General features: G+C 37.5%; 4 protein-coding genes across 4 annotated transcripts; all 4 read left to right on the top strand.

The window, feature by feature from the left end:
* Window positions 1-24,995: 24,995 nt before the first annotated feature.
* Window positions 24,996-62,525, top strand: LOC142217107 (uncharacterized). The gene is made up of 56 exons (XM_075285299.1): window positions 24,996-25,005; window positions 25,799-25,917; window positions 26,715-26,839; window positions 27,219-27,351; window positions 27,483-27,698; window positions 27,794-27,961; window positions 29,173-29,310; window positions 29,396-29,445; window positions 29,681-29,801; window positions 29,884-29,969; window positions 30,467-30,590; window positions 30,715-30,899; window positions 31,187-31,277; window positions 31,373-31,493; window positions 34,017-34,201; window positions 34,475-34,630; window positions 34,970-35,103; window positions 35,387-35,523; window positions 35,693-35,787; window positions 36,930-37,100; window positions 38,974-39,120; window positions 39,537-39,745; window positions 39,893-39,999; window positions 40,138-40,250; window positions 40,582-40,656; window positions 42,156-42,302; window positions 42,467-42,675; window positions 46,352-46,412; window positions 46,577-46,785; window positions 47,722-47,782; window positions 47,947-48,124; window positions 48,535-48,647; window positions 49,006-49,152; window positions 49,317-49,525; window positions 50,126-50,246; window positions 50,376-50,522; window positions 50,687-50,864; window positions 51,517-51,533; window positions 53,311-53,457; window positions 53,547-53,755; window positions 53,901-54,007; window positions 55,701-55,819; window positions 56,617-56,741; window positions 57,113-57,245; window positions 57,377-57,592; window positions 57,688-57,855; window positions 59,069-59,206; window positions 59,292-59,341; window positions 59,577-59,697; window positions 59,780-59,865; window positions 60,369-60,492; window positions 60,617-60,801; window positions 61,089-61,179; window positions 61,275-61,395; window positions 62,264-62,448; window positions 62,517-62,525. Exons 1-56 carry the CDS (start codon window positions 24,996-24,998, stop codon window positions 62,523-62,525), a joined length of 7,347 nt encoding a protein of 2,448 aa, XP_075141400.1.
* Window positions 62,526-64,017: 1,492 nt separating this feature from the next.
* LOC142217106 (mesothelin-like protein) lies at window positions 64,018-66,024 on the top strand. The gene is made up of 4 exons (XM_075285298.1): window positions 64,018-64,189; window positions 64,359-64,453; window positions 65,666-65,836; window positions 65,995-66,024. The coding sequence occupies exons 1-4, from the start codon at window positions 64,018-64,020 to the stop codon at window positions 66,022-66,024; spliced, it is 468 nt and encodes a 155-aa protein (XP_075141399.1).
* Window positions 66,025-103,937: 37,913 nt separating this feature from the next.
* LOC142216730 (mesothelin-like) lies at window positions 103,938-129,526 on the top strand. The gene is made up of 21 exons (XM_075284763.1): window positions 103,938-104,053; window positions 113,279-113,394; window positions 114,784-114,908; window positions 115,886-116,006; window positions 116,147-116,359; window positions 116,446-116,613; window positions 117,044-117,181; window positions 117,296-117,345; window positions 118,434-118,554; window positions 118,650-118,735; window positions 118,975-119,092; window positions 119,224-119,408; window positions 119,884-119,974; window positions 120,051-120,171; window positions 121,725-121,909; window positions 122,053-122,208; window positions 125,062-125,195; window positions 126,003-126,139; window positions 126,313-126,407; window positions 127,250-127,439; window positions 128,903-129,526. Exons 3-21 carry the CDS (start codon window positions 114,856-114,858, stop codon window positions 128,998-129,000), a joined length of 2,460 nt encoding a protein of 819 aa, XP_075140864.1. The 5' UTR covers window positions 103,938-104,053; window positions 113,279-113,394; window positions 114,784-114,855; the 3' UTR covers window positions 129,001-129,526.
* A 6,013-nt stretch (window positions 129,527-135,539) lies between these two features.
* CIAO3 (cytosolic iron-sulfur assembly component 3) lies at window positions 135,540-143,781 on the top strand. Its single transcript, XM_075285621.1, has 11 exons — window positions 135,540-135,629; window positions 136,251-136,346; window positions 136,650-136,793; window positions 137,556-137,688; window positions 138,435-138,569; window positions 139,300-139,418; window positions 139,506-139,635; window positions 139,718-139,790; window positions 140,296-140,433; window positions 140,559-140,716; window positions 141,013-143,781. The coding sequence occupies exons 1-11, from the start codon at window positions 135,564-135,566 to the stop codon at window positions 141,249-141,251; spliced, it is 1,431 nt and encodes a 476-aa protein (XP_075141722.1). The 5' UTR covers window positions 135,540-135,563; the 3' UTR covers window positions 141,252-143,781.
* Window positions 143,782-144,179: the final 398 nt, after the last annotated feature.

The raw sequence follows: 144,179 nt of genomic DNA, 5'->3' as shown, positions 1-144,179 counted from the left end.
CAAACTAACATCTATGATTTTAAAGATGACTCGGATTTTCACATTCAAAAATCATGTCATACCCATACAAAATATTTGCTGCTAGGTGGCCATTTCGATTACATTTGTTTTTGTGATATCTTAGTAATACTCTATTTTTTCTGTAGGCAAATGTATCTCAGGAGAACGTAACCTTTGTTAAAGAGACTCTCTTGGCTGTTGAGGTTAAGCAACTTCAGTCCACCTTTACTACTTATACCAGTAAAGAATGGAAGGCTTTGTTAGAGACCGACTTGGTTGTCTTGATCCAATATTTTAATCAAACCATTCTTGGGTTCCTGCCAAGTAACATTACCTGCGATTCCTATCAAGCTATGTAAGTAAAAAGTATACCCACAATATGGCACATGCGCTATCTCTTGCGTTTCTAAGACAGGTCAAAACATTTGACATAATTTCATATTGTAATGAAATCCTGACATATCGTTATTATATTTCATTTGTGACACAGAGTAAATGCATTCAACCTTGTTTCGGGCATTCTGGATGATAACACCGGGAGAGACATCTACAATTACTTTATCAAAACATATATGAGTCATCAGTCAAATGCTACAGGTATGGCTCCTGGTGAGATAGGTAAAATGTCCACACACAGATTCTCCATCTTCTGCAAATAATAGATTTTATACTTTTATATCATATCATTTTTAATTTCTGACAAAGCAGGTTTTGATCCCTTTTTTCATTTGTAGGAATTGCTTGTGATGCTTCTGATTACGCAACCTGGAAACAGATCAATTTTGGCGATTTTATCAAATATGCTACCTCAGAAGACTTGACCCGTTTCAATAAAAATCTTACAGGGGTAAGGAAATGTACATATTTTATAAATCATATCTCCAATTTAGAAAAAACTTTTCATAAACGAATAGTACATTTGATTAGAACAAAAGTTGTATTATATATTATTAAGGAAATCCGTTTTCCGTTTTGTCACACTTTTAATTTTTACATGGAAACTTTTGGCATCTGTCGATAGTAGTTCTCAGCAGGTCTCAAAGTCAAGATGGGACAAACTTTTAAACTTGTTTGCTGTAGGCAACAAATACCGTTTTTGCAAATAGGAAATTATTGATTCCGTTATCTATATTATCAATTAGGTTGAGTCTTTTTCTTTTCAAAATTAAAAAGCTGATTTTTTTGTATGACTTCTTCTTCTCCAGAATATTCTCACACTAAATGCTACGGCTGACATAGTGATCAGGACAGATGTTCTTCAGAATGAAACCTTGCTTATTTTATATCTAAGTAAGGTGGACCTAAAAAATGTCACAGCTTTTGTGACTGCTCTGTCATCATCAGCGATACAGGTAAGCAATTCTGATCCTCAAACTAACATCTATGATTTTAAAGATGACTCGGATTTTCACATTCAAAAATCATGTCATGCCCATACAAAATATTTGCTGCTAGGTGGCCATTTCGATTACATTTGGTTCAGTGATATCTTAGTAATACTCTATTTTTTCTGTAGGCAAATGTATCTCAGGAGAACATAACCTTTGTTAAAGAGACTCTCTTGGCTGTTGAGGTTAAGCAACTTCAGTCCAACTTCACTACTTATACCAGTAAAGAATGGAAGGCTTTGTTAGAGACCGACTTGGTTGTCTTGATCCAATATTTTAATCAAACCATTCTTGGGTTCCTGCCAAGTAACATTACCTGCGATTCCTATCAAGCTATGTAAGTAAAAAGTATACCCACAATATGGCACATGCGCTATCTCTTGCGTTTCTAAGACAGGTTAAAACATTTGACATAATTTCATATTGTAATGAAATCCTGACATATCGTTATTATATTTCATTTGTGACACAGAGTAAATGCATTCAACCTTGTTTCGGGCATTCTGGATGATAACACCGGGAGAGACATCTACAATTACTTTATCAAAACATATATGAGTCATCAGTCAAATGCTACAGGTATGGCTCCTGGTGAGATAGGTAAAATGTCCACACACAGATACTCCATCTTCTGCAAATAATAGATCTTATACTTTTATATCATATCATTTTTAATTTCTGACAAAGCAGGTTTTGATCCCTTTTTTCATTTGTAGGAATTGCTTGTGATGCTTCTGATTACGCAACCTGGAAACAGATCAATTTTGGCGATTTTATCAAATATGCTACCTCAGAAGACTTGACCCGTTTCAATAAAAATCTTACAGGGGTAAGGAAATGTACATATTTTATAAATCATATCTCCAATTTAGAAAAAACTTTTCATAAACGAATAGTACATTTGATTAGAACAAAAGTTGTATTATATATTATTAAGGAAATCCGTTTTCCGTTTTGTCACACTTTTAATTTTTACATGGAAACTTTTGGCATCTGTCGATAGTAGTTCTCAGCAGGTCTCAAAGTCAAGATGGGACAAACTTTTAAACTTGTTTGCTGTAGGCAACAAATACCGTTTTTGCAAATAGGAAATTATTGATTCCGTTATCTATATTATCAATTAGGCTGAGTCTTTTTCTTTTCAAAATTAAAAAGCTGATTTTTTTGTATGACTTCTTCTTCTCCAGAATATTCTCACACTAAATGCTACGGCTGACATAGTGATCAGGACAGATGTTCTTCAGAATGAAACCTTGCTTATTTTATATCTAAGTAAGGTGGACCTAAAAAATGTCACAGCTTTTGTGACTGCTCTGTCATCATCAGCGATACAGGTAAGCAATTCTGATCCTCAAACTAACATCTATGATTTTAAAGATGACTCGGATTTTCACATTCAAAAATCATGTCATGCCCATACAAAATATTTGCTGCTAGGTGGCCATTTCGATTACATTTGGTTCAGTGATATCTTAGTAATACTCTATTTTTTCTGTAGGCAAATGTATCTCAGGAGAACATAACCTTTGTTAAAGAGACTCTCTTGGCTGTTGAGGTTAAGCAACTTCAGTCCAACTTCACTACTTATACCAGTAAAGAATGGAAGGCTTTGTTAGAGACCGACTTGGTTGTCTTGATCCAATATTTTAATCAAACCATTCTTGGGTTCCTGCCAAGTAACATTACCTGCGATTCCTATCAAGCTATGTAAGTAAAAAGTATACCCACAATATGGCACATGCGCTATCTCTTGCATTTCTAAGACAGGTCAAAACATTTGACATAATTTCATATTGTAATGAAATCCTGACATATCGTTATTATATTTCATTTGTGACACAGAGTAAATGCATTCAACCTTGTTTCGGGCATTCTGGATGATAACACCGGGAGAGACATCTACAATTACTTTATCAAAACATATATGGGTCATCAGTCAAATGCTACAGGTATGGCTCCTGGTGAGATAGGTAAAATATCCACACACAGATACTCCATCTTCTGCAAATAATAGATTTTATACTTTTATATTATATCATTTTTAATTTCTAACAAAGCAGGTTTTGATCCCTTTTTTCATTTGTAGGAATTGTTTGTGATGCTTCTGATTACGCAACCTGGAAACAGATCAATTTAGGCTATTTTATCAAATATGCTACCTCAGAAGACTTGACCCGTTTCAATAAAAATCTTACAGGGGTAAGGAAATGTACACATTTTATAAATCATATCTCCAATTTAGAAAAAACTTTTCATAAACGAATAGTACATTTGATTAGAACAAAAGTTGTATTATATATTATTAAGAAAATCTGTTTTCCGTTTTCTCACACTTTTAATTTTTACATGAAAACTTTTGGCATCTGTCGATAGTAGTTCTCAGCAGGTCTCAAAGTCAAGATGGGACAAACTTTTAAACATGTTTGCTGTAGGCAACAAATACCGTTTTTGCAAATAGGAAATTATTGATTCCGTTATCTATATTAGCAATTAGGCTGAGTCTTTTTCTTTTCAAAATTAAAAAGCTGATTTTTTTGTATGACTTCTTCTTCTCCAGAATATTCTCACACTAAATGCTACGGCTGACATAGTGATCAGGACAGATGTTCTTCAGAATGAAACCTTGCTTATTTTATATCTAAGTAAGGTGGACCTAAAAAATGTCACAGCTTTTGTGACTGCTCTGTCATCATCAGCGATACAGGTAAGCAATTCTGATCCTCAAACTAACATCTATGATTTTAAAGATGACTCGGATTTTCACATTCAAAAATCATGTCATGCCCATACAAAATATTTGCTGCTAGGTGGCCATTTCGATTACATTTGGTTCAGTGATATCTTAGTAATACTCTATTTTTTCTGTAGGCAAATGTATCTCAGGAGAACATAACCTTTGTTAAAGAGACTCTCTTGGCTGTTGAGGTTAAGCAACTTCAGTCCAACTTCACTACTTATACCAGTAAAGAATGGAAGGCTTTGTTAGAGACCGACTTGGTTGTCTTGATCCAATATTTTAATCAAACCATTCTTGGGTTCCTGCCAAGTAACATTACCTGCGATTCCTATCAAGCTATGTAAGTAAAAAGTATACCCACAATATGGCACATGCGCTATCTCTTGCGTTTCTAAGACAGGTCAAAACATTTGACATAATTTCATATTGTAATGAAATCCTGACATATCGTTATTATATTTCATTTGTGACACAGAGTAAATGCATTCAACCTTGTATCGGGCATTCTGGATGATAACACCGGGAGAGACATCTACAATTACTTTATCAAAACATATATGAGTCATCAGTCAAATGCTACAGGTATGACTCCTGGTGAGATAGGTAAAATGTTCACACTCAGATTCTCCATCTTCTGCAAATAATAGATTTTATACTTTTATATTATATCATTTTTAATTTCTGACAAAGCAGGTTTTGATCCCTTTTTTCATTTATAGGAATTGCTTGTGATGCTTCTGATTACGCAACCTGGAAACAGATCAATTTAGGCTATTTTATCAAATATGCTACCTCAGAAGACTTGACCAGTTTCAATAAAAATCTTACAGGGGTAAGGAAATGTACACATTTTATAAATCATATCTCCAATTTAGAAAAAACTTTTCATAAACGAATAGTACATTTGATTAGAACAAAAGTTGTATTATATTTTATTAAGGAAATCTGTTTTCCGTTTTCTCACACTTTTAATTTTTACATGGAAACTTTTGGCATCTGTCGATAGTAGTTCTCAGCAGGTCTCAAAGTCAAGATGGGACAAACTTTTAAACATGTTTGCTGTAGGCAACAAATACCGTTTTTGCAAATAGGAAATTATTGATTCCGTTATCTATATTATCAATTAGGCTGAGTCTTTTTCTTTTCAAAATTAAAAAGCTGATTTTTTTGTATGACTTCTTCTTCTTCAGAATATTCTCACACTAAATGCTACGGCTGACATAGTGATCAGGACAGATGTTCTTCAGAATGAAACCTTGCTCATTTTATATCTAAGTAAGGTGGACCTAAAAAATGTCACAGCTTTTGTGACTGCTCTGTCATCATCAGCGATACAGGTAAGCAATTCTGATCCTCAAACTAACATCTATGATTTTAAAGATGACTCGAATTCTCAAATTCAAAATTCATGTCATGCCCATACAAAATATTTGCTGCTAGGTGGCCATTTCGATTACATTTGTTTTTGTGATATCTTAGTAATACTCTATTTTTTCTGTAGGCAAATGTATCTCAGGAGAACGTAACCTTTGTTAAAGAGACTCTCTTGGCTGTTGAGGTTAAGCAACTTCAGTCCACCTTTACTACTTATACCAGTAAAGAATGGAAGGCTTTGTTAGAGACCGACTTGGTTGTCTTGATCCAATATTTTAATCAAACCATTCTTGGGTTCCTGCCAAGTAACATTACCTGCGATTCCTATCAAGCTATGTAAGTAAAAAGTATACCCACAATATGGCACATGCGCTATCTCTTGCATTTCTAAGACAGGTCAAAACATTTGACATAATTTCATATTGTAATGAAATCCTGACATATCGTTATTATAATTCATTTGTGACACAGAGTAAATGCATTCAACCTTGTATCGGGCATTCTGGATGATAACACCGGGAGAGACATCTACAATTACTTTATCAAAACATATATGAGTCATCAGTCAAATGCTACAGGTATGGCTCCTGGTGAGATAGGTAAAATGTCCACACACAGATACTCCATCTTCTGCAAATAATAGATTTTATACTTTTATATCATATCATTTTTAATTTCTGACAAAGCAGGTTTTGATCCCTTTTTTCATTTGTAGGAATTGCTTGTGATGCTTCTGATTACGCAACCTGGAAACAGATCAATTTTGGAGATTTTATCAAATATTCTACCTCAGAAGACTTGACCCATTTCAATAAAAACCTTACAGGGGTAAGGAAATGTACACATTTTATAAATCATATCTCCAATTTAGAAAAAACTTTTCAGAAACGAATAGCACATTTGATTAGAACAAAAGTTGTATTATATTTTATTAAGGAAATCTGTTTTCCGTTTTCTCACACTTTTAATTTTTACATGGAAACTTTTGGCATCTGTCGATAGTAGTTCTCAGCAGGTCTCAAAGTCAAGATGGGACAAACTTTTAAACATGTTTGCTGTAGGCAACAAATACCGTTTTTGCAAATAGGAAATTATTGATTCCGTTATCTATATTATCAATTAGGCTGAGTCTTTTTCTTTTCAAAATTAAAAAGCTGATTTTTTTGTATGACTTCTTCTTCTCCAGAATATTCTCACACTAAATGCTACGGCTGACATAGTGATCAGGACAGATGTTCTTCAGAATGAAACCTTGCTCATTTTATATCTAAGTAAGGTGGACCTAAAAAATGTCACAGCTTTTGTGACTGCTCTGTCATCATCAGCGATACAGGTAAGCAATTCTGATCCTCAAACTAACATCTATGATTTTAAAGATGACTCGGATTTTCACATTCAAAAATCATGTCATGCCCATACAAAATATTTGCTGCTAGGTGGCCATTTCGATTACATTTGTTTTTGTGATATCTTAGTAATACTCTATTTTTTCTGTAGGCAAATGTATCTCAGGAGAACGTAACCTTTGTTAAAGAGACTCTCTTGGCTGTTGAGGTTAAGCAACTTCAGTCCACCTTTACTACTTATACCAGTAAAGAATGGAAGGCTTTGTTAGAGACCGACTTGGTTGTCTTGATCCAATATTTTAATCAAACCATTCTTGGGTTCCTGCCAAGTAACATTACCTGCGATTCCTATCAAGCTATGTAAGTACAAAGTAAACCCACAATATGGCACATGCGCTATCTCTTGCGTTTCTAAGACAGGTCAAAACATTTGACATAATTTCATATTGTAATGAAATCCTGACATATCGTTATTATATTTCATTTGTGACACAGAGTAAATGCATTCAACCTTGTTTCGGGCATTCTGGATGATAACACCAGGAGAGACATCTACAATTACTTTATCAAAACATATATGAGTCATCAGTCAAATGCTACAGGTATGGCTCCTGGTGAGATAGGTAAAATGTCCACACACAGATACTCCATCTTCTGCAAATAATAGATTTTATACTTTTATATTATATCATTTTTAATTTCTGACAAAGCAGGTTTTGATCCCTTTTTTCATTTGTAGGAATTGCTTGTGATGCTTCTAATTACGCAACCTGGAAACAGATCAATTTTGGAGATTTTATCAAATATGCTACCTCAGAAGACTTGACCCGTTTCAATAAAAACCTTACAGGGGTAAGGAAATGTACACATTTTATAAATCATATCTCAAATTTAGAAAAAACTTTTCAGAAACGAATAGTACATTTGATTAGAACAAGAGTTGTATTATATTTTATTAAGAAAATCTGTTTTCCGTTTTCTCACACTTTTAATTTTTACATGGAAACTTTTGGCATCTGTCGATAGTAGTTCTCAGCAGGTCTCAAAGTCAAGATGGGACAAACTTTTAAACATCTTTGCTGTAGGCAACAAATACCGTTTTTGCAAATAGGAAATTATTGATTCCGTTATCTATATTATCAATTCGGCTGAGTATTTTTCTTTTCAAAATTAAAAAGCTGATTTTTTTATATGACTTCTTCTTCTCCAGAATATTCTCACACTAAATGCTACGGCTGACATAGTGATCAGGACAGATGTTCTTCAGAATGAAACCTTGCTCATTTTATATCTAAGTAAGGTGGACCTAAAAAATGTCACAGCTTTTGTGACTGCTCTGTCATCATCAGCGATACAGGTAAGCAATTCTGATCCTCAAACTAACATCTATGATTTTAAAGATGACTCGGATTTTCACATTCAAAAATCATGTCATGCCCATACAAAATATTTGCTGCTAGGTGGCCATTTCGATTACATTTGTTTTTGTGAAATCTTAGTAATACTCTATTTTTTCTGTAGGCAAATGTATCTCAGGAGAACGTAACCTTTGTTAAAGAGACTCTCTTGGCTGTTGAGGTTAAGCAACTTCAGTCCAACTTTACTACTTATACCAGTAAAGAATGGAAGGCTTTGTTAGAGACCGACTTGGTTGTCTTGATCCAATATTTTAATCAAACCATTCTTGGGTTCCTGCCAAGTAACATTACCTGCGATTCCTATCAAGCTATGTAAGTACAAAGTAAACCCACAATATGGCACATGCGCTATCTCTTGCGTTTCTAAGACAGGTCAAAACATTTGACATAATTTCATATTGTAATGAAATCCTGACATATCGTTATTATATTTCATTTGTGACACAGAGTAAATGCATTCAACCTTGTTTTGGGCATTCTGGATGATAACACCGGGAGAGACATCTACAATTACTTTATCAAAACATATATGAGTCATCAGTCAAATGCTACAGGTATGGCTCCTGGTTAGATAGGTAAAATGTCCACACACAGATACTCCATCTTCTGCAAATAATAGATCTTATACTTTTATATCATATCATTTTTAATTTTTGACAAAGCAGGGTTTGATCCCTTTTTTCATTTGTAGGAATTGCTTGTGATGCTTCTGATTACGCAACCTGGAAACAGATCAATTTTGGAGATTTTATCAAATATGCTACCTCAGAAGACTTGACCCGTTTCAATAAAAACCTTACAGGGGTAAGGAAATGTACACATTTTATAAATCATATCTCCAATTTAGAAAAAACTTTTCAGAAACGAATAGTACATTTGATTAGAACAAAAGTTGTATTATATTTTATTAAGGAAATCTGTTTTCCGTTTTCTCACACTTTTAATTTTTACATGGAAACTTTTGGCATCTGTCGATAGTAGTTCTCAGCAGGTCTCAAAGTCAAGATGGGACAAACTTTTAAACATGTTTGCTGTAGGCAGCAAATACCGTTTTTGCAAATAGGAAATTATTGATTCCGTTATCTATATTATCAATTAGGCTGAGTCTTTTTCTTTTCAAAATTAAAAAGCTGATTTTTTTGTATGACTTCTTCTTCTCCAGAATATTCTCACACTAAATGCTACGGCTGACATAGTGATCAGGACAGATGTTCTTCAGAATGAAACCTTGCTCATTTTATATCTAAGTAAGGTGGACCTAAAAAATGTCACAGCTTTTGTGACTGCTCTGTCATCATCAGCGATACAGGTAAGCAATTCTGATCCTCAAACTAACATCTATGATTTTAAAGATGACTCGGATTCTCAAATTCAAAATTCATGTCATGCCCATACAAAATATTTGCTGCTAGGTGGCCATTTCGATTACATTTGTTTTTGTGATATCTTAGTAATACTCTATTTTTTCTGTAGGCAAATGTATCTCAGGAGAACATAACCTTTGTTAAAGAGACTCTCTTGGCTGTTGAGGTTAAGCAACTTCAGTCCACCTTTACTACTTATACCAGTAAAGAATGGAAGGCTTTGTTAGAGACCGACTTGATTGTCTTGATCCAATATTTTAATCAAACCATTCTTGGGTTCCTGCCAAGTAACATTACCTGCGATTCCTATCAAGCTATGTAAGTACAAAGTATACCCACAATATGGCACATGCGCTATCTCTTGCGTTTCTAAGACAGGTCAAAACATTTGACATAATTTCATATTGTAATGAAATCCTGACATATCGTTATTATATTTCATTTGTGACACAGAGTAAATGCATTCAACCTTGTTTCGGGCATTCTGGATGATAACACCAGTAGAGACATCTACAATTACTTTATCAAAACATATATGAGTCATCAGTCAAATGCTACAGGTATGGCTCCTGGTGAGATAGGTAAAATGTCCACACACAGATACTCCATCTTCTGCAAATAATAGATTTTATACTTTTATATTATATTATTTTTAATTTCTGACAAAGCAGGTTTTGATCCCTTTTTTCATTTGTAGGAATTGCTTGTGATGCTTCTGATTACGCAACCTGGAAACAGATCAATTTTGGAGATTTTATCAAATATGCTACCTCAGAAGACTTGACCCGTTTCAATAAAAACCTTACAGGGGTAAGGAAATGTACACATTTTATAAATCATATCTCCAATTTAGAAAAAACTTTTCAGAAACGAATAGTACATTTGATTAGAACAAGAGTTGTATTATATTTTATTAAGAAAATTTGTTTTCCGTTTTCTCACACTTTTAATTTTTACATGGAAACTTTTGGCATCTGTCGATAGTAGTTCTCAGCAGGTCTCAAAGTCAAGATGGGACAAACTTTTAAACATGTTTGCTGTAGGCAACAAATACCGTTTTTGCAAATAGGAAATTATTGATTCCGTTATCTATATTATCAATTAGGCTGAGTCTTTTTCTTTTCAAAATTAAAAAGCTGATTTTTTTATATGACTTCTTCTTCTCCAGAATATTCTCACACTAAATGCTACGGCTGACATAGTGATCAGGACAGATGTTCTTCAGAATGAAACCTTGCTTATTTTATATCTAAGTAAGGTGGACCTAAAAAATGTCACAGCTTTTGTGACTGCTCTGTCATCATCAGCGATACAGGTAAGCAATTCTGATCCTCAAACTAACATCTATGATTTTAAAGATGACTCGGATTCTCAAATTCAAAATTCATGTCATGCCCATACAAAATATTTGCTGCTAGGTGGCCATTTCGATTACATTTGTTTTTGTGATATCTTAGTAATACTCTATTTTTTCTGTAGGCAAATGTATCTCAGGAGAAAGTAACCTTTGTTAAAGAGACTCTCTTGGCTGTTGAGGTTAAGCAACTTCAGTCCAACTTCACTACTTATACCAGTAAAGAATGGAAGGCTTTGTTAGAGACTGACTTGGTTGTTTTGATCCAATATTTTAATCAAACCATTCTTGGGTTCCTGCCAAGTAACATTACCTGCGATTCCTATCAAGCTATGTAAGTACAAAGTATACCCACAATATGGCACATGCGCTATCTCTTGCGTTTCTAAGACAGGTCAAAACATTTGACATAATTTCATATTGTAATGAAATCCTGACATATCGTTATTATATTTCATTTGTGACACAGAGTAAATGCATTCAACCTTGTTTCGGGCATTCTGGATGATAACACCGGGAGAGACATCTACAATTACTTTATCAAAACATATATGAGTCATCAGTCAAATGCTACAGGTATGGCTCCTGGTGAGATAGGTAAAATGTCCACACACAGATACTCCATCTTCTGCAAATAATAGATTTTATACTTTTATATCATATCATTTTTAATTTCTGACAAAGCAAGTTTTGATCCCTTTTTTCATTTGTAGGAATTGCTTGTGATGCTTCTGATTACGCAACCTGGAAACAGATCAATTTTGGAGATTTTATCAAATATGCTACCTCAGAAGACTTGACCCGTTTCAATAAAAACATTACAGGGGTAAGGAAATGTACATATTTTATAAATCATATCTCCAATTTAGAAAAAACTTTTCAGAAACGAATAGTACATTTGATTAGAACAATAGTTGTATTATATTTTATTAAGGAAATCTGTTTTCCGTTTTCTCACACTTCTAATTTTTACATGGAAACTTTTGGCATCTGTCGATAGTAGTTCTCAGCAGGTCTCAAAGTCAAGATGGGACAAACTTTTAAACATGTTTGCTGTAGGCAACAAATACCGTTTTTGCAAATAGGAAATTATTGATTCCGTTATCTATATTATCAATTAGGCTGAGTCTTTTTCTTTTCAAAATTAAAAAGCTGATTTTTTTGTATGACTTCTTCTTCTCCAGAATATTCTCACACTAAATGCTACGGCTGACATAGTGATCAGGACAGATGTTCTTCAGAATGAAACCTTGCTCATTTTATATCTAAGTAAGGTGGACCTAAAAAATGTCACAGCTTTTGTGACTGCTCTGTCATCAGCAGCGATACAGGTAAGCAATTCTGATCCTCAAACTAACATCTATGATTTTAAAGATGACTCGGATTTTCACATTCAAAAATCATGTCATACCCATACAAAATATTTGCTGCTAGGTGGCCATTTCGATTACATTTGTTTTTGTGATATCTTAGTAATACTCTATTTTTTCTGTAGGCAAATGTATCTCAGGAGAACGTAACCTTTGTTAAAGAGACTCTCTTGGCTGTTGAGGTTAAGCAACTTCAGTCCAACTTCACTACTTATACCAGTAAAGAATGGAAGGCTTTGTTAGAGACCGACTTGGTTGTCTTGATCCAATATTTTAATCAAACCATTCTTGGGTTCCTGCCAAGTAACATTACCTGCGATTCCTATCAAGCTATGTAAGTACAAAGTATACCCACAATATGGCACATGCGCTATCTCTTGCGTTTCTAAAACAGGTCAAAACATTTGACATAACTTCATATTGTAATGAAATCCTGACATATCGTTATTATATTTCATTTGTGACACAGAGTAAATGCATTCAACCTTGTTTCGGGCATTCTGGATGATAACACCGGGAGAGACATCTACAATTACTTTATCAAAACATATATGAGTCATCAGTCAAATGCTACAGGTATGGCTCCTGGTGAGATAGGTAAAATGTCCACACACAGATACTCCATCTTCTGCAAATAATAGATTTTATACTTTTATATTATATCTAGAGATGAGCGAACACTAAAATGTTCGAGGTTCGAAATTCGATTCGAACAGCCGCTCACTGTTCGAGTGTTCGAATGGGTTTCGAACCCCATTATAGTCTATGGGGAACATAAACTCGTTAAGGGGGAAACCCAAATTCGTGTCTGGAGGGTCACCAAGTCCACTATGACACCCCAGGAAATGATACCAACACCCTGGAATGACACTGGGACAGCAGGGGAAGCATGTCTGGGGGCATAAAAGTCACTTTATTTCATGGAAATCCCTGTCAGTTTGCGATTTTCGCAAGCTAACTTTTCCCCATAGAAATGCATTGGCCAGTGCTGATTGGCCAGAGTACGGAATTCGGCCAATCAGCGCTGGCTCTGCTGGAGGAGGCGGAGTCTAAGATCGCTCCACACCAGTCTCCATTCAGGTCCGACCTTAGACTCCGCCTCCTCCGGCAGAGCCAGCGCTGATTGGCCGAAGGCTGGCCAATGCATTCCTATGCGAATGCAGACTTAGCAGTGCTGAGTCAGTTTTGCTCAACTACACATCTGATGCACACTCGGCACTGCTACATCAGATGTAGCAATCTGATGTAGCAGAGCCGAGGGTGCACTAGAACCCCTGTGCAAACTCAGTTCACGCTAATAGAATGCATTGGCCAGCGCTGATTGGCCAATGCATTCTATTAGCCCGATGAAGTAGAGCTGAATGTGTGTGCTAAGCACACACATTCAGCACTGCTTCATCAAGCCAATACAATGCATTAGCCAGTGCTGATTGGCCAGAGTACGGAATTCGGCCAATCAGCGCTGGCTCTGCTGGAGGAGGCGGAGTCTAAGGTCGGACCTGAATGGAGACTGGTGTGGAGCGATCTTAGACTCCGCCTCCTCCAGCAGAGCCAGCGCTGATTGGCCGAATTCCGTACTCTGGCCAATCAGCACTGGCTAATGCATTGTATTGGCGTGATGAAGCAGTGCTGAATGTGTGTGCTTAGCACACACATTCAGCTCTACTTCATCGGGCTAATAGAATGCATTGGCCAGCGCTGATTGGCCGAATTCCGTACTCTGGCCAATCAGTGCTGGCCAATGCATTCTATTAGCTTGATGAAGCAGAGTGTGCACAAGGGTTCAAGCGCACCCTCGGCTCTGATGTAGCAGAGCCGAGGCTGCACAAGGGTTCAAGCGCACCCTCGGCTCTGATGTAGGAGAGCCGAGGGTGCACTTGAACCCTTGTGCACACTCTGCTTCATCAAGCTAATAGAATGCATTGGCCAGCGCTGATTGGCCAATGTATTCTATTAGCCTGATGAAGTAGAGCTGAATGTGTGTGCTAAGCACACACATTCAGCTCTACTTCATCGGGCTAATAGAATGCATTGGCCAGCGCTGATTGGCCAGAGTACGGAACTCGACCAATCAGCGCTGGCTCTGCTGGAGGAGGCGGAGTCTAAGATCGCTCCACACCAGTCTCCATTCAGGTCCGACCTTAGACTCCGCCTCCTCCAGCAGAGCCAGCGCTGATTGGCCGAATTCCGTACTCTGGCCAATCAGCACTGGCTAATGCATTGTATTGGCGTGATGAAGCAGTGCTGAATGTGTGTGCTTAGCACACACATTCAGCTCTACTTCATCGGGCTAATAGAATGCATTGGCCAATCAGCGCTGGCCAATGCATTCTATTAGCGTGAACTGAGTTTGCACAGGGGTTCTAGTGCACCCTCGGCTCTGCTACATCAGATTGCTACATCTGATGTAGCAGTGCCGAGTGTGCATCAGATGTGTAGTTGAGCAAAACTGACTCAGCACTGCTAAGTCTCTGCATTCGCATAGGAATGCATTGGCCAGCCTTCGGCCAATCAGCGCTGGCTCTGCCGGAGGAGGCGGAGTCTAAGGTCGGACCTGAATGGAGACTGGTGTGGAGCGATCTTAGACTCCGCCTCCTCCAGCAGAGCCAGCGCTGATTGGTCGAGTTCCGTACTCTGGCCAATCAGCGCTGGCCAATGCATTCTATTAGCCCGATGAAGTAGAGCTGAATGTGTGTGCTTAGCACACACATTCAGCTCTACTTCATCAGGCTAATAGAATACATTGGCCAATCAGCGCTGGCCAATGCATTCTATTAGCTTGATGAAGCAGAGTGTGCACAAGGGTTCAAGCGCACCCTCGGCTCTGATGTAGCAGAGCCGAGGCTGCACAAGGGTTCAAGTGCACCCTCGGCTCTCCTACATCAGAGCCGAGGGTGCGCTTGAACCCTTGTGCAGCCTCGGCTCTGCTACATCAGAGCCGAGGGTGCGCTTGAACCCTTGTGCACACTCTGCTTCATCAAGCTAATAGAATGCATTGGCCAGCACTGATTGGCCAGAGTACGGAATTCGGCCAATCAGCGCTGGCCAATGCATCCCTATGGGAAAAAGTTTATCTCACAAAAATCACAATTACACACCCGATAGAGCCCCAAAAAGTTATTTTTAATAACATTCCCCCCTAAATAAAGGTTATCCCTAGCTATCCCTGCCTGTACAGCTATCCCTGTCTCATAGTCACAAAGTTCACATTCTCATATGACCCGGATTTGAAATCCACTATTCGTCTAAAATGGAGGTCACCTGATTTCGGCAGCCAATGACTTTTTCCAATTTTTTTCAATGCCCCCAGTGTCGTAGTTCCTGTCCCACCTCCCCTGCGCTGTTATTGGTGCAAAAAAGGCGCCAGGGAAGGTGGGAGGGGAATCGAATTTTGGCGCACTTTACCACGTGGTGTTCGATTCGATTCGAACATGGCGAACACCCTGATATCCGATCGAACATGTGTTCGATAGAACACTGTTCGCTCATCTCTAATTATATCATTTTTAATTTCTGACAAAGCAGGTTTTGATCCCTTTTTTCATTTGTAGGAATTGCTTGTGATGCTTCTGATTACGCAACCTGGAAACAGATCAATTTTGGAGATTTTATCAAATATGCTACCTCAGAAGACTTGACCCGTTTCAATAAAAACCTTACAGGGGTAAGGAAATGTACACATTTTATAAATTATATCTCCAATTTAGAAAAAACTTTTCAGAAACGAATAGTACATTTGATTAGGACAAAAGTTGTATTATATTTTATTAAGAAAATCTGTTTTCCGTTTTCTCACACTTTTAATTTTTACATGGAAACTTTTGGCATCTGTCGATAGTAGTTCTCAGCAGGTCTCAAAGTCAAGATGGGACAAACTTTTAAACATGTTTGCTGTAGGCAACAAATACCGTTTTTGCAAATAGGAAATTATTGATTCCGTTATCTATATTATCAATTCGGCTGAGTCTTTTTCTTTTCAAAATTAAAAAGCTGATTTTTTTATATGACTTCTTCTTCTCCAGAATATTCTCACACTAAATGCTACGGCTGACATAGTGATCAGGACAGATGTTCTTCAGAATGAAACCTTGCTCATTTTATATCTAAGTAAGGTGGACCTAAAAAATGTCACAGCTTTTGTGACTGCTCTGTCATCATCAGCGATACAGGTAAGCAATTCTGATCCTCAAACTAACATCTATGATTTTAAAGATGACTCGGATTTTCACATTCAAAAATCATGTCATGCCCATACAAAATATTTGCTGCTAGGTGGCCATTTCGATTACATTTGTTTTTGTGAAATCTTAGTAATACTCTATTTTTTCTGTAGGCAAATGTATCTCAGGAGAACGTAACCTTTGTTAAAGAGACTCTCTTGGCTGTTGAGGTTAAGCAACTTCAGTCCACCTTTACTACTTATACCAGTAAAGAATGGAAGGCTTTGTTAGAGACCGACTTGGTTGTCTTGATCCAATATTTTAATCAAACCATTCTTGGGTTAGTGCCAAGTAACATTACCTGCGATTCCTATCAAGCTATGTAAGTACAAAGTAAACCCACAATATGGCACATGCGCTATCTCTTGCGTTTCTAAGACAGGTCAAAACATTTGACATAATTTCATATTGTAATGAAATCCTGACATATCGTTATTATATTTCATTTGTGACACAGAGTAAATGCATTTAACCTTGTTTCGGGCATTCTGGATGATAACACCGGGAGAGACATCTACAATTACTTTATCAAAACATATATGAGTCATCAGTCAAATGCTACAGGTATGGCTCCTGGTGAGATAGGTAAAATGTCCACACACAGATACTCCATCTTCTGCAAATAATAGATTTTATACTTTTATATTATATCATTTTTAATTTCTGACAAAGCAGGTTTTGATCCCTTTTTTCATTTGTAGGAATTGCTTGTGATGCTTCTGATTACGCAACCTGGAAACAGATCAATTTTGGAGATTTTATCAAATATGCTACCTCAGAAGACTTGACCCGTTTCAATAAAAACCTTACAGGGGTAAGGAAATGTACACATTTTATAAATTATATCTCCAATTTAGAAAAAACTTTTCAGAAACGAATAGTACATTTGATTAGGACAAAAGTTGTATTATATTTTATTAAGAAAATCTGTTTTCCGTTTTCTCACACTTTTAATTTTTACATGGAAACTTTTGGCATCTGTCGATAGTAGTTCTCAGCAGGTCTCAAAGTCAAGATGGGACAAACTTTTAAACATGTTTGCTGTAGGCAACAAATACCGTTTTTGCAAATAGGAAATTATTGATTCCGTTATCTATATTATCAATTCGGCTGAGTATTTTTCTTTTCAAAATTAAAAAGCTGATTTTTTTATATGACTTCTTCTTCTCCAGAATATTCTCACACTAAATGCTACGGCTGACATAGTGATCAGGACAGATGTTCTTCAGAATGAAACCTTGCTCATTTTATATCTAAGTAAGGTGGACCTAAAAAATGTCACAGCTTTTGTGACTGCTCTGTCATCATCAGCGATACAGGTAAGCAATTCTGATCCTCAAACTAACATCTATGATTTTAAAGATGACTCGGATTTTCACATTCAAAAATCATGTCATGCCCATACAAAATATTTGCTGCTAGGTGGCCATTTCGATTACATTTGTTTTTGTGAAATCTTAGTAATACTCTATTTTTTCTGTAGGCAAATGTATCTCAGGAGAACGTAACCTTTGTTAAAGAGACTCTCTTGGCTGTTGAGGTTAAGCAACTTCAGTCCACCTTTACTACTTATACCAGTAAAGAATGGAAGGCTTTGTTAGAGACCGACTTGGTTGTCTTGATCCAATATTTTAATCAAACCATTCTTGGGTTCCTGCCAAGTAACATTACCTGCGATTCCTATCAAGCTATGTAAGTAAAAAGTAAACCCACAATATGGCACATGCGCTATCTCTTGCGTTTCTAAGACAGGTCAAAACATTTGACATAATTTCATATTGTAATGAAATCCTGACATATCGTTATTATATTTCATTTGTGACACAGAGTAAATGCATTCAACCTTGTTTCGGGCATTCTGGATGATAACACCGGGAGAGACATCTACAATTACTTTATCAAAACATATATGAGTCATCAGTCAAATGCTACAGGTATGGCTCCTGGTAAGATAGGTAAAATGTCCACACACAGATACTCCATCTTCTGCAAATAATAGATTTTATACTTTTATATCATATCATTTTTAATTTCTGACAAAGCAGGTTTTGATCCCTTTTTTCATTTGTAGGAATTGCTTGTGATGCTTCTGATTACGCAACCTGGAAACAGATCAATTTTGGAGATTTTATCAAATATGCTACCTCAGAAGACTTGACCCGTTTCAATAAAAACCTTACAGGGGTAAGGAAATGTACACATTTTATAAATCATATCTCCAATTTAGAAAAAACTTTTCAGAAATGAATAGTACATTTGATTAGAACAAAAGTTGTATTATATTTTATTAAGGAAATCTGTTTTCCGTTTTCTCACACTTTTAATTTTTACATGGAAACTTTTGGCATCTGTCGATAGTAGTTCTCAGCAGGTCTCAAAGTCAAGATGGGACAAACTTTTAAACATGTTTGCTGTAGGCAACAAATACCGTTTTTGCAAATAGGAAATTATTGATTCCGTTATCTATATTATCAATTAGGTTGAGTCTTTTTCTTTTCAAAATTAAAAAGCTGATTTTTTTATATGACTTCTTCTCCAGAATATTCTCACACTAAATGCTACGGCTGACATAGTGATCAGGACAGATGTTCTTCAGAATGAAACTTTGCTCATTTTATATCTAAGTAAGGTGGACCTAAAAAATGTCACAGCTTTTGTGACTGCTCTGTCATCATCAGCGATACAGGTAAGCAATTCTGATCCTCAAACTAACATCTATGATTTTAAAGATGACTCGGATTCTCAAATTCAAAATTCATGTCATGCCCATACAAAATATTTGCTGCTAGGTGGCCATTTCGATTACATTTGTTTTTGTGATATCTTAGTAATACTCTATTTTTTCTGTAGGCAAATGTATCTCAGGAAAACGTAACCTTTGTTAAAGAGACTCTCTTGGCTGTTGAGGTTAAGCAACTTCAGTCCAACTTCACTACTTATACCAGTAAAGAATGGAAGGCTTTGTTAGAGACCGACTTGGTTGTCTTGATCCAATATTTTAATCAAACCATTCTTGGGTTCCTGCCAAGTAACATTACCTGCGATTCCTATCAAGCTATGTAAGTACAAAGTATACCCACAATATGGCACATGCGCTATCTCTTGCGTTTCTAAGACAGGTCAAAACATTTGACATAATTTCATATTGTAATGAAATCCTGACATATCGTTATTGTATTTCATTTGTGACACAGAGTAAATGCATTCAACCTTGTTTCGGGCATTCTGGATGATAACACCGGGAGAGACATCTACAATTACTTTATCAAAACATATATGAGTCATCAGTCAAATGCTACAGGTATGGCTCCTGGTGAGATAGGTAAAATGTCCACACACAGATACTCCATCTTCTGCAAATAATAGATCTTATACTTTTATATCATATCATTTTTAATTTCTGACAAAGCAGGTTTTGATCCCTTTTTTCATTTGTAGGAATTGCTTGTGATGCTTCTGATTACGCAACCTGGAAACAGATCAATTTTGGAGATTTTATCAAATATGCTACCTCAGAAGACTTGACCCGTTTTAATAAAAACATTACAGGGGTAAGGAAATGTACATATTTTATAAATCATATCTCCAATTTAGAAAAAACTTTTCAGAAACGAATAGTACATTTGATTAGAACAATAGTTGTATTATATTTTATTAAGGAAATCTGTTTTCCGTTTTCTCACACTTCTACTTTTTACATGGAAACTTTTGGCATCTGTCGATAGTAGTTCTCAGCAGGTCTCAAAGTCAAGATGGGACAAACTTTTAAACATGTTTGCTGTAGGCAACAAATACCGTTTTTGCAAATAGGAAATTATTGATTCCGTTATCTATATTATCAATTAGGCTGAGTCTTTTTCTTTTCAAAATTAAAAAGCTGATTTTTTTGTATGACTTCTTCTTCTCCAGAATATTCTCACACTAAATGCTACGGCTGACATAGTGATCAGGACAGATGTTCTTCAGAATGAAACCTTGCTCATTTTATATCTAAGTAAGGTGGACCTAAAAAATGTCACAGCTTTTGTGACTGCTCTGTCATCATCAGCGATACAGGTAAGCAATTCTGATCCTCAAACTAACATCTATGATTTTAAAGATGACTCGGATTTTCACATTCAAAAATCATGTCATACCCATACAAAATATTTGCTGCTAGGTGGCCATTTCGATTACATTTGTTTTTGTGATATCTTAGTAATACTCTATTTTTTCTGTAGGCAAATGTATCTCAGGAGAACGTAACCTTTGTTAAAGAGACTCTCTTGGCTGTTGAGGTTAAGCAACTTCAGTCCAACTTCACTACTTATACCAGTAAAGAATGGAAGGCTTTGTTAGAGACCGACTTGGTTGTCTTGATCCAATATTTTAATCAAACCATTCTTGGGTTCCTGCCAAGTAACATTACCTGCGATTCCTATCAAGCTATGTAAGTACAAAGTATACCCACAATATGGCACATGCGCTATCTCTTGCGTTTCTAAGACAGGTCAAAACATTTGACATAATTTCATATTGTAATGAAATCCTGACATATCGTTATTATATTTCATTTGTGACACAGAGTAAATGCATTCAACCTTGTTTCGGGCATTCTGGATGATAACACCGGGAGAGACATCTACAATTACTTTATCAAAACATATATGAGTCATCAGTCAAATGCTACAGGTATGGCTCCTGGTGAGATAGGTAAAATATCCACACACAGATACTCCATCTTCTGCAAATAATAGATTTTATACTTTTATATCATATCATTTTTAATTTCTGACAAAGCAGGTTTTGATCCCTTTTTTCATTTGTAGGAATTGCTTGTGATGCTTCTGATTACGCAACCTGGAAACAGATCAATTTTGGAGATTTTATCAAATATGCTACCTCAGAAGACTTGACCCGTTTCAATAAAAACCTTACAGGGGTAAGGAAATGTACACATTTTATAAATCATATCTCCAATTTAGAAAAAACTTTTCAGAAACGAATAGTACATTTGATTGTAGGAAAATTGTATTATATCTTGTTAAGAAAGTCTTTTTTTCCTTTTTAGTCTGCTTTTATCAGCCTGTTTGTTTTCTTAGAATTCATAGATGTATCTAACTCACATACAGATCTCTATGGAGAGAGGAAGGGGAGAAGGATGTTTTAAATTATTTATTGCTTCATCCTTTACCCTGATAGCCTGTTCTCTTTTACGTTGCATTATTAAAAAGAGCTACCTGGCTCAGAGAATAGTAGATTGTAGCCATTACTGTTACCCGTTACCTTTGTGTGTTTTCCAGCAGCCTCTTTCTACCCCTTTCTCTATAACATAATATGACATATTTTATTACATACAACATATTTCACTAATAAGATATATTACTAATTTTCTTATATCCATATGTCCTATTCAGTTTTGAAAATATTGTTTTTTTTACATTTTGAGTTATATGTTAACCACTTCAGTACCGGGCTAATTTCTAGTTCAGGACCAGACATATTTTAGGTTTTTTGTGTGTGAGCTTTTGAGGGCTGTAACATTTTTCTCAGATGTGTCATTCAATTTATTTCTGCATATTTTTTTGGTGACACATAAGGCTTTATTTTTATGTTGGGATTTTTTTTGGGATGTGTTTTAATTATTTTTTTATATCCGGAAAATATAAACAAAATAGGAGGGAAATCCTGTCTGTTTTTCCCCTTTTTTTTATTTAAAATTTTATTTAATAACACAAAGTGCTACTAAAATACTTTATAAAATAGTTTTTCCTCTCCATTACAGAAATTTTTATTTTGTATGGTGTCATCGGGGGTGGGGCTATAACCTTTAATAACAGCGTTGTTTTGTCATATTATTTTATTCATTTTTGTAAACATTTTATTTACTTTTTATTTTTTACTTTTCTATTTTTATTTTTTTTTAACATTATGTCCCCATAAAGTGATAATAGATCTTTGGGGACATCTGTTCACTTTTTTCTACTGGAGGCTGATTTCCCCTGCAACTGGGGCTGGTACATCTAGCCCCAGTTGCAGGAGAAATACAGCCTCCTCCATGCTGTTTTAAGACTTAAAGAGCTGATTGAGATCCTGTGGGACCCAGCAACTCTTGTAAGATGGACGGCCACATCATCATGGCGCCCATAGCTGTGTATACAGTACTCATTGAGTGCTATACACAGCAATCGAGAAGGCAAGGAAGGTAATAATCCTTCCCTGCCTTCTCTCTGGGAGCTCCAGCTGAAGTTACAGCTGACTCCCCGTATCAGCAGCTGCACAATTTTATTCAGCTGGTGATTTCTGCTTGAACGTACTGGTGTATCCTGGCAGAACATGGCAGCCACCTTCCGGACATAAAAACCCAATGGGTGGTCCGGAAGTGGTTAAGGTGAATTCAGAAAATAGTTCTCCATATTCTCACACCTTTAGGATCCATTCACACAGAGTAACATTGGCGTTTTTTGTGCTTATTTTGGCACATAAGGGCGTGTAAACGTCGCGTATACGCCGCGTTTGCGCCGCGCTATTTTGTGGTCGCGTTGAACGGCGCAAACGCAGCGTATACGCAGCGTATACGCGGCACTATGTGCCAAAATAAGCACAAAAAACGCCAACGTTACTCTGTGTGAATGGAGCCTTATTTTTCAAATGGAAACTTTGGGTATCTGTCAGTAGTAGATTTCAACAGTTCTCAAAGACAAGAATTTGTTTTTAGACATGCTCGCTATTGGTAACAAAGACAATTTTTGTCAAACATGAAATTATTGATTTTGTTATCTATATGATCAATTATACTGAGCCATTTCCTTTAATAATTAGAAGGCTGAGTTTTGAGCATGATTTCTTCTTTTCCAGAATGCTCTCACACTTAATGTTATGGCTGACTTTGTGACAAAGACAGATGTTCTTCAGAATGAAACCTTGCTCATTTTCTATCTAAGCAAGGTGGAAGTTAAAAATATCACAGCGTTTGTGACTGCTCTGTCATCAGCAGCAATACAGGTAAACAATTCTGATCCTTAAATTGCTAAATTTAAAGATGACCAAGACTTTTATAGTTTGAGTTTTCATCATCTAATCTTCTTTTATAGGGAAATATGTCTCAGGAGCAGGTGGACACAGTAAAAGAAACTCTTTTGGCTGTGGCGCTTCAGAAACTTCAGTCCAACTTCTCTATTTATACCACTAAAGAATGGAAGGTTTTGTTTGAAACTGACTTAACTGTCTTAATCAAATATTTTAATCAATCCCTTCTTCAGCTTTTGCCAATAAACATTGCCTGTGATTCCTATCAAACAATGTAAGTATTAAGCATTGACAGATTTTAAAAGTTATACAATTTTTTCAATGTTTTTATTTTTTTAAAAAAGCAAATGCATTCATATCTATGTTTCTATTGTGTGATAGATTTACATTATATATTTTTCTAATTTCATTTGTGACAGAGTTCAAGAATTCAGCCTTGTTTTCAAGACACTGAGTGAGGCTACAAAGAGTGATATTTACAATTATTTTCTCAAGACATACCTAACTAGCAAAGTATCATCCAAAGGTAGGAAACTCAATATTTGATTACAATATTTAACCTCTTCCCGCCACAGGCATTTTTCCTTTTTTGATTCTCTGTCTTCCAAACCCCATAACTTTGGTATTTTTCCATTCAAAGAGCCATATAAGGGCTCTTCGTAGTGATACCATTTCATAATCTATACTATGTACAGTGAAGCTGGAAAAGAATTCAAAATGAAAGAGAACTGGAGAACAACTGTGTTTGTGCGACTTTCTCACGGGCTCTGTTTTTACAGCTTTGACTGTACAATCAGTATGACATGTCTTCTGTAATCTATGGATCATTGCAGTATTGTGGATACCAAATTCATATAGATTTTTTTTACGTTCCAACACAAATCCAAAACTTTGCGAAAAATAATATAAAATAAGGTCAGAAGCCTTGCAATACATGGTATGTATCCCAGGGGGTTCACAAAGAATTGAATGCCTCAAGTTTATTTTTCAAAGTGGCAGTGAGGTATTCTAGGTGACAAACATCTTCGCTTAGCCTGATGTTGACTATACAGCCTCACCGCAGTTGGGAGGAAGGACCTTCAATATCTTTCTCTCACTTGGGGTGCAGCAGTCAGTCACTGACAGTTCTGGTTCTTCAATGTACATTATACCGGAAAACTGGTGGCTACAGACACTGCTCTGTAGCAAAGTGGTCGCTATCCTTAAAGAGGCAGCAGCTGCCGTAATAGTACAGCCAATGTCAAGAAGGCTCTAATCAATAAGAAAACTTTGTTGTCACCTCTTCACAATTGGCACTTCATAGCAGTCACATGCCAATTGTGAAAAGGTCACCACTGAGACTGCAGCTGTTACCAGGCACAGACAGCACAGGACTTGTAACAAAGGAGTGCAGCTTCTGGCGATGGAAACGGAGGCATGGCGGGAGGTGAGTACTCATGTGATATATCCAGAACAGCAATACTGTATAAGGAAATAGAGAAGCACCATAACAGCCAAAATAAGTCCAAAAAGGTGATCACCTACAACAAAACTTTTAATAGTAATATAAACTCTCGGTAGTGATAAGCCCAGAAAAAATATGTCAACCGAAATGTCGCTATTGTTGCAACACACTACCATATCACATGTGCGAACAGAATAAAAAATGATAAAGAATGCTTATCTGGAGTGGAATCCGTATTTTATTGGATCTATGGTTTGGGACCCTAATTCCACTTATTATCTGTAGAATGCGTCTCACACCAACATACATCGATTTTGCGAACATCTGTTCACTAAAAACTGGTGATTTTAGGAGAGCCTCATCTCCTACATTGATAAATCAGTATTGACAACCAATTTCAAGTAAAAGAGCGCCATTTGTTTATTTACTCTAAACCATCTTGTGAATCGCTCCAAACTTCATTTATGAGACTGCAGCATCAGTGAGATTTACATTTCACAACTTGAACAACACCATGTCTAGGATTAGTAGATACTGTTTTTGAATGGATTGGCATTTTATTACAGTTTATGTACAGAGCAAAGACTACGTGCTGAAAAGATAAATTAAGGCTGTTCTGCTGGGTATATTTTCAATAATAAAACTGGGATTATCGTTTCCAACCAACTGCAAAGAAGTACTTAACATAATTTAATCACAGAAGCAACTCTTTCAGTGCAAATTCTATCTTAAGAGCTTCAACATTTTACTAATTGCTTACGCTTGTTTTTTTTAGATCCCACACCAAAATGCTATACAAATGGTAGCAATTCATGGATTGTTGACAACTTGGACGTTTATCTGACCTTTTGCAGTGCTGATGATCTCAGGTCCTTTAGCAGCAACGAAGCACTGGTAAGTATGACCATTAATATTAGGAGTTAGTGAATGTCTTTTGTATCCTTGGGAATCACCTCAGTGGCATCCACCAAAAAGCTAAGGTGTTAATGACATAATCAATGCCTGATATTGGATAGAAATTAAAGGGAGTCTACCACCTCCCCAAAAAATATTCAACTCACATCACCGTGTTATATAGCACATTAAACTGATAAAGAACATACATACATTATGTATGTCACTTTTATAGATCTAGAGAAATACAACATTGAAGTCTTATGAAAATGAGGCAGTTGGTGCACTGGGGGCGGACCTTCATCTCTCTGAAGCACTGTTCTTGGCACTCAGACCCATACTATCTCCTCCCTGTGCAGTAAAATTTGATTCTCCCACTGATCCTCCTAAGACATCACCCATCCAACCCAGTGCACCACCTGTCTCATTTACATAAGATGTCAAAATTTTTCTACTCCAAATCTTTAAAGGTGACATACATAACAAGATATGTTGTTTGTCACTGAAATGTGTTGGTAGCAGGTGAACATTCTTGAGAAAGGTTGTAGGCTGCCTTTAAGCTATCCGGTTGTAATGTTTCTTTCATATTAACATTTGCCAAAGGTTTTTATAATAGTAATGGGTGGGGGGTATCACAATTGGTGTTTGTATACCAGCCATATGCCTACACTGATGTCAACGCTTACTCATAGTGTTTACTTCAGTTATCATTAACATCAGAAAGCTGAAATAGTAAATAATATCAAAACATATTATTGAACATGCCTTCACTCCCCTTATTATTATGTCTTTAACAGTTACAGCAGTTTTCGGTGGACAACAAGACATTGGCTTTGGTTAAAACATTAAATCTTACTGAAGACCTGCTAGTGTACTATGCACAGTTACTGACCACACAGAATTCAAGCTATTCACTAGATAAGTATGTAACGTTCCATCAAAATGTCTATAAAGACCAGGCAAAAATGCTGCAATATGTTACTGTAATAGCATAAGTATTACATGGTGATGAAAAGTAGCACCCACAGTTAGCCATTTGGTGTCTTTGGATAACTGTGTTTAATCACACAGCATGTTTACATCTATATACGTGTATATGAAGACATTTCTTTGCTTTACTTCTTTGTATACGATTCTAGGGGTTAAGTTGTCTTCTTTGAATCAAGCTAACCAGCTTTTTGTACTTGGATGTAACTCCTATTATGTATCAGGAAACAACAACAACAAAGATTTTATGTTCTCCGTTACCATACTTCTGTAAGTAAATTATATAAAATAACATTTTATTTCCTTATTTGCAGCATTCCTCCAAATGTACTATGTTATGCAATTGCTAATTTGAATATTGACGGAATTACTGATGCCCAAGCTATGGCTACACTGAACCTCCTGAAGACATGTAACTACAGCAGCAGCTATACTGTGAACCAAGAAGTAAGTGCTTCAGTCACACTGATCTTATTTATCATCACACAACTGGCACGCTGCTATGAAGGGTCATTGGTGGCCAACTCAATATTTATGTGGGTCCTTGGTGACACTTACTTACAATATGTCCTTTGTAGGCATTGTCTGGTCTCCTATCTTCTGTATCAGAGATCACATCAGAAGTCCTAACATCACTTGGCTCTCTGGCTGTTGGACTTCCGACCTCCACAATATTACAGATCAGAAATGGCACGGTCATAATGAATAGCATAAGCACTTTATCGGCTATTACTGGCTGGAGTATCACTCAGGCATCCGCCATAGTTACCAAACTGATAGAAGTTAATTATCAGGTAAGATAGACAAGTATGTCTATAGATGTTGGAAAAAAAGATATGCATGTACTGTATGTCTAGACTAACATGTGAGATATGTCTTTTACTTGTAGATCACTGCTAAGAACTTGGAGAATCTTGGCAGCCTAATTATTGGACTACCATCTTCTAAGATAGACAGCTTGACTTCCAAAGACATCCGACATTTGACTGCTATTTCATCATTTACTACCTACATGGAGCAAGCCCCAGTTGCACTACAACAAAGATTTATCCTGAAGGTGGGTTACCATGTTGAGACAAATCCCAACTGCATTGTATTTTCCCAATATGGTTATCTGATGGTGTCTTTCTACGTCCATATTTCAGCATCATGAACATCCGTCTGGTGTCTGTCTGCATTTACTCCAATGTAGAAAATGGGTTTTTTTAAAATTTTCTAACGGAAAAAAAGTTGTGCAGGACTTAATATTTTGTTACAAAAGTAAACACACAAGAAGAAAGATAATGTCCATTATGTTGTTTAAATTAGTGTCAATGGGAATGGACACACGGAGGAGGCTCTGTCTGTTTGTGTCAGTTACTCTGCAATAGTTAATGTCAATGGCATTAACAATGGTAGTGTGAACATAACGTTAAGCAAATTCCGGGCACCACATCATAAGGATCGTGCTATCTGTATACTTATCTATATCTAGTTGTTATTCATAACTGAAACTGTATAGTAACAGGATATGGATCTCATAGGAAGGCAGCCTTCCTGATAGACTTAGGGTATGTTCACACAGAGTTTTTGGAGCAGATTTTGGCATAGAATCTGCCTCCAAAAACTGCTCCCATCGACTTCAATGGGAGCCGCTCGCTTCTTTTTTCCGCTAGCTAGTAGGGGAAAAAAGAAGTGAGCTGCCCTATCTTGCCGCAGATTTCGCGGCTGACTCAGCCACAGCGTTTGTGGCCTGAGTCTCCTTCCTGATTAGGCCCATTCTTCGGACCTACTCTGGAGCGGAATGCTGCGCAGAAGTGTTCACACACGGAATGCATATGGAGGAAGCTCACTGGGTTCAGTCAAACATTGAGAGAAAGTTCCCTTCTCAAGTTGGACCTTTCCTCCTTTCTCCATGAGTGGTGTGAACTTTTGGAGATGTATTCTTCCCTCAAAAGCAATGCAACAGACAAGTCACTTTTTATTTCTTCCAAAAGAAAACAAAATCATGGAAAACTAGTGGCTGATGTGGTGTGGACCACTATCAGAATTTTATATGAAACTTTGCTAAAAATTATATTATACAGTTCAATATTCTTCATAATAAACAAATAACTTTTTCTTCCACTGGTTTCAGTTTAAAAACGACAGACACATTATAGTCAATGGGGTTCATGAGACTCCGTGCGTTACCATTATTTTACCAGTCCACCTCTCTGTTGTTCTGTTGGAGAGGTGATACTAGTTTGAACATAATTCTATTATATAACATATCTATGTCTTCTATAGGTGATTCAGGTCAGCTCAACGCAGAGTATCTTCCAGTCTGTACCAGCCAACCTAGCCAGTAATATCCCTGCATCAAAACTGATAACACCCACTTTTAATATCAGTGTAATAAACCAAATGAAATGGAAGGCCAGCCAGGTATGCAACCCTTACACCTACATAAACTACTATTAATGTTTTAACTTCATATATCATTTTAGTCTAATATATAATTTTCCTTCAGGCTCAGGTGTTTTTCCAGATAGTTCTTATCCAAGTTACAGACTACTCCATGTAAGTAATTAAATAAATAAAAAACTTTAAAATAACATATCTATTGTTTATTTGAAACAGTTATTCTACTTGAATATAACAAACAACCTTTTCAATTGCCATAATGGAACATATTACTGTTTATTTGCATCTCTCCCTTTCCAGTCGCCCAGTCCAAGTTCTTCTATCCTGAGAAGATGGGGTGGAGGGAGGGCTTCAGTCAGCAGATGGGTCATACAGATTATTTCTTTTCTAGGTTATCTTCTAACGTCCTGCAAGGTTTTACATGCGGAGCTGCAAAGAATCTAAATGATGCTCAGTTTGTCAGTCTCATTAAATCTATGACCGGAAAATCTGTGAACTTAGGGAGCAGCCAGGTAAGTGAGACAATGACAATAAGATGTAGAACACTGACAATGCAGTGAAGATGGCCTCATGGTAACACTATATCTATTGTAGCTAAACTGCTTGTCCAAGAAACTTACAACAAACGGAGCTCAAGCAGATTTCACAAGCTATTCCAGTGATGTTCTTCTGTACTTAGGGTAAGTACTTTATCATTAATAATATCAAGTGACCAGAAGCTGACTCATTGCAATTATTTATTGGAGAACATGGAAATTATTTTGTAACCTTCATGCATTTCAATGGTCACTAACTAAAGACTTCAAAACTAAAACCAACCCACATGGCATATTAAGAAATCAGCACACAATTTTGGATCTTATCACATTTTTATCCCTTATAGAGACTTTATAATACATTGAAACATCTTTATGACAAACCTACTTTAAAAATAAAGAAGTTAGTTGCCAAATAATGTTGGATCTAACAACAAAATAGTGTTAAAAGTTGATCAAAGGAAGAGAAGGTCTAGCTGAATTCAGTAGTGTATTAAAAGATAATACAAAGATGAATAACATCTTCCTTTGGGACGAAAGTTGTGCCTACAGACTTCAACATTCACATCAGTGATTCTAACATTAATAATGTCAATGTATACGTACACTCACTATAAAGCTAATGTTTATTTCCTTTTTAGACCTTATACTGCATCATCCCAATGTAAGGAATATTTCACACGTGTAGGAAAGGCCAATATTAACCTGTTGGCCCAGGGATCTGCAAAGAGAGTAGCTCTACTGAACAGTGCAAGAAGCTGTCTGGTAAGGCCATTAATATTATGATGTGGATTATTAATGAGGTATCGTTTCTAAAAGGAAGAGGGTTGTATGGTTAACACCAACAGACACCAATAATGTTGAGTAATGCTGGTTTTTCTGTCTGCAGAATATTGGGAGTGCAACTATTATTACCAAGGACACCCTACAGACATTGGGCAGCCTCGTCTGTGACCTGACAGCCCAAGAAATTAATAATTCCGATTCCTATGTGTTACAAGCCCTTCAATCCTGCTCTTCTTTTACTGATTCGCAAAAGTCAGCTATCTTACTGAAACTGAAAGCCATATATGGGTATGTATGAATATAAAACCATAGCTGTACGTTGTCATTAGAAGTCTGTGAGCTGATACCTCCAATGATTGCAAGACATAAAGGACATAAAGTACCATGACTCTATGTATTATAGCCTAGAGATCTCCATCTCTCTCCACATCCAAGATCTCTGATTACAGACGTACAGGTCTACTAACTATAGAGGGGTATCCACCAGTTTAAGTACTGAGTGAAATGAAATTATATTAAGGGATTGATAACTAGAAACCCTATCCAAGCTCAAAGAGTATGTTTCTTTTCTTCAGAGGTCCAACCACGTGGTCTGTCTCAACTTTGAAAAAAATTGGAACCCTTTTCAGCACTATTGACAGCAGCACCCTTAGGCTGATTAACACGGTAATACTAATTGTAAATTCTCCACCATACTGTACAAAGTACGATAATCTGTGGGACAAACACTGAACTGACTGAACACTGTTTTTACATTGCAGGCTGTAAAGAGACAGTTCTTCCCAGGATTCCTGACGGTCATTAAGATTCAATATAAGACGGTGTTCACATCTGTGATGAGTCAACTGAAGGTTCCAGCAAGACTCATCACTCGAGCAGCTTGTATGTTGTAAAGCATAACTTTGCAAATATGTAAATTCCTGGGAGAGATCTGACTGACTGCTTCCCCTGCAAATAATCTCTATAATAACAATGTATGGGGAGTGCAAGCAGGACTCAAAATGTTTTTGGCAGACTTTCATTTTAGGAAACACAACCTTCTTAAATTCAGTGCACTGGAAGTATAAAAATGTAATCGTGTGTAAGGATACAGATGTAGTCCAGGTTAGTGAAGTTAGGGTCCCAACCCGTCTCCAATAGACAAAAAATGAACTTCACACTGTTGATGCTGAACCAATTACCGCATGTTTTATTGGTAGAGTACAGATAAACGTTTTCGGTCCACTGACCTTCTTCAGACTCTACATCAAGTATAAGAAAAACCACAGTGTAAACAATGAAGTATCATTACATGAATATAGGTGACAATGGTGCATACATATGTACATATATACAAATAATATACAAGAAAGGCCATATCGCTAAACGGTAGGGTATTCTCCAACAAATCCATCCTGAAGATATATCTGATTGTACCAAGTCAAGGATATGAAACAAGAATGCACCACGTTCACAGTCCTGAAAAATAAATGAGCAGGAATGATGAAATATGTAATCTAAAATAACCAAAACAAGTGCAGTAAGAAGGGGGAATATTCACCTGCAGTATCTGACAAGTGGAGATAATAATGGAATAGAACGCCAGGGTAGGGCAATCCAATAGATCTAAGAGTATAATGTTACATGCACAGAAGTGAATATACGGGTACATATTATTGGAAAAGGTAGATGAGCTCGTTGTCAAGGGGTCTTTACCTTCGCTGTAGCCCGTCCAGGCCCGCAAAAACCATCCAGTTGTCTGCACAGAGATGTAAGATACCGGAAAACGAAATGCTTAAGTTTTGAGGTGAGAGAGGCGCGCACAATTGGCGTCTCGTGCATTTAAAAAGAGGCAGAAGCCCTTAAAGGGATTCTACCAATAAACTAACATTTTTTCTAATGACCATGTCGGAATAGCCTTAAGAAAGGCTATTCATCTCCTACCTTTAGATGTGGTCTCCGCTGCGCTGTTCCGTAGAAATACCGGTTTTAACCAGTATGCAAATGAGCTCTCCGCAGCAATGAGGGTGGGCCCCAGCGATGAAATGCCTGTGAGCGCGTCCCCATTGCTGCCCGAGAGCTGTTTCCAGCGCCGCCTCCTTCTTGAGCAGCAACTCCGCCACTTGTCTTCTGATGCGGTCCAACTTCCGACGCCTGCGCAGTAGGCTCCTGTATTGAACTACAAGAGCTCATCTACCTTTTCCAATAATATGTACCTGTATATTCACTTCTGTGCATGTATCATTATACTCTTAGATCTATTGGATTGCCCTACCCTGGCGTTCTATTCCATTATTATCTCCACTTGTCAGATACTGCAGGTGAATATTCCCCCTTCTTACTGCACTTGTTTTGGTTATTTTAGATTACATATTTCATCATTCCTGCTCATTAATTTTTCATGACTGTGAACGTGGTGCATTCTTGTTTCATATCCTTGACTTGGTACAATCAGATATATCTTCAGGATGGATTTGTTGGAGAATACCCTACCGTTTAGCGATATGGCCTTTCTTGTATATTATTTGTATATTTGTATATATGTACATATGTATGCACCATTGTCACCTATATTCATGTAATGATACTTCATTGCTTACACTGTGGTTTTTCTTATACTTGATGTAGAGTCCGAGGAAGGTCAGTGGACCGAAAACGTTTATCTGTACTCTACCAATAAAACATGTGGTAATTGGTTCAGCATCAACAGTGTGAAGTTTATCTTTTGTCTATAAAAATGTTATATCACTTAGAATTTTTTTTAAAAGATGGACGTCACACCAGGTTGTGCAAATGATAATTCTCTTTATTAATCACAAGTGTAGTCATGGCAGAGCAAAATGTTTTTTGGTCTATAGTCAAGACCTTCCTCAGCCTCTTGTGCTCTACCATGACTACACTTGTGATCAATAAAGAGAATTATCGTTTGCATAAGCTGATGTGATATCCATCTTTAAGATATTGGTCACGGGTTGGGAGCCTACGCCTACATGTTCCAGAATCCACAACTGCATCCCTTTACATTACTTGACATTTAGTATGACAAACATGGGTGTACCTGTCATAATAACATAATAACATCCCTGTAGTTAGCATGGGACTTGTAAATGAGAATTTGCTCTGGTTCATTCCATGTACTTATAAGAAGAATAAATCAGTTCTTCTCCCTCAAGTATGACTATTTGGGAACCAGTTAAATGGTCATTTCTCCATCTCTCTCATAAAAGTATGGAGTGAGATATAGTCAGGTGTTATGACTGGATTGTAGTGGCATACATAGAATCATATTTACCCCATGTACTCCCCTAAGAATGTTAGGTGTAATTCTCTAGTTATTTTAGAAGAAAAAAGGTCAACAGTGCAATAGTATTTGGTGGTCTACACAGGAATATGATAAAGCTTTCCATATATTATGTCTCTGTACAGCTTATTGTGAAGAGCTTACTACAGATATGATCACCAAGCAGCAGGAGTATATCGTTGCCACCTACACTGCCACACAACTAGATGAATGTCTCAGTAATACAACATTAAAAGAAAACTTAGAAATACTTGGAAGCCTGGCCTTCGATAATGACCAACTTCAAGTGCTCAAAAATAAACTGGATACGGTAAGATGCTTAATTATAAGTAATAACTTTTGTATTTAGTAAGAAGCACACCACTCATTGACATACAGGGAGATTAAAAGCACTTTAGCTTGATATAAAGCTCCAAATCAATTTCTGGCCGCCGGTAACTACCACTGGGGGGAACACAATGCATACAGATTTAGACAGCTTTCATTGGAAAAATAAGTCTCTGGGAAATAGAAATAAGCATTAGAATAATGAGTTCTGAAATATTGACATCTCTAGATCAAGTACCTTGTTTTCCCCCAACAGATCTTTCCTATTGCTGTACCAGAGCCATATCTCTTACAAATAGGCAACATTGCCATGATGTATAACATGGAGGAAATCAGTCAATGGAACATCACAACAGTGGACACTTTAGAAGCTCTTCTAGAAGGTGCATCCTGGAAAACTAATGACTCAAAGGTAAGAGAAGGAGAAAACTACTGTATATATTTTTTAGCTGTAGACAGCATGTGGTATAGGGTCCGTTGACATGTACTTACAGGACTTATTAAATTCGTGTTGGTACAGCTACAACAGATATTCAAAAAGCCTGTGCTCTCTCTTCTCCACTTTACAAATACTGAAATTTACTACTGTAGTCATGAATGTCTGAAACTCTGAAACCAGTGGAATACTTAACTACTTTTGTGTATGGACTTGATCTTAGAATAATAATTTGATATATGTAGACTTTAGACTAGAAATTAACCTCCAGTATTTTGTTACTGTTTTCTAATACTGTGGCTACATTACTTACAGATAAATGCCTTGGTGACACAATATCTACATTCTCCAAATGCATCATTAGACGGAACAGCACTCACTGTCTTGGCTCCCTATATTTGTGGCTTAAATGAGACCCTAATCCAAAAAATTACTGATAACGAATTTCTGTAAGTATCTGCCTGCTGGTCCCTTCCTTCAATCATCACATAAGTGACACATTTTGTTGACTTGATAAGTGATTGTTTTGTTAGCTTAATGTATACTTATCAATATGCTTCTGGTTTTTTTTCTTTATTATTCAACTGGCCCTATAACATGCAATTAGTACTGTACATCTATCTGATTCAGTCTCATTTGCAATCAATACTATTGCTATAACTACTTTGATTAAAAAAAAATTATATTGTTTGTAGAAATGAATGGATGTAAAATCATTACTTTTGATTTTAGAAATTCTAGCAAACCCCTGGATACATCCACTTGCACTCAAGCACAGAAAGACCTTCTCTACAGCATGATGACGACAGCCTACTCATCTTTTGACAACTCTTCTAATGCTTACTTCCAGATAATAAGCCCAGTGATAGGTAAGACATAGTGTTGGATGTTTGCAAATCCTTTGACTATTGGACTACCTATGGAACCAGAAATTGTTATGCAAAGAAAGATTGGGACTTGGGATGGACATTCTTTCTTCAGTGTCTTACTGTTATTAATCTCCACTTAAAATATCATTGCCACTATTTTCTTCTGCAGGGGGTGCAAAATTTGAGGATCTACTACTTTATGCCAAAGGTTTCCCAGAAATGGACCTGATTACATTCACAGGACTGAATCCAGATGTGGTTAAGGTAAATTTATAGATGTAAATGTATAGAATGAAAAATATTTGTCCCTGTACCAGAACTGAAATCTATGACAGCGAGGGACTGACACAAATTTCAGTTCTAACTCACACCAGTATATTTACAGGGTCGTACTCTAATCTCTACCTCTCAATGGGAAGTAGCTTAGGGGCAGAATGTGAAGCTGATTTTGAAGCAGAATCCACCTCAGAATCAGCACAAGATTACATCATGTGGACATAGATAGTACAAATGAATAATGGAGTCTTAACTTCTATAAATTCCCTCATATCTAGTTGTATTTCATAAACTTTAGTATCTAATCTGACAAAGAAATGTAGATTACCAGGAATGGGATTTAGGTGGTCAAAAAAGAGGTGTGGCTAGAGATAGAACAATGTAAACCAATAGAAAACCAAAATTTTGGTGCAAAATTATGATACAACGAAAGCCAACTTAAGGTTGGGACTCCCCGTTGCAAATACGCAGTATTTTGGCTGCATGTTACAGTACTTGTAAAGTGGATAGGATTCTGGATAATCCCATCCACACACTGCAGATAAAAATCTGCAGTAGAAATGTTGAAATTTCAAAATTGATGCCTTTTTGTAAAATGCAACATATCAGTTATACTTATGTTTAGGTATAATACAGAATGTCTATAACTATAACATATCCATACCGAAATTTCTAGACAATTAAAAGCTACACAATTTTACAAATATAACTAATTTTGCAGAATTTTAACAATTTTCTCGAACAATCTTAGTAGTGACTGTCTGTTGTCTTCAACAGTTGCCAGTGAATATTACCATGAATACATGGGTTATCTTTTCATACTTGTTGTGTCCCTGGCTACAATAAGGAAATCATGAATGGGTATCTGACCCGTCATAGACACAAAAAACATAAATACAAGAACTTTCGGTCTGGCACTTGTCAGAAACCCAGCCATGATTTCCTTATTGCACACAGGTTATCAGGCAGGAAATCTACATGTATCAGAAGTTAACCTGGCCACAATAAGGAAATCACGTCTGATTTTGTAACCATAAAAAGTTCCTGCATTCAATGGACCTGTGTTTATCATTTTCATATATTTCCAAAAATCAAAGTATTAATACAATTTTATTCTCATTGCCGTATAGAAATTAGGGGCAACAATTATTAGAGATCTCCTTGGAAGTAACATCCTCGACATCAATACAATATCCAGCAGTGCTGTAGTGCAAGCCTGGGTGTCGGTACATACACAAACAGAGATCAAAGAACTGGGACTTAATGTATCTAGTGGAGTAAATGAGACAATACCTATTCAGGTGAGTAATAGCCTAAATATGTTGAATATCACCACTAATATTAGCCTTCATGTTCTCTTACCTTTATTTTTTAAATAAAATTTAGAGATCCACATCTGATTTCAACAAGCTACAGGTTTGTAAGATTTAAATGCATGAAGGTAAATTTATGTCCACAGGATTACCCTGAACTGAAAGTCCTGGAGTAACCTTATAGTTTACATTTATTATGGTCGGTGCACCATATACAATAAAAGACTAAGATTTAAAAAAAAAAAAAAAAAAAACACCTCTTATTATATTATTATTGCCAGAAACAAGGTGGTAAAACTGATCTAACTAAAAACTGTCTTCAAAAGATAAAAAAAGCTCCTAATCAAACAGAATGAGCCTATTCTATTACACAGAATGGGTCACCATCATAATTTTGGAAAAGGTTGTGACTGCCAGGCAAATGTTTATTCTGTCTAAATAGACATCATTGGAAAATATGTATGTATGTGATCTATTGTCAAAGAAAACACAATTCTTCAGGTATTCCATCACAAACTATAAAAACAGAGTGTGCAAAGAGGAAAATATTGATATTTTTATTAATATTTATATAGAAGTCTAATTTACACTCACCGGCCACTTTATTAGGTACACCATGCTAGTAACGGGTTGGACCCCCTTTTGCCTTCAGAACTGCCTCAATTCTTCGTGGCATAGATTCAACAAGGTGCTGGAAGCATTCCTCAGAGATTTTGGTCCATATTGACATGATGGCATCACACAGTTGCCGCAGATTTGTCGGCTGCACATCCATGATGCGAATCTCCCGTTCCACCACATCCCAAAGATGCTCTATTGGATTGAGATCTGGTGACTGTGGAGGCCATTGGAGTACAGTGAACTCATTGTCATGTTCAAGAAACCAGTCTGAGATGATTCCATCTTTATGACATGGCATTGCATTATCCTGCTGAAAGTAGCCATCAGATGTTGGGTACATTGTGGTCATAAAGGGATGGACATGGTCAGCAACAATACTCAGGTAGGCTTTGGCGTTGCAACGATGCTCAATTGGTACCAAGGGGCCCAAAGAGTGCCAAGAAAATATTCCCCACACCATGACACCACCACCACCAGCCTGAACCGTTGATACAAGGCAGGATGGATCCATGCTTTCATGTTGTTGACGCCAAATTCTGACCCTACCATCCGAATGTCGCAGCAGAAATCGAGACTCATCAGACCAGGCAACGTTTTTCCAATCTTCAATTGTCCAATTTCGATGAGCTTGTGCAAATTGTAGCCTCAGTTTCCTGTTCTTAGCTGAAAGGAGTGGCACCCGGTGTGGTCTTCTGCTGCTGTAGCCCATCTGCCTCAAAGTTCGACGTACTGTGCGTTCAGAGATGCTCTTCTGGCTACCTTGGTTGTAACGGGTGGCTATTTGAGTCACTGTTGCCTTTCTATCAGCTCGAACCAGTCTGGCCATTCTCCTCTGACCTCTGGCATCAACAACGCATTTCCGCCCACAGAACTGCCGCTCACTGGATGTTTTTTCTTTTTCGGACCATTCTCTGTAAACCCTAGAGATGGTTGTGCGTGAAAATCCCAGTAGATCAGCAGTTTCTGAAATACTCAGACCAGCCCTTCTGGCACCAACAACCATGCCACGTTCAAAGGCACTCAAATCACCTTTCTTCCCCATACTGATGCTCGGTTTCAACTGCAGGAGATTGTCTTGACCATGTCTACATGCCTAAATGCACTGAGTTGCTGCCATGTGATTGGCTGATTAGAAATTAAGTGTTAACGAGCAGTTGGACAGGTGTACCTAATAAAGTGGCCGGTGAGTGTATAACAATGTGGCAGATTTCTCACCATGATATTGTTTTTTTTTCCCCAGGGCTCCCTCACATTAAATGATATAGCTGAGCTTGTGATTAAAACAGATGTTCTTCAAAACAAAACCTTGTTAACGTTTTATCTAAGTAAGGTAGAACTAAAGAATACCACAGCCTTTGTGACTTCTCTATCATCCGCTGCACAAAAGGTAAATAATTGTAATCCTCACACTGATATGTAGATATATATATGTGATATGCGGGCTGCCGCTAGCGGAGAAAAGAAAGGACATGCCCTTTCTTCAGGTGGAAGCCGCGCGGGCTCAGCCGCGCAGCTTCCGCCCCCGGCAGCTCCCTCCTATGTTGGCTCATTCATTTGAGCTGACAGCGGAGGGGAAAGCCGCGACCGCGATGGTCGCGGCAGGCGAATTTTGACAAGAGGGACGCGGCTCGCCGCGTCTCTCTCGGTGTCAAAACCCGCGCGGGCAGTTCACATGTGAACTGACCGTAAGACTTTCATAGTTCTAAGATTATTTTACAAGTTAAGAAAACATTTCTACTAGGGTGCCAATTTGGTTGAATGTATTTCAAGAAATCTAAATAAAATACCCTAAAATTTCTTTAGGCAAATCTGTCTCGGGACCAGGTAAACACAGTAAAGGAAACTCTTTTGGCTGTGGAGCTTCAGCAACTTCAGTCCAGCTTCTCTAACTATACCAGTAAAGAATGGCAAGTTTTGTTTGAGACCGACTTGACTGTCTTGATTGAGAATTTTAATCAAACCATTCTTTGGCTCTTGCCAATAAACATCACCTGTGATTCCTATCAAGCCATGTAAGTTCCAAGCATATGCTATATAAAGATAATGTAGGAGATATACCATCTCATTCCTAATAATTGAAATAAAAAGCAACTTTCTAAGATAGTTCCTTGACATGATAAACTAAAGATGTGTCGTTCCTATATTTTATTTTAACATAGAATACGTGGATTAAGCCTTGCTAATGGCACGCTGAGTGATGAGGTCGGGACAGAGATCTACAATGAATTCATCAAGACGTATCTCACTAAACAGTTAAATTCCACAGGTAAGACTCCTGGTGAGCTGGGAAAAATACCAAGATGCAAATAGAAAATCTTCCATAAATGATGTTATTCTTCTTTTTATACAATATCATTATAGACTTTTAACAAGGAGAGTTTTGTCCCATTTTTCTCATTTAAAGGTACTACATGTGGAGCTTCTGACTACCAAACTTGGACTCAGATCAATTTAGGCTACTTTTTCAAATATTCCACATTCACAGACTTGATCAATTTCAATAAAAACCTTACACAGGTAGGTGAAAGTCCAAATATTTGAAAGTTGACTAGGAAAATGGTTCTCGATATACTCACATCTTTCCGTTTGAAATAATTATTTAGGGTCCCCATCAATACTTGATTTCCACAGGTCAAAAAGGATGGCAAAAAAAAAAAAATGATTTATGGGATTATGTTGTTTAAATGTTTTCATTCCATATAAGCATTTCAATCTCCACAAGGATGATATTCAAAGGTAGCATAGAAATAGAACCAATTGGGCCTCAATTATCTCAACTGTCTAAATATAACACTGTTTTTCCTGCCCTCAATAAAAAGCTAAATTTGTATTCCTCCGACTGTTTTAGAAACTTTTGGCATCTGTCGATAGTTCTCAGCAGGTCTCAAAGTCAAGATGGGACAAACTTTTAAACATGTTTGCTGTAGGCAACAAATACCGTTTTTGCAAATAGGAAATTATTGATTCCGTTATCTATATTATCAATTAGGCTGAGTCTTTTTCTTTTCAAAATTGAAAAGCTGATTTTTTTATATGACTTCTTCTTCTCCAGAATATTCTCACACTAAATGCTACGGCTGACATAGTGATCAGGACAGATGTTCTTCAGAATGAAACCTTGCTCATTTTATATCTAAGTAAGGTGGACCTAAAAAATGTCACAGCTTTTGTGACTGCTCTGTCATCATCAGCGATACAGGTAAGCAATTCTGATCCTCAAACTAACATCTATGATTTTAAAGATGACTCGGATTTTCACATTCAAAAATCATGTCATGCCCATACAAAATATTTGCTGCTAGGTGGCCATTTCGATTACATTTGTTTTTGTGATATCTTAGTAATACTCTATTTTTTCTGTAGGCAAATGTATCTCAGGAGAACGTAACCTTTGTTAAAGAGACTCTCTTGGCTGTTGAGGTTAAGCAACTTCAGTCCAACTTCACTACTTATACCAGTAAAGAATGGAAGGCTTTGTTAGAGACCGACTTGGTTGTCTTGATCCAATATTTTAATCAAACCATTCTTGGGTTCCTGCCAAGTAACATTACTTGCGATTCCTATCAAGCTATGTAAGTAAAAAGTATACACACAATATGGCACATGCGCTATCTCTTGTGTTTCTATGACAGGTCAAAACATTTGACATAATTTCATATTGTAATGAAATCCTGACATATTGTTATTATATTTCATTTGTGACACAGAGTAAATGCATTCAACCTTGTTTCGGGCATTCTGGATGATAACACCGGGAGAGACATCTACAATTACTTTATCAAAACATATATGAGTCATCAGTCAAATGCTACAGGTATGGCTCCTGGTGAGATAGGTAAAATGTCCACACACAGATACTCCATCTTCTGCAAATAATAGATTTTATACTTTTATATCATATCATTTTTAATTTCTGACAAAGCAGGGTTTGATCCCTTTTTTCATTTGTAGGAATTGCTTGTGATGCTTCTGATTACGCAACCTGGAAACAGATCAATTTTGGAGATTTTATCAAATATGCTACCTCAGAAGACTTGACCCGTTTCAATAAAAACCTTACAGGGGTAAGGAAATGTACACATTTTATAAATCATATCTCCAATTTAGAAAAAACTTTTCAGAAACGAATAGTACATTTGATTAGAACAAAAGTTGTATTATATTTTATTAAGGAAATCTGTTTTCCGTTTTCTCACACTTTTAATTTTTACATGGAAACTTTTGGCATCTGTCGATAGTAGTTCTCAGCAGGTCTCAAAGTCAAGATGGGACAAACTTTTAAACATGTTTGCTGTAGGCAACAAATACCGTTTTTGCAAATAGGAAATTATTGATTCCGTTATCTATATTATCAATTAGGCTGAGTCTTTTTCTTTTCAAAATTAAAAAGCGGATTTTTTTGTATGACTTCTTCTTCTCCAGAATATTCTCACACTAAATGCTACGGCTGAAATAGTGATCAGGACAGATGTTCTTCAGAATGAAACCTTGCTCATTTTATATCTAAGTAAGGTGGACCTAAAAAATGTCACAGCTTTTGTGACTGCTCTGTCATCATCAGCGATACAGGTAAGCAATTCTGATCCTCAAACTAACATCTATGATTTTAAAGATGCATCTGATTCTCAAATTCAAAATTCATGTCATGCCCATACAAAATATTTGCTGCTAGGTGGCCATTTCGATTACATTTGTTTTTGTGATATCTTAGTAATACTCTATTTTTTCTGTAGGCAAATGTATCTCAGGAGAACGTAACCTTTGTTAAAGAGACTCTCTTGGCTGTTGAGGTTAAGCAACTTCAGTCCACCTTTACTACTTATACCAGTAAAGAATGGAAGGCTTTGTTAGAGACCGACTTGGTTGTCTTGATCCAATATTTTAATCAAACCATTCTTGGGTTCCTGCCAAGTAACATTACCTGCGATTCCTATCAAGCTATGTAAGTACAAAGTATACCCACAATATGGCACATGCGCTATCTCTTGCGTTTCTAAGACAGGTCAAAACATTTGACATAATTTCATATTGTAATGAAATCCTGACATATCGTTATTATATTTCATTTGTGACACAGAGTAAATGCATTCAACCTTGTTTCGGGCATTCTGGATGATAACACCGGGAGAGACATCTACAATTACTTTATCAAAACATATATGAGTCATCAGTCAAATGCTACAGGTATGGCTCCTGGTGAGATAGGTAAAATGTCCACACACAGATACTCCATCTTCTGCAAATAATAGATTTTATACTTTTATATTATATCATTTTTAATTTCTGACAAAGCAGGTTTTGATCCCTTTTTTCATTTGTAGGAATTGCTTGTGATGCTTCTGATTACGCAACCTGGAAACAGATCAATTTTGGAGATTTTATCAAATATGCTACCTCAGAAGACTTGACCCGTTTCAATAAAAATCTTACAGGGGTAAGGAAATGTACACATTTTATAAATCATATCTCCAATTTAGAAAAAACTTTTCAGAAACGAATAGTACATTTGATTAGAACAAAAGTTGTATTATATTTTATTAAGGAAATCTGTTTTCCGTTTTCTCACACTTTTAATTTTTACATGGAAACTTTTGGCATCTGTCGATAGTAGTTCTCAGCAGGTCTCAAAGTCAAGATGGGACAAACTTTTAAACATGTTTGCTGTAGGCAACAAATACCGTTTTTGCAAATAGGAAATTATTGATTCCGTTATCTATATTATCAATTCGGCTGAGTATTTTTCTTTTCAAAATTAAAAAGCTGATTTTTTTATATGACTTCTTCTTCTCCAGAATATTCTCACACTAAATGCTACGGCTGACATAGTGATCAGGACAGATGTTCTTCAGAATGAAACCTTGCTCATTTTATATCTAAGTAAGGTGGACCTAAAAAATGTCACAGCTTTTGTGACTGCTCTGTCATCATCAGCGATACAGGTAAGCAATTCTGATCCTCAAACTAACATCTATGATTTTAAAGATGACTTGGATTTTCACATTCAAAAATCATGTCATGCCCATACAAAATATTTGCTGCTAGGTGGCCATTTCGATTACATTTGTTTTTGTGAAATCTTAGTAATACTCTATTTTTTCTGTAGGCAAATGTATCTCAGGAGAACGTAACCTTTGTTAAAGAGACTCTCTTGGCTGTTGAGGTTAAGCAACTTCAGTCCACCTTTACTACTTATACCAGTAAAGAATGGAAGGCTTTGTTAGAGACCGACTTGGTTGTCTTGATCCAATATTTTAATCAAACCATTCTTGGGTTCCTGCCAAGTAACATTACCTGCGATTCCTATCAAGCTATGTAAGTACAAAGTAAACCCACAATATGGCACATGCGCTATCTCTTGCGTTTCTAAGACAGGTCAAAACATTTGACATAATTTCATATTGTAATGAAATCCTGACATATCGTTATTATATTTCATTTGTGACACAGAGTAAATGCATTCAACCTTGTTTCGGGCATTCTGGATGATAACACCGGGAGAGACATCTACAATTACTTTATCAAAACATATATGAGTCATCAGTCAAATGCTACAGGTATGGCTCCTGGTGAGATAGGTAAAATGTCCACACACAGATACTCCATCTTCTGCAAATAATAGATTTTATACTTTTATATTATATCATTTTTAATTTCTGACAAAGCAGGTTTTGATCCCTTTTTTCATTTGTAGGAATTGCTTGTGATGCTTCTGATTACGCAACCTGGAAACAGATCAATTTTGGAGATTTTATCAAATATGCTACCTCAGAAGACTTGACCCGTTTCAATAAAAATCTTACAGGGGTAAGGAAATGTACACATTTTATAAATCATATCTCCAATTTAGAAAAAACTTTTCAGAAACGAATAGTACATTTGATTAGAACAAAAGTTGTATTATATTTTATTAAGGAAATCTGTTTTCCGTTTTCTCACACTTTTAATTTTTACATGGAAACTTTTGGCATCTGTCGATAGTAGTTCTCAGCAGGTCTCAAAGTCAAGATGGGACAAACTTTTAAACATGTTTGCTGTAGGCAACAAATACCGTTTTTGCAAATAGGAAATTATTGATTCCGTTATCTATATTATCAATTCGGCTGAGTATTTTTCTTTTCAAAATTAAAAAGCTGATTTTTTTATATGACTTCTTCTTCTCCAGAATATTCTCACACTAAATGCTACGGCTGACATAGTGATCAGGACAGATGTTCTTCAGAATGAAACCTTGCTCATTTTATATCTAAGTAAGGTGGACCTAAAAAATGTCACAGCTTTTGTGACTGCTCTGTCATCATCAGCGATACAGGTAAGCAATTCTGATCCTCAAACTAACATCTATGATTTTAAAGATGACTTGGATTTTCACATTCAAAAATCATGTCATGCCCATACAAAATATTTGCTGCTAGGTGGCCATTTCGATTACATTTGTTTTTGTGAAATCTTAGTAATACTCTATTTTTTCTGTAGGCAAATGTATCTCAGGAGAACGTAACCTTTGTTAAAGAGACTCTCTTGGCTGTTGAGGTTAAGCAACTTCAGTCCACCTTTACTACTTATACCAGTAAAGAATGGAAGGCTTTGTTAGAGACCGACTTGGTTGTCTTGATCCAATATTTTAATCAAACCATTCTTGGGTTCCTGCCAAGTAACATTACCTGCGATTCCTATCAAGCTATGTAAGTACAAAGTAAACCCACAATATGGCACATGCGCTATCTCTTGCGTTTCTAAGACAGGTCAAAACATTTGACATAATTTCATATTGTAATGAAATCCTGACATATCGTTATTATATTTCATTTGTGACACAGAGTAAATGCATTCAACCTTGTTTCGGGCATTCTGGATGATAACACCGGGAGAGACATCTACAATTACTTTATCAAAACATATATGAGTCATCAGTCAAATGCTACAGGTATGGCTCCTGGTGAGATAGGTAAAATGTCCACACACAGATACTCCATCTTCTGCAAATAATAGATTTTATACTTTTATATCATATCATTTTTAATTTCTGACAAAGCAGGTTTTGATCCCTTTTTTCATTTGTAGGAATTGCTTGTGATGCTTCTGATTACGCAACCTGGAAACAGATCAATTTTGGAGATTTTATCAAATATGCTACCTCAGAAGACTTGACCCGTTTCAATAAAAACCTTACAGGGGTAAGGAAATGTACACATTTTATAAATCATATCTCCAATTTAGAAAAAACTTTTCAGAAACGAATAGTACATTTGATTAGAACAAAAGTTGTATTATATTTTATTAAGGAAATCTGTTTTCCGTTTTCTCACACTTTTAATTTTTACATGGAAACTTTTGGCATCTGTCGATAGTAGTTCTCAGCAGGTCTCAAAGTCAAGATGGGACAAACTTTTAAACATGTTTGCTGTAGGCAACAAATACCGTTTTTGCAAATAGGAAATTATTGATTCCTTTATCTATATTATCAATTAGGCTGAGTCTTTTTCTTTTCAAAATTAAAAAGCTGATTTTTTTGTATGACTTCTTCTTCTCCAGAATATTCTCACACTAAATGCTACGGCTGAAATAGTGATCAGGACAGATGTTCTTCAGAATGAAACCTTGCTCATTTTATATCTAAGTAAGGTGGACCTAAAAAATGTCACAGCTTTTGTGACTGCTCTGTCATCATCAGCGATACAGGTAAGCAATTCTGATCCTCAAACTAACATCTATGATTTTAAAGATGCATCGGATTCTCAAATTCAAAATTCATGTCATGCCCATACAAAATATTTGCTGCTAGGTGGCCATTTCGATTACATTTGTTTTTGTGATATCTTAGTAATACTCTATTTTTTCTGTAGGCAAATGTATCTCAGGAGAACGTAACCTTTGTTAAAGAGACTCTCTTGGCTGTTGAGGTTAAGCAACTTCAGTCCACCTTTACTACTTATACCAGTAAAGAATGGAAGGCTTTGTTAGAGACCGACTTGGTTGTCTTGATCCAATATTTTAATCAAACCATTCTTGGGTTCCTGCCAAGTAACATTACCTGCGATTCCTATCAAGCTATGTAAGTACAAAGTATACCCACAATATGGCACATGCGCTATCTCTTGCGTTTCTAAGACAGGTCAAAACATTTGACATAATTTCATATTGTAATGAAATCCTGACATATCGTTATTATATTTCATTTGTGACACAGAGTAAATGCATTCAACCTTGTTTCGGGCATTCTGGATGATAACACCGGGAGAGACATCTACAATTACTTTATCAAAACATATATGAGTCATCAGTCAAATGCTACAGGTATGGCTCCTGGTGAGATAGGTAAAATGTCCACACACAGATACTCCATCTTCTGCAAATAATAGATTTTATACTTTTATATCATATCATTTTTAATTTCTGACAAAGCAGGTTTTGATCCCTTTTTTCATTTGTAGGAATTGCTTGTGATGCTTCTGATTACGCAACCTGGAAACAGATCAATTTTGGAGATTTTATCAAATATGCTACCTCAGAAGACTTGACCCGTTTCAATAAAAATCTTACAGGGGTAAGGAAATGTACACATTTTATAAATCATATCTCCAATTTAGAAAAAACTTTTCAGAAACGAATAGTACATTTGATTAGAACAAAAGTTGTATTATATTTTATTAAGGAAATCTGTTTTCCGTTTTCTCACACTTTTAATTTTTACATGGAAACTTTTGGCATCTGTCGATAGTAATTCTCAGCAGGTCTCAAAGTCAAGATGGGACAAACTTTTAAATATGTTTGCTGTAGGCAACAAATACCGTTTTTGCAAATAGGAAATTATTGATTCCGTTATCTATATTATCAATTAGGCTGAGTCTTTTTCTTTTCAAAATTAAAAAGCTGATTTTTTTATATGACTTCTTCTTCTCCAGAATATTCTCACACTAAATGCTACGGCTGACATAGTGATCAGGACAGATGTTCTTCAGAATGAAACCTTGCTCATTTTATATCTAAGTAAGGTGGACCTAAAAAATGTCACAGCTTTTGTGACTGCTCTGTCATCATCAGCGATACAGGTAAGCAATTCTGATCCTCAAACTAACATCTATGATTTTAAAGATGACTCGGATTCTCAAATTCAAAATTCATGTCATGCCCATACAAAATATTTGCTGCTAGGTGGCCATTTCGATTACATTTGTTTTTGTGAAATCTTAGTAATACTCTATTTTTTCTGTAGGCAAATGTATCTCAGGAGAACGTAACCTTTGTTAAAGAGACTCTCTTGGCTGTTGAGGTTAAGCAACTTCAGTCCACCTTTACTACTTATACCAGTAAAGAATGGAAGGCTTTGTTAGAGACTGACTTGGTTGTCTTGATCCAATATTTTAATCAAACCATTCTTGGGTTCCTGCCAAGTAACATTACCTGCGATTCCTATCAAGCTATGTAAGTACAAAGTAAACCCACAATATGGCACATGCGCTATCTCTTGCGTTTCTAAGACAGGTCAAAACATTTGACATAATTTCATATTGTAATGAAATCCTGACATATCGTTATTATATTTCATTTGTGACACAGAGTAAATGCATTCAACCTTGTTTCGGGCATTCTGGATGATAACACCGGGAGAGACATCTACAATTACTTTATCAAAACATATATGAGTCATCAGTCAAATGCTACAGGTATGGCTCCTGGTGAGATAGGTAAAATGTCCACACACAGATACTCCATCTTCTGCAAATAATAGATTTTATACTTTTATATCATATCATTTTTAATTTCTGACAAAGCAGGTTTTGATCCCTTTTTTCATTTGTAGGAATTGCTTGTGATGCTTCTGATTACGCAACCTGGAAACAGATCAATTTTGGAGATTTTATCAAATATACTACCTCAGAAGACTTGACCCGTTTCAATAAAAATCTTACAGGGGTAAGGAAATGTACACATTTTATAAATCATATCTCCAATTTAGAAAAAACTTTTCAGAAACGAATAGTACATTTGATTAGAACAAAAGTTGTATTATATTTTATTAAGGAAATCTGTTTTCCGTTTTCTCACACTTTTAATTTTTACATGGAAACTTTTGGCATCTGTCGATAGTAATTCTCAGCAGGTCTCAAAGTCAAGATGGGACAAACTTTTAAACATGTTTGCTGTAGGCAACAAATACCGTTTTTGCAAATAGGAAATTATTGATTCCGTTATCTATATTATCAATTAGGCTGAGTCTTTTTCTTTTCAAAATTAAAAAGCTGATTTTTTTATATGACTTCTTCTTCTCCAGAATATTCTCACACTAAATGCTACGGCTGACATAGTGATCAGGACAGATGTTCTTCAGAATGAAACCTTGCTCATTTTATATCTAAGTAAGGTGGACCTAAAAAATGTCACAGCTTTTGTGACTGCTCTGTCATCATCAGCGATACAGGTAAGCAATTCTGATCCTCAAACTAACATCTATGATTTTAAAGATGACTCGGATTCTCAAATTCAAAATTCATGTCATGCCCATACAAAATATTTGCTGCTAGGTGGCCATTTCGATTACATTTGTTTTTGTGATATCTTAGTAATACTCTATTTTTTCTGTAGGCAAATGTATCTCAGGAGAACGTAACCTTTGTTAAAGAGACTCTCTTGGCTGTTGAGGTTAAGCAACTTCAGTCCAACTTCACTACTTATACCAGTAAAGAATGGAAGGCTTTGTTAGAGACCGACTTGGTTGTCTTGATCCAATATTTTAATCAAACCATTCTTGGGTTCCTGCCAAGTAACATTACCTGCGATTCCTATCAAGCTATGTAAGTACAAAGTATACCCACAATATGGCACATGCGCTATCTCTTGCGTTTCTAAAACAGGTCAAAACATTTGACATAATTTCATATTGTAATGAAATCCTGACATATCGTTATTATATTTCATTTGTGACACAGAGTAAATGCATTCAACCTTGTTTCGGGCATTCTGGATGATAACACCGGGAGAGACATCTACAATTACTTTATCAAAACATATATGAGTCATCAGTCAAATGCTACAGGTATGGCTCCTGGTGAGATAGGTAAAATGTCCACACACAGATACTCCATCTTCTGCAAATAATAGATTTTATACTTTTATATTATATCATTTTTAATTTCTGACAAAGCAGGTTTTGATCCCTTTTTTCATTTGTAGGAATTGCTTGTGATGCTTCTGATTACGCAACCTGGAAACAGATCAATTTTGGAGATTTTATCAAATATGCTACCTCAGAAGACTTGACCCGTTTCAATAAAAACATTACAGGGGTAAGGAAATGTACATATTTTATAAATCATATCTCCAATTTAGAAAAAACTTTTCAGAAACGAATAGTACATTTGATTAGAACAATAGTTGTATTATATTTTATTAAGGAAATCTGTTTTCCGTTTTCTCACACTTCTAATTTTTACATGGAAACTTTTGGCATCTGTCGATAGTAGTTCTCAGCAGGTCTCAAAGTCAAGATGGGACAAACTTTTAAACATGTTTGCTGTAGGCAACAAATACCGTTTTTGCAAATAGGAAATTATTGATTCCGTTATCTATATTATCAATTAGGCTGAGTCTTTTTCTTTTCAAAATTAAAAAGCTGATTTTTTTGTATGACTTCTTCTTCTCCAGAATATTCTCACACTAAATGCTACGGCTGACATAGTGATCAGGACAGATGTTCTTCAGAATGAAACCTTGCTCATTTTATATCTAAGTAAGGTGGACCTAAAAAATGTCACAGCTTTTGTGACTGCTCTGTCATCATCAGCGATACAGGTAAGCAATTCTGATCCTCAAACTAACATCTATGATTTTAAAGATGACTCGGATTCTCAAATTCAAAATTCATGTCATGCCCATACAAAATATTTGCTGCTAGGTGGCCATTTCGATTACATTTGTTTTTGCGATATCTTAGTAATACTCTATTTTTTCTGTAGGCAAATGTATCTCAGGAGAACGTAACCTTTGTTAAAGAGACTCTCTTGGCTGTTGAGGTTAAGCAACTTCAGTCCAACTTCACTACTTATACCAGTAAAGAATGGAAGGCTTTGTTAGAGACCGACTTGGTTGTCTTGATCCAATATTTTAATCAAACCATTCTTGGGTTCCTGCCAAGTAACATTACCTGCGATTCCTATCAAGCTATGTAAGTACAAAGTATACCCACAATATGGCACATGCGCTATCTCTTGCGTTTCTAAGACAGGTCAAAACATTTGACATAATTTCATATTGTAATGAAATCCTGACATATCGTTATTATATTTCATTTGTGACACAGAGTAAATGCATTCAACCTTGTTTCGGGCATTCTGGATGATAACACCGGGAGAGACATCTACAATTACTTTATCAAAACATATATGAGTCATCAGTCAAATGCTACAGGTATGGCTCCTGGTGAGATAGGTAAAATATCCACACACAGATACTCCATCTTCTGCAAATAATAGATTTTATACTTTTATATCATATCATTTTTAATTTCTGACAAAGCAGGTTTTGATCCCTTTTTTCATTTGTAGGAATTGCTTGTGATGCTTCTGATTACGCAACCTGGAAACAGATCAATTTTGGAGATTTTATCAAATATGCTACCTCAGAAGACTTGACCCGTTTCAATAAAAACCTTACAGGGGTAAGGAAATGTACACATTTTATAAATCATATCTCCAATTTAGAAAAAACTTTTCAGAAACGAATAGTACATTTGATTGTAGGAAAATTGTATTATATCTTGTTAAGAAAGTCTTTTTTTCCTTTTTAGTCTGCTTTTATCAGCCTGTTTGTTTTCTTAGAATTCATAGATGTATCTAACTCACATACAGATCTCTATGGAGAGAGGAAGGGGAGAAGGATGTTTTAAATTATTTATTGCTTCATCCTTTACCCTGATAGCCTGTTCTCTTTTACGTTGCATTATTAAAAAGAGCTACCTGGCTCAGAGAATAGTAGATTGTAGCCATTACTGTTACCCGTTACCTTTGTGTGTTTTCCAGCAGCCTCTTTCTACCCCTTTCTCTATAACATAATATGACATATTTTATTACATACAACATATTTCACTAATAAGATATATTACTAATTTTCTTATATCCATATGTCCTATTCAGTTTTGAAAATATTGTTTTTTTTACATTTTGAGTTATATGTTAACCACTTCAGTACCGGGCTAATTTCTAGTTCAGGACCAGACATATTTTAGGTTTTTTGTGTGTGAGCTTTTGAGGGCTGTAACATTTTTCTCAGATGTGTCATTCAATTTATTTCTGCATATTTTTTTGGTGACACATAAGGCTTTATTTTTATGTTGGGATTTTTTTTGGGATGTGTTTTAATTATTTTTTTATATCCGGAAAATATAAACAAAATAGGAGGGAAATCCTGTCTGTTTTTCACCTTTTTTTATTTAAAATTTTATTTAATAACACAAAGTGCTACTAAAATACTTTATAAAATAGTTTTTCCTCTCCATTACAGAAATTTTTATTTTGTATGGTGTCATCGGGGGTGGGGCTATAACCTTTAATAACAGCGTTGTTTTGTCATATTATTTTATTCATTTTTGTAAGCATTTTATTTACTTTTTATTTTTTACTTTTCTATTTTTTTTTTTTAACATTATGTCCCCATAAAGTGATAATAGATCTTTGGGGGCATCTGTTCACTTTTTTCTACTGGAGGCTGATTTCCCCTGCAACTGGGGCTGGTACATCTAGCCCCAGTTGCAGGAGAAATACAGCCTCCTCCATGCTGTTTTAAGACTTAAAGAGCTGATCGAGATCCTGTGGGACCCAGCAACTCTTGTAAGATGGGCGGCCACATCATCATGGCGCCCATAGCTGTGTATACAGTACTCATTGAGTGCTATACACAGCAATCGAGAAGGCAAGGAAGGTAATAATCCTTCCCTGCCTTCTCTCTGGGAGCTCCAGCTGAAGTTACAGCTGACTCCCCGTATCAGCAGCTGCACAATTTTATTCAGCTGGTGATTTCTGCTTGAACGTACAGGTGTATCCTGGCAGAACATGGCAGCCACCTTCCGGACATAAAAACCCAATGGGTGGTCCGGAAGTGGTTAAGGTGAATTCAGAAAATAGTTCTCCATATTCTCACACCTTTAGGATCCATTCACACAGAGTAACGTTGGCGTTTTTTGTGCTTATTTTGGCACATAAGGGCGTGTAAACGCCGCGTATACGCCGCGTTTGCGTCGCGCTATTTTGTGGTCGCGTTGAACGGCACAAACGCAGCGTATACGCAGCGTATACGCGGCACTATGTGCCAAAATAAGCACAAAATAAGCACAAAAAACGCCAACGTTACTCTGTGTGAATGGAGCCTTATTTTTCAAATGGAAACTTTGGGTATCTGTCAGTAGTAGATTTCAACAGGTCTCAAAGACAAGAATTTGTTTTTAGACATGCTCGCTATTGGTAACAAAGACAATTTTTGTCAAACATGAAATTATTGATTTTGTTATCTATATGATCAATTATACTGAGCCATTTCCTTTAATAATTAGAAGGCTGAGTTTTGAGTATGATTTCTTCTTTTCCAGAATGCTCTCACACTTAATGTTATGGCTGACTTTGTGACAAAGACAGATGTTCTTCAGAATGAAACCTTGCTCATTTTCTATCTAAGCAAGGTGGAAGTTAAAAATATCACAGCGTTTGTGACTGCTCTGTCATTAGCAGCGATACAGGTAAACAATTCTGATCCTTAAATTGCTAAATTTAAAGATGACCAAGACTTTTATAGTTTGAGTTTTCATCATCTAATCTTCTTTTATAGGGAAATCTGTCTCGGGAGCAGGTGGACACAGTAAAAGAAACTCTTTTGGCTGTGGCGCTTCAGAAACTTCAGTCCAACTTCTCTATTTATACCACTAAAGAATGGAAGGTTTTGTTTGAAACTGACTTGACTGTCTTAATCAAATATTTTAATCAATCCCTTCTTCAGCTTTTGCCAATATACATTACCTGTGATTCCTATCAAACAATGTAAGTATTAAGCATTGACAGATTTTAAAAGTTATACAATTTTTTCAATGTTTTTATTTTTTAAAAAAAGCAAATGCATTCATATCTATGTTTCTATTGTGTGATAGATTTACATTATATATTTTTCTAATTTCATTTGTGACAGAGTTCAAGAGTTCAGCCTTGTTTTCAAGACACTGAGTGAGGCTACAAAGAGTGATATTTACAATTATTTTCTCAAGACATACCTAACTAGCAAAGTATCATCCGAAGGTAGGAAACTCAATATTTGATTACAATATTTAACCTCTTCCCGCCACAGGCATTTTTCCTTTTTTGATTCTCTGTCTTCCAAACCCCATAACTTTGGTATTTTTCCATTCAAAGAGCCATATAAGGGCTCTTCGTAGTGATACCATTTCATAATCTATACTATGTACAGTGAAGCTGGAAAAGAATTCAAAATGAAAGAGAACTGGAGAACAACTGTGTTTGTGCGACTTTCTTACGGGCTCTGTTTTTACAGCTTTGACTGTACAATCAGTATGACATGTCTTCTGTATTCTATGGATCATTGCAGTATTGTGGATACCAAATTCATATAGATTTTTTTTACGTTCCAACCCAAATCCAAAACTTTGCGAAAAATAATATAAAATAAGGTCAGAAGCCTTGCAATACATGGTATGTATCCCAGGGGGTTCAGATAGAATTGAATGCCTCAAGTTTATTTTTCAAAGTGGCAGTGAGGTATTCTAGGTGACAAACATCTTCGCTTAGCCTGATGTTGACTATACAGCCTCACCGCAGTTGGGAGGAAGGACCTTCAATATCTTTCTCTCACTTGGGGTGCAGCAGTCAGTCACTGACAGTTCTGGTTCTTCAATGTACATTATACCGGAAAACTGGTGGCTACAGACACTGCTCTGTAGCAAAGTGGTCGCTATCCTTAAAGAGGCAGCAGCTGCCGTAATAGTACAGCCAATGTCAAGAAGGCTCTAATCAATAAGAAAACTTTGTTGTCACCTCTTCACAATTGGCACTTCATAGCAGTCACATGCCAATTGTGAAAAGGTCACCACTGAGACTGCAGCTGTTACCAGGCACAGACAGCACAGGACTTGTAACAAAGGAGTGCAGCTTCTGGCGATGGAAACGGAGGCATGGCGGGAGGTGAGTACTCATGTGATATATCCAGAACAGCAATACTGTATAAGGAAATAGAGAAGCACCATAACGGCCAAAATAAGTCCAAAAAGGTGATCACCTACAACAAAACTTTTAATAGTAATATAAACTCTCGGTAGTGATAAGCCCAGAAAAAATATGTCAACCGAAATGTCGCTATTGTTGCAACACACTACCATATCACATGTGCGAACAGAATAAAAAATGATAAAGAATGCTTATCTGGAGTGGAATCCGTATTTTATTGGATCTATGGCTTGGGACCCTAATTCCACTTATTATCTGTAGAGTGCGTCTCACACCAACATACATCGATTTTGCGAACATCTGTTCACTAAAAACTGGTGATTTTAGGAGAGCCTCATCTCCTACATTGATAAATCAGTATTGACAACCAATTTCAAATAAAAGAGCGCCATTTGTTTATTTACTCTAAACCATCTTGTGAATCGCTCCAAACTTCATTTATGAGACTGCAGCATCAGTGAGATTTACATTTCACAACTTGAACAACACCATGTCTAGGATTAGTAGATACTGTTTTTGAATGGATTGGCATTTTATTACAGTTTATGTACAGAGCAAAGACTACGTACTGAAAAGATAAATTAAGGCTGTTCTGCTGGGTATATTTTCAATAATAAAACTGGGATTATCGTTTCCAACCAACTGCAAAGAAGTACTTAACATAATTTAATCACAGAAGCAACTCTTTCAGTGCAAATTCTAGCTTAAGAGCTTCAACATTTTACTAATTGCTTACGCTTGTTTTTTTTAGATCCCACACCAAAATGCTATACAAATGGTAGCAATTCATGGATTGTTGACAACTTGGACGTTTATCTGACCTTTTGCAGTGCTGATGATCTCAGGTCCTTTAGCAGCAACGAAGCACTGGTAAGTATGACCATTAATATTAGGAGTTAGTGAATGTCTTTTGTATCCTTGGGAATCACCTCAGTGGCATCCACCAAAAAGCTAAGGTGTTAATGACATAATCAATGCCTGATATTGGATAGAAATTAAAGGGAGTCTACCACCTCCCCCAAAAATATTCAACTCACATCACCGTGTTATATAGCACATTAAACTGATAAAGAACATACATACATTATGTATGTCACTTTTATAGATCTAGAGAAATACAACATTGAAGTCTTATGAAAATGAGGCAGTTGATGCACTGGGGGCGGACCTTCATCTCTCTGAAGCACTGTTCTTGGCACTCAGACCCATACTATCTCCTCCCTGTGCAGTAAAATTTGATTCTCCCACTGATCCTCCTAAGACATCACCCATCCAACCCAGTGCACCACCTGTCTCATTTACATAAGATGTCAAAATTTTTCTACTCCAAATCTTTAAAGGTGACATACATAACAAGATATGTTGTTTGTCTCTGAAATGTGTTGGTAGCAGGTGAACATTCTTGGGAAAGGTTGTAGGCTGCCTTTAAGCTATCCGGTTGTAATGTTTCTTTCATATTAACATTTGCCAAAGGTTTTTATAATAGTAATGGGTGGGGGGTATCACAATTGGTGTTTGTATACCAGCCATATGCCTACACTGATGTCAATGCTTACTCATAGTGTTTACTTCAGTTATCATTAACATCAGAAAGCTGAAATAGTAAATAATATCAAAACATATTATTGAACATGCCTTCACTCCCCTTATTATTATGTCTTTAACAGTTACAGCAGTTTTCGGTGGACAACAAGACATTGGCTTTGGTTAAAACATTAAATCTTACTGAAGACCTGCTAGTGTACTATGCACAGTTACTGACCACACAGAATTCAAGCTATTCACTAGATAAGTATGTAACGTTCCATCAAAATGTCTATAAAGACCAGGCAAAAATGCTGCAATATGTTACTGTAATAGCATAAGTATTACATGGTGATGAAAAGTAGCACCCACAGTTAGTGTCTTTGGATAACTGTGTTTAATCACACAGCATGTTTACATCTATATACGTGTATATGAAGACATTTCTTTGCTTTACTTCTTTGTATACGATTCTAGGGGTTAAGTTGTCTTCTTTGAATCAAGCTAACCAGCTTTTTGTACTTGGATGTAACTCCTATTATGTATCAGGAAACAACAACAACAAAGATTTTATGTTCTCCGTTACCATACTTCTGTAAGTAAATTATATAAAATAACATTTTATTTCCTTATTTGCAGCATTCCTCCAAATGTACTATGTTATGCAATTGCTAATTTGAATATTGACGGAATTACTGATGCCCAAGCTATGGCTACACTGAACCTCCTGAAGACATGTAACTACAGCAGCAGCTATACTGTGAACCAAGAAGTAAGTGCTTCAGTCACACTGATCTTATTTATCATCACACAACTGGCACGCTGCTATGAAGGGTCATTGGTGGCCAACTCAATATTTATGTGGGTCCTTGGTGACACTTACTTACAATATGTCCTTTGTAGGCATTGTCTGGTCTCCTATCTTCTGTATCAGAGATCACATCAGAAGTCCTAACATCACTTGGCTCTCTGGCTGTTGGACTTCCGACCTCCACAATATTACAGATCAGAAATGGCACGGTCATAATGAATAGCATAAGCACTTTATCGGCTATTACTGGCTGGAGTATCACTCAGGCATCCGTCATAGTTACCAAACTGATAGAAGTTAATTATCAGGTAAGATAGACAAGTATGTCTATAGATGTTGGAAAAAAAGATATGCATGTACTGTATGTCTAGACTAACATGTGAGATATGTCTTTTACTTGTAGATCACTGCTAAGAACTTGGAGAATCTTGGCAGCCTAATTATTGGACTACCATCTTCTAAGATAGACAGCTTGACTTCCAAAGACATCCTACATTTGACTGCTATTTCATCATTTACTACCTACATGGAGCAAGCCCCAGTTGCACTACAACAAAGATTTATCCTGAAGGTGGGTTACCATGTTGAGACAAATCCCAACTGCATTGTATTTTCCCAATATGGTTATCTGATGGTGTCTTTCTACGTCCATATTTCAGCATCATGAACATCCGTCTGGTGTCTGTCTGCATTTACTCCAATGTAGAAAATGGTTTTTTTAAAAATTTTCTAACGGAAAAAAAGTTGTGCAGGACTTAATATTTTGTTACAAAAGTAAACACACAAGAAGAAAGATAATGTCCATTATGTTGTTTAAATTAGTGTCAATGGGAATGGACACACACGGAGGAGGCTCTGTCTGTTTGTGTCAGTTACTCTGCAATAGTTAATGTCAATGGCATTAACAATGGTAGTGTGAACATAACGTTAAGCAAATTCCGGGCACCACATCATAAGGATCGTGCTATCTGTATACTTATCTATATCTAGTTGTTATTCATAACTGAAACTGTATAGTAACAGGATATGGATCTCATAGGAAGGCAGCCTTCCTGATAGACTTAGGGTATGTTCACACAGAGTTTTTGGAGCAGATTTTGGCATAGAATCTGCCTCCAAAAACTGCTCCCATCGACTTCAATGGGAGCCGCTCGCTTCTTTTTTCCGCTAGCTAGTAGGGGAAAAAAGAAGTGAGCTGCCCTATCTTGCCGCAGATTTCGCGGCTGACTCAGCCACAGCGTTTGTGGCCTGAGTCTCCTTCCTGATTAGGCCCATTCTTCGGACCTACTCTGGAGCGGAATGCTGCGCAGAAGTGTTCACACACGGAATGCATATGGAGGAAGCTCACTGGGTTCAGTCAAACATTGAGAGAAAGTTCCCTTCTCAAGTTGGACCTTTCCTCCTTTCTCCATGAGTGGTGTGAACTTTTGGAGATGTATTCTTCCCTCAAAAGCAATGCAACAGACAAGTCACTTTTTATTTCTTCCAAAAGAAAACAAAATCATGGAAAACTAGTGGCTGATGTGGTGTGGACCACTATCAGAATTTTATATGAAACTTTGCTAAAAATTATATTATACAGTTCAATATTCTTCATAATAAACAAATAACTTTTTCTTCCACTGGTTTCAGTTTAAAAACGACAGACACATTATAGTCAATGGGGTTCATGAGACTCCGTGCGTTACCATTATTTTACCAGTCCACCTCTCTGTTGTTCTGTTGGAGAGGTGATACTAGTTTGAACATAATTCTATTATATAACATATCTATGTCTTCTATAGGTGATTCAGGTCAGCTCAACGCAGAGTATCTTCCAGTCTGTACCAGCCAACCTAGCCAGTAATATCCCTGCATCAAAACTGATAACACCCACTTTTAATATCAGTGTAATAAACCAAATGAAATGGAAGGCCAGCCAGGTATGCAACCCTTACACCTACATAAACTACTATTAATGTTTTAACTTCATATATCATTTTAGTCTAATATATAATTTTCCTTCAGGCTCAGGTGTTTTTCCAGATAGTTCTTATCCAAGTTACAGACTACTCCATGTAAGTAATTAAATAAATAAAAAACTTTAAAATAACATATCTATTGTTTATTTGAAACAGTTATTCTACTTGAATATAACAAACAACCTTTTCAATTGCCATAATGGAACATATTACTGTTTATTTGCATCTCTCCCTTCCCAGTCGCCCAGTCCAAGTTCTTCTATCCTGAGAAGATGGGGTGGAGGGAGGGCTTCAGTCAGCAGATGGGTCATACAGATTATTTCTTTTCTAGGTTATCTTCTAACGTCCTGCAAGGTTTTACATGCGGAGCTGCAAAGAATCTAAATGATGCTCAGTTTGTCAGTCTCATTAAATCTATGACCGGAAAATCTGTGAACTTAGGGAGCAGCCAGGTAAGTGAGACAATGACAATAAGATGTAGAACACTGACAATGCAGTGAAGATGGCCTCATGGTAACACTATATCTATTGTAGCTAAACTGCTTGTCCAAGAAACTTACAACAAACGGAGCTCAAGCAGATTTCACAAGCTATTCCAGTGATGTTCTTCTGTACTTAGGGTAAGTACTTTATCATTAATAATATCAAGTGACCAGAAGCTGACTCATTGCAATTATTTATTGGAGAACATGGAAATTATTTTGTAACCTTCATGCATTTCAATGGTCACTAACTAAAGACTTCAAAACTAAAACCAACCCACATGCCATATTAAGAAATCAGCACAAAATGTTGGATCTTATTACATTTTTATCCCTTATAGAGACTTTATAGTACATTGAAACATCTTTATGACAAACCTACTTTAAAAATAAAGAAGTTAGTTGCCAAATAATGTTGGATCTAACAACAAAATAGTGTTAAAAGGTGATCAAAGGAAGAGAAGGTCTAGCTGAATTCAGTAGTGTATTAAAAGATAATACAAAGATGAATAACATCTTCCTTTGGGACGAAAGTTATGCCTACAGACTTCAACATTCACATCAGTGATTCTAACATTAATAATGTCAATGTATACGTGAAGGTACTCTCACTATAAAGCTAATGTTTATTTCCTTTTTAGACCTTATACTGCATCATCCCAATGTAAGGAATATTTCACACGTGTAGGACAGGCCAATATTAACCTGTTGGCCCAGGGATCTGCAAAGAGAGTAGCTCTACTGAACAGTGCAAGAACCTGTCTGGTAAGGCCATTAATATTATGATGTGGATTATTAATGAGGTATTGTTTCTAAAAGGAAGAGGGTTGTATGGTTAACACCAACAGACACCAATAATGTTGAGTAATGCTGGTTCTTCTGTCTGCAGAATATTGGGAGTGCAAGTATTATTACCAAGGACACCCTACAGACATTGGGCAGCCTTGTCTGTGACCTGACAGCCCAAGAAATTAATAATTCCGATTCCTATGTGTTACAAGCCCTTCAATCCTGCTCTTCTTTTACTGATTCGCAAAAGTCAGCTATCTTACTGAAACTGAAAGCCATATATGGGTATGTATGAATATAAAACCATAGCTATACGTTGTCATTAGGAGTCTGTGAGCTGATACCTCCAATGATTGCAAGACATAAAGGACATAAAGTACCATGATCCTATGGATTATAGCCTAGAGATCTCCATCTCTCTCCACATCCAAGATCTCTGATTACAGACGTACAGGTCTACTAACTGTAGAGGGGTATCCACCAGTTTAAGTACTGAGTGAAAAAAAATTATATTAAGGGATTGATAACTAGAAACCCTATCCGAGCTCAAAGAGTATGTTTCTTTTCTTCAGTGGTCCAACTACCTGGTCTGTCTCAACTTTGAAAAAAATTGGAACCCTTTTCAGCACTATTGACAGCAGCACCCTTAGGCTGATTAACACGGTAATACTAATTGTAAATTCTCCACCATACTGTACAAAGTACGATAATCTGTGGGACAAACACTGAACTGACTGAACACTGATTTTACATTGCAGGCTGTAAAGAGACAGTTCTTCCCAGGATTCCTGACGGTCATTAAGATTCAATATAAGACGGTGTTCACATCTGTGATGAGTCAACTGAAGGTTCCAGCAAGACTCATCACTCGAGCAGCTTGTATGTTGTAAAGCATAACTTTGCAAATATGTAAATTCCTGGGAGAGATCTGACTGACTGCTTCCCCTGCAAATAATCTCTATAATAACAATGTATGGGGGGTGCAAGCAGGACTCAAAATGTTTTTGGCAGACTTTCATTTTAGGTTGCACAACCTTCTTAAATTCAGTGCACTGGAAGTATAAAAATGTAATATCACTTAGAATTTTTTTAAAAGATGGACGTCACACCAGGATGTGCAAATGATAATTCTCTTTATTAATCACAAGTGTAGTCATGGTAGAGCAAAATGTTTTTCGGTCTATAGTCAAGACCTTCCTCAGCCTCTTGTGCTCTACCATGACTACACTTGTGATCAATAAAGAGAATTATCGTTTGCACAAGCTTATGTGATATCCATCTTTAAGATATTGGTCACGGGTTGGGAGCCTACGCCTACATGTTCCAGAATCCACAAATGCATCCCTTTACATTACTTGACATTTAGTATGACAAACATGGGAGTACCTGTCATAATAACATCCCTGTAGTTGGCATGGGACCTATAAATGAGAATTTTCTCTGGTTCATTCCATGTACTTATAAGAAGAATAAATCAGTTCTTCTCCCTCAAGTATGACTATTTGGGAACCAGTTAAATGGTCATTTCTCCATCTCTCTCATAAAAGTATGGAGTGAGATATAGTCAGGTGTTATGACTGGATTGTAGTGGCAAACATAGAATCATATTTACCCCATGTACTCCCCTAAGAATGTTAGGTGTAATTCTCTAGTTATTTTACAAGAAAAAAAGGTCAACAGTGCAATAGTATTTGGTGGTCTACACATGACTATGATAAAGCTTTCCATATATTATGTCTCTGTACAGCGTATTGTGAAGAGCTTACTACAGATATGATCACCAAGCAGCAGGAGTATATCGTTGCCACCTACACTGCCACACAACTAGATGAATGTCTCAGTAATACAACATTAAAAGAAAACTTAGAAATACTTGGAAGACTGGCCTTCGATAATGACCAACTTCAAGTGCTCAAAAATAAACTGGATACGGTAAGATGCTTAATTATAAGTAATAATTTTTGTATTTAGTAAGAAGCACACCACTCATTGGCATACAGGGAGACTAAAAGCACTTTAGCTTGATATAAAGCTCCAAATCAATTTCTGGCCGCCGGTAACTACCACTGGGGGGAACACAATGCATACAGATTTAGACAGCTTTCATTGGAAAAATAAGTCTGTGGGAAACAGAAATAAGCATTAGAATATTGAGTTATGAAATATTGACATCTCTAGATCAAGTACCTTGTTTTCCCCCAACAGATCTTTCCTATTGCTGTACCAGAGCCATATCTCTTACAAATAGGCAACATTGCCATGATGTATAACATGGAGGAAATCAGTCAATGGAACATCACAACAGTGGACACTTTAGAAGCTCTTCTAGAAGGTGCATCCTGGAAAACTAATGACTCAAAGGTAAGAGAAGGAGAAAACTACTGTATATATTTTTTAGCTGTAGACAGCATGTGGTATAGGGACTGTTGACATGTACCTACAGGACTTATTAAATTCTTGTTAGTACAGCTACAACAGATATTCAAAAAGCCTGTGCTCTCTCTTCTCCACTTTACAAATACTGAAATTTACTACTGTAGTCATGAGTGTCTGAAACCAGTGCACTACTTAAAGAGGACCTTTCATCAGATTGGGCACAGGCAGTTCTATATACTGCTGGAAAGCCGACAGTGCCCTGAATTCAGCGCACTGTCGGCTTTCTCGATCAGTGCCCCGGGTAAGGCGCTATCGGTCCCGGTACCGTAGCACATTAGAGTCAGAAGGGCGTTTCTGACAGTTAGCCAGGTACGTCCTTCTCCACAGCAGCGCCTATCACGCTGTAGAGTGTGAGCACTATAGGCGCTGCTGTGGAGAAGGACGTACCTGGCTAACTGTCAGAAACTCCCTTCAGACTGTAAAGCGCTACGGTACCGGGACCGATAGCGCTTTACCTGGGGCACAGATCGGGAAAGCTGAAAGTGCGCTGAATTCAGCGCACTGTTGGCTTTCCAGCACTATATAGAACTGCCTGTGCCCAATCTGATGAAAGGTCCTACTACTTTTGTGTATGGACTTGATCTTAGAATAATAATTTGATATATGTAGACTGTAGACTAGAAATTAACCTCCAGTATTTTGTTACTGTTTTCTAATACTGTGGCTACATTACTTACAGATAAATGCCTTGGTGACACAATATCTACATTCTCCAAATGCATCATTAGACGGAACAGCACTCACTGTCTTGGCTCCCTATATTTGTGACTTAAATGAGACCCTAATCCAAAAAATTACTGATAACGAATTTCTGTAAGTATCTGCCTGCTGGTCCCTTCCTTCAATCATCACATAAGTGACACATTTTGTTGACTTGATAAGTGATTGTTTTGTTAGCTTAATGTATAATTTTCAATATGCTTCTGTTTTTTTTTCTTTATTATTCAACTGGCCCTATAACATGCAATTAGTACTGTACATCTATCTGATTAAGTCTCATTTGCAATCAATACTATTGCTATAACTACTTTGATTAAAAAATATATATATATATTGTTTGTAGAAATGAATGGATGTAAAATCATTACTTTTGATTTTAGAAATTCTAGCAAACCCCTGGATACATCCACTTGCACTCAAGCACAGAAAGACCTTCTCTACAGCATGATGACGACAGCCTACTCATCTTTTAACAAATCTTCTAATGCTTACTTCCAGATAATAAGCCCAGTGATAGGTAAGACATAGTGTTGGATGTTTGCAAATCCTTTGACTATTGGACTACCTATGGAACCAGCAATTGTTATGCAGAGAAAGATTGGGACTTGGGATGGACATTCTTTCTTCAGTGTCTTACTGTTATTAATCTCCACTCAAAATATCATTGCCACTATTTTCTTCTGCAGGGGGTGCAAAATTTGAGGATCTACTACTTTATGCCAAAGGTTTCCCAGAAATGGACCTGATTACATTCACAGGACTGAATCCAGATGTGGTTAAGGTAAATGTATATATGTAAATGTATAGAATGAAAAATATTTGTCCCTGTGACAGAACTGAAATCTATGACAGCGTGGGACTGATACAAATTTCAGTTCTAATTTACACCAGTATATTTACAGGGTCGTACTCTAATCTCTACCTCTCATTGATACCAATGGGAAGTAGTTTAGGGGCAGAATGTGAAGCTGATTTTGAGGCAGAATCCACCTCAGAATCAGCAAAAGATTACATCATGTGGACATAGATAGAACAAAAGAATAATGGAGTCTTAACTTCAATAAATTCCCTCATATCTAGTTGTATTTCATAAACTTTAGTATCTGACAAAGAAATGTAGATTACCAGGAACAGGATTTAGGTGGTCAAAAAAGAGGTGTGGCTAGAGATAGAGCAATGCAAACCAAATAATTTTGGTGCAAAATTATGACACAAAGAAAGCCAACTTAAGGTTGGGCCCCCCCCCCTCCCGTTGCAAATATGCAGTATTTTGGCTGCATGTTATAGTACTTGTGAAGTGGATAGGATTCTGGATAATCCCATCCACACACTGCAGATAAAAATCTGCAGCAGAAATGTTGAAATTTCAAAAATTGATGCCTTTTTGTAAAACGCAACATATCAGTTATACTTATGGAAACGCTGGCATTTTCTGTCTAGGTATAATACAGAATGTCTATAACTATAACATATCCATACTGAAATTTCTGGACAATTAAAAGCTAAACAAATTTACAAATATAACTAATTTTGCAGAATTTTAACAATTTTCTCTAACAATCTTAGTAGTGACTGTCTGTTGTCTTCAACAGTTGTCAATGCAGTTTACCATGAATACAAGAACTTTCTAGGGTCACAAAATCAGACATGATTCCCTTATTGTGGTCGGGTTATCATTTCATACATGTAGTGTCCCTGGCTACAATAAGGAAATCATGAATGGGTATCTGACCAGTCATAGACACACAAAAACAAAAATACAAGAACTTTCGGTCTGGCACTTGTCAAAAACCCAGCCATGATTTCCTTATTGCACACAGGTTATCAGGCAGGAAATCTACATGTATCAGAAGTTAACCTGGCCACAATAAGGAAATCACGTCTGATTTTGTAACCATAAAAAGTTCCTGCATTCAATGGACCTGTGTTTATCATTTTCATATATTTCCAAAAATCTAAGTATTAATACAATTTTATTCTCATTGCCGGATAGAAATTAGGGGCAACAATTATTAGAGATCTCCTTGGAAGTAACATCCTCGACATCAACACAATATCCAGCAGTGCTGTAGTGCAAGCCTGGGTGTCGGTACATACACAAACAGAGATCAAAGAACTGGGACTTAATGCAACTAGTGGAGTAAATGAGACAATACCTACTCAGGTGAGTAATAGCCTAAATTTGTTGAATATCACCACTAATATAAGCCTTCATGTTCTCTTACCTTTATTTTTCAAATAAAATTTAGAGATCCACATCTGATTTCAACAAGCTACAGGTTTGTCAGATTTAAATGCATGAAGGTAAATTTATGTCCACAGGATTACCGTGAAATGAAAGTCCTGGAGTAACCTTATAGTTTACATTTATTATGGTCGGTGCACCATATACAATAAAATACTAAGATTTAAAAAACAAAAAAAAAACAAAAACATACCTCTTATTATTTTATTATTGCCAGATACAAGGTGATAAAACTGATCTAACCAAAAACTGGCTTCAAAAGAGAAAAAGTTCCTAATCAAACAGAATAAGCCTATTCTATTACACAGAATGGGTCACCATCATAATTTTGGAAGAGGTTGTGACTGGCAGGCAAATGTCTATTCTGTCTAAATAGACATCATTGGAAAATATGTATGTATGTGATCTATTGTCAAAGAAAACAAAAATCACAAACTATAAAAACAGAGTGTGCAAAGAGGAAAATATTGATATTTTTATTAATATTTATATAGAAGTTTAATTAATCAACTGTCTAAATATAACACTGTTTTTCTTGCCCTAAAAAAAGCTAAATTTTTATTCCTCCAACTGTTTTAGTAAAATTCTAGCCCTGATAAGATTGGCTATTAAAGATAACAAAGATTTTTTTTTCGTTTTGGCAGTTTTGTGAAATGTTCCTTTCTGTGTTCCTTTCAATAATTTCATGGCCCAGGGAAATAAGGATGGTTTAGTCCTTCCTCAGTCCTTCACGAAATATCTCATTCTAATATTGCCGACACATACTCCTTTCAATATTCCAAGGCTGATTTCTGACTGTGAATTTGCTTTACAGAATTCCACCACACTAAATGTTATAGCTGAATTTGTGACCAGGACAGATGTTCTACAGAATGAAACGTTACTTGTTTACTATCTAAGTATGGTGAAGCCAGAAAATGTCACAGCCTTTGTGACTTCTCTATCATCCGCTGCACAAAAGGTAAATAATTGTAATCCTCACACTGATATGTATGAACTTAAAGATGGCTAAGACTTTCATAGTTCTAAGATCATTTTACAGGTTAAGAAAACATTTCTACTGGGCTGCCAAATTTGGTTGGATTAATTTCAAGAAATCTTAGTAAAATACTCATTTCTTTAGGCAAATCTGTCTCGGGACCAGGTAGACACAGTAAAGAAAACTCTTTTGGCTGTGGAGCTTCAGCAACTTCAGTTCAGCTTCTCTAATTATACCAGTAAACAATGGCAAGTTTTGTTTGAGACCGACTTGACTGTCTTGATTGAGAATTTTGATCAAACCATTCTTCGGCTCTTGCCAATAAACATCACCTGTGATTCCTATCAAGCCATGTAAGTTCCAAGCATATGCTATATAAAGATAATGTAGGAGATATACCATCTCATTCCTAATAATTGAAATAAAAAGCAACCTTCTAAGACAGTTCCTCGACATGATAAACTCAAGATATGTCATTCCTATATTTTATTTTAACACAGAATAAGTGGATTAAGCCTTGCTAATGGCACGCTGAGTGACGAGGTCGGGAGACAGATCTACAATGAATTCATCAAGAGATATTTCACCCAACAGTTACAATCCACAGGTAAGACTCCTGGTGAGCTGGGTAAACTATCAAGATGCAGATAGAAAATCTTCCATAAATGATTTTATTCTTCTTTTTACACAATATCATAATTGACTTCTAACAAGGAGAGTTTTGTCCCTTTTTGTCATTTAAAGGTACTGCATGTGGAGCTTCTGACTACCAAACTTGGACTCAGATCAATTTAGGCTACTTTTTTAAATATTCCACATCCACAGACTTGATCAATTTCAATAAAAACCTTACACAGGTAGGTGAAAGTCCAAATATTTGAAAGTTGACTAGGAAAATGTTTCTCCATATTCTCACATCTTTCCGTTTGAAATAATTATTTAGGGTCCCCATCAATACTTGTTTTCCACAGGTCAAACAGGATAGCAAAACAAAAAAAAAAAAGAATTATGGGATTATGTTGTTTAAATGTTTTCATTCCATATAAGCAATTCTATCTCCACAAGGATGATATACAAAGGTAGCATAGAAATAGAACCAATTGGGCCTCATTCATCTCAACTGTCTAAAAATAACACTGTCTTTGTTATCCAAAAAAAACAAAAAAACAATCAGAGCTAAGTTTTAATTCTTGTGATTGCTTTAGTAAAATTCAAGCACCAATGTGATTGGTTGTTAATGATAAAAATTCTTTTCGTTTGCATAGTTTTGTGAAATATTCCTTTCAATGTTTTGTCAGACACAGTACCTTTTATTAATTTCATGGTCCAGGTAAAAAAAATAAGGATGTTTAATACTTCCTCAGGGTTCGTTCACATCTGTGCCCGGCACTCCGTTATGCAGGTTTCCGTTTCCTGCATAAAACAGAGCAGGAGACGGAAACCTGCAGGAGTCTTTCTCACCCATTCATTTGAATGGGTGAGAAAGCTGTCCGGCCGTGAGAGGCGGTGAGCGTTTTATGCTCTCCGCCGCGAAACTGGTTTTTTTTAATCCGGACACAGAGTCTGACATGCAGTACTCTGTGTCCGGATTTTAAAAAAACGGTTTCGCGGCGGAGAGCATAAAACGCTCACCGCCGCTCACGGCCGGACCCGGTCTGTGCTTTCCGTCTTTTTGCATGCAGAAGACGGAAAGCACGGAACGGAGACCCGAACGCAGGTATGAACCTAGCATCAGTCCTTCATAAAATATCACATTCTACTGTGTCTCCAATGAGGAAATTATCAACAACACTATATTGTCAGAAAGTGACAGGCAGAGTACTGGAGTCACGGTATATCTCCCCCAAATTTCTGACATACGTGTGGTCCAGTGCGAGTATTGTATAGGCTTCAGCCCAGGTATGGGTCCAAGGCTTGTTAATGGGCTATAAAAGGCTGCAGAGCCTGCACTTCAGGGCAGATCCTAAGAGCAAGAGAACATGTGTGGGTCTGTCCTGACACTGTTAATCTCATAAGACTGTACTGTGTTCTTTTTGTTGATTTGTGTGGCTGGTAGAAAACCACTTATACAGTTAGTACTTATTGTGAAAGTAGTGCTCAGACGAGCAGGGATTTTTTCACATTCTTTTACCTGAAGTTAAGGCTGTATTTTATTTTGCTCTTTTGAACCTGATGTAAGGTATATTTATTTTGCTCGGTTTTTTTTTACATAAACCTTTTTGCTACAATTTTTGTGTTCCTGTTCCTGACTGGATGGGTCTGCACTAATGCTGATACCGTGCTACCTTCCCTACAATATGTATTGCCTAGTATGCTGAGACATACTCCTTTTCAACATTTCAAGACTGATTTATGACAGTGAATTTGCTTTCCAGAATGCCACCACAATAAATGTCATAGCTGACTTTGTGACCAGGACAGATGTTCTACAGAATGAAACGTTGCTTGTTTCCTATCTAAGTAAGGTGAAGCCAGAAAATGTAACAGCCTTTGTGATCGCTCTGTCATCTGCAGCAGAAAAGGTAAGTTATTGTAATCCTCAGACTGATGTGTATCAACTTAAAGATAACTAAGACTTAGACATAGTCCTAAAATCAATTTACAGGATCACAAAACATTTCTACTAGGGTGCCAATTTTAGTTGAATATATTTGTCAAGAAATCTTAGTAAAATACTCTATTATTTCTTTAGGCAAATCTGTCTCGGGAGCAGATAGACACAGTAAAGAAAACTCTTTTGGCTGTGGAGCTTCAGCAACTGCAGTCCAGCTTCTCTAATTATACCATGAAAGAATGGAAAGTTTTGTTTGAGACCGACTTGACTGTTTTGATTGCGAATTTCAATCAAACCATTCTTCGGCTCTTGCCAATAAACATCACCTGTGATTCCTATCAAGCCATGTAAGTTCCAAGCATATGCTATATAAAGCCATTATAGAAAATATACAATCTCTTTGAGATAAGAAAAAAACCTTCCAAGATATTTCCTGAACATGAAAAACTCACGATATGTCATTCCTATATTTAATTTTTAACACAGAATAAGTGGATTAAGCCTTGCTAATGGCACGCTGAGTGACGAGGTCGGGAGACAGATCTACAATGAATTCATCAAGAGATATTTCACCCAACAGTTACAATCCACAGGTAAGACTCCTGGTGAGCTGGGTAAACTATCAAGATGCAGATAGAAAATCTTCCATAAATGATGTTATTCTTCTTTTTACACAATATCATAATTGACTTCTAACAAGGAGAGTTTTGTCCCTTTTTGTCATTTAAAGGTACTGCATGTGGAGCTTCTGACTACCAAACTTGGACTCAGATCAATTTAGGCTACTTTTTTAAATATTCCACATCCACAGACTTGATCAATTTCAATAAAAACCTTACACAGGTAGGTGAAAGTCCAAATATTTGAAAGTTGACTAGGAAAATGGTTCTCCATATTCTCACATCTTTCCGTTTGAAATAATTATTTAGGGTCCCCATCAATACTTGTTTTCCACAGGTCAAACAGGATGGCAAAACAAAACAAAAAAAAGAATTATGGGATTATGTTGTTTAAATGTTTTCATTCCATATAAGCAATTCTATCTCCACAAGTATGATATACAAAGGTAGCATAGAAATAGAACCAATTGGGCCTCATTTATCTCAACTGTCTAAATATAACACTGTTTTTCTTGCCCTCAGAAAAAGTTAAATTTTTATTCCTTCAACTATTTTAGTAAAATTCTAGCCCCGATATGATTGGCTATTAAAGATAACAAAGTTTTTTTTAAGTTTTGGCAGTTTTGTGAAATGTTCCTTTCTGTGTTATGACAGACACAGTCCCTTTCAATAATTTCATGGCCCAGGGAAATAAGGATGGTTTCTACCTTCCTCAGTCTTTCACAAAATATCTCATTCTAATATTGCCGATTTTGCCGACACATAGTCCATTCAATATTCCAAGGCTGATTTCTGACTGTGAATTTGCTTTCCAGAATGCCACCACAATAAATGTCATAGCTGACTTTGTGACCAGGACAGATGTTCTACAGAATGAAACGTTGCTTGTTTCCTATCTAAGTAAGGTGAAGCCAGAAAATGTAACAGCCTTTGTGATCGCTCTGTCATCTGCAGCAGAAAAGGTAAGTTATTGTAATCCTCAGACTGATGTGTATCAACTTAAAGATGACTAAGACTTAGACATAGTCCTAAAATCAATTTACAGGATAACAAAACATTTCTACTAGAGTGCCAATTTTAGTTGAATATATTTGTCAAGAAATCTTAGTAAAATACTCTATTATTTCTTTAGGCAAATCTGTCTCGGGAGCAGATAGACACAGTAAAGAAAACTCTTTTGGCTGTGGAGCTTCAGCAACTGCAGTCCAGCTTCTCTAATTATACCATGAAAGAATGGAAAGTTTTGTTTGAGACCGACTTGACTGTTTTGATTGCGAATTTCAATCAAACCATTCTTCGGCTCTTGCCAATAAACATCACCTGTGATTCCTATCAAGCCATGTAAGTTCCAAGCATATGCTATATAAAGCCATTATAGAAAATATACAATCTCTTTGAGATAAGAAAAAAACCTTCCAAGATATTTCCTGAACATGAAAAACTCAAGATATGTCATTCCTATATTTAATTTTTAACACAGAATAAGTGGATTAAGCCTTGCTAATGGCACGCTGAGTGACGAGGTCGGGAGACAGATCTACAATGAATTCATCAAGAGATATTTCACCCAACAGTTACAATCCACAGGTAAGACTCCTGGAGAGCTGGGTAAACTATCAAGATGCAGATAGAAAATCTTCTATAAATGATGTTATTCTTCTTTTTACACAATATCATAATTGACTTCTAACAAGGAGAGTTTTGTCCCTTTTTGTCATTTAAAGGTACTGCATGTGGAGCTTCTGACTACCAAACTTGGACTCAGATCAATTTAGGCTACTTTTTTAAATATTCCACATCCACAGACTTGATCAATTTCAATAAAAACCTTACACAGGTAGGTGAAAGTCCAAATATTTGAAAGTTGACTAGGAAAATGGTTCTCGATATACTCACATCTTTCCGTTTGAAATAATTATTTAGGGTCCCCATCAATACTTGTTTTCCACAGGTCAAACAGGATGGCAAAACAAAAAAAAAAAAGAATTATGGGATTATGTTGTTTAAATGTTTTCATTCCATATAAGCAATTCTATCTCCACAAGTATGATATACAAAGGTAGCATAGAAATAGAACCAATTGGGCCTAATTTATCTCAAATAGAAATAGAACCAATTGGGCCTCATTTATCTCAACTGTCTAAATATAACACTGTTTTTCTTGCCCTCAGAAAAAGTTAAATTTTTATTCCTTCAACTATTTTAGTAAAATTCTAGCCCCGATATGATTGGCTATTAAAGATAACAAAGTTTTTTAAAGTTTTGGCAGTTTTGTGAAATGTTCCTTTCTGTGTTATGACAGACACAGTCCCTTTCAATAATTTCATGGCCCAGGGAAATAAGGATGGTTTCGACCTTCCTCAGTCTTTCACAAAATATCTCATTCTTATATTGCCGATTTTACCGACACATAGTCCATTCAATATTCCAAGGCTGATTTCTGACTGTGAATTTGCTTTCCAGAATGCCACCACAATAAATGTCATAGCTGACTTTGTGACCAGGACAGATGTTCTACAGAATGAAACGTTGCTTGTTTCCTATCTAAGTAAGGTGAAGCCAGAAAATGTAACAGCCTTTGTGATCGCTCTGTCATCTGCAGCAGAAAAGGTAAGTTATTGTAATCCTCAGACTGATGTGTATCAACTTAAAGATGACTAAGACTTAGACATAGTCCTAAAATCAATTTACAGGATAACAAAACATTTCTACTAGAGTGCCAATTTTAGTTGAATATATTTGTCAAGAAATCTTAGTAAAATACTCTATTATTTCTTTAGGCAAATCTGTCTCGGGAGCAGATAGACACAGTAAAGAAAACTCTTTTGGCTGTGGAGCTTCAGCAACTGCAGTCCAGCTTCTCTAATTATACCATGAAAGAATGGAAAGTTTTGTTTGAGACCGACTTGACTGTTTTGATTGCGAATTTCAATCAAACCATTCTTCGGCTCTTGCCAATAAACATCACCTGTGATTCCTATCAAGCCATGTAAGTTCCAAGCATATGCTATATAAAGCCATTATAGAAAATATACAATCTCTTTGAGATAAGAAAAAAACCTTCCAAGATATTTCCTGAATATGAAAAACTCAAGATATGTCATTCCTATATTTAATTTTTAACACAGAATAAGTGGATTAAGCCTTGCTAATGGCACGCTGAGTGACGAGGTCGGGAGACAGATCTACAATGAATTCATCAAGAGATATTTCACCCAACAGTTACAATCCACAGGTAAGACTCCTGGTGAGCTGGGTAAACTATCAAGATGCAGATAGAAAATCTTCCATAAATGATGTTATTCTTCTTTTTACACAATATCATAATTGACTTCTAACAAGGAGAGTTTTGTCCCTTTTTGTCATTTAAAGGTACTGCATGTGGAGCTTCTGACTACCAAACTTGGACTCAGATCAATTTAGGCTACTTTTTTAAATATTCCACATCCACAGACTTGATCAATTTCAATAAAAACCTTACACAGGTAGGTGAAAGTCCAAATATTTGAAAGTTGACTAGGAAAATGGTTCTCCATATTCTCACATCTTTCCGTTTGAAAAAATTATTTAGGGTCCCCATCAATACTTGTTTTCCACAGGTCAAACAGGATGGCAAAACAAAACAAAAAAAGAATTATGGGATTATGTTGTTTAAATGTTTTCATTCCATATAAGCATTTCAATCTCCACAAGTATGATATACAAAGGTAGCATAGAAATAGAACCAATTGGGCTTCATTTATCTCAACTGTCTAAATATAACACTGTTTTTCTTGCCCTCAGAAAAAGTTAAATTTTTATTCCTTCAACTATTTTAGTAAAATTCTAGCCCCGATATGATTGGCTATTAAAGATAACAAAGTTTTTTAAAGTTTTGGCAGTTTTGTGAAATGTTCCTTTCTGTGTTATGACAGACACAGTCCCTTTCAATAATTTCATGGCCCAGGGAAATAAGGATGGTTTCGACCTTCCTCAGTCTTTCACAAAATATCTCATTCTTATATTGCCGATTTTGCCGACACATAGTCCATTCAATATTCCAAGGCTGATTTCTGACTGTGAATTTGCTTTCCAGAATGCCACCACAATAAATGTCATAGCTGACTTTGTGACCAGGACAGATGTTCTACAGAATGAAACGTTGCTTGTTTCCTATCTAAGTAAGGTGAAGCCAGAAAATGTAACAGCCTTTGTGATCGCTCTGTCATCTGCAGCAGAAAAGGTAAGTTATTGTAATCCTCAGACTGATGTGTATCAACTTAAAGATGACTAAGACTTAGACATAGTCCTAAAATCAATTTACAGGATAACAAAACATTTCTACTAGAGTGCCAATTTTAGTTGAATATATTTGTCAAGAAATCTTAGTAAAATACTCTATTATTTCTTTAGGCAAATCTGTCTCGGGAGCAGATAGACACAGTAAAGAAAACTCTTTTGGCTGTGGAGCTTCAGCAACTGCAGTCCAGCTTCTCTAATTATACCATGAAAGAATGGAAAGTTTTGTTTGAGACCGACTTGACTGTTTTGATTGCGAATTTCAATCAAACCATTCTTCGGCTCTTGCCAATAAACATCACCTGTGATTCCTATCAAGCCATGTAAGTTCCAAGCATATGCTATATAAAGCCATTATAGAAAATATACAATCTCTTTGAGATAAGAAAAAAACCTTCCAAGATATTTCCTGAATATGAAAAACTCAAGATATGTCATTCCTATATTTAATTTTTAACACAGAATAAGTGGATTAAGCCTTGCTAATGGCACGCTGAGTGACGAGGTCGGGAGACAGATCTACAATGAATTCATCAAGAGATATTTCACCCAACAGTTACAATCCACAGGTAAGACTCCTGGTGAGCTGGGTAAACTATCAAGATGCAGATAGAAAATCTTCTATAAATGATGTTATTCTTCTTTTTACACAATATCATAATTGACTTCTAACAAGGAGAGTTTTGTCCCTTTTTGTCATTTAAAGGTACTGCATGTGGAGCTTCTGACTACCAAACTTGGACTCAGATCAATTTAGGCTACTTTTTTAAATATTCCACATCCACAGACTTGATCAATTTCAATAAAAACCTTACACAGGTAGGTGAAAGTCCAAATATTTGAAAGTTGACTAGGAAAATGGTTCTCCATATTCTCACATCTTTCCGTTTGAAATAATTATTTAGGGTCCCCATCAATACTTGTTTTCCACAGGTCAAACAGGATGGCAAAACAAAACAAAAAAAGAATTATGGGATTATGTTGTTTAAATGTTTTCATTCCATATAAGCAATTCTATCTCCACAAGTATGATATACAAAGGTAGCATAGAAATAGAACCAATTGGGCCTCATTTATCTCAACTGTCTAAATATAACACTGTTTTTCTTGCCCTCAGAAAAAGTTAAATTTTTATTCCTTCAACTATTTTAGTAAAATTCTAGCCCCGATATGATTGGCTATTAAAGATAACAAAGTTTTTTAAAGTTTTGGCAGTTTTGTGAAATGTTCCTTTCTGTGTTATGACAGACACAGTCCCTTTCAATAATTTCATGGCCCAGGGAAATAAGGATGGTTTCGACCTTCCTCAGTCTTTCACAAAATATCTCATTCTTATATTGCCGATTTTGCCGACACATAGTCCATTCAATATTCCAAGGCTGATTTCTGACTGTGAATTTGCTTTCCAGAATGCCACCACAATAAATGTCATAGCTGACTTTGTGACCAGGACAGATGTTCTACAGAATGAAACGTTGCTTGTTTCCTATCTAAGTAAGGTGAAGCCAGAAAATGTAACAGCCTTTGTGATCGCTCTGTCATCTGCAGCAGAAAAGGTAAGTTATTGTAATCCTCAGACTGATGTGTATCAACTTAAAGATGACTAAGACTTAGACATAGTCCTAAAATCAATTTACAGGATAACAAAACATTTCTACTAGAGTGCCAATTTTAGTTGAATATATTTGTCAAGAAATCTTAGTAAAATACTCTATTATTTCTTTAGGCAAATCTGTCTCGGGAGCAGATAGACACAGTAAAGAAAACTCTTTTGGCTGTGGAGCTTCAGCAACTGCAGTCCAGCTTCTCTAATTATACCATGAAAGAATGGAAAGTTTTGTTTGAGACCGACTTGACTGTTTTGATTGCGAATTTCAATCAAACCATTCTTCGGCTCTTGCCAATAAACATCACCTGTGATTCCTATCAAGCCATGTAAGTTCCAAGCATATGCTATATAAAGCCATTATAGAAAATATACAATCTCTTTGAGATAAGAAAAAAACCTTCCAAGATATTTCCTGAATATGAAAAACTCAAGATATGTCATTCCTATATTTAATTTTTAACACAGAATAAGTGGATTAAGCCTTGCTAATGGCACGCTGAGTGACGAGGTCGGGAGACAGATCTACAATGAATTCATCAAGAGATATTTCACCCAACAGTTACAATCCACAGGTAAGACTCCTGGTGAGCTGGGTAAACTATCAAGATGCAGATAGAAAATCTTCTATAAATGATGTTATTCTTCTTTTTACACAATATCATAATTGACTTCTAACAAGGAGAGTTTTGTCCCTTTTTGTCATTTAAAGGTACTGCATGTGGAGCTTCTGACTACCAAACTTGGACTCAGATCAATTTAGGCTACTTTTTTAAATATTCCACATCCACAGACTTGATCAATTTCAATAAAAACCTTACACAGGTAGGTGAAAGTCCAAATATTTGAAAGTTGACTAGGAAAATGGTTCTCCATATTCTCACATCTTTCCGTTTGAAATAATTATTTAGGGTCCCCATCAATACTTGTTTTCCACAGGTCAAACAGGATGGCAAAACAAAACAAAAAAAGAATTATGGGATTATGTTGTTTAAATGTTTTCATTCCATATAAGCAATTCTATCTCCACAAGTATGATATACAAAGGTAGCATAGAAATAGAACCAATTGGGCCTCATTTATCTCAACTGTCTAAATATAACACTGTTTTTCTTGCCCTCAGAAAAAGTTAAATTTTTATTCCTTCAACTATTTTAGTAAAATTCTAGCCCCGATATGATTGGCTATTAAAGATAACAAAGTTTTTTAAAGTTTTGGCAGTTTTGTGAAATGTTCCTTTCTGTGTTATGACAGACACAGTCCCTTTCAATAATTTCATGGCCCAGGGAAATAAGGATGGTTTCGACCTTCCTCAGTCTTTCACAAAATATCTCATTCTTATATTGCCGATTTTGCCGACACATAGTCCATTCAATATTCCAAGGCTGATTTCTGACTGTGAATTTGCTTTCCAGAATGCCACCACAATAAATGTCATAGCTGACTTTGTGACCAGGACAGATGTTCTACAGAATGAAACGTTGCTTGTTTCCTATCTAAGTAAGGTGAAGCCAGAAAATGTAACAGCCTTTGTGATCGCTCTGTCATCTGCAGCAGAAAAGGTAAGTTATTGTAATCCTCAGACTGATGTGTATCAACTTAAAGATGACTAAGACTTAGACATAGTCCTAAAATCAATTTACAGGATAACAAAACATTTCTACTAGAGTGCCAATTTTAGTTGAATATATTTGTCAAGAAATCTTAGTAAAATACTCTATTATTTCTTTAGGCAAATCTGTCTCGGGAGCAGATAGACACAGTAAAGAAAACTCTTTTGGCTGTGGAGCTTCAGCAACTGCAGTCCAGCTTCTCTAATTATACCATGAAAGAATGGAAAGTTTTGTTTGAGACCGACTTGACTGTTTTGATTGCGAATTTCAATCAAACCATTCTTCGGCTCTTGCCAATAAACATCACCTGTGATTCCTATCAAGCCATGTAAGTTCCAAGCATATGCTATATAAAGCCATTATAGAAAATATACAATCTCTTTGAGATAAGAAAAAAACCTTCCAAGATATTTCCTGAATATGAAAAACTCAAGATATGTCATTCCTATATTTAATTTTTAACACAGAATAAGTGGATTAAGCCTTGCTAATGGCACGCTGAGTGACGAGGTCGGGAGACAGATCTACAATGAATTCATCAAGCGATATTTCACCCAACAGTTACAATCCACAGGTAAGACTCCTGGTGAGCTGGGTAAACTATCAAGATGCAGATAGAAAATCTTCTATAAATGATGTTATTCTTCTTTTTACACAATATCATAATTGACTTCTAACAAGGAGAGTTTTGTCCCTTTTTGTCATTTAAAGGTACTGCATGTGGAGCTTCTGACTACCAAACTTGGACTCAGATCAATTTAGGCTACTTTTTTAAATATTCCACATCCACAGACTTGATCAATTTCAATAAAAACCTTACACAGGTAGGTGAAAGTCCAAATATTTGAAAGTTGACTAGGAAAATGGTTCTCCATATTCTCACATCTTTCCGTTTGAAATAATTATTTAGGGTCCCCATCAATACTTGTTTTCCACAGGTCAAACAGGATGGCAAAACAAAACAAAAAAAGAATTATGGGATTATGTTGTTTAAATGTTTTCATTCCATATAAGCAATTCTATCTCCACAAGTATGATATACAAAGGTAGCATAGAAATAGAACCAATTGGGCCTCATTTATCTCAACTGTCTAAATATAACACTGTTTTTCTTGCCCTCAGAAAAAGTTAAATTTTTATTCCTTCAACTATTTTAGTAAAATTCTAGCCCCGATATGATTGGCTATTAAAGATAACAAAGTTTTTTAAAGTTTTGGCAGTTTTGTGAAATGTTCCTTTCTGTGTTATGACAGACACAGTCCCTTTCAATAATTTCATGGCCCAGGGAAATAAGGATGGTTTCGACCTTCCTCAGTCTTTCACAAAATATCTCATTCTAATATTGCCGATTTTGCCGACACATAGTCCATTCAATATTCCAAGGCTGATTTCTGACTGTGAATTTGCTTTCCAGAATGCCACCACAATAAATGTCATAGCTGACTTTGTGACCAGGACAGATGTTCTACAGAATGAAACGTTGCTTGTTTCCTATCTAAGTAAGGTGAAGCCAGAAAATGTAACAGCCTTTGTGATCGCTCTGTCATCTGCAGCAGAAAAGGTAAGTTATTGTAATCCTCAGACTGATGTGTATCAACTTAAAGATGACTAAGACTTAGACATAGTCCTAAAATCAATTTACAGGATAACAAAACATTTCTACTAGAGTGCCAATTTTAGTTGAATATATTTGTCAAGAAATCTTAGTAAAATACTCTATTATTTCTTTAGGCAAATCTGTCTCGGGAGCAGATAGACACAGTAAAGAAAACTCTTTTGGCTGTGGAGCTTCAGCAACTGCAGTCCAGCTTCTCTAATTATACCATGAAAGAATGGAAAGTTTTGTTTGAGACCGACTTGACTGTTTTGATTGCGAATTTCAATCAAACCATTCTTCGGCTCTTGCCAATAAACATCACCTGTGATTCCTATCAAGCCATGTAAGTTCCAAGCATATGCTATATAAAGCCATTATAGAAAATATACAATCTCTTTGAGATAAGAAAAAAACCTTCCAAGATATTTCCTGAATATGAAAAACTCAAGATATGTCATTCCTATATTTAATTTTTAACACAGAATAAGTGGATTAAGCCTTGCTAATGGCACGCTGAGTGACGAGGTCGGGAGACAGATCTACAATGAATTCATCAAGAGATATTTCACCCAACAGTTACAATCCACAGGTAAGACTCCTGGTGAGCTGGGTAAACTATCAAGATGCAGATAGAAAATCTTCCATAAATGATGTTATTCTTCTTTTTACACAATATCATAATTGACTTCTAACAAGGAGAGTTTTGTCCCTTTTTGTCATTTAAAGGTACTGCATGTGGAGCTTCTGACTACCAAACTTGGACTCAGATCAATTTAGGCTACTTTTTTAAATATTCCACATCCACAGACTTGATCAATTTCAATAAAAACCTTACACAGGTAGGTGAAAGTCCAAATATTTGAAAGTTGACTAGGAAAATGGTTCTCCATATTCTCACATCTTTCCGTTTGAAAAAATTATTTAGGGTCCCCATCAATACTTGTTTTCCACAGGTCAAACAGGATGGCAAAACAAAACAAAAAAAGAATTATGGGATTATGTTGTTTAAATGTTTTCATTCCATATAAGCAATTCTATCTCCACAAGTATGATATACAAAGGTAGCATAGAAATAGAACCAATTGGGCCTCATTTATCTCAACTGTCTAAATATAACACTGTTTTTCTTGCCCTCAGAAAAAGTAAAATTTTTATTCCTTCAACTATTTTAGTAAAATTCTAGCCCCGATATGATTGGCTATTAAAGATAACAAAGTTTTTTAAAGTTTTGGCAGTTTTGTGAAATGTTGCTTTCTGTGTTATGACAGACACAGTCCCTTTCAATAATTTCATGGCCCAGGGAAATAAGGATGGTTTCGACCTTCCTCAGTCTTTCACAAAATATCTCATTCTAATATTGCCGATTTTGCCGACACATAGTCCATTCAATATTCCAAGGCTGATTTCTGACTGTGAATTTGCTTTCCAGAATGCCACCACAATAAATGTCATAGCTGACTTTGTGACCAGGACAGATGTTCTACAGAATGAAACGTTGCTTGTTTCCTATCTAAGTAAGGTGAAGCCAGAAAATGTAACAGCCTTTGTGATCGCTCTGTCATCTGCAGCAGAAAAGGTAAGTTATTGTAATCCTCAGACTGATGTGTATCAACTTAAAGATGACTAAGACTTAGACATAGTCCTAAAATCAATTTACAGGATAACAAAACATTTCTACTAGAGTGCCAATTTTAGTTGAATATATTTGTCAAGAAATCTTAGTAAAATACTCTATTATTTCTTTAGGCAAATCTGTCTCGGGAGCAGATAGACACAGTAAAGAAAACTCTTTTGGCTGTGGAGCTTCAGCAACTGCAGTCCAGCTTCTCTAATTATACCATGAAAGAATGGAAAGTTTTGTTTGAGACCGACTTGACTGTTTTGATTGCGAATTTCAATCAAACCATTCTTCGGCTCTTGCCAATAAACATCACCTGTGATTCCTATCAAGCCATGTAAGTTCCAAGCATATGCTATATAAAGCCATTATAGAAAATATACAATCTCTTTGAGATAAGAAAAAAACCTTCCAAGATATTTCCTGAATATGAAAAACTCAAGATATGTCATTCCTATATTTAATTTTTAACACAGAATAAGTGGATTAAGCCTTGCTAATGGCACGCTGAGTGACGAGGTCGGGAGACAGATCTACAATGAATTCATCAAGAGATATTTCACCCAACAGTTACAATCCACAGGTAAGACTCCTGGTGAGCTGGGTAAACTATCAAGATGCAGATAGAAAATCTTCTATAAATGATGTTATTCTTCTTTTTACACAATATCATAATTGACTTCTAACAAGGAGAGTTTTGTCCCTTTTTGTCATTTAAAGGTACTGCATGTGGAGCTTCTGACTACCAAACTTGGACTCAGATCAATTTAGGCTACTTTTTTAAATATTCCACATCCACAGACTTGATCAATTTCAATAAAAACCTTACACAGGTAGGTGAAAGTCCAAATATTTGAAAGTTGACTAGGAAAATGGTTCTCCATATTCTCACATCTTTCCGTTTGAAAAAATTATTTAGGGTCCCCATCAATACTTGTTTTCCACAGGTCAAACAGGATGGCAAAACAAAAAAAAAAAAGAATTATGGGATTATGTTGTTTAAATGTTTTCATTCCATATAAGCAATTCTATCTCCACAAGTATGATATACAAAGGTAGCATAGAAATAGAACCAATTGGGCCTCATTTATCTCAAATAGAAATAGAACCAATTGGGCCTCATTTATCTCAACTGTCTAAATATAACACTGTTTTTCTTGCCCTCAGAAAAAGTTAAATTTTTATTCCTTCAACTATTTTAGTAAAATTCTAGCCCCGATATGATTGGCTATTAAAGATAACAAAGTTTTTTAAAGTTTTGGCAGTTTTGTGAAATGTTCCTTTCTGTGTTATGACAGACACAGTCCCTTTCAATAATTTCATGGCCCAGGGAAATAAGGATGGTTTCGACCTTCCTCAGTCTTTCACAAAATATCTCATTCTTATATTGCCGATTTTACCGACACATAGTCCATTCAATATTCCAAGGCTGATTTCTGACTGTGAATTTGCTTTCCAGAATGCCACCACAATAAATGTCATAGCTGACTTTGTGACCAGGACAGATTTTCTACAGAATGAAACGTTGCTTGTTTCCTATCTAAGTAAGGTGAAGCCAGAAAATGTAACAGCCTTTGTGATCGCTCTGTCATCTGCAGCAGAAAAGGTAAGTTATTGTAATCCTCAGACTGATGTGTATCAACTTAAAGATGACTAAGACTTAGACATAGTCCTAAAATCAATTTACAGGATAACAAAACATTTCTACTAGAGTGCCAATTTTAGTTGAATATATTTGTCAAGAAATCTTAGTAAAATACTCTATTATTTCTTTAGGCAAATCTGTCTCGGGAGCAGATAGACACAGTAAAGAAAACTCTTTTGGCTGTGGAGCTTCAGCAACTGCAGTCCAGCTTCTCTAATTATACCATGAAAGAATGGAAAGTTTTGTTTGAGACCGACTTGACTGTTTTGATTGCGAATTTCAATCAAACCATTCTTCGGCTCTTGCCAATAAACATCACCTGTGATTCCTATCAAGCCATGTAAGTTCCAAGCATATGCTATATAAAGCCATTATAGAAAATATACAATCTCTTTGAGATAAGAAAAAAACCTTCCAAGATATTTCCTGAATATGAAAAACTCAAGATATGTCATTCCTATATTTAATTTTTAACACAGAATAAGTGGATTAAGCCTTGCTAATGGCACGCTGAGTGACGAGGTCGGGAGACAGATCTACAATGAATTCATCAAGAGATATTTCACCCAACAGTTACAATCCACAGGTAAGACTCCTGGTGAGCTGGGTAAACTATCAAGATGCAGATAGAAAATCTTCTATAAATGATGTTATTTTTCTTTTTACACAATATCATAATTGACTTCTAACAAGGAGAGTTTTGTCCCTTTTTGTCATTTAAAGGTACTGCATGTGGAGCTTCTGACTACCAAACTTGGACTCAGATCAATTTAGGCTACTTTTTTAAATATTCCACATCCACAGACTTGATCAATTTCAATAAAAACCTTACACAGGTAGGTGAAAGTCCAAATATTTGAAAGTTGACTAGGAAAATGGTTCTCCATATTCTCACATCTTTCCGTTTGAAATAATTATTTAGGGTCCCCATCAATACTTGTTTTCCACAGGTCAAACAGGATGGCAAAACAAAACAAAAAAAGAATTATGGGATTATGTTGTTTAAATGTTTTCATTCCATATAAGCAATTCTATCTCCACAAGTATGATATACAAAGGTAGCATAGAAATAGAACCAATTGGGCCTCATTTATCTCAACTGTCTAAATATAACACTGTTTTTCTTGCCCTCAGAAAAAGTTAAATTTTTATTCCTTCAACTATTTTAGTAAAATTCTAGCCCCGATATGATTGGCTATTAAAGATAACAAAGTTTTTTAAAGTTTTGGCAGTTTTGTGAAATGTTCCTTTCTGTGTTATGACAGACACAGTCCCTTTCAATAATTTCATGGCCCAGGGAAATAAGGATGGTTTCGACCTTCCTCAGTCTTTCACAAAATATCTCATTCTTATATTGCCGATTTTGCCGACACATAGTCCATTCAATATTCCAAGGCTGATTTCTGACTGTGAATTTGCTTTCCAGAATGCCACCACAATAAATGTCATAGCTGACTTTGTGACCAGGACAGATGTTCTACAGAATGAAACGTTGCTTGTTTCCTATCTAAGTAAGGTGAAGCCAGAAAATGTAACAGCCTTTGTGATCGCTCTGTCATCTGCAGCAGAAAAGGTAAGTTATTGTAATCCTCAGACTGATGTGTATCAACTTAAAGATGACTAAGACTTAGACATAGTCCTAAAATCAATTTACAGGATAACAAAACATTTCTACTAGAGTGCCAATTTTAGTTGAATATATTTGTCAAGAAATCTTAGTAAAATACTCTATTATTTCTTTAGGCAAATCTGTCTCGGGAGCAGATAGACACAGTAAAGAAAACTCTTTTGGCTGTGGAGCTTCAGCAACTGCAGTCCAGCTTCTCTAATTATACCATGAAAGAATGGAAAGTTTTGTTTGAGACCGACTTGACTGTTTTGATTGCGAATTTCAATCAAACCATTCTTCGGCTCTTGCCAATAAACATCACCTGTGATTCCTATCAAGCCATGTAAGTTCCAAGCATATGCTATATAAAGCCATTATAGAAAATATACAATCTCTTTGAGATAAGAAAAAAACCTTCCAAGATATTTCCTGAATATGAAAAACTCAAGATATGTCATTCCTATATTTAATTTTTAACACAGAATAAGTGGATTAAGCCTTGCTAATGGCACGCTGAGTGACGAGGTCGGGAGACAGATCTACAATGAATTCATCAAGAGATATTTCACCCAACAGTTACAATCCACAGGTAAGACTCCTGGTGAGCTGGGTAAACTATCAAGATGCAGATAGAAAATCTTCTATAAATGATGTTATTCTTCTTTTTACACAATATCATAATTGACTTCTAACAAGGAGAGTTTTGTCCCTTTTTGTCATTTAAAGGTACTGCATGTGGAGCTTCTGACTACCAAACTTGGACTCAGATCAATTTAGGCTACTTTTTTAAATATTCCACATCCACAGACTTGATCAATTTCAATAAAAACCTTACACAGGTAGGTGAAAGTCCAAATATTTGAAAGTTGACTAGGAAAATGGTTCTCCATATTCTCACATCTTTCCGTTTGAAATAATTATTTAGGGTCCCCATCAATACTTGTTTTCCACAGGTCAAACAGGATGGCAAAACAAAACAAAAAAAGAATTATGGGATTATGTTGTTTAAATGTTTTCATTCCATATAAGCAATTCTATCTCCACAAGTATGATATACAAAGGTAGCATAGAAATAGAACCAATTGGGCCTCATTTATCTCAACTGTCTAAATATAACACTGTTTTTCTTGCCCTCAGAAAAAGTTAAATTTTTATTCCTTCAACTATTTTAGTAAAATTCTAGCCCCGATATGATTGGCTATTAAAGATAACAAAGTTTTTTAAAGTTTTGGCAGTTTTGTGAAATGTTCCTTTCTGTGTTATGACAGACACAGTCCCTTTCAATAATTTCATGGCCCAGGGAAATAAGGATGGTTTCGACCTTCCTCAGTCTTTCACAAAATATCTCATTCTTATATTGCCGATTTTGCCGACACATAGTCCATTCAATATTCCAAGGCTGATTTCTGACTGTGAATTTGCTTTCCAGAATGCCACCACAATAAATGTCATAGCTGACTTTGTGACCAGGACAGATGTTCTACAGAATGAAACGTTGCTTGTTTCCTATCTAAGTAAGGTGAAGCCAGAAAATGTAACAGCCTTTGTGATCGCTCTGTCATCTGCAGCAGAAAAGGTAAGTTATTGTAATCCTCAGACTGATGTGTATCAACTTAAAGATGACTAAGACTTAGACATAGTCCTAAAATCAATTTACAGGATAACAAAACATTTCTACTAGAGTGCCAATTTTAGTTGAATATATTTGTCAAGAAATCTTAGTAAAATACTCTATTATTTCTTTAGGCAAATCTGTCTCGGGAGCAGATAGACACAGTAAAGAAAACTCTTTTGGCTGTGGAGCTTCAGCAACTGCAGTCCAGCTTCTCTAATTATACCATGAAAGAATGGAAAGTTTTGTTTGAGACCGACTTGACTGTTTTGATTGCGAATTTCAATCAAACCATTCTTCGGCTCTTGCCAATAAACATCACCTGTGATTCCTATCAAGCCATGTAAGTTCCAAGCATATGCTATATAAAGCCATTATAGAAAATATACAATCTCTTTGAGATAAGAAAAAAACCTTCCAAGATATTTCCTGAATATGAAAAACTCAAGATATGTCATTCCTATATTTAATTTTTAACACAGAATAAGTGGATTAAGCCTTGCTAATGGCACGCTGAGTGACGAGGTCGGGAGACAGATCTACAATGAATTCATCAAGCGATATTTCACCCAACAGTTACAATCCACAGGTAAGACTCCTGGTGAGCTGGGTAAACTATCAAGATGCAGATAGAAAATCTTCTATAAATGATGTTATTCTTCTTTTTACACAATATCATAATTGACTTCTAACAAGGAGAGTTTTGTCCCTTTTTGTCATTTAAAGGTACTGCATGTGGAGCTTCTGACTACCAAACTTGGACTCAGATCAATTTAGGCTACTTTTTTAAATATTCCACATCCACAGACTTGATCAATTTCAATAAAAACCTTACACAGGTAGGTGAAAGTCCAAATATTTGAAAGTTGACTAGGAAAATGGTTCTCCATATTCTCACATCTTTCCGTTTGAAATAATTATTTAGGGTCCCCATCAATACTTGTTTTCCACAGGTCAAACAGGATGGCAAAACAAAACAAAAAAAGAATTATGGGATTATGTTGTTTAAATGTTTTCATTCCATATAAGCAATTCTATCTCCACAAGTATGATATACAAAGGTAGCATAGAAATAGAACCAATTGGGCCTCATTTATCTCAACTGTCTAAATATAACACTGTTTTTCTTGCCCTCAGAAAAAGTTAAATTTTTATTCCTTCAACTATTTTAGTAAAATTCTAGCCCCGATATGATTGGCTATTAAAGATAACAAAGTTTTTTAAAGTTTTGGCAGTTTTGTGAAATGTTCCTTTCTGTGTTATGACAGACACAGTCCCTTTCAATAATTTCATGGCCCAGGGAAATAAGGATGGTTTCGACCTTCCTCAGTCTTTCACAAAATATCTCATTCTAATATTGCCGATTTTGCCGACACATAGTCCATTCAATATTCCAAGGCTGATTTCTGACTGTGAATTTGCTTTCCAGAATGCCACCACAATAAATGTCATAGCTGACTTTGTGACCAGGACAGATGTTCTACAGAATGAAACGTTGCTTGTTTCCTATCTAAGTAAGGTGAAGCCAGAAAATGTAACAGCCTTTGTGATCGCTCTGTCATCTGCAGCAGAAAAGGTAAGTTATTGTAATCCTCAGACTGATGTGTATCAACTTAAAGATGACTAAGACTTAGACATAGTCCTAAAATCAATTTACAGGATAACAAAACATTTCTACTAGAGTGCCAATTTTAGTTGAATATATTTGTCAAGAAATCTTAGTAAAATACTCTATTATTTCTTTAGGCAAATCTGTCTCGGGAGCAGATAGACACAGTAAAGAAAACTCTTTTGGCTGTGGAGCTTCAGCAACTGCAGTCCAGCTTCTCTAATTATACCATGAAAGAATGGAAAGTTTTGTTTGAGACCGACTTGACTGTTTTGATTGCGAATTTCAATCAAACCATTCTTCGGCTCTTGCCAATAAACATCACCTGTGATTCCTATCAAGCCATGTAAGTTCCAAGCATATGCTATATAAAGCCATTATAGAAAATATACAATCTCTTTGAGATAAGAAAAAAACCTTCCAAGATATTTCCTGAATATGAAAAACTCAAGATATGTCATTCCTATATTTAATTTTTAACACAGAATAAGTGGATTAAGCCTTGCTAATGGCACGCTGAGTGACGAGGTCGGGAGACAGATCTACAATGAATTCATCAAGAGATATTTCACCCAACAGTTACAATCCACAGGTAAGACTCCTGGTGAGCTGGGTAAACTATCAAGATGCAGATAGAAAATCTTCCATAAATGATGTTATTCTTCTTTTTACACAATATCATAATTGACTTCTAACAAGGAGAGTTTTGTCCCTTTTTGTCATTTAAAGGTACTGCATGTGGAGCTTCTGACTACCAAACTTGGACTCAGATCAATTTAGGCTACTTTTTTAAATATTCCACATCCACAGACTTGATCAATTTCAATAAAAACCTTACACAGGTAGGTGAAAGTCCAAATATTTGAAAGTTGACTAGGAAAATGGTTCTCCATATTCTCACATCTTTCCGTTTGAAAAAATTATTTAGGGTCCCCATCAATACTTGTTTTCCACAGGTCAAACAGGATGGCAAAACAAAAAAAAAAAAAAGAATTATGGGATTATGTTGTTTAAATGTTTTCATTCCATATAAGCATTTCAATCTCCACAAGTATGATATACAAAGGTAGCATAGAAATAGAACCAATTGGGCCTCATTTATCTCAACTGTCTAAATATAACACTGTTTTTCTTGCCCTCAGAAAAAGTTAAATTTTTATTCCTTCAACTATTTTAGTAAAATTCTAGCCCCGATATGATTGGCTATTAAAGATAACAAAGTTTTTTAAAGTTTTGGCAGTTTTGTGAAATGTTCCTTTCTGTGTTATGACAGACACAGTCCCTTTCAATAATTTCATGGCCCAGGGAAATAAGGATGGTTTCGACCTTCCTCAGTCTTTCACAAAATATCTCATTCTTATATTGCCGATTTTACCGACACATAGTCCATTCAATATTCCAAGGCTGATTTCTGACTGTGAATTTGCTTTCCAGAATGCCACCACAATAAATGTCATAGCTGACTTTGTGACCAGGACAGATGTTCTACAGAATGAAACGTTGCTTGTTTCCTATCTAAGTAAGGTGAAGCCAGAAAATGTAACAGCCTTTGTGATCGCTCTGTCATCTGCAGCAGAAAAGGTAAGTTATTGTAATCCTCAGACTGATGTGTATCAACTTAAAGATGACTAAGACTTAGACATAGTCCTAAAATCAATTTACAGGATAACAAAACATTTCTACTAGAGTGCCAATTTTAGTTGAATATATTTGTCAAGAAATCTTAGTAAAATACTCTATTATTTCTTTAGGCAAATCTGTCTCGGGAGCAGATAGACACAGTAAAGAAAACTCTTTTGGCTGTGGAGCTTCAGCAACTGCAGTCCAGCTTCTCTAATTATACCATGAAAGAATGGAAAGTTTTGTTTGAGACCGACTTGACTGTTTTGATTGCGAATTTCAATCAAACCATTCTTCGGCTCTTGCCAATAAACATCACCTGTGATTCCTATCAAGCCATGTAAGTTCCAAGCATATGCTATATAAAGCCATTATAGAAAATATACAATCTCTTTGAGATAAGAAAAAAACCTTCCAAGATATTTCCTGAATATGAAAAACTCAAGATATGTCATTCCTATATTTAATTTTTAACACAGAATAAGTGGATTAAGCCTTGCTAATGGCACGCTGAGTGACGAGGTCGGGAGACAGATCTACAATGAATTCATCAAGAGATATTTCACCCAACAGTTACAATCCACAGGTAAGACTCCTGGTGAGCTGGGTAAACTATCAAGATGCAGATAGAAAATCTTCTATAAATGATGTTATTCTTCTTTTTACACAATATCATAATTGACTTCTAACAAGGAGAGTTTTGTCCCTTTTTGTCATTTAAAGGTACTGCATGTGGAGCTTCTGACTACCAAACTTGGACTCAGATCAATTTAGGCTACTTTTTTAAATATTCCACATCCACAGACTTGATCAATTTCAATAAAAACCTTACACAGGTAGGTGAAAGTCCAAATATTTGAAAGTTGACTAGGAAAATGGTTCTCCATATTCTCACATCTTTCCGTTTGAAATAATTATTTAGGGTCCCCATCAATACTTGTTTTCCACAGGTCAAACAGGATGGCAAAACAAAACAAAAAAAGAATTATGGGATTATGTTGTTTAAATGTTTTCATTCCATATAAGCAATTCTATCTCCACAAGTATGATATACAAAGGTAGCATAGAAATAGAACCAATTGGGCCTCATTTATCTCAACTGTCTAAATATAACACTGTTTTTCTTGCCCTCAGAAAAAGTTAAATTTTTATTCCTTCAACTATTTTAGTAAAATTCTAGCCCCGATATGATTGGCTATTAAAGATAACAAAGTTTTTTAAAGTTTTGGCAGTTTTGTGAAATGTTCCTTTCTGTGTTATGACAGACACAGTCCCTTTCAATAATTTCATGGCCCAGGGAAATAAGGATGGTTTCGACCTTCCTCAGTCTTTCACAAAATATCTCATTCTTATATTGCCGATTTTGCCGACACATAGTCCATTCAATATTCCAAGGCTGATTTCTGACTGTGAATTTGCTTTCCAGAATGCCACCACAATAAATGTCATAGCTGACTTTGTGACCAGGACAGATGTTCTACAGAATGAAACGTTGCTTGTTTCCTATCTAAGTAAGGTGAAGCCAGAAAATGTAACAGCCTTTGTGATCGCTCTGTCATCTGCAGCAGAAAAGGTAAGTTATTGTAATCCTCAGACTGATGTGTATCAACTTAAAGATGACTAAGACTTAGACATAGTCCTAAAATCAATTTACAGGATAACAAAACATTTCTACTAGAGTGCCAATTTTAGTTGAATATATTTGTCAAGAAATCTTAGTAAAATACTCTATTATTTCTTTAGGCAAATCTGTCTCGGGAGCAGATAGACACAGTAAAGAAAACTCTTTTGGCTGTGGAGCTTCAGCAACTGCAGTCCAGCTTCTCTAATTATACCATGAAAGAATGGAAAGTTTTGTTTGAGACCGACTTGACTGTTTTGATTGCGAATTTCAATCAAACCATTCTTCGGCTCTTGCCAATAAACATCACCTGTGATTCCTATCAAGCCATGTAAGTTCCAAGCATATGCTATATAAAGCCATTATAGAAAATATACAATCTCTTTGAGATAAGAAAAAAACCTTCCAAGATATTTCCTGAATATGAAAAACTCAAGATATGTCATTCCTATATTTAATTTTTAACACAGAATAAGTGGATTAAGCCTTGCTAATGGCACGCTGAGTGACGAGGTCGGGAGACAGATCTACAATGAATTCATCAAGCGATATTTCACCCAACAGTTACAATCCACAGGTAAGACTCCTGGTGAGCTGGGTAAACTATCAAGATGCAGATAGAAAATCTTCTATAAATGATGTTATTCTTCTTTTTACACAATATCATAATTGACTTCTAACAAGGAGAGTTTTGTCCCTTTTTGTCATTTAAAGGTACTGCATGTGGAGCTTCTGACTACCAAACTTGGACTCAGATCAATTTAGGCTACTTTTTTAAATATTCCACATCCACAGACTTGATCAATTTCAATAAAAACCTTACACAGGTAGGTGAAAGTCCAAATATTTGAAAGTTGACTAGGAAAATGGTTCTCCATATTCTCACATCTTTCCGTTTGAAATAATTATTTAGGGTCCCCATCAATACTTGTTTTCCACAGGTCAAACAGGATGGCAAAACAAAACAAAAAAAGAATTATGGGATTATGTTGTTTAAATGTTTTCATTCCATATAAGCAATTCTATCTCCACAAGTATGATATACAAAGGTAGCATAGAAATAGAACCAATTGGGCCTCATTTATCTCAACTGTCTAAATATAACACTGTTTTTCTTGCCCTCAGAAAAAGTTAAATTTTTATTCCTTCAACTATTTTAGTAAAATTCTAGCCCCGATATGATTGGCTATTAAAGATAACAAAGTTTTTTAAAGTTTTGGCAGTTTTGTGAAATGTTCCTTTCTGTGTTATGACAGACACAGTCCCTTTCAATAATTTCATGGCCCAGGGAAATAAGGATGGTTTCGACCTTCCTCAGTCTTTCACAAAATATCTCATTCTAATATTGCCGATTTTGCCGACACATAGTCCATTCAATATTCCAAGGCTGATTTCTGACTGTGAATTTGCTTTCCAGAATGCCACCACAATAAATGTCATAGCTGACTTTGTGACCAGGACAGATGTTCTACAGAATGAAACGTTGCTTGTTTCCTATCTAAGTAAGGTGAAGCCAGAAAATGTAACAGCCTTTGTGATCGCTCTGTCATCTGCAGCAGAAAAGGTAAGTTATTGTAATCCTCAGACTGATGTGTATCAACTTAAAGATGACTAAGACTTAGACATAGTCCTAAAATCAATTTACAGGATAACAAAACATTTCTACTAGAGTGCCAATTTTAGTTGAATATATTTGTCAAGAAATCTTAGTAAAATACTCTATTATTTCTTTAGGCAAATCTGTCTCGGGAGCAGATAGACACAGTAAAGAAAACTCTTTTGGCTGTGGAGCTTCAGCAACTGCAGTCCAGCTTCTCTAATTATACCATGAAAGAATGGAAAGTTTTGTTTGAGACCGACTTGACTGTTTTGATTGCGAATTTCAATCAAACCATTCTTCGGCTCTTGCCAATAAACATCACCTGTGATTCCTATCAAGCCATGTAAGTTCCAAGCATATGCTATATAAAGCCATTATAGAAAATATACAATCTCTTTGAGATAAGAAAAAAACCTTCCAAGATATTTCCTGAATATGAAAAACTCAAGATATGTCATTCCTATATTTAATTTTTAACACAGAATAAGTGGATTAAGCCTTGCTAATGGCACGCTGAGTGACGAGGTCGGGAGACAGATCTACAATGAATTCATCAAGAGATATTTCACCCAACAGTTACAATCCACAGGTAAGACTCCTGGTGAGCTGGGTAAACTATCAAGATGCAGATAGAAAATCTTCCATAAATGATGTTATTCTTCTTTTTACACAATATCATAATTGACTTCTAACAAGGAGAGTTTTGTCCCTTTTTGTCATTTAAAGGTACTGCATGTGGAGCTTCTGACTACCAAACTTGGACTCAGATCAATTTAGGCTACTTTTTTAAATATTCCACATCCACAGACTTGATCAATTTCAATAAAAACCTTACACAGGTAGGTGAAAGTCCAAATATTTGAAAGTTGACTAGGAAAATGGTTCTCCATATTCTCACATCTTTCCGTTTGAAAAAATTATTTAGGGTCCCCATCAATACTTGTTTTCCACAGGTCAAACAGGATGGCAAAACAAAACAAAAAAAGAATTATGGGATTATGTTGTTTAAATGTTTTCATTCCATATAAGCAATTCTATCTCCACAAGTATGATATACAAAGGTAGCATAGAAATAGAACCAATTGGGCCTCATTTATCTCAACTGTCTAAATATAACACTGTTTTTCTTGCCCTCAGAAAAAGTAAAATTTTTATTCCTTCAACTATTTTAGTAAAATTCTAGCCCCGATATGATTGGCTATTAAAGATAACAAAGTTTTTTAAAGTTTTGGCAGTTTTGTGAAATGTTCCTTTCTGTGTTATGACAGACACAGTCCCTTTCAATAATTTCATGGCCCAGGGAAATAAGGATGGTTTCGACCTTCCTCAGTCTTTCACAAAATATCTCATTCTAATATTGCCGATTTTGCCGACACATAGTCCATTCAATATTCCAAGGCTGATTTCTGACTGTGAATTTGCTTTCCAGAATGCCACCACAATAAATGTCATAGCTGACTTTGTGACCAGGACAGATGTTCTACAGAATGAAACGTTGCTTGTTTCCTATCTAAGTAAGGTGAAGCCAGAAAATGTAACAGCCTTTGTGATCGCTCTGTCATCTGCAGCAGAAAAGGTAAGTTATTGTAATCCTCAGACTGATGTGTATCAACTTAAAGATGACTAAGACTTAGACATAGTCCTAAAATCAATTTACAGGATAACAAAACATTTCTACTAGAGTGCCAATTTTAGTTGAATATATTTGTCAAGAAATCTTAGTAAAATACTCTATTATTTCTTTAGGCAAATCTGTCTCGGGAGCAGATAGACACAGTAAAGAAAACTCTTTTGGCTGTGGAGCTTCAGCAACTGCAGTCCAGCTTCTCTAATTATACCATGAAAGAATGGAAAGTTTTGTTTGAGACCGACTTGACTGTTTTGATTGCGAATTTCAATCAAACCATTCTTCGGCTCTTGCCAATAAACATCACCTGTGATTCCTATCAAGCCATGTAAGTTCCAAGCATATGCTATATAAAGCCATTATAGAAAATATACAATCTCTTTGAGATAAGAAAAAAACCTTCCAAGATATTTCCTGAATATGAAAAACTCAAGATATGTCATTCCTATATTTAATTTTTAACACAGAATAAGTGGATTAAGCCTTGCTAATGGCACGCTGAGTGACGAGGTCGGGAGACAGATCTACAATGAATTCATCAAGAGATATTTCACCCAACAGTTACAATCCACAGGTAAGACTCCTGGTGAGCTGGGTAAACTATCAAGATGCAGATAGAAAATCTTCTATAAATGATGTTATTCTTCTTTTTACACAATATCATAATTGACTTCTAACAAGGAGAGTTTTGTCCCTTTTTGTCATTTAAAGGTACTGCATGTGGAGCTTCTGACTACCAAACTTGGACTCAGATCAATTTAGGCTACTTTTTTAAATATTCCACATCCACAGACTTGATCAATTTCAATAAAAACCTTACACAGGTAGGTGAAAGTCCAAATATTTGAAAGTTGACTAGGAAAATGGTTCTCGATATACTCACATCTTTCCGTTTGAAATAATTATTTAGGGTCCCCATCAATACTTGTTTTCCACAGGTCAAACAGGATGGCAAAACAAAAAAAAAAAAGAATTATGGGATTATGTTGTTTAAATGTTTTCATTCCATATAAGCAATTCTATCTCCACAAGTATGATATACAAAGGTAGCATAGAAATAGAACCAATTGGGCCTCATTTATCTCAAATAGAAATAGAACCAATTGGGCCTCATTTATCTCAACTGTCTAAATATAACACTGTTTTTCTTGCCCTCAGAAAAAGTTAAATTTTTATTCCTTCAACTATTTTAGTAAAATTCTAGCCCCGATATGATTGGCTATTAAAGATAACAAAGTTTTTTAAAGTTTTGGCAGTTTTGTGAAATGTTCCTTTCTGTGTTATGACAGACACAGTCCCTTTCAATAATTTCATGGCCCAGGGAAATAAGGATGGTTTCGACCTTCCTCAGTCTTTCACAAAATATCTCATTCTTATATTGCCGATTTTACCGACACATAGTCCATTCAATATTCCAAGGCTGATTTCTGACTGTGAATTTGCTTTCCAGAATGCCACCACAATAAATGTCATAGCTGACTTTGTGACCAGGACAGATGTTCTACAGAATGAAACGTTGCTTGTTTCCTATCTAAGTAAGGTGAAGCCAGAAAATGTAACAGCCTTTGTGATCGCTCTGTCATCTGCAGCAGAAAAGGTAAGTTATTGTAATCCTCAGACTGATGTGTATCAACTTAAAGATGACTAAGACTTAGACATAGTCCTAAAATCAATTTACAGGATAACAAAACATTTCTACTAGAGTGCCAATTTTAGTTGAATATATTTGTCAAGAAATCTTAGTAAAATACTCTATTATTTCTTTAGGCAAATCTGTCTCGGGAGCAGATAGACACAGTAAAGAAAACTCTTTTGGCTGTGGAGCTTCAGCAACTGCAGTCCAGCTTCTCTAATTATACCATGAAAGAATGGAAAGTTTTGTTTGAGACCGACTTGACTGTTTTGATTGCGAATTTCAATCAAACCATTCTTCGGCTCTTGCCAATAAACATCACCTGTGATTCCTATCAAGCCATGTAAGTTCCAAGCATATGCTATATAAAGCCATTATAGAAAATATACAATCTCTTTGAGATAAGAAAAAAACCTTCCAAGATATTTCCTGAATATGAAAAACTCAAGATATGTCATTCCTATATTTAATTTTTAACACAGAATAAGTGGATTAAGCCTTGCTAATGGCACGCTGAGTGACGAGGTCGGGAGACAGATCTACAATGAATTCATCAAGAGATATTTCACCCAACAGTTACAATCCACAGGTAAGACTCCTGGTGAGCTGGGTAAACTATCAAGATGCAGATAGAAAATCTTCTATAAATGATGTTATTCTTCTTTTTACACAATATCATAATTGACTTCTAACAAGGAGAGTTTTGTCCCTTTTTGTCATTTAAAGGTACTGCATGTGGAGCTTCTGACTACCAAACTTGGACTCAGATCAATTTAGGCTACTTTTTTAAATATTCCACATCCACAGACTTGATCAATTTCAATAAAAACCTTACACAGGTAGGTGAAAGTCCAAATATTTGAAAGTTGACTAGGAAAATGGTTCTCCATATTCTCACATCTTTCCGTTTGAAATAATTATTTAGGGTCCCCATCAATACTTGTTTTCCACAGGTCAAACAGGATGGCAAAACAAAACAAAAAAAGAATTATGGGATTATGTTGTTTAAATGTTTTCATTCCATATAAGCAATTCTATCTCCACAAGTATGATATACAAAGGTAGCATAGAAATAGAACCAATTGGGCCTCATTTATCTCAACTGTCTAAATATAACACTGTTTTTCTTGCCCTCAGAAAAAGTTAAATTTTTATTCCTTCAACTATTTTAGTAAAATTCTAGCCCCGATATGATTGGCTATTAAAGATAACAAAGTTTTTTAAAGTTTTGGCAGTTTTGTGAAATGTTCCTTTCTGTGTTATGACAGACACAGTCCCTTTCAATAATTTCATGGCCCAGGGAAATAAGGATGGTTTCGACCTTCCTCAGTCTTTCACAAAATATCTCATTCTTATATTGCCGATTTTACCGACACATAGTCCATTCAATATTCCAAGGCTGATTTCTGACTGTGAATTTGCTTTCCAGAATGCCACCACAATAAATGTCATAGCTGACTTTGTGACCAGGACAGATGTTCTACAGAATGAAACGTTGCTTGTTTCCTATCTAAGTAAGGTGAAGCCAGAAAATGTAACAGCCTTTGTGATCGCTCTGTCATCTGCAGCAGAAAAGGTAAGTTATTGTAATCCTCAGACTGATGTGTATCAACTTAAAGATGACTAAGACTTAGACATAGTCCTAAAATCAATTTACAGGATAACAAAACATTTCTACTAGAGTGCCAATTTTAGTTGAATATATTTGTCAAGAAATCTTAGTAAAATACTCTATTATTTCTTTAGGCAAATCTGTCTCGGGAGCAGATAGACACAGTAAAGAAAACTCTTTTGGCTGTGGAGCTTCAGCAACTGCAGTCCAGCTTCTCTAATTATACCATGAAAGAATGGAAAGTTTTGTTTGAGACCGACTTGACTGTTTTGATTGCGAATTTCAATCAAACCATTCTTCGGCTCTTGCCAATAAACATCACCTGTGATTCCTATCAAGCCATGTAAGTTCCAAGCATATGCTATATAAAGCCATTATAGAAAATATACAATCTCTTTGAGATAAGAAAAAAACCTTCCAAGATATTTCCTGAATATGAAAAACTCAAGATATGTCATTCCTATATTTAATTTTTAACACAGAATAAGTGGATTAAGCCTTGCTAATGGCACGCTGAGTGACGAGGTCGGGAGACAGATCTACAATGAATTCATCAAGAGATATTTCACCCAACAGTTACAATCCACAGGTAAGACTCCTGGTGAGCTGGGTAAACTATCAAGATGCAGATAGAAAATCTTCTATAAATGATGTTATTCTTCTTTTTACACAATATCATAATTGACTTCTAACAAGGAGAGTTTTGTCCCTTTTTGTCATTTAAAGGTACTGCATGTGGAGCTTCTGACTACCAAACTTGGACTCAGATCAATTTAGGCTACTTTTTTAAATATTCCACATCCACAGACTTGATCAATTTCAATAAAAACCTTACACAGGTAGGTGAAAGTCCAAATATTTGAAAGTTGACTAGGAAAATGGTTCTCCATATTCTCACATCTTTCCGTTTGAAATAATTATTTAGGGTCCCCATCAATACTTGTTTTCCACAGGTCAAACAGGATGGCAAAACAAAACAAAAAAAGAATTATGGGATTATGTTGTTTAAATGTTTTCATTCCATATAAGCAATTCTATCTCCACAAGTATGATATACAAAGGTAGCATAGAAATAGAACCAATTGGGCCTCATTTATCTCAACTGTCTAAATATAACACTGTTTTTCTTGCCCTCAGAAAAAGTAAAATTTTTATTCCTTCAACTATTTTAGTAAAATTCTAGCCCCGATATGATTGGCTATTAAAGATAACAAAGTTTTTTAAAGTTTTGGCAGTTTTGTGAAATGTTCCTTTCTGTGTTATGACAGACACAGTCCCTTTCAATAATTTCATGGCCCAGGGAAATAAGGATGGTTTCGACCTTCCTCAGTCTTTCACAAAATATCTCATTCTTATATTGCCGATTTTGCCGACACATAGTCCATTCAATATTCCAAGGCTGATTTCTGACTGTGAATTTGCTTTCCAGAATGCCACCACAATAAATGTCATAGCTGACTTTGTGACCAGGACAGATGTTCTACAGAATGAAACGTTGCTTGTTTCCTATCTAAGTAAGGTGAAGCCAGAAAATGTAACAGCCTTTGTGATCGCTCTGTCATCTGCAGCAGAAAAGGTAAGTTATTGTAATCCTCAGACTGATGTGTATCAACTTAAAGATGACTAAGACTTAGACATAGTCCTAAAATCAATTTACAGGATAACAAAACATTTCTACTAGAGTGCCAATTTTAGTTGAATATATTTGTCAAGAAATCTTAGTAAAATACTCTATTATTTCTTTAGGCAAATCTGTCTCGGGAGCAGATAGACACAGTAAAGAAAACTCTTTTGGCTGTGGAGCTTCAGCAACTGCAGTCCAGCTTCTCTAATTATACCATGAAAGAATGGAAAGTTTTGTTTGAGACCGACTTGACTGTTTTGATTGCGAATTTCAATCAAACCATTCTTCGGCTCTTGCCAATAAACATCACCTGTGATTCCTATCAAGCCATGTAAGTTCCAAGCATATGCTATATAAAGCCATTATAGAAAATATACAATCTCTTTGAGATAAGAAAAAAACCTTCCAAGATATTTCCTGAATATGAAAAACTCAAGATATGTCATTCCTATATTTAATTTTTAACACAGAATAAGTGGATTAAGCCTTGCTAATGGCACGCTGAGTGACGAGGTCGGGAGACAGATCTACAATGAATTCATCAAGAGATATTTCACCCAACAGTTACAATCCACAGGTAAGACTCCTGGTGAGCTGGGTAAACTATCAAGATGCAGATAGAAAATCTTCCATAAATGATGTTATTCTTCTTTTTACACAATATCATAATTGACTTCTAACAAGGAGAGTTTTGTCCCTTTTTGTCATTTAAAGGTACTGCATGTGGAGCTTCTGACTACCAAACTTGGACTCAGATCAATTTAGGCTACTTTTTTAAATATTCCACATCCACAGACTTGATCAATTTCAATAAAAACCTTACACAGGTAGGTGAAAGTCCAAATATTTGAAAGTTGACTAGGAAAATGGTTCTCCATATTCTCACATCTTTCCGTTTGAAATAATTATTTAGGGTCCCCATCAATACTTGTTTTCCACAGGTCAAACAGGATGGCAAAACAAAACAAAAAAAGAATTATGGGATTATGTTGTTTAAATGTTTTCATTCCATATAAGCAATTCTATCTCCACAAGTATGATATACAAAGGTAGCATAGAAATAGAACCAATTGGGCCTCATTTATCTCAACTGTCTAAATATAACACTGTTTTTCTTGCCCTCAGAAAAAGTTAAATTTTTATTCCTTCAACTATTTTAGTAAAATTCTAGCCCCGATATGATTGGCTATTAAAGATAACAAAGTTTTTTAAAGTTTTGGCAGTTTTGTGAAATGTTCCTTTCTGTGTTATGACAGACACAGTCCCTTTCAATAATTTCATGGCCCAGGGAAATAAGGATGGTTTCGACCTTCCTCAGTCTTTCACAAAATATCTCATTCTAATATTGCCGATTTTGCCGACACATAGTCCATTCAATATTCCAAGGCTGATTTCTGACTGTGAATTTGCTTTCCAGAATGCCACCACAATAAATGTCATAGCTGACTTTGTGACCAGGACAGATGTTCTACAGAATGAAACGTTGCTTGTTTCCTATCTAAGTAAGGTGAAGCCAGAAAATGTAACAGCCTTTGTGATAGCTCTGTCATCTGCAGCAGAAAAGGTAAGTTATTGTAATCCTCAGACTGATGTGTATCAACTTAAAGATGACTAAGACTTAGACATAGTCCTAAAATCAATTTACAGGATAACAAAACATTTCTACTAGAGTGCCAATTTTAGTTGAATATATTTGTCAAGAAATCTTAGTAAAATACTCTATTATTTCTTTAGGCAAATCTGTCTCGGGAGCAGATAGACACAGTAAAGAAAACTCTTTTGGCTGTGGAGCTTCAGCAACTGCAGTCCAGCTTCTCTAATTATACCATGAAAGAATGGAAAGTTTTGTTTGAGACCGACTTGACTGTTTTGATTGCGAATTTCAATCAAACCATTCTTCGGCTCTTGCCAATAAACATCACCTGTGATTCCTATCAAGCCATGTAAGTTCCAAGCATATGCTATATAAAGCCATTATAGAAAATATACAATCTCTTTGAGATAAGAAAAAAACCTTCCAAGATATTTCCTGAATATGAAAAACTCAAGATATGTCATTCCTATATTTAATTTTTAACACAGAATAAGTGGATTAAGCCTTGCTAATGGCACGCTGAGTGACGAGGTCGGGAGACAGATCTACAATGAATTCATCAAGAGATATTTCACCCAACAGTTACAATCCACAGGTAAGACTCCTGGTGAGCTGGGTAAACTATCAAGATGCAGATAGAAAATCTTCTATAAATGATGTTATTCTTCTTTTTACACAATATCATAATTGACTTCTAACAAGGAGAGTTTTGTCCCTTTTTGTCATTTAAAGGTACTGCATGTGGAGCTTCTGACTACCAAACTTGGACTCAGATCAATTTAGGCTACTTTTTTAAATATTCCACATCCACAGACTTGATCAATTTCAATAAAAACCTTACACAGGTAGGTGAAAGTCCAAATATTTGAAAGTTGACTAGGAAAATGGTTCTCGATATACTCACATCTTTCCGTTTGAAATAATTATTTAGGGTCCCCATCAATACTTGTTTTCCACAGGTCAAACAGGATGGCAAAACAAAAAAAAAAAAGAATTATGGGATTATGTTGTTTAAATGTTTTCATTCCATATAAGCAATTCTATCTCCACAAGTATGATATACAAAGGTAGCATAGAAATAGAACCAATTGGGCCTCATTTATCTCAAATAGAAATAGAACCAATTGGGCCTCATTTATCTCAACTGTCTAAATATAACACTGTTTTTCTTGCCCTCAGAAAAAGTTAAATTTTTATTCCTTCAACTATTTTAGTAAAATTCTAGCCCCGATATGATTGGCTATTAAAGATAACAAAGTTTTTTAAAGTTTTGGCAGTTTTGTGAAATGTTCCTTTCTGTGTTATGACAGACACAGTCCCTTTCAATAATTTCATGGCCCAGGGAAATAAGGATGGTTTCGACCTTCTTCAGTCTTTCACAAAATATCTCATTCTTATATTGCCGATTTTACCGACACATAGTCCATTCAATATTCCAAGGCTGATTTCTGACTGTGAATTTGCTTTCCAGAATGCCACCACAATAAATGTCATAGCTGACTTTGTGACCAGGACAGATGTTCTACAGAATGAAACGTTGCTTGTTTCCTATCTAAGTAAGGTGAAGCCAGAAAATGTAACAGCCTTTGTGATCGCTCTGTCATCTGCAGCAGAAAAGGTAAGTTATTGTAATCCTCAGACTGATGTGTATCAACTTAAAGATGACTAAGACTTAGACATAGTCCTAAAATCAATTTACAGGATAACAAAACATTTCTACTAGAGTGCCAATTTTAGTTGAATATATTTGTCAAGAAATCTTAGTAAAATACTCTATTATTTCTTTAGGCAAATCTGTCTCGGGAGCAGATAGACACAGTAAAGAAAACTCTTTTGGCTGTGGAGCTTCAGCAACTGCAGTCCAGCTTCTCTAATTATACCATGAAAGAATGGAAAGTTTTGTTTGAGACCGACTTGACTGTTTTGATTGCGAATTTCAATCAAACCATTCTTCGGCTCTTGCCAATAAACATCACCTGTGATTCCTATCAAGCCATGTAAGTTCCAAGCATATGCTATATAAAGCCATTATAGAAAATATACAATCTCTTTGAGATAAGAAAAAAACCTTCCAAGATATTTCCTGAATATGAAAAACTCAAGATATGTCATTCCTATATTTAATTTTTAACACAGAATAAGTGGATTAAGCCTTGCTAATGGCACGCTGAGTGACGAGGTCGGGAGACAGATCTACAATGAATTCATCAAGAGATATTTCACCCAACAGTTACAATCCACAGGTAAGACTCCTGGTGAGCTGGGTAAACTATCAAGATGCAGATAGAAAATCTTCTATAAATGATGTTATTCTTCTTTTTACACAATATCATAATTGACTTCTAACAAGGAGAGTTTTGTCCCTTTTTGTCATTTAAAGGTACTGCATGTGGAGCTTCTGACTACCAAACTTGGACTCAGATCAATTTAGGCTACTTTTTTAAATATTCCACATCCACAGACTTGATCAATTTCAATAAAAACCTTACACAGGTAGGTGAAAGTCCAAATATTTGAAAGTTGACTAGGAAAATGGTTCTCCATATTCTCACATCTTTCCGTTTGAAAAAATTATTTAGGGTCCCCATCAATACTTGTTTTCCACAGGTCAAACAGGATGGCAAAACAAAAAAAAAAAAAAGAATTATGGGATTATGTTGTTTAAATGTTTTCATTCCATATAAGCATTTCAATCTCCACAAGTATGATATACAAAGGTAGCATAGAAATAGAACCAATTGGGCCTCATTTATCTCAACTGTCTAAATATAACACTGTTTTTCTTGCCCTCAGAAAAAGTTAAATTTTTATTCCTTCAACTATTTTAGTAAAATTCTAGCCCCGATATGATTGGCTATTAAAGATAACAAAGTTTTTTAAAGTTTTGGCAGTTCTGTGAAATGTTCCTTTCTGTGTTATGACAGACACAGTCCCTTTCAATAATTTCATGGCCCAGGGAAATAAGGATGGTTTCGACCTTCCTCAGTCTTTCACAAAATATCTCATTCTAATATTGCCGATTTTGCCGACACATAGTCCATTCAATATTCCAAGGCTGATTTCTGACTGTGAATTTGCTTTCCAGAATGCCACCACAATAAATGTCATAGCTGACTTTGTGACCAGGACAGATGTTCTACAGAATGAAACGTTGCTTGTTTCCTATCTAAGTAAGGTGAAGCCAGAAAATGTAACAGCCTTTGTGATAGCTCTGTCATCTGCAGCAGAAAAGGTAAGTTATTGTAATCCTCAGACTGATGTGTATCAACTTAAAGATGACTAAGACTTAGACATAGTCCTAAAATCAATTTACAGGATAACAAAACATTTCTACTAGGGTGCCAATTTTAGTTGAATATATTTGTCAAGAAATCTTAGTAAAATACTCTATTATTTCTTTAGGCAAATCTGTCTCGGGAGCAGATAGACACAGTAAAGAAAACTCTTTTGGCTGTGGAGCTTCAGCAACTGCAGTCCAGCTTCTCTAATTATACCATGAAAGAATGGAAAGTTTTGTTTGAGACCGACTTGACTGTTTTGATTGCGAATTTCAATCAATCCCTTCTTCGTCTCTTGCCAATAAACATCACCTGTGATTCCTATCAAGCCATGTAAGTTCCAAGCATATGCTATATAAAGATAATGTAGGAGATATACCATCTCATTCCTAATAATTGAAATAAAAAGCAACTTTCTAAGATAGTTCCTGAACATGATAAAGTAAAGATGTGTCGTTCCTATACTTCATTTTAACATAGAATACGTGGATTAAGCCTTGCTAATGGCACGCTGAGTGATGAGGTCGGGACAGAGATCTACAATGAATTCATCAAGACGTATCTCACTAAACAGTTAAATTCCACAGGTAAGACTCCTGGTGAGCTGGGAAAAATACCAAGATGCAAATAGAAAATCTTCCATAAATGATGTTATTCTTCTTTTTATACAATATCATAATTGACTTCTAACAAGGAGAGTTTTGTCCCTTTTTCTCATTTAAAGGTACTGCATGTGGAGCTTCTGACTACCAAACTTGGACTCAGATCAATTTAGGCTACTTTTTCAAATATTCCACATTCACAGACTTGATCAATTTCAATAAAAACCTTACACAGGTACGTGAAAGTCCAAATATTTGAAAGGTGACTAGGAAAGTGATTCTCCATATTCTCACATCTTTCCGTTTGAAATAATTATTTAGGGTCCCCGTCGATACTTGTTTTCTACATTTTACAAAGGATGGCAATGTCTCAATGGGATTAAGATCTGGGGAGTTTCCAGGCCATGGACCCAAAATCTCTATGTTTTGTTCCCTGAGCCATTTAGTTATCACCTTTGCTTTATGGCAAGGTGCTCCGTCATGCTAGAAAAGGCATTGTTGATCGCCAAACTGCTCTTGGACGGTTGGGAGAAGTTGATCTTGGAGGACATTCTGGTCCCATTCTTTATTCATGGTTTTGTTTTTAGGCAAAACTGTGAGAGAGCCGATTCCCTTGGCTGAGAAGCAACCCCACACATGAATGGTTTCAGGATGCTTTACAGTTGGCATGAGACAAGACTGGTGGTAGCGCTCACCTCGTCTTCTCCGAATAAGCTGTTTTCCAGATGTCCCAAACAATCGAAAAGGGGATTCTTCAGAGAAAATGACTTTATCCCAGTCCTCAGCAGTCCACTCCCTGTACCTTTTGCAGAATATCAGTCTGTCCCTGATGTTTTTTCTGGAGAGAAGTGGCTTCTTTGCTGCCCTCCTTGAGACCAGGCCTTGCTCCAAGAGTCTCCGCCTCACAGTGCGTGCAGATGCACTCACACCTGCCTGCTGCCATTCCTGAGCAAGCTCTGCACTGCTGGTAGCCCGATTCCGCAGCTAAAACACTTTTAAGAGACGGTCCTGACGCTTGCTGGTCTTTCTTGGGTGCCTTGGAGCCTTTTTGCCAACAATGGAACCTCTCTCCTTGAAGTTCTTGATGATGCGATAGATTGTTGACTGAGCTGCAATCTTTCTAGCTGCGATACTCTTCCCTGTTAGGCCATTTTTGTGCAGTGCAATGATGACTGCACGTGTTTCTTTAGAGATAACCATGGTTAACAGAAGAGAAACAATGATGCCAAGCACCGGCCTCCTTTTAAAGTGTCCAGTGGTGTCATTCTTACTTAATCATGACAGATTGATCTCCAGCCCTGTCCCCATCAACACCCACACCTGTGTTAATGGAGCAGTCACTGAAACGATGTTAGCTGGTCCTTTTAAGGCAGGGCTGCAATGATGGTGAAATGTGTTTTGGGGGATAAAGTTCATTTTCTAGGCAAATATTGACTTTGCAAGTAATTGCTGTTAAGCTGATCACTCTTTATAACATTCTGGAGTATATGCAAATTGCCATTAGAACAACTGAAGCAGTAGACTTTGTAAAAATTAATATTTGTATCATTCTCAAAACTTCTGGCCATGACTGTAGTACTGTACACTGATGCAGCTGAACCATAGCTATAAGTCCACTTATCCTATAGGCTGCTAAAATGGCAAATGTTTTATACTCGTAAATGTTGAATATTAATGGTTCTTGAGAAGTACTAATGTATACTCCCTTATACAGTTGGAGAGTGGTGCCATCATCACACCCACCAATCTTGCCGACTTAACAATAACCGCAGAGCTCACACACAATGAAACTTTGGCTGGATTCGTCATAACCAACGTCACACAATTCAAGTCACTGACAGAGTTAAATGAATACATTGTCCAATTACAAAGCTATGTGTGCGCAGTAAGTATTACCGTACGATAAACAGTAAAGTGAAAAACACAAACAGTGAAGAATGAAAAAATATTTGTTTTTACCTTTAAACAGAGCTCCTCATCAGCATCTGGTGCATCCCTGTGTGCAAATTCAGTGGCTCTTCAGAACAGCACCAAGTTGACCATTTTCTCAGCTGTATCAGGGGTTCTTCTGACGTACTGGAATGTCAGCAATGATGCACAAGGGCGTCAAAATTTCAAAATAATTGCAAATATGTTTTCTCTGGAGATCACAGAATCCACCATCTCTGGACTACCTAAAAACATTGAATGTAAAAGTGCTCAGGAAATGTAAGTTGTAATTATAGTTGATTCTTGACGTTTACAGCAATGATATGTATATATTTCCATTGTTATCAATGGTCCTCTTTTATTTGTCTATCTGGTGAGAATAATCACAGCAGTAGGATCAGAGTCTGTTCACCTTGTGGAAGCCAGAAACTTATAAAGTTTATTTTACAAAGGATCAGGTTGTCATAAGGTCATTTATATAAAAGAAAGGATACTAGGCGACTGACGAGATCATGATAATAGCCATGGCAATATCTGGCCTCATTCACAAAGTTCTTTAGCTAAAACAGGGACTGACTGACTCAAGATGAGAAGAAAAATAAGTACTTCCTCTTATGCTCTTTTTGACTCAAATAACTAATAAAGAGGTTGTGCCAATAAGGACAATTATACAAGCACTCTATTCACTTTCAGTCCCCCATTCTCCTTATCGCTGGGGGATTCTGACACTTAGCCCCTGTCCTGTGGATGTGAGATCATTGTCCTTAATGGGGCTCTATCATTAGGAAAAGTCATTTTTAGCTAAGCACATACTTGCATAGCCTTTAAAAAGGCTACCTTTTGTATGTAAATTGTCTCATTAGTTTTTTTATAACTCCATTTTTATGCATATGCTAATTAGCCTTCTCAGTGCACCATGGAAGTGTCTGTGTGCAACCTCTGCTGTTCTCTATGTGTATGAGAGCAGAGAGGCTGCTGTGCTGATGACTCTGCTCTCACACTCATAGAGAATAGCAGGCTGTGATCACAGACACTTTCGGTGCACGGAGAAGGCCAATTAGCATAGGAATAAAAACTGACTTATTTAAAAACTACTGAGGCAATTTACATACAAAATGTATGTGTGGAGTAGCCTTTCTAAAGGCTATGCAATAATGTGCTTAGCTAAAAATGACTTTTCCCCAATGATAGAGCCCCTTTAATGGAACAAGCTCTTTACCTTTTTTTTATAAGGGCAAAACTGATTTCTTGAGCCATCATGGCATAAGTTTCCAGGTAGCCAGTCAGATAATGGAAATGGTGACAGCAGCAAAAGAGGAGCGTGTTGATCTTGTGTTAGAGAGAGATCTGTCCAATTATATGACTATACTGGTGAGGACTTTCCTGAAAGTTCCAGGGTCAATTCAGCCACATCAAACACAAAACTGATATTTAAAATCTACAATGTCTCATCTTCTCCTCTTTCCCTTAGAATCTCATCCTTGAATTCCTCCTATGGCCTGTTGAACTCCACCATTCAGAAAGCATTATATAAGTACCTTCTGGATTACCATACACGTAAGTTCATTTAATCCATACAATATCAAAATTCATATGAAACCTATAGTGAACTGTAATAAACTCAGTGTTAGAAAAGGATGATACATGGATAAAAATATTCTTCATAGAAATAACTAATTTTTATTTTTATTCTGCTAATAGAGACTAAATTGACATGTGACAACTCCAGCAACCTTCAAGAATTTATTAACACATACTTTCAAGCCTCCTCAGTTCTGCTAAATCCCGGGGACTTAGTGTCTCTTATTCCAAATGATAAGCTTTCAGTAAGTATACTAAGTAATGTAGCATACAATATAGCCGTTCTTACTTTGCGACATTTATTTGGGTCGCAATTCCGGTGCAATTTATTTATTTTAAGCCCCTCTGCATTGTCATAGTCGCACGCCTTTCTGTCAGAACCTACTAGGAGGAAAGAGTGTTTAAGGCCACAGCCCCATGTGGTATAAACGCTGTGGTGGAAATGTCGCAGAAAAAAATGCTGCGTTTTACAGTAGCTGCATAGTGGATGTGATTCTAGCAAATCCAATCCATACACTGCAGAAAAATACACGCAATGGACACGTTGCAATTTCCAAAACTGACACAGTTTTGGAAATTGCAGCACATGAATACCTATGGAAATGCTGGTGGTTTCCCTATAGGTTTAATGGAAGCAGACCTTCTGCTGACTTTCTCTGAAAAGCAGCCACATTTTTTCCCGCAGAGCTTTTTTTTGCTGTGGCCCACTACAAGGGGCCTTAGCCTAAGACATGTATTAAAAATTGTGCACAGCATGCAGGTGCAAAGCAAACATCAATTCTGGTGCATTTAGTTTAGTAAATTTGCCCCTCTGCCTTTATTTCTTCACTGGCTTTTTAGTGCTTACATTCCCTTATTAACTACCTTCATAGTTTTTTTTTGTTTTTGTTTTTTGGGGGGGGGGTTGAGGCTCTAAACAAAAACTAAAAAAAATAATCCAAGTTGTGACCAGTTATGAAGTCTTTTCACAGGGACCACCCTAACATATTTGACACCTGATGTGATGTCTTTACTTGCAGCAACTGAACTCACTTGAGCCGCAGAGCCTGGTCTTCTATCTACAGCCTGACACTAATACGAACACGACTCTATGGTCAATAATACTGTCACATTACACGAACATCAGCAAATTGGGCGAAGTCATGGATTTACTAAACATTACAACGGTAAAGTTATAAACTTTGGAACATTTCAAGAATCATGTGTAATTTACACAAAGTAATGTATTACTGTAATATTGGTCCCTTATGGTTTGTCTATTGTGTTGTGTAGATGAACATCTCTGAAACCATCTTCAAGACCGTTTGGCCAATCTTCCTGTCAAATTCTGGTTCCATTAGCAGCTCTGAAATAAGTAAATGGTTTAATATCCGATTCAAGAACACTATAAAACTGATCACAGCGGAGCAGCTGAACTCCAGCGGGAATATAACTAGCAACTGTGTTTTCTACCAAAACCTGTAAGAATATAGTACTATATAATGCAGAACTATGATGACCGACACTTGTAAAAATATACTAATATACACTGTAAAACTAAGATCAGCACCAATATAAAATGACCTCCTATCTACCGCAGATATAGCATTGCTTAGGGTTTCCCATACAGACATGAACCTGCATTTGAAGTCACGTTCTGAGGTTTTATAACCTGTTAGCAAACCTCAATAAGGCCTTAAATGCCTTATTTTATTTTATAAGGCCTCTTTTATTTGTCTATCTGGTGAGAATAATCACAGCAGTAGGATCAGAGTCTGTTCACCTTGTGGAAGCCAGAAACTTATAAAGTTTATTTTACAAAGGATCAGGTTGTCATAAGGTCATTTATATAAAAGAAAGGATACTAGGCGACTGACGAGATCATGATAATAGCCATGGCAATATCTGTCCTCATTCACAAAGTTCTTTAGCTAAAACAGGGACTGACTGACTCAAGATGAGAAGAAAAATAAGTACTTCCTCTTATGTTCTTTTTGACTCAAATAACTAATAAAGAGGTTGTGCCAATAAGGACAATTATACAAGCACTCTATTCACTTTCAGTCCCCCTTTCTCCTTATCGCTGGGGGATTCTGACACTTAGCCCCTGTCCTGTGGATGTGAGATCATTGTCCTTAATGGGGCTCTATCATTAGGAAAAGTCATTTTTAGCTACCCTGTTTCCCCGAAAATAAGACATGTTCTTATAATTAATTAGCTAACGAAATATATGACTTTTCTTATTTTTGGGGGATGTTTTATGCAGCGGCTGGAGCGGGGAACAATCGGCAAACGAAGCGGGGAACAATTAGTGGAGTGCCGGCATGACTGCCGGTTGTATGTGATCCAGAAGGGGGGGGGGGGGGTCTTATTTTCGGGGAAACAGGGTAAGCACATACTTGCATAGACTTTAAAAAGGCTACCTTTTGTATGTAAATTGCCTCAGTAGTTTTTGAATAACTCTGTTTTTATGCATATGCTAATTAGCCTTCTCAGTGCACCATGGAAGTGTCTGTGTGCAACCTCTGCTGTTCTTTATGTGCACGAGAGCAGAGAGGCTGCCGTGCTGATGAATCTGTTCTCACACTCATAGAGAATAGCAGGCTGTGATCACAGACACTTTCGGTGCACGGAGAAGGCCAATTAGCATAGGAATAAAAACTGACTTATTTAAAAACTACTGAGGCAATTTACATACAAAATGTATGTGTGGAGTAGCCTTTCTAAAGGCTATGCAATAATGTGCTTAGCTAAAAATGACTTTTCCCCAATGATAGAGCCCCTTTAATGGCACAAGCTCTTTACCTTTTTTTTTTTATAAGGGCAAAACTGATTTCTTGAGCCATCATGGCATAAGTTTCCAGGTAGCCAGTCAGATAATGGAAATGGTGACAGTAGCAAAAGAGGAGCGTGTTGATCTTGTGTTAGAGAGAGATCTGTCCAATTATATGACTATACTGGTGAGGACTTTCCTGAATGTTCCAGGGTCAATTCAGCCACATCAAAAACAAAACTGATATTTCAAATCTACAATGTCTCATCTTCTCCTCTTTCCCTTAGAATCTCATCCTTGAATTCCTTCTATGGCCTGTTGAACTCCACCATTCAGAAAGCATTATATAAGTACCTTCTGGATTACCATACACGTAAGTTCATTTAATCCTTACAATATCAAAATTCATATGAAACCTATAGTGAACTGTAATAAACTCAGTGTTAGAAAAGGATGATACATGGATAAAAATATTCTTCATAGAAATAACTAATTTTTATTTTTATTCTGCTAATAGAGACTAAATTGACATGTGACAACTCCAGCAACCTTCAAGAATTTATTAACACATACTTTCAAGCCTCCTCAGTTCTGCTAAATCCCGGGGACTTAGTGTCTCTTATTCCAAATGATAAGCTTTCAGTAAGTATACTAAGTAATGTAGCATACAATATAGCCGTTCTTACTTTGCGACATTTATTTGGGTCGCAATTCCGGTGCAATTTATTTATTTTAAGCCCCTCTGCATTGTCATAGTCGCACGCCTTTCTGTCAGAACCTACTAGGAGGAAAGAGTGTTTAAGGCCACAGCCCCATGTGGTATAAACGCTGTGGTGGAAATGTCGCAGAAAAAAATGCTGCGTTTTACAGTAGCTGCATAGTGGATGTGATTCTAGCAAATCCAATCCATACACTGCAGAAAAATACACGCAATGGACACGTTGCAATTTCCAAAACTGACACAGTTTTGGAAATTGCAGCACATGAATACCTATGGAAATGCTGGTGGTTTCCCTATAGGTTTAATGGAAGCAGACCTTCTGCTGACTTTCTCTGAAAAGCAGCCACGTTTTTTCCCGCAGAGCTTTTTTTTGCTGTGGCCCACTACAAGGGGCCTTAGCCTAAGACATGTAATAAAAATTGTGCACAGCATGCAGGTGCAAAGCAAACATCAATTCTGGTGAATTTAGTTTAGTAAATTTGCCCCTCTGCCTTTATTTCTTCACTGGCTTTTTAGTGCTTACATTCCCTTATTAACTACCTTCATAGTTTTTTTTTTTTTTTTGGGGGGGGGGGTTGAGGCTCTAAACAAAAACAAAAAAATAATCCAAGTTGTGACCAGTTATGAAGTCTTTTCACAGGGACCACCCTAACATATTTGACACCTGATGTGATGTCTTTACTTGCAGCAATTGAACTCACTTGAGCCGCAGAGCCTGGTCTTCTATCTACAGCCTGACACTAATACGAACACGACTCTATGGTCAATAATACTGTCACATTACACGAACATCAGCAAATTGGGCGAAGTCATGGATTTACTAAACATTACAACGGTAAAGTTATAAACTTTGGAACATTTCAAGAATCATGTGTAATTTACACAAAGTAATGTATTACTGTAATATTGGTCCCTTATGGTTTGTCTATTGTGTTGTGTAGATGAACATCTCTGAAACCATCTTCAAGACCGTTTGGCCAATCTTCCTGTCAAATTCTGGTTCCATTAGCAGCTCTGAAATAAGTAAATGGTTTAATATACGATTCAAGAACACTATAAAACTGATCACAGCGGAGCAGCTGAACTCCAGCGGGAATATAACTAGCAACTGTGTTGTCTACCAAAACCTGTAAGAATATAGTACTATATAATGCAGAACTATGATGACCGACACTTGTAAAAATATACTAATATACACTGTAAAACTAAGATCAGCACCAATATAAAATGACCTCCTATCTACCGCAGATATAGCATTGCTTAGGGTTTCCCATACAGACATGAACCTGCATTTGAAGTCACGTTCTGAGGTTTTATAACCTGTTAGCAAACCTCAATAAGGCCTTTGCAGAAATGCAGTGGGAAAAGGCACTGTGTTTTCAAAAACACAGCATGTACATTACCCCATTGACTTATACGGGGGGAGACAAAAATGAAAATTGCAGTGGAAAAGTATTGAAAATTGAGTTTTTGCTACAGTATTTTTTTTATCTGCAATTCATTATGTGTGGGTAAGCCTAAACCTTAAAAGAATGTGTTGCCATGCCATAACAACTCTAGGGGTCTGTCTAATCTGGAGTGTGGGATACAAATTACCTATAGTGTGATCATTATCATTTCCAGTAATCACCTCATATCATTGAGGCTGTGCAAACTTTATGATCCAAAAAAAAAGGTGTGGCTTGTGGAAAAGCTAAGGAGCCACAAGAAATATAAAAAAAAAAACTTTAAGCTGATTGAGGATAATTTTAGATCTACAAAGTTTAGGATTTTGTAAATCCAAGTCAAATCCTTCAGTAAACATACAAGTTCTGAGGCTTGCAGTGGTTTTTCACGTAATCTATAGGTTACATTTCAGTGATCAGGTCATAATTTTACCACTGATTGTTTTTTACAGAGTGAATACTTTATCTATACATCATGAAGATTACAATGTCAGTACTCAGCAAAATATCTACAATGTATTGAAGACAAATCTCCAGATAGGTATGCATATGATACATCTATCTATCTATCTATCTATCTATCTATCTATCTATCTATCTATCTATCTATCCATCTCAATTAAATAACATTTTCCAGTAAAACTCCCAGGAACTAATCTTCTACCCCTTTCAACTTCAGCTTTCCCAGATACAAATATAACAAAGAAATGACTAAATAAAATTTTCACAGAATCCAATTCTTAATCAATTTTACTAATAGTTTTTTTTTCCTTATCTCTTAGGTGAAAAACCAGTATGCTATACAAATGACAACAATTCATGGATAGCTGACAACCTGCAATTTTATCTGACCTTCTGCAGTGCTGACGATCTAAGATCTTTCAGCAACGAAACATTGGTAACTATGGATGGATGCCAATAGGATTACTTTCGGATTCACTTTAGTCCAGAAGCTCTCCTAAGGCTGAAGCCCTACATTGCGAAAACAGCTGTGTTAGTACCTGCAAAGTGGATGGGATTCTGGCTAAGCCCATCCACACATTACAGAAGAAATCCGCAGCAGAAAAGCGTTTTTTAAAAATAACAGCATGTCAGTTATACCTGCAGAAATAATGGCGTTTCCATATACTGTAGGTGTAATAGAAGCAGAAAGTCAGCAGAGGAAAATTTTGCAATGAAAAATGCTGAAGAAAAAAACGTAACGCGTTTCCGCTGTGTTTTTCTAAATGGGGCTTCAATCTTAATAATTAATAGATCGGGGTTGTGAATGAAAGAACCCCTTCTATTAAAGGGGTTGTCCAGTTTTAGACATACTAATACTGAGAGACAAATGTTATTTTTTGGATAATGAAAAGTTTTACAATTTTCCAATATAATTTCTGTATCAATCCCTCACAGTTTTCTAGATCTTTGCTTGCTGTCATTCATTCTGCTTACTTCCAGTGGATAAAAATCAGTCCACGGTCATGTGATATACAGTCCATGGTCATATGATGGACACACACGTCCATCACATAACCATGAACTGATTTTTTTTTTCACTGAAAATAACCAGAATGAATGACAGCTAGTAGAAACATGTGAGGGATTGATACAGAAAGTATATAGGAAAATTTTATTACACAAACAATAACATTTGTCTCTTAATATATGTCTGAAACTGGACATCACCTTTAATTCAGGATTTCTAATAAAACTAGGTGACCACCTAAGGCAGATGAAAATGAGTCTCCTAAACTAGGTGACCACCTAAAGGGAGTCTATCACCAGAACACTCCCCATTGAGCTAAAGTCTAAATAGCCAGGGTTCGTGTGAATAAAACACCTACTTCCCAATCATTGCCTCCATTTCTGAGATATTAATAAGCTGTTTGGTGCAACAAGGATGTCATCATTGCTCACAATGTACCAAAGAATTATGCTTTCCAGTACCAGCTCCGAAATGCCCCCCTCCGTTCTTAATACCATTATACAATGTATGCTTCTTGGTCCAGGTAGGGATGGAGGAGTGGACGGATTGGGCACTGGAAAGCATTGCTCTTTGGTGAAATGATAGAAATGGTGATGCATCAAACAGCTCACTAGCATATAAAAAATATCTCAGCAACAAAGGCATCCATCGGGAAACAGGAAAAAACTGTTTTATTCACATAAACCCCGGCTATTTGCATACTTCAGTAGGGACTCCCTATAAGATGGCATAAAGTGAGGTTCTGTACTGAGCTACCTTGTGAATAAAATATTATTACAGGTACATTGACTCGCCCTATTATTTTGTCTTTAACAGTTACAGAAGTTTTCCGTGGACAGCAAAACATTGGCTTTAGTTAAAACATTAAATCTTACAGAAGACCTGCTGATGTACTATGCAAAGTTACTGACCATAGAGAATCCAAACTTTCCTATAGAAAAGTATGTACCTTTGCTTTAAGATATGTTTTAACCTCATGCAAAGAAGTAGGGTTTTTACCATGTGACATAAAGACTGCATTACCCTAGGGGTCAGTACAATTATAGTGTTATTAAAATAAAAAAAAAATGAAAATCTTGATTTTATTTATTTTTAAGTGTATGGGCGATTTTAGATTTTAATCTCGATTTTGTTTTTTGTTTAAAAAAAATAAAATAAAAAGGAAAAAAAAATAATGTTCAGTGAGCTGGCATTGGAGGAGTCAGATATATTTGGGGCAGGCTTCCTTGTCCTATCACTCTAGTATTGACCACAGTGAAGAACTGTCGTTCATAGCTGGTGGTTGGAAGAGAAAGCCTGCATGGAATAGATTGCTGGCTAAAGGGGCTGTGGACGACTGTTCTTATGGAGGGAGTGCGGTGGGACATAAAGGTGTTGTGCTGTTAAGGACCTTTATGCGCTATCCAAAGGACACGGGATAAGTGTTCAATGCAGGAACCCTGCATGCAGGGTTTTTCTGTCCGCTTGAGAAGTCGGACATCTTCTCTTGCGGACAGGAAAGGACGGGCACGGAGTGCAAAAGAACGCACCCGATGCCCATTCAAGTGAATGACAGGTGTCACGGACACATCTAGTGTCCGCTCCTAGTGTCCGCGACAGATTTTGAGCGGACACTAGGAGCGGACACTACATGTCGGACATCGACGGTAGTGTGAACGCCCCCTTACAAGTCCCACAATCTTGAAACATAGGTGCCATTTGGAGGTTGGGGAAGGAAGAGGACAACCTCAAACCTCGGGAGCCGAAGTCACATCTAACTACAGCACCTGAGGGGTTAAGTGTGTTCAATCAGAGGTGTCTCTGATCATAGGCACTTCCACACAGTCTCTATCTATCTATATTAGTCATTGAATGTTACTCCGATCATGCATTAGGTCATAGCCTCCAAACCACTGAAATTTGTTTTCATTATTTGCAGCATTCCCCAAAATATTCTTTGTTACGCAATTTCTACTCTAAATATCGGAATCATCAATGGTAGCCAAGCATTAAATACACTGAAACTCCTTAAGACATGCAACGTTACTCTGGATCAACAAGTAAGTGCTTCAGTTACACAGATCTTATTTATCACCCCAGACCTCCTGGCACACTGCTATGAGGGGTCATTGATGGTTAACTCCAGGTCTATGCGGGTCTTTGCTGACTTTAACTAATGGGGCATAATATGTCATTGCAGGCGTTGTCTGGTCTCCTGCCTTCTTCATCAGAAATCACATCTGATACCCTCGCATCACTTGGCTCTCTAGCTGTTGGACTACCAACGTCAACAATACAGAAACTAAATGGGAGTGTCTTGGTAGACAATATATCCAACCTGTCAGCTATTAATGGCTGGAGCGTCGCTCAGGCTTCCACCATAGTAAAAAAAGTCTTAAATACTAACTATATGGTAAGATGTTTATAGAAATTAAGTAAAGTTTGGTAAAATTAGGCAAATGTCTGTACTAAAAAATAATATATGCTTTATTTTTGAAGATCACTGTACAAAGTTTGAAGAATCTGGGCAGCCTAATTATTGGACTACCATCTTCTAAATTAGACATCTTGTCCTCCAGTGACATCCTAACGCTAGCTAATAACTCAAAATTTACCACCTACATGGAGCAAGCCCCACTTGCACTGAAACAAAGATTTGTTCAGAAGGTAAGTGTGTGAAGTTGTCTTGGTCATTTTAGCAAGTCGCTATGTGCTGAGATCATTGTCTCTATATGGCCATCTGATGGTACCTCTGTACATCCATATTTATGTAGCATGCACAGGATATACCTGTTGAGCAAATCCAGAATACTCCACTATACAAGATCATGCTATTTATCATTTTCTAAGTGAATGTAGAAGCCTCTCGTGAAAGGCTACCATCATGGTGCACTTATTGTAGAGACAGCTCATTGGCTTCCATGTTAACCATGGAGAGGAATCACTTTGCTTGTCCAAATGACCCTTCTCTCCAATAAGACACTAGGAAGTAACTACAAGCTAGTGGATGGTGTGGCGTCAACCATTACCAGATTTTTACATGCTCCATGTTCTTCATACAAATGGCACAGCTCTGATGTCTCTGTGTCTTCTTTAGGTCATTCAGGCCAGCTACACCGAGAATGTCTTCCAGTCTGTACCAGCCAACCTAGCCAGTGAAATCCCTGCATCAAAACTCATAACTTCTACTCTTGATATCAGTAAAATAAACCAAATGAAGTTTATGCCCAGCCAGGTAAGTCAACCATCTAGCATGAGGTCAATAGTTTTTTTTTTCATTTATTTACTGCTAAATCATTAATAAATAAAATTATATAATTTTAATGTTGTAAATATTTTTTTCCTTTAGGCTCAGGTGCTTTTCCAGACTGTGATTACCCAAGTCACAAACTACTCAATGTAAGTGATTTGTACAAATTAGGTAAAATTACATACTGGCTATATATTCATCCAAGTAAAACTACTTAGTAAAGCTCCTTATCAGAACATGTAGAACATCTCGGAGTAACTATCAGCTCCACAGACCCAACCAGTCCATTTTTACTGGACTGTACAAAATTTTTCATGTAACAGCTAGTCAGTCTGGTTGCCTGACTGACTTCTGCTTAACAAGGGACAATACTTCATTAAAATATTTCCAATGCTTAAACAATATTTCTATAAAATGGTGTCTAACAGGTCGAAAATGATTCCTAAACAAAGAAAAGTGCCATGTAGGGGCAATTAATAGGCACAACTACATGCCATTGTGTCAAGTGATGTAGCGATAGGCACCTTTTTATGAATATGCCAACCAGAATGTAAGTGTACTGAGAGCTAGTGGGCCTGATTTGCCCGATTTTTCACACATCAATGTGTGATTGTGGATTCGACACCTGGGATCCCCAAACATCAGCTGACTGTTATACCAAATATGAAGTACAGCACCTTACATTATAAGAACACAGTAGAAAAATATTCCTTCAGCACAAGAGGTCTATAGTAAAACTTGACTTTTATTGGAAAAATATAAAAAAAATAGGTACCAGACATAGGAAAAAAGATGTAGAAAAACTTACATGGTCAATTCCAAGTATGCATGTATGGTTGAAGACAGACAAGCCTACGCGTTTCGGGACATCCGTCCCTTACTCATGGCAATACCTTACATTATGTTTAGAGATGAATGAGACTGAACCATGTGAAAGATGAACATGACATCATGGGCTCAGGGAAGAAGCTGAAGGGCTCGTGAGTGCTATGGCTTTTTCAACACAGGGCTCTCAGGGGTTGGACCACAAGCAATCACATATTTATTTCCTATTCTAAGCATTGTCATCAATATATAAAAACTATGTAGCCTGGAAACAAGACAACAGAAGCAATATGTACAGTTTATGACCGATTCTATCTTCTCCTCTGAATCCTGCAAGACGTGGATCAGAGGGATGGGGAGCTTGCACTAGCACCATTAGGGCAGTCATTTCATCATATTATTTCCCTTCTAGATTATCTTCTAATGTCCTGCAAGGTTTCACATGCGGAGCTGCAAAGAACATTACCAACGATCAGTTTGTCAGTCTCACTAAGTCTATGACCGGCAAATCAGTGAACTTAGGGAGCAGCCAGGTAAGTGATTCCTGACAATAAGATGTACAATGTTCACACTGCAGTGACAATGGCATTGGGTTAACTTTGGAATATCTTCTTTTGTTTTCTTGTAGCTACGTTGCTTAGCCAACAGACTCTCAAAGAACGGAGCACCAGCAGATTTTGCCAACTATTCAAGTGAAATTCTTCTGTACTTGGGGTAAACTTGTTACATTTTTTTTGTTCTCTCTAGCTATATTAGGACTTTAATCAGGATGTAATATTGTACCTTAAAACAACATTGAGATAAAATGCTCAATTCATTTTAGTGACTTTGGTTGTATATGATGAGATGTTGCAACGGGAACCAAATGTGTGCTCAAATGTTTCAGCATTCATGTCCTCAATTCTAGTATTAATGAATTTAATATAAAAAATGAATTTTTATTTCCTTTATAGACCCTATAACAATCCGTCACAATGTAAGGACTATTTCACACGTGTAGGACAGGCCAATATTGACCTGTTGGTCCAGGAAAAGAGAGTAGCTCTACTGAACAGTGCAAGAACCTGTCTGGTAAGGCCATCAATGTTATGATGGGGGTTGTTAATATGGTATAGTTTCAAAAAATCAGCAAGTTTTCTTATGACTAATAACATAAGACACAAATAAATGTTGAGTAATTCTGATTCCTCTGTCTACTGCAGAATATCAGTAGTGCAAGTAAAATTACCAAAGACACCCTACAGACGCTGGGCAGCCTTGTCTGTGACCTGCCAACCGAAGAAATCACTAATTCAGATCCCTATATAGTACAAGCCCTTCAGTCCTGCTCTTCTTTCACTGATCCTCAAAAGACTGCCATTTTACAGAAGCTAAAGAGTGTATATGGGTATGTATGGGGAACTATATGCATTTTAGTTTGTAGAGCTCTGTGAGCTAATACTTCTACTTGGTACTAGTAATAAGATACCCATCACGGCTGATATGGGGGGGTGGAGCATATGCTTGTACCCTGTGAATGTCCATGTTAAAAGAGAAACAGCATTTGTCTGCCTGTTTAAATCACCTCGATCTATAGTCCTAGCCTGAAGATCATGGCTATATATTAATGTGATCGAACGCACTTATGACTGGCATAGTATTTCGACCCATAGCTTGGAGATCTACACGTCTTGTCATATCCAAGATCTTCTAGTTAAACTTGCTCTTTTAGCTGTGAATGGGGGCCATAATATTGTACAGTGTTACCAATAAAGGAAAAAAGTATCTTACAATTTAAGGACTCCGAAAAAAAATAGATAAAAGCATAGATGACTTGAACAACCTAATTTAGCAGTCTTCTTTGTTATGTTTTATTTCTTCAGAAATCCTTCCAGCTGGACAAGCACGAACATGGAACAAATTGGAACCCTCTCCAGCACTTTTGACAGCAATACCCTTGCAAATATTAATTCGGTAATACCAACTTCAATTACGCCACCATGTCTCCAATAATTTGTAGAGCAGGCTGAACGCTGTATTTTTATTGCAGACTATAAAGAGACAGTTCTTCCAAGGATTCCTGAAGACTACTAAAAGTCAACATAAGACGATCTTCACTTACGTGATGAGTCAGCTGAAAGTCTCAGCAAGACCCGCTACTCGAGCAACATGTAAGTATTAAAACATAACTTCATGAGCACAGCCAGACTTCATATCCCCTGCACCAGTGGAAAGTGTGCTTCATTTATAAGGAGGGGCATGCATATCAAACATAAGAAGCAATCTCCGCAGGGCTCTGCACCTGAAATCTATGCCAACTTACAATTTCTGTAGATTTCAGAGATCATTTATGCTCCTTGCTGCACCCCAAGAAAGTAGCAAAAACAACACACACACAAAAAAAAACCTCACAAATCTTTGCACAAAAAATTCTATTTCAGGTGTTAAACTTTGGGCTGTGTGCTAGCTTCATTTACTGACCTGAACAGTATCCCAGGACTCCTAGCAGTATAGTCATCTATGCTGCTCAGATTCCCTGTCTCACAGCGACATACGGGATACGGAAAACGGGATTAGTCTCCCGAATGGCATCTTTACCCAGCACAACTTAACCCAATAAATCAGTGGCAATAGGGCAAAGGAATGAAGCCATTTAAAGCTGAGGCCACATGTTGCCAAAACGAACCATTTTTGGCCGCTGTAGAAACTCAGCAAAAAAAAAAAAAAGCTGCATTTTACAGTCCCAGTAAAGTGAATATGATTTTTCCAAGAACTCTGCATTTTTGAAAAATGCTATTTAATTATCCAGCGAAAATGCTGCATTCTCTCCATAAAGATGCAAAATGCAGAGGAAAAACAGTAAATGAACCTTTTAGTCGCATACAACATATTTGTGCAGCATTTTTAAGATGTGTTCCAGTACATGTGGCTTGCTTATTTATAGCTCCAGGTGGGAGGATCCACGTTGCAGAAACGCAGCTTTATTTTGTTGCAGATTTTGCTATGTTTTTTGAGAAAAAGTCAAAAATAGTTTAAAATGGAATGGGAAATATATAGAAAGCTCTGATGCTTCTCCCTTCTGCTCAATCCACTTTTGACTTTTGCTCAAAAAAAAAAAAAATGCAGCAAAATCTGCAACAGAAAAAAGCCGCATTTCCACAACATGGGCCCTTAGCCTCACTTATACTGACTGTTACAATATCATAACATATGAAGTACCAAATTTTTTATTTATGTTTATATGTTACTAACTAATGTTATTAACCTGAGTCAATATAATATGTAAGGTTGACACCACAATGATTCCTGTCTGGCTCACCACATCTATGTGCCTATACAGCTTATATGTTGGAGACTCCATCGCAGAGATTGCCAAAAATCAGCAGTGAAAAAAGTTCTGCATGGAGGACTTTATTCTCTGCCACTTTCAGTTTCAATTCGAGATCCATCGGTGTCCGTATGTAACCACTGTTGTAGCGGTCCAGCTCACTGTCGACAGACAGCCTAATGCTAGTGTGAACCTAGCGTGAGACATACAAATGTTCCAAAGGTCATGGGATATGACCTGCTATATTGAGACCTATGAACCTTCCAGGGGTCCCACACTGAAGAATCAGCAGATTCAGTTCTGTTCTATTCCACGTTTACTATGGGTAAAGTACAGTAAATCAGCTCTCCAATAAACATGGTGGTAAAGCTTCCTATGTATTATTTCCCTGTACAGCTGATTGTGAAGAGCTTACTACAGAAAAGATTGCCAAGCAGCAGGAGTATATTGTTATCAGCTACACTGCCGCACAGCTGGACGCCTGTATCAATAACATAACTGTAAAAGATAACTTGGAAATTCTTGGAAGCCTGGACTTCAATACAGACCAACTCAACATTCTCAAAAATAAATTGAATTTGGTAAGATGTTTATAAGTATACATATATCATTTTTAGTAGCACATTAATTTCCCTAAACAGAGACCACTACACTAGGATGGGCCACTGAGATCTTAATAACTGATGTCATCTGAATAAGGTTGATTTCTTTTTTTTTCTAACAGGCCTTAACTCCTGCTGTGCCAGAGGAATATCTCTTCCAGATAGGGAATATTGCCAGGATGTACAGCACAAAAGAAATCAGTCAGTGGAACGTCACTTCAGTGGACACTTTAGCAGCTGTTCTAGAAGATGCATCCTGGCAAACTAATGACTCCAAGGTAACTTCCTAGAGCATAAAATAAGCAAGGTTAGGCCTCATTCAGACAGCCATAATGTTCCTATATCGATAAGCACTAATTATCAGAACTAGTAACATCATAAGGATTTATGGTATTTAAAGCAGTATTCCCATTTCCAGATATTATTTATATTTAAAGTTGTAGCTCAAGTGTTTTACCCAATACACTGCTTTATCTTCTTGCTGCATTCGTCAGATACTGCTTGGTTGTTGCCTAGGTTTCAGACCACCTCTGCTATCTAGCTGCAGTGGTTGGGCTGGTAACATCCGTCACTGTTCCCGCAACTGACCACTAATAGAGCCTTCTGTCAAATCTTCAATGTGCATTTAGCTGCTGAGCCCTGATAATGGCTAGAACAATGCTTGATCAGAGCCTCTGTATGTAAATCCTTAGATATCTAGATTGCTGGTCTGACCTGTACATCACACAGGCTATGCCCACCAACCAACTTGTCATTGTGGAATCCACGGCAAGATTGATCAGGGCCAGTGGCGTAACTACCGCCATAGCAGCAGAGGCAGCTGCCACAGGGCCCGGGACATTAGGGGACCGGTGACAGCCGCTACCGCTGCTATCATTATACTCGGACCCCCGAGTATAATGATTGGCGGACCGGGAGAGGTAAGAAACATAAAAAACACTGTTACTTACCTCTCCACGATCCTGCCAGGTCTTCTTCCTGGTGTCCTTTTTTTTTTTTTTTTGTTTAAATGTAGATTGTGAGCCCCACACAGAGCTCACAATGTACATTTTTCCCTATCAGTATGTCTTTTTTTGGAATATGGGATGGAAATCCATGCAAACACGGGGAGAACATACAAACTCCTTGCAGATGGTTTTTTGCCCTTGGCAGGATTTGAACAGCAGGACTCCAGCGCTGCAAGGCTGCAGTGCTAACCACTGAGCGACTACGTGGCCCCTATACCTGACGTCCTTTCTGACGTCTCTGACGTCACATGAACCCGGCCTGCGTCCCGGGTCATGTGACGTCCGACGTCATAGAAGAAGGACAGCAGCAAAGAAGACAGTGTAGGAGTCAGGGGACAAGTAAGTAACAGTGGTTTTTTATGTTTTTATTCCCCCGGGGTCTCCAATTATTATACTCTGGGGTCTGAAAAGACCCCAGAGTATAATAATTGTTTATGGGTGTCCACAGTGGGACATAATACTGTGTGCAGGGGCCACTATTGGGGATAATACTGTATGCAGGGGCCACTATGGGGGATAATACTGTGTGCAGGAGCCACTATTGGGGATAATACTGTGTGCAGGGGCCACTATGGGGGATAGTACTGTGTGCAGGGGCCACTATGGGGGATAATACTGTGTGCAGGAGCCACTATGGGGGATAATACTGTGTGCAGGAGCCACTATTGGGGATAATACTGTGTGCAGGGGCCACTATTGAGGATAATACTGTGTGCAGGGGGAACTATGGGGGATAATACTGTGTGCAGGGGCCACTATGGGGCATAATAGAACGCGCAGGAATGTGTAGGAGGGGGTCGGTCGAGGTCTTCAGTGTCGGTTGGGGGGGGGGGGAGGCATGTCAAAAGTTAGCCACAGGGCCCCGCCATTCCTAGTTACGCCACTGATCAGGGCATAATTTTTTCAGCGTCCAGCTGCGATCTCTGCCTTCCACTGAACACAATATAGAATCTGGGTGGAATCTGCCGCGGAGTCCATCCACAAATCCGTGGCAAATTTCTCCATGTGAACGTACCTTCAGACTCATTTAAAAGGGAACCTGTGACATAGATTTGGTAACAAAACCACCAACTGGTCCTTATAATCCAAATATCCATATATTATCACTGTATATGACCGGAATAAAAAAGGAACCTTTATACTAAGGGCTCGTTCACATCTGCGCTTGGCACTCCGTTCTTCAGGTTTCCGTTTCCTGCATAAAACAGAGCAGGAGACGGAAACCTGCAGGACTCTTTCATACCCATTCATTTGAATGGGTGAGAAAGATGTCCGGCCGTGAGCGGCGGTGAGCGTTTTCCGCCGCGAAACCGGGTTTTATAATCCGGACACAGAGTCAGACATGCAGTACTCTGTGTCCGAATTAAAAAGAACGGTTTCGCGGCGGAGAGCATAAAACGCTCACGGCCGGACCCGGTCTGTGGTTTCCGTCTTCTGGCATGCAGAAGACGGAAACCACAGAATGGACAGCTGAACGCAGGTGTGAACCTAGCGTTACCTTGAAATGATTTTGAGAATTCTCATTGAACTTATCTCTGGCGCTGCTGCCATGGGTCTGTCGCATGAGTAGTAAAGCTGAAGTTTCTGGTTTCAGTGAATAATTTTTAAACCTGGGCACAGGCCCCATTAGTATTGAGGTATTTGGAACACGAGGCCCATGGTTAGAATGGGATTTGCAGCCATAATATGAACCCTAAAATATGTCCGCATTATAACAGAATCTGAATGAGGCTTATTGTGTATATTTACATGTCAGCTCAGTACAAGTGCTAAGCTTTATCTTTCAACACATGCTTGTCTGAAAATATTGCCCTCTTGGGGTAGCACGGTGGCTCAATGGTTGGCCTTGCAGCGCTGGAGTCCTGGGTTCGAATCCCGCCAGAAACAACATCTGCAAGGAGTTTGTATGTTCTCCCCATGTTTGCGTGGATTTCCTCCCACTCTACAAGGACATACTGATAGGGGGAAAAAAAGTACATTGTGATCCCTATATGGGGCTCACAATCTACATAAAAAATAAATAAAAAAAAAGAAAATATTGCCCTCTTTAGCTATCTTTGTCTATAGAAAGGATATACTACTATGTAATGCATGCAAGTTTCTAATTCTGTGACTGTGTTACAGATTAATGCCTTGGTGACACAATATCTAAAATCTCCAAGTGCAACTCTCGATGGAACCGCACTCACTGTCTTGGCTCCTTATATCTGTGGCTTAGATGAGACTCTTATTTCAATAATTTCTGAGAATGATCTACAGTAAGTATATATTGTTTCAATAGCTTCATTGATGGAAAGGAGATACTTTTCTACAATAATAGACATGCTATAGATAAAGGACATGCCATTGCCTTGCAAAGAAAAGCGGACCAGCCCCCAAATAGGTTTCGGCCAAGGAAGAAACAGCGCTCGCCTGGTATAAATGGTGGATACTAATTTATTGACACACAATGCGTTTCCGGCTACACAGCCCTTTCTCAAGTGTATACATTTTAATCCACATTGGGCCAGAGTGCCCACTGTGGATTGAAATGTATACACTTGAGAAAGGGCTGTGTAGCCGGAAACGCGTTGTGTGTCAATAAAGGAGTATCCACCATTTATACCAGGCAAGCACTGTTTCTACCTTGGCCGAAACCTATTTGGGGGCTGGTCCGCTTTTCTTTGCATCTATACGTCTGAGTGACGCCTACAGCAGCTGCCTTGGACCCTAAGTATTGGGTGTTACGAGCTTTTTGAGTGTTGTGTCATTACACAACCTCCCCAGGTGAGGGGGCATTTGTCTCTATGGAAATAGCCCATTATTGAAACTTATTACACGAGGATCCGCTCGGTGTGGTCTCTCCTCTTCTCTATGCCATTGCCTTGGACATTGAAAACCCAACGAAAATAAATTGCACCTCTCCCTCTCCAAGTGCTAGTTCATAAGTTTGACACTGGCTCCTCAGGGGAGGAGCACTTCACAATTGCTCCTCCTCACTGGAATCTGTGTAAATAAAACATCAGCAATGATATACAAATGCTTGTAGAATTCTCTACAAGTAAAATCACATATTTTTATTTTAGAAATTCTACTAAACCTTTGGATACAAGTACTTGCACTCAAAACCAGAAGGACCTTCTCTACAAAAAGATGAGGACAGCTTATCTATCCTTTCAGAACTATTCCAACGCTTACTACCAGATTATGAGCACAGTGCTAGGTAAGCCATTGTGCCTTGGAAGATGTATATGTTTTTGACTATCCTCAGGCCATTTTATAAGATGGAAGCAGCCTTGAGTCACAGAGGGTGGGAATCTTACTTTACTATCTGCTTAATATTTATCTCTGATTGATCCAAGATGACTATTCATTTTTTCACCACTTCTTGTGCAGGGGGTGCACCGTTTGGCGATTTGCAACTTTTTGCCAAAATTCAGCCAGAAATGGACCTCACCACTTTTACAGAACTGAATCCAAATGAAGTTAAGGTAAATGAATAGATGTAAATGTATAAAATGGAAAATATCAGTCCCAGTACACAAAACCATTCCACATACTGAAATTCAGTATAATAAAATGACATAGGAACACAGAAATTAGCAATATTCTCAAGATATGTTTGTTCTGCTTACTGTCAGCAACCTTCTTATTTACTAAGACCCAGTTCCTGATTGTTTCTAGCGTAGACAATCGTGTGAGCAGCATTAAATCTTTTTTCAGTCCTAAAATCCGTGAGACTATCTGCTATACAGCAACAAAAGCTTATACAGTGCAGTGAATACAATGTAAATAAAAATTGACATTTCCAAACAACCACTTTATCAAAAATGTTCCTATTCACTGACCGAACGCAGAGATTTTGATAATAGCAAGGAATGGAAGAACAAGTACTGTGCATTACAAAAGTTCAATCTTTCATTATGCAATGTTATCTCAAATATTTATTTTGAGAGATGGTAATGGAATTCTAGTCCCTAACTTTTTTGTGGCCATCATCAATTTGGAGCAATTGCCATCAAATATTAAATTAGAAATAAAACAACTGCCTCCTCTTGTCCACAGGTCATGTCTGGTATTGCAGATCAGCTACCTCGTGGTAAATTCTACAGTACCAGACACAGTGGGTTGCTGTTTTTGAACAGAATGCAAATGATATCACTAATGTCTTCCAACCCCTGTTAACACCCCATAACTAGTTCAAAGAAGTGCCAAAGAACTATTACACTGGGGATCAGCTTGAGAAGTTGTTGTATTACATAAGATACACTGTAATGTGAAAACTAAGTTTGATTCAGTTTGTTAATGCTACTTTCTTCTCAATGTCGGATAGAAATTAAGTGCACAAAATATTAAGGATCTCTTGGGAAATAACGTCCTCGACATCAAAACGATATCCAACAGTTCTGTAGTCCAAGCCTGGCTGTCAGTAAATTCAAAACCGGAGGTCAACAACCTGGGACTTAATGAAACGGCTGGAGTACCAGAGAAATTACCTGATGATTTCATTGTCATTATTCCAGGTAACTGGCCATGACCATCTTATTAGATTCCTACCGTGAGATACATACTTTGCAAATAATCTTGATGAAAACAAATTTGGCTTCTACAGCATCTATGCAGATCGACATAAATAAAGCCTTAAGAATGGCCATGTACTCTGATGAGATAGAGTTAATGTAAAATACAAAGCTAATTAATTGTATGTTAATCTTCAATAATAACTAGCTTTGGGCACCTCCAAGTCAGATTTATGTAATTACCTTTTGAACCCAACACACACGGGTGGTGAATTTCATATATGGAATTTTGGGGTAAATTTTACCACCTGAAATATTGAAACTTTTTCAGTTAGAACAGCAAGACTTTTCTACTGAAATCTATAGTCCAATTCCTTCTCCAATATGCTTTTTGACAATTCCTTTTTCCAATTTCCGATTTTTAGATTCACATTTTTTTTTGTCTTAATAATGTGTCTTGCACAACACCCATTTATCAGGAGACATTGAGAAAGGATTACCTTTGAGTTGTTAGTGTCTTGATTGCAATCTCTCCATGGATTGGCCCACTATAAGTAATAGCAAAGGTTTAGGTCAGTATATAAAGCACAATATACAAGATCAGGATTTACATGGGAAAAATCCATGAATACTTGAATCGTGTGCATATACCCTCAAATGGACAGTTCTTATTAAAGCATCTTCTGACAAGTCAATGAAGCATATGAGATTATGCCATTGCTATGGGCCTTCGCTCTAAGATCCTATCACTAGCTAGAACAAGGGCTGAATGTGCAGTACAGCCAAACTGCGATGAGTGGGAGATTTTTGATTTAAGACTAAGAGAAAGTGAGATCTCCAAGTCTGAAAGGTCAAATAAGCCATGGTGTCTTTGTACTATTAGATAATGATATTTACATGGCACAGAAACCCAATGGTGTCATCTTCTAATGTCTCAGTGATGTCAGATGCTTTAAATGGATTATGGCATCAGTTCAAAAGGCCAATAAGTAAAAACTTTTTATGCACTTTTGAGTAAATTTGTATGATATTATTATTTTTACGAAAATGTTTCCTTGCAATGTGGAATACAGTACAGCTTCTGCTGTATCCTGAGTGATAAAAGCAGGGATATCATTTAGACTGGGCATAGGCTTTCTTTCTGCTTCTCAGAGACAAAGTCCAGCAGGGGCAGAAGAGTTTTATAATAGTAAAAGGTTGACATCCTGATAAAGACTCCAAGTAGTAGGGGGGACGCAATTAAATAGGCACCTTAAAATTTCATGCTGCTCTCCCCCCATATCAGAAATGGAGATAAGAACACAGAGTGGTGAGGTGCTTATCTAAATACTTTCCCCTCACTACTTGGGAGTCTTTATCAGGATGTCTACCTTTTTCCAACCAACAAAATTCCAAATCTAGCTTTACACATGAACGGAGAAGAAAATGATTTACTAACATAACAAACTTTTTTCTTTCTTTTGCAGTTCCACAGAAATCTGGAGCATCGCCCCTAAGCTTTGTCTACCTTCTGTATACTTGCACATTGGTAGCCATATTTTACATCAATAACCTCTTTCTGTAACCAGGCTACAAACTCCACCAACCTGTGATAGAGTTGTTATAGTCGTAGAAGGTGGAGTATGTGGATTAGCAGTATTTTAACTTGATCATGGCACATGTCGCTTTTATTTTTTCCAAGATACCTCAATGGTAATGTTTACACAGGCCACAGAGTACTTAGTTTATTATACACACCATGGTGACCGAGACAAAGAGAGTCTATGAGGTAACCAATGCTGAGTATAAAATACTTGTATTACTAGAGCTGGGGAACGTGTCCTGGATACATGTATCTCCAAGTATATATCTAATCTCTATAATTTATCAGAGACATCTATTACAAATAACCAGCTTATTAGAAACAACCACTGCCCAATCTTGGTCAAGCGCTAGTCTCAGGCTCCCATAAGGGTCCTAAAAAGAGTTAATATTCATGTAAATGTGAACTAGGCACAAATTAATGGAAGGTGTGGGGACCACTCAAGGCAAAGCCAACTCACTGAGCTAGAAGCCCAAGATGTCATCAAGTCAATCAATTTTATAATTTAATTTAATTTAATAAACCAGGCGGCATCTTCAGACCCGAAGTAGAAATGTCAGTATTTTACCATCAGACCTCAATACTTGAACTACCAATGCAAGAATAGACTTTATGGGTCAGTTGTGTGCTTACAAGCTGTTACACCACTATATAGACCACTACTCCAATTTTTGACACATGTTAAACTGCCCCCTATATCCAAGACATTTGACCCCTGCTTACAGTATTATGGAAGAAAAGGGTGATAGTCTTGGGCCCTGTACCCCAATTCCGTTTAGTTATCCAGAAGGCAAAATTGAGGAGTCCATTTTCTCCAGTCACAGGACCGGAATTCATGCTACTTATATTAAGTTCTTGCCATTGTTTACCAATAACAAAAAAGTACCCCTTCCCCAGTCTCTAGCGTAAGTCTCTAAATTGCACTGCATCTGTGTGAAAATTTTATATTATATGTAAGCTGCAACCCAAAAAATATCATTAAAGCAATGGATGTTATTTTTTTTTTAATTGAAGACTGATATGAATCACAAATGTCTCTTTATATATTCTTAAATTAATTAAAGCATATTTTCATCTAAACCTGTGTCTGTTCATTTGAGCATTAAAAAAATAAATAGAACTCATAGCAGAATGTAAAGAAAAGCCACATCCTACAGTATAAGGTGGCATGGACACGACCTTGTGCGACTAAGATTGCCGCCCATGTTTCCGCGGCCCCATTCATTAGGGCCAGCGACCATGGCCGCAAAAGCGGACAGGAATACGACTTGTCCTGAGTTTTGCGACATGGAGTGTTATCCTGCACACAGATCTGTGAAAATTACGGTCATGTGCCTGGGCCAATAAAAATTAATGGGTCAGTGTGCTATGCAGGAAAAACTTGGTTAGCACACCGAACTAGTACACGGGTATTTGCATGGGTCCTAATAATGTGGGGGGCCCAGAAAACACAAAGTATATCAATTAAAACAGTCACCAAGTGAGACTTATTTTTGGGAGAAGAAACAAGAATTTTAATGCTTTACACAATTTGGAATTAATTATCAACATATTTTATCTGAAAATTTAACCTCTTCCCGCCGACAGCATTTTTTGGATCATGTAACAATGATATGTGATACAAAGTGACTACAATATCCGAGTGAAAAAAAGTTTATTGGTGAAAATTGTACAATTGAGCTATGATGGGCTGCCTATATAAGATGAGTGTTAGGATGGGGTCCCGCAGGCTTCCTGTCTAGCGCATAGCGCCACCAGCGGGCCAATCCAAACCTCGCCCTTGGCGTTGTGCAGTGAGGTGTCTGGAGTCGAAGTCCAGATTTCGGCCAACTGAGCATGCTCAGACATTTTGGGGCCGCTCAGAGGCTAAGTCCCATTTTTTCCATACTGAGCATGATCGGAGACGTCAGGCCACCGCCCCTATTGGGTGGGGACTAGCCTTTATATAGTGTGAGCCGACGCCCACCCAGTGCTCACACTTTGAGACAGGAGGTTAGGGCTAGGTTCCTGTGACTGGTAGGAGCTGTCTACGGACCAAGGTAGGATTCCTTGGCTCTGCCAGTGGGAATCAGTAAAGCCTATTCACTGTCTAATTGAATTGCAGCTCCTAGCGGGTTAAGGAGTTCTTTTGTGTTACTGACCAGGAGTGAGTGTAGCAGAGTGAAGCATATGCTAGGGCCTGGTTCCTCTGCTGTAATTAGCAGGTGCTTCTTGCAAGGCTTCATTTGGCTTCACTCAAACTGCTATACACAGGCACGCTTTCCCAGTGAAGTTAACTGGAGAGAGTCTCTTGCAGCCTGTTCACATTGGTGCCGCACAACATCACTGCCAGTGCAGTTTAATTGGTGGTTCATATTCAGACATACGGCTGCCCATCTGGGCTTGTGGACCTCGCTGCAGTGTTTTGTAGTTTAGCGGTTCTGTTTGTGTTAATTATTTTTATATACACACAAAACCATAACAATGAGATATAGTTGGGCATGGAGGCATGCAGGTTCCGTATGATATCCTACAGCGTATTTGCCAAAAGAAGTTTCAGCTAAGTATGCAGTTTCTGCACACTCGTAGCTGTCAAAGCTTGAGTTCCAAATGGTCGTTGTGCTTGACTGGTGATAAATCTGACAACTGGTAAGGACAAGGAAATGTTATGATCCTGGGAAACCCTTGAGTATGTGAGTGAGGATTTATCCTGGGGGGACCCAGTCTCAGGGAAGGGGAAGTTAGACAACTTTTTTTTCCCCCAGATACGGCGTTTACTGTACAGGAAAAATATTTTTATAGATTGGTAGAGTGGGTGTTTTCGGACACATGGATACCTAACGTGTATGTGTTTCACAGTATTAGTTTTATATGTGTTTTGGGGAAAAGAGGGGGGGGGGTTATTTGAATTTTTTATACTTTTTTTTTACTTTTTTTTTGGCATTTATTAGACACCCTAGGGGTCGTGAACCCCAGAGGGTCTGATCACTAATGCAATACATTACAATGGTAATGCATTGCAATACATTGCAAAAATCGTAATTTCTTTTGTAGGCTGCATAGAGCAGCCTGCAAAAGAAAAGCACTGCAGTCGGGGAGCCTTTACAGACACGCTGAGGGAGATCCCCGGCCGCCGGAGCTGAAGAGGGAAACCCCGGCAGGAGCGCGGACCTGAAGGGGAACTGTGGCCGGCCATTGGCAAAAGCGCTGAGGGGAATCCCCAGCAAACTCGGCTGCTTGGATTTCCCCTCAGTGCTTCTGCCGGCCGCAGTTCCCCTTCAGATCCGACGGCTGTGGTCTTCCTTCAGGTACGCGCTCCTGCCAGGGATCCCCCCTTCAGCTCCGGCGGCCAGGGATCTCCCTCAGCGCTTCAGGGCCACATTTGAGAGAGCGGTCGCGTCCGCGCTCTCCTCTCTCCAGGGGCATGGCGGCGCCTACTGCTTCCCTGCAGCGGAGGGCATCTCCACTGTAACTCTGCTATTACCACTGTAAGAGTTACAGTGGAGGTGCCGATTCTAATGGCGACCACTCTGGAGCAGAGCGGTCGCCATTATAGCTACAGACTACAGCTACTGTAGTTAGACACCAGGGCGGGTGCCGGGCCCGCAGCATCGCCATGGCGATGCTGTTCATTTCAAACTACAGAAGTACTTACGGTACTTCTGCTAGAAGGCCCCGGTACTTCTGCTAGGAGCGTGGAGATGCTGCGGCCCGGCACCCGCCCCCATGTCTGTAACTACGGTATTACCGTAATGACCCGAATATAAGCCGAGGCTGACTTTTTCAGCACAAAAACTGTTTTGAAAAACTCGGCTTATACTCTAGTATATACAGTATGTTAAAACTGTCACATACAACAGCCCAGGTCAAGATTAATGTCTTAAAACCAGAGGCTCTTAATGTGACCCTTTCCCCAAACTAGTCTCCTCTTTGAGTCCTCTCCACTGGGCAGACCGAGCTTTAATGTACCTTGGAGTCCTTCTTAACCGGACCCGAAAAATCTCTTCCGAACTAACCTTCCACCCATGCTGGCTTCGATCCATACAGACTGCAACATGTGAACAAGTGGCAGGTTCACATGGTTTGGTAGATGCACTATTTTTAAAATGAATATTCTGCCACGCCTTCTCTACCTCATACAAACACTGCCTGTCCACATTTCATCCTCCTTTTGGACCACATCTTCCATCCAACTAGCCTTTATCTGGTCGAGTAAATGGGTGAGAGTCAGTAGAGACCTTCTCTCCCACTCAAAATATAGTGAGGGACTAGGCCTCCCAGATCTTAAATTGTATTACTTTGCAGCACATTTGTCTTGAATAGAGATGAGCGAGTATGGTTCGGATCACGCGGGGGGTTAAGCGGCTGGCCGCCGTCAAAGCGGAAGTACCAGGTGCATCCATTCATTTCTATGGAGCGTGCTGTTCGGATCGGCTGATCCGAACAGTACTCGCTCATCTCTAGTCATGAATATTGGATTGGTACAGACATGGTTCTTGGGTTTACAGTGAACAAGCGTTCTCTCCGATACCAATGCAAACAGCTCCATGGCTCGAATCCTCATTACCATCCTCTCTCCACACCCACCTTACGATTGGCCCCACACTTAGAATTTGCTCCAAGCTTCTGATATGCACACAATTCCTCCCTCTTGACTCTGTTATCCAGTTTTGAGGAACCCAAGATTTCTCTTTGGAGTCTCGGAAAGGGTATTTAGAATTTGGTGCCATTATGGACTATATCGTGTTGGCCATCTTCGGAATTGGAGTCAGGTTGGCAAATGGGTCTGGGTGTTGCCCACTCGTGTGATCTCTCCCCCCTAAGATGTCTTTCTGAAAAGCAGCTCCGTCCCATCGGCCACGAGAAAATGGCCGCTAACAATACTGTGTAAGCGCCCATTTTTCTTGTGGCCGCGGGCATGCGCAGTCGACTTTGCCCTAAGCCTAGAAGTTAGAAGACACTGCCGGAAGAAGACGCGGTGAAGACCTCGTTCCAGAAGAAGATGGAGGCGGCGCTGGAGAGTTCTCTGGCAGCATTGGGGATGCCCCAGTGCTATTTAAGCGCTGGGGCCCGCCCCTAGTGCTGTGAGAAAAAAATGTGATTGAATGATAGGATCGTCATTTTCCAGTGAAAGACAGTACCTCGAAGGAGCCTGCAAACAAAAATATTTTACGGCAGTTAAGTTACAAATCTATCAAAAAACGAAAAGTCCAGGGTGACCTTACCTTTGGGTTAACAAAACCAATTGCTGCCCAAAAAGAAAATATTCTGCAACTACTTCAAAATCCTGACCAAGATATCATGGAGGTTCATGCTGAAAATGATCATCATTTATATCTTTTTTATGAGCGCGACGTGAGGCAGATTCAGCAGAAAACCCGCACTTTACATAGAATAAATGGAAGTCAGTACCTACGTGCTAAAATATGTACCCCCCCCCCCAATTGGCAAAATGGTGAAAATTAGGCACATTCTCTGGTAAACTGTTAGGGCTCATTCACATGGGGGAGGATTTTGACACAGAGAGTGACGCAGTAGCCGTGCCACTCTCAGGTCAAAACCCGCCTGCCACAACCATCGCGGTCACGGCTTTCCCCTCCGTAGCCGGCTCAATTGAATGAGCCGACATCAGAGGGTGCTGCCGCCAGGCAGAAGCCGCAGCTCACGCCTGAAAAAAGGTCATGTCGCTTCTTTTTTCGCCTAGTGTTAAAAAACGCTAGCGAAAAAAAAAAAAGAGCTAGCCCTCTACATAGACTAGCATTATATGGAGGCGGATTATGACGTGGATTCCGCTGTCAAAATCCACCTCCATGTCTGAACCAGCCCTTATTTGGCACTTTGTTCAGCGAGGATGTTATTCCTGAGGTAATTTTTTTGTCAGAGAGTGTCCATTCTTGAGGAATTACTTCAGACCCATGTCCACCCCTTAAAATATCCGCAAGAGCATCGAAACTGAGTCACCAGTGTCTCCATAATAGTGTCTGAAGTCAGTCAGTCATTGTTCTGCCAAAACAGCTGTTTACTTTGCCTCCATGACTGTTGCAGGGTGTCCGTAACACTGCCAGACATTCTTCACCGTGCCATTGGATAACACTGCCTCCATGACAGTACTAACTAGTCATAGCACCTCCACAACTGTGGCTGTGTAATAATGTCAGCCACTCACAGCGCCTCCATGACAGTGCCCACCACTCACAATGCCTATACACTAGTGTTAGCCACTCACAGTGTCCCCATGACAGTGCCCACCACTCACAATGCCTATACACTAGTGTTAGCCACTCACAGCGCCTCCATGACAGTGCCCACCACTCACAATGCCTATACACTAGTGTTAGCCACTCACAGTGCCCCCATTACAGGTCCCCTCATAGCAGGGTCCTGCCGGACCATTCTTCCTGATGCTATCGCTACGTCACAGCCCTGTATAACTAAGCAACAACAGGTCGCAGTTCCCGCCCAAATGCACAGAGCTGCTTTACCGCGGTGTGGCAGTGACGACTTGATTTCACCTCAGTTTTACGGCACAAGCGTCCGGACCGTCGCTTTACGGGAGTGTGGCAGAAATGGCTTCTCACTTCAGTGGAGTGCTGCAGCTGACTGACCTGGATGATTATATCGGCCCCTCACAGGTATAGTAATGTTATGGGGGCGGCTATAAGTCAGTATATGTGTGTAGGAGGCGGGAGCTGGTATGTTACATGGTGACAACAGGCGAGAATGGCGGAGGGTCATGTGACAGAGCCAGGGGACATCGTGTAGGGACAGTGACACTGGGCACTATGGGGTGTATGATCTTACAGGATCCTAGAACATGTGGTCTGTAACCTGTTATGGAACTACAACCCCCAGCATGCTCTTAAAGCTTCACACTGGTGTGGCATGCTGGGAGTTGTAGTCTTACCACAGCTTTCACTGTTATAATGAAAATTTCTACATGCTGTTGTGTATTTTGTCTCCGCTTGCTGTCAGTGAATAGGAACACTTATTTATTTACACCTGTACGGACCTAATACTTCTCACAGCTGTGGATTTGTTGCAATGGTTTCCTAGAAGAAGGAGAGCGGCTCCAGGACTCGCAGACTCTACGTGTCCTCGTATTACGTACGGCCATGGCTTTCCCCTGGCAAAATCATCCGCCCCTTTAATACACAGACCCCCGGGGGTAGCCTACGGTGCATGAATACTATGCAGTATAATATTACTCCATATCAGGAGATTATAATATAATATGTCATTTTCTTCTCCTGTAGGATTGTATAAAACCAGTTAAAGTTGAGAAGAAACCTGGAAGAGGAGCGGCCAAGATACGCATTGAAGACGATGGGAGTTATTTTCAAGTCAGCCAGGTGAGGATGATGAGAGTTATGAGCGTTTATGGACTGTCTAATGGATTCTGACTGCTCAGACATCCTCTAATGTTAGGGCTAACGCTCCACGTTGCAAGAACGCAGTACCAGCAACGTGGTAATCCCATCCACACACTGAGGGAAACCGCTATAACGGAAAATTCCAGTTCTTTGCTAGAAACCAGTGCCTTATAATCAGACTGTACGGATAAATACAAAGTGAAGGACATAAAGCACTCCACACCATGATGTGTGCTAAGTTTGTATATAATACACTGATGGCCGGGTCTGTTTGTCCTACAGGATGGAGCTTCTCAGAAGTTGGAGAAGGCTAAGATCACCCTCAACGACTGTCTGGCCTGCAGTGGGTGTGTGACCTCCGCAGAGACCGTCCTGATCACACAGCAGAGTCATGAGGAGCTGTACAAGATACTCGAGCAAAACAAGGTAATGTTTAGTAGAGATGAGCGAACACTATTCGGAACAGCCGTTCCGAATAGCACGCTCCCATAGAAATGAATGGAAGCGGCCGGCACGCAGACTTTGCCGGCAGCCGGTCGCTTAACCCCCCGCGTGCCGGCCGCTTCCATTCATTTCTATGGGAGCGTGCTATTCGGAACGGCTGTTCCGAATAGTGTTCACTCATCTCTAATGTTTCGTAAAGTCTCACAGGGGTTCAGGAGCTGAGATATGATTTGCTATTTGATAGGGTCCATGTCAAGGCAGTATAGTTAGCTCCTTATACTGAAACTTCCTGGACCCCGCTGCACTTGACATTGGAAAAGAAGGGTAATGGGGATTGCCTGCAGTCACACCTGAATGTAAGACTGCCGTGGTTTTTCCGGCAGCGCTTTTCTGCTATGTGGGCCTTAGCCTAAAGGTGTAGTGTGACCAACAACAACAGCTGCTCCCCATTCTGGCTCATAGAGGGAATTCTAAGCAGGAAAGCCTACTCAATGACATCCATATATCCTATGCAACCTCCTCTCCTCCCCTATGTGTGACTGTCACCTCTGATTATCAGACGCAAAGGACTGCTAAACTGTAACATCACTGAAGGAAAGGCCCTGGAAGGGCTGTAGTGAATGTGACACCATATCTGCAGATGAATAAAAATTAAACTCGGATGAAGTCGATGCAGAATTTTCAATACATTAAACGTTATATTTTATTGTGGCCCCATCTCACAATATTCTGGCTCTTCCTAAGGTCGAGGATCTTTTGCAGCACAAGCTGGTTGTGGTGTCCATCTCTCCACAGTCACGAGCCTCTCTGGCCGCAAAGTTTAACCTCAGCATCCAAGAAACGGCACAGAAGTTGACTGCGTTCTTCAAACAGCTAGGTAAGATGGAAACTGTGGAAATGGAGGTTGATGTACCATCTATTAGTTATGGCGAGAGTCAATATGACAAGCTGGGGGATCCATTTGTGGTTTGCACCACTGCTACCAGAGGGAACCAACTAATACCTCCTATAGCAACTCTGAGTGGACGTCCCAAAAAAAAACGGTTCATTATTAAGGTTTTTTAACAGGGGTTACTTAAAGATCTGAGGCCTGCAGTATTATATACTATTAGAAAGCTGACAACGCGCTGGCACTGTCAGCTTTGCTGGTATATACCCCAGTATATGGGATATCAGTTCCATTAGTGTCAGCACTGATATCCTTTCCCTGTCATAAGGGGGGCATTATAGCTCAACGTCATATTTGGGCTGGGAGGAACACATCCTCACTGACAGTACAAATAGTGTCACGGAGGCTTTCCTCACAATACAGCAATGACGCTGAGCTGTAACGACAACACCTTCTGACAGTGGGGGGATATCTGTGCCGAAACGGCACTGATATCTCCGCCAACGGGACAAATACTGGCAAAGCTGAATTCGGCACACTGTCAGATATCTAGCGGTATATAGCAATGCTAATGTTAGAGGATATGACAGGTCCACTTTAAATGAAATAACCTGGAAAAGCTGAGTGCCAATCAGTATGGCCACCATTACAGAAGTGATTTTCACTCAGCTTTTCCAGACTCCTGGTCCTCACTTTATGACATACCTAGCAGATATGTCTTCTTTACCTTTTAGGGGTCCACTATGTATTTGACACCAGTTTCTCCAGAAACTTCAGCCTGTTGGAGAGTCAGCGAGAATTTATACAACGCTACAAGAGACAGCAGGAGGAGAAGAAGGCTCTGCCTATGTTGGCCTCAGCCTGCCCAGGTACATAAAGAGGTTACATATATATATATTATATACACTGACTGAAGGATGCTAAGGAGTCTCCTACATATGCACAAAGGAAAATACCCCCAATGTCTTGTTTACGTGCAGTATTAGGGGCTGTGGAGCTCCAGTCTTCCTTTATTATAAGGACATTGCACAAGCTCCTCGAATCTGTGTTGTGGCACTAGACCCTACACACCACGTGATCACTTATACACAGAGGGGCAAATTGTGACAACACATTGCCCATCTCTTTCTGCCTTCATTTAACCCTTTTTGAAAGACGTTTGTCACCAGAACCCAGCCCCACAGATAGATCTAACCAAATGCGTCACCTGAATCACACAGTATTGTTCCTCTCGCGTGTCGAGACCTCTGTTGCGGAGATATCATTAGTTTTGTCAATATGCAAATTAGCTATTTGTGGCAATGACAACACTCTCATTGCTCCAAAAAGCTCCTTTGCATATTGGAAAAAAAACAGCAATATTTCGGTAACAAAAATGGTGATTCACAAGGGGAAACTACTGTATGATTCAGGTAAAACTAACCCATTTATCTGTGGGGCCTGTGACAGAGTAACCTTTAAAGACCCCCCTACCTACCTGCTAGAGCTCAGCTTATATTGGAGTGCGCTTATGACTACCGCTGCAGTATATGATAAGCAGCAATATACCGTCTGTCCGGAATAAAGGTCACCGTGACACTGACTTCTGTTCTCATCTAGGTTGGATTTGTTATGCTGAGAAAACTCATGGCTCCTTTATTATCCCGTATATCAGCGTCATCAAATCTCCACAGCAAGTGATGGGATCGCTGGTGAAGAACTACTTTGCAAAGGAAAAGGTAAAAAAATTCTATCTATTTCATATCTATCACATTATTTATTATCTAAGTATAAATACTTTTGCATTTATAATCCAACCTACACAGAACCTCAGTCCAAACCAGATCTACCATGTGACAGTGATGCCATGTTATGATAAGAAGCTGGAAGCCTCAAGGCCGGACTTCTTCAGTGAGGAGTACGAGACACGAGATGTAGATTGTGTCATCACTTCTGGTAAGAGCTGCAGACCATCATATCCTGGGTATTGCAGTTGTGCTTTATAAGGCTTTTGCTAATAGGATGATGTTTATTAAAGGGGAAGTGTTGCGGATGCTGGAGCAGGAGGGAATATCTTTGCCGGATGTTAATCTATGTCCGCTTGACACACAGTAAGTATTTAGTATCTATTTATTTCGAATGAGGCATTCCCCCTTAAAACTAAACCAGCAGAATAGTGAGCGCAGCTCTGGAGTATAATACAGGATGTAACTCAGGATCAGTACAAGATAAGTAGTGTATGTACACAGTGACTGTACCAGCAGAATAGTGAGCGCAGCTCTGGAGTATAATACAGGATAAGTAATGTAATGTATGTACACAGTGACTGCACCAGCAGAATAGTGAGCGCAGCTCTGGAGTATAATACAGGATAAGTAATGTAATGTATGTACACAGTGACTGTACCAGCAGAATAGTGAGTGCAGCTCTGGAGTATAATACAGGATGTTACTCAGGATCAGTACAGGATAAGTAACGTATGTACATAGTGTCTGAACAGTTTATGCAGAGTTATTCTATATATAAACTATAAAATCCCTATACGCTCTCCCTGCCCAGTTACAAATGGTATATACTGGACACAGTTTTCTTAGATATTACCTGTTGTGTCTACAGGTTTAGCAGTGCAGTGGACAATGAACCATTGGGACATGAAGGAGGAGGATCTGGTGGATACCTAGAACATATATATAAATACGCAGCACAAGAACTCTTTGGCATCCAGGTGGATGAGATCAAGTACAAGCCTCTAAAGTAAGAGCCTCTCTATCATTATTTCTACAAGCTGATGTCTGTTTAGTTTATTGGGGGTGCATGTAGTGATGCCCCCTCCTGTAGCTGCTGAATACTCATCCATGGTCATCCTTTACTCCGTCCAGGAACAAAGACTTCCAAGAGGTGACGCTGGAGAAGGACGGGCAGGTGCTGCTGCAGTTTGCACTGGCTTATGGTTTCCGGAATATTCAGAATCTGGTGCAGAAGCTAAAAAGAGGGCGCTGTGCGTATCACTATGTGGAGGTGATGGCCTGTCCTTCAGGTAACTCATCTCTTAAATGTGGTCTTAACTTAAGACAAACAAAAGGGTTGGCGACCTATGATGTAGGGCAGGACTAAGGAACCTTCAGCACACCAGCTCCATGACTACTTGCTCCGCTCTCCTTGGACGCACCCATATAAGTGAATGGAGCATGCTGAAAGTTGTAGTTCCACAGCAAGTGAAGTGCCAAACGTTGCTGATCCCTGCTCTAGGGCAATTCCACGCTGTATAGGCGCTTTGGGCATTGCTATAGGCACACACGTGACGTTACATATTAAATGTTATTTCTAATACAGGCTGTTTGAATGGAGGTGGCCAGATCCGAGCAGAAGGAGAGGCCGGCAAGGACCTGCTACAGAGGGTGGAGCAGCTGTACATGTCTGTAAGGACAGAGTCACCGGAGCACAATGACAAAGTAAAAGAGCTTTACACACAGTGGCTGGGAGGGGAGGATAGCCCCCAGGTGAAGGCAGCGCTGCACACCCAATACCACGCCATAGAGAAGATCACTTCAGGCCTCAGCATTAAATGGTGATTCACAGACTCAACCCCACATTTCTAATGCAGGACAATATTAATGTGTGTGTTTTGACCTATGTATCCACATCATGTCCTAAAGCAATGAATCATGGGAGGTGGGTGTGTCAGCAAGTATACTTACCTGCTGCAGCTTGTGGAGTGACTTGTGCATTGCCTAATCAACAGACAGTGAAATATTCTCCTATAACCACATCCTTACCGTGTCTTTTTACCGCTTTGGTTTTTGGATCTAATTTGCTTTGTTCACACATATAAAAGAATATTACACTGAACCTCACACAGTCCGTTATCCAGGGAATTGTAGATCCACAACTGAAGGATTTTTTTCCTTTCTGTTCTGAAGGAACTGAATATAAAATTCAGTATTTTTTTTCTGGGGGTGGTGAAGTAGTCAGAAGCCTGTTCCTTAAAGGAGGTGTCTGGATACAAGAAGTTCCAAGCAAGTTACCCCTTTATACTCGTCCTTGCTGATCTGTGGAGGTTGAACTACTGGGATTCCCCACTGATCACAAGAAACAGGTTTTGCACCCCAACTTGAATGGAGCAGCTAGTCAGAAACGCATACATTTACCCCATTCATTACATTGGGAGCTACTGGAGAACTCCGGCGGTCCCCATTAAAGTACCTGGGGTGGTGGCACACATTTGGATTGTAACTGAGAACACCCCTATTCTTGTGAATGAAACTGAAGTCACTGAAAATTCTGTAACAAATCTGCTACATGTGAATACACCCCAGTAGCTGCCAACTTTGGGAGTTTAGCGCCCCTTAGGCTGAGGTCACACATTCAAAAAAAAAAATCTACAACAAAAATCACACTATTCTTCTACCTATTAAGGGGTTATCTGGTGTATAGAATTGATGGCCTGTCCTTGGCACAGGTAATCAACATTAGCTCTGTGGCGGTTCGACACCCAAGACCACCGCAGATCAACTTTATTGAGACAGTGCAGCTTCCGGTATTGTTTGCCGTAGATTTCGATGGTGAAGCACTGTAGTACCAAACCCACCGACCGCTACAATTTGTACGGCGAGTGAGCAGCGGCACTCTCAGAACGTAAGCAATACCGGCAGCTGTGCAGTCTTGGGGCGGCTGATCTGTAGCGGTCCCAGGCCCTGCATATCTAATATTGATGGTTTACCCTAAGGATAGGTCATCAATTGTCGAAACAGGATAACCCCTTTAAAGAGATTTTCTTGTGTATAAAATGTGATTTGTTATATTTGGTTTAGATATAGATATATCTAAGTATTTATTCAGATGTAACTAGGAGCAATAGGTCTATAAATCTTTTCATAAAAAGTCTAGTTTTTGTAAGGTCACTTTGCACTATCATTGTTTCTGTACTGGAAAGGCCTGTATATCATCATATGTACGGTATATATTGTGTGCTGGACCTCGTGAGCAGAGATTGAGCGTAGTATAAAGACATATAGTGACACCCACAGGTGGAGGCAGGTATTACACTGGAGGAGGGAATCACACGAGCAGACGTGGAGTCCAAAGGAAGGGGAAATCTAGAGGAAGGACATCTATAACATGTTAGAAATCATGGCTCCATGATGGCGTCTCTCTTATGGGTTGTGTTTAATACGGCGCTCGTTTAGATTGAGTCTGGTATTGCAGCTCAACTTCACCAATGTACAAGAGTGGAGCTGTGTCAGCATGTTATTCTAACCTCTGAACACCACTTTAATTCCTCTATGAAGCAGTTTGTTCTTCTGAGAGGTTTTCCAGGCCTAACAATTGATGACCTATCCTAAAGATAAAGTTATTAATTGAAGATCATGGGGTCTGACACCCAGGTCCCCCTGCAAATCTGGGTTTTGAAGAGGCCACAAAGTCCGGGTGAGCGCTGCAGCCTCTTCATTACTAACCAAGCACAGCACTCTACATTTGTATAGTGGCTGTGCTTGGTATCGCAGCTCAGCCCATTGATTTGAATGGGGCAGAGCAGGCAATAGGGCTTGTGATTGATGAATGTGATGTCACATGACCTGTGAGGCGTAAGTGGCGCACGGGGAGCATCTCGGCCACATCAAACAGCTGATCCAGGTGTCTGACTTCGATCTTCAATTGTTGACCTATCCTAATAAGTCACCAGTTCATAAATCCTTGAACTCCCCTGAAATGTTTGCTTTACTTTTCTACTAACACGTTTCCATCACAGACCTAGTAAGATTTTCATTTTAGGTGCGAATTTCACTGCCAAGTAATTTCTGAATGTCTCCTGCATGGACATATTAATGAATGATGTAATTGTGGCTGCGTGCAATCACCACTAGGGGCAGTCTACTGAGCACATAACATGGCGTTCAATTCTGCTATTGGCTAATACAAGGTGCTGCTCTTCTACGAGTGCCAACCTCCTTCACTGACAGATTCATGTACTTTGGGAGTCAAATACTTGAAGCCTGTGTTGAAAATCAATTAACACCCTGTCATTGATGTCCATAGTGTGTGTGATAAGTGCTCTTTAATCGCCTCGACTACCTCCGACTGTATATTGAATGATTTCTTTCTCTGGTGTCCATTGTGTTTCCTTCCACATAAAAGGTTGTTTGTCCTTAATAAAATATGTGAATTTCTTTAGTTGGTTGCAATTATTCCATACATTGCACATCACCTTATACAGGTAGTCGGGTACTAGGGCTGGCACTGTAGCCTGTGGCCCTCCAACTGTTGTGAAACTATAAATCCCAGCATGTCCTGACCTGACCATTACCTGTATCCAATATTAGCAGGAGCTTGGAGCATACAGTTTATACACTGAACTCAATAATAACACAGTATGCAGTAAGCTCCTCAGCTCCCTCTAGTGGTGATGCAAGTAGTTATGTTCTCTTTGTGCCTCCAATTGTAAACCGACTTTTCATAAATGAATAGTACAGGTGACTATACGAAACTTTGTAATATATCTT

This window comes from Leptodactylus fuscus, chromosome 8 (genome assembly GCF_031893055.1).
Source record: "Leptodactylus fuscus isolate aLepFus1 chromosome 8, aLepFus1.hap2, whole genome shotgun sequence".
Taxonomy (NCBI): Eukaryota; Metazoa; Chordata; class Amphibia; order Anura; family Leptodactylidae; genus Leptodactylus; species Leptodactylus fuscus.
Note: the sequence above shows the minus strand (reverse complement) of the source record. Positions and strands in the feature narration are given on the sequence as shown.

Bases quoted from the DNA above. Each gene is read 5' to 3' on its own strand.
- LOC142217107 (XM_075285299.1), top strand. The intron at 40,000-40,137 runs GTAAGACTCCTG...TCTCATTTAAAG, and splicing joins TAAACAGTTAAATTCCACAG to GTACTACATGTGGAGCTTCT. The intron at 59,207-59,291 runs GTATGCAACCCT...ATTTTCCTTCAG, and splicing joins TGAAATGGAAGGCCAGCCAG to GCTCAGGTGTTTTTCCAGAT.
- LOC142217106 (XM_075285298.1), top strand. From the start codon at position 64,018: ATGAATGGATGTAAAATCATTACTTTTGATTTTAGAAATTCTAGCAAA. The intron at 64,454-65,665 runs GTAAATGTATAT...ATTGCCGGATAG, and splicing joins TGAATCCAGATGTGGTTAAG to AAATTAGGGGCAACAATTAT. The intron at 65,837-65,994 runs GTGAGTAATAGC...TTATGTCCACAG, and splicing joins ATGAGACAATACCTACTCAG to GATTACCGTGAAATGAAAGT.
- LOC142216730 (XM_075284763.1), top strand. From the start codon at position 114,856: ATGTACTATGCAAAGTTACTGACCATAGAGAATCCAAACTTTCCTATA. The intron at 117,182-117,295 runs GTAAGTCAACCA...TTTTTCCTTTAG, and splicing joins TGAAGTTTATGCCCAGCCAG to GCTCAGGTGCTTTTCCAGAC. The intron at 125,196-126,002 runs GTAAGTATATAT...TTTTTATTTTAG, and splicing joins ATTTCTGAGAATGATCTACA to AAATTCTACTAAACCTTTGG.
- CIAO3 (XM_075285621.1), top strand. From the start codon at position 135,564: ATGGCTTCTCACTTCAGTGGAGTGCTGCAGCTGACTGACCTGGATGAT. The intron at 140,434-140,558 runs GTAAGAGCCTCT...TACTCCGTCCAG, and splicing joins ATCAAGTACAAGCCTCTAAA to GAACAAAGACTTCCAAGAGG. The intron at 140,717-141,012 runs GTAACTCATCTC...TTTCTAATACAG, and splicing joins GGTGATGGCCTGTCCTTCAG to GCTGTTTGAATGGAGGTGGC.